The sequence below is a fragment of the Eleginops maclovinus genome, chromosome 2 (assembly GCF_036324505.1).
Source record: "Eleginops maclovinus isolate JMC-PN-2008 ecotype Puerto Natales chromosome 2, JC_Emac_rtc_rv5, whole genome shotgun sequence".
Classification (NCBI taxonomy): Eukaryota; Metazoa; Chordata; class Actinopteri; order Perciformes; family Eleginopidae; genus Eleginops; species Eleginops maclovinus.
The window spans coordinates 9,321,138-9,465,316 of NC_086350.1; the positions used below are offsets into that span (position 1 = coordinate 9,321,138).

General features: G+C 41.9%; 4 protein-coding genes across 17 annotated transcripts in view; 1 reads left to right on the plus strand and 3 right to left on the minus strand.

Annotated features, from left to right (window-relative positions):
• Positions 1–5,349: 5,349 nt before the first annotated feature.
• Positions 5,350–24,643, minus strand: LOC134859574 (zinc finger protein aebp2-like). Of its 3 annotated transcripts, XM_063876116.1 has the most exons (9): positions 23,979–24,643; positions 22,994–23,204; positions 22,517–22,624; positions 21,857–22,043; positions 20,186–20,310; positions 14,656–14,723; positions 8,648–8,761; positions 7,281–7,310; positions 5,350–6,203 (listed from the first exon to the last, which is right to left on the minus strand). In XM_063876116.1, the coding sequence occupies exons 1-9, from the start codon at positions 24,578–24,580 to the stop codon at positions 6,197–6,199; spliced, it is 1,452 nt and encodes a 483-aa protein (XP_063732186.1). In that variant the 5' UTR covers positions 24,581–24,643; the 3' UTR covers positions 5,350–6,196. The 3 variants fall into 3 exon arrangements, 2 of the variants coding, with proteins under 2 accessions (XP_063732186.1, XP_063732194.1); XM_063876124.1 differs by lacking the exon at positions 7,281–7,310; XR_010165125.1 differs by lacking the exon at positions 5,350–6,203 and having other exon boundaries at positions 7,293–7,310; positions 21,868–22,043.
• A 1,096-nt stretch (positions 24,644–25,739) lies between these two features.
• LOC134879231 (pleckstrin homology domain-containing family A member 5-like) lies at positions 25,740–104,535 on the minus strand. 12 transcript variants are annotated; one of them, XM_063905632.1, is made up of 26 exons: positions 104,444–104,535; positions 104,269–104,345; positions 102,999–103,056; positions 60,136–60,219; positions 53,838–53,958; positions 53,643–53,747; positions 52,011–52,083; positions 50,030–50,130; positions 48,764–48,879; positions 46,770–47,279; positions 44,990–45,470; positions 43,614–43,697; positions 37,579–37,641; positions 37,418–37,498; positions 35,125–35,274; positions 34,900–35,001; positions 34,109–34,264; positions 32,892–33,038; positions 32,247–32,364; positions 31,365–31,480; positions 29,866–30,078; positions 29,612–29,773; positions 28,757–28,890; positions 28,218–28,360; positions 27,876–27,954; positions 25,740–26,949 (listed from the first exon to the last, which is right to left on the minus strand). In XM_063905632.1, the coding sequence occupies exons 1-26, from the start codon at positions 104,533–104,535 to the stop codon at positions 26,892–26,894; spliced, it is 3,624 nt and encodes a 1,207-aa protein (XP_063761702.1). In that variant the 3' UTR covers positions 25,740–26,891. The 12 variants fall into 12 exon arrangements, with proteins under 12 accessions (XP_063761702.1, XP_063761710.1, XP_063761727.1 ...); XM_063905640.1 differs by having other exon boundaries at positions 29,866–30,075; positions 46,770–47,282; XM_063905657.1 differs by having other exon boundaries at positions 27,858–27,954; positions 29,866–30,075; positions 46,770–47,282.
• A 17,241-nt stretch (positions 104,536–121,776) lies between these two features.
• Positions 121,777–138,718, plus strand: LOC134883914 (1-phosphatidylinositol 4,5-bisphosphate phosphodiesterase zeta-1-like). The gene is made up of 11 exons (XM_063912415.1): positions 121,777–121,966; positions 123,302–123,503; positions 126,562–126,706; positions 126,994–127,146; positions 128,695–128,890; positions 129,064–129,198; positions 130,518–130,634; positions 132,285–132,457; positions 134,046–134,172; positions 138,238–138,387; positions 138,636–138,718. The coding sequence occupies exons 1-11, from the start codon at positions 121,777–121,779 to the stop codon at positions 138,716–138,718; spliced, it is 1,671 nt and encodes a 556-aa protein (XP_063768485.1).
• A 111-nt stretch (positions 138,719–138,829) lies between these two features.
• Positions 138,830–144,179, minus strand: part of pik3c2g (phosphatidylinositol-4-phosphate 3-kinase catalytic subunit type 2 gamma) — a 15,645-nt gene continuing 10,295 nt past the window's right edge. The window contains exons 22-33 of the mRNA XM_063910906.1: positions 143,858–143,987; positions 143,631–143,767; positions 143,346–143,515; positions 143,083–143,239; positions 142,882–142,991; positions 142,607–142,775; positions 141,518–141,636; positions 141,342–141,438; positions 141,190–141,253; positions 141,003–141,085; positions 140,737–140,862; positions 138,830–140,295 (exon numbers count right to left, since the gene is read on the minus strand). Of these exons, the coding sequence (XP_063766976.1) occupies positions 140,143–140,295; positions 140,737–140,862; positions 141,003–141,085; positions 141,190–141,253; positions 141,342–141,438; positions 141,518–141,636; positions 142,607–142,775; positions 142,882–142,991; positions 143,083–143,239; positions 143,346–143,515; positions 143,631–143,767; positions 143,858–143,987 (1,515 nt within the window). The 3' untranslated portion in view covers positions 138,830–140,142. The remainder of the gene's footprint in view (positions 140,296–140,736; positions 140,863–141,002; positions 141,086–141,189; positions 141,254–141,341; positions 141,439–141,517; positions 141,637–142,606; positions 142,776–142,881; positions 142,992–143,082; positions 143,240–143,345; positions 143,516–143,630; positions 143,768–143,857; positions 143,988–144,179) is intronic.

Consider the following 144,179-nt stretch of genomic DNA (forward strand, 5'->3'; position numbering starts at 1 on the left):
ATGAGGATAAATAAATATCAGGGACATTAATCATAAGCAGAGGTCAGGAACATAAAATGATTGCTAGGCTGGAAGCCGAGCATAATTGGTTTATGTTTATATTGGTGATTATTTGTCGTATGAGGATCTCCAGCTGGAGGTTGTACAGTTTTATCTCTTTGCAGAATGTAATCCCACCAGAACCAGAAAACAAACATTAAAAAAAGATACAGCATGATATATGAAGACGACAAATCAAAACACAGCACAGTATTTCCCTCTGAAATAGGAAACACATAATGCTGCAATCACAGATACTGTTTCTTTCACTCCCTAGTGTTGCTGTTTTTCCTCCAGTCCTGTCTGATGAAATACTATCGTCTATTAATAAAAGCTGGTACTATTGTTCCGCCTGATGGGAGAGTGGAGAGGTAGCGTGATGCTGGATTTGTGTGCCATACTGTCAAATGCCCTTTGGCCAAAATCCAGGCCCTTTCGGCATTCATGCGAGTGAGTCTGGGGCGAGCACAAAGAAAGAGCTTGACATTAACTCATGAATCCAGGCCTTCCCCTTGCTTGCAGTTCAACCGTAATGACCACTTACATGACCTCTAAACACTGTCTTCAAAGGGTGGTGATGCAATATTTGCACGTTAACAACTGTGTCTATTGGACTGAACGCACTGAGGGAGCAACCATGCGCTTCTATGGGACTGGACAGTCTATATAACTGAGGGTTTATTAAAGGCGTCCTGTATAATTCTGTGAAAAATACTTATTCATGTGCTTTTGAAACTCTGTCACTGTGTAAAGTATGAATCTTGAAACAGGAAGCGATTAGCCTAAATGATCATAAGGACTGGACGCTAAGGGGAACAGCTGGCCCGCCTACTCACAAGTTCAAAAACAACTACATAAACCTATGAAGCTTACAAACTAAAAAAGATGGATTATATCGAATGCAATTTTTCTCAAAATCAGTAGATATTTCCTCTTATTTCTATCCATTCGATGTGTACACTGAAAAGATATATTGCTCATAACACTCCCAGGGTATTACACCCGCTGGAAATAAGTTACCATGCTGATGACCTCTGCCCTTAAGCCATGGCACAAACAGAGAAGAAAGAGGTCATCATAAGACTTCAAAATGACTTTTGATCCGACAGCAGAGCAACAGTTCCTCCCACCTTTACTTTTGGTCAAATTGTTCCATGCTGAGGACACAAAAAACCCTGAGCTCCACAAAATCTAAGATAAACTGAAAGGAAGGAATACCCCGCACTGTAACCTAGAGACCACCAGGAAGAGCTTCCCCAGCTGGAAGATGTTTAAGACAGGATTAGGTCCGTGTGTTGACAGGAGAGGTCAGCAGTCAGGGCCACTTAAGGATAGATTATTGACCGCTTCTCCATGGAGTCTGCACTAATGGAAGAGTCAAACGCTGTCAAAATATATTTGTTTACAATGCTTAAACAAATGAATAACCCATCAGAGGGAATACTACAAGGAGCTATGGCGTAGCAGCATCTCAAAGGGACTTGAAGGAAAACACAGAGATGGAGGCCCCTCAATAAAAACACCATTAGGGCTTTCTTGCTTTAGAAGCAGAGTCAGAAACATGAAAGAAACCCAATTAAAAGGACATCTACAAAGGATGAGTAGGGCAGTTTACACATACTCTTGCAGCTGATATGCCCATCTTCTCTTTTCTAGACACGCACCATGTGTATACTTGCTCCGGGTCCCTGCATTAATTCCTTTTATGGGTCGTCCTGCCAGTGATGCATGTGAAACTGCCTTGTTTATGTAATAGGATTTCTCTGGTTCTACCATTTTAAAATGTTTCCAAAGCCAGGTGTTGTTCATTATTAGGATACTTTCTGAGGTAGTAGTAAGAACATTTGTGGGGAAATTAAGTGTTAGGGTTAGGATAAGTTAGTGTTTAGTGCGCAGCCAGTGAGTAAGAGTCTGATGATCAACTTTTTGGTGCCGCTACTGCAAAGAAAATTTGATCGATTTCCTTTTTCGTCAGAGCCACCAACAACCTCAAGTAGGACAAACTGCACTTGTTTCCAAACAAAGAACATGATAACTTATTACAACATGGCCCTAGCAGCCTGTCCAAAGCAAGAAACAACCATAGGGATTCAAAATTGAGTGCTATGCTCAGTGCTATGATAAAAGCAGAGTTAAATGTCCAGTATTATAACCAAGAAGCCAGGCTTGTGTAATTATTGAGCAAGCAGAGTAAAAATATATATATTTTTTTTATCATCTCCATCTTCATGTTCTTTACCTACTCCGTCTTCACAAGCTTTGGTTGTTCCAACTTCCGCTACCTGGGGATCCATTTGGTTGAACTGCCTCTTAGAGAAATGCTCTCTGGCTAGCAGTGAGGCAGTGTATAAGCCTAGGGCTTTTATAGTGAAAGTTAAGAAGGGAAGGAGTGCTCTGTAATGTGCTGCTGTTGACAATTTGGGAGCAATAAACAGTTTGATTTCTTAGTTTGGACTACGGAGCCTGCGTGTTATTATTTTATTACCTTTATAAGTATATGTACAACTTAAGCGTCGCCTAAATGGAGGGTTTATCCTTGAAGGCAGACAGAATTGCGTAGTGGAAGCAAAGGAACCAACCTTAATGCAGAAACTGCCATGGTTTCATAGCTTTAACATTGTGCAATCGCCATTCCCTCCATAACGATAAGTCAAAAGAGAAATGCGTCTATTCCACTTTAAATCACACTTTACAATAATCAATCAGAAAGCTCATAACAAGACTCCCAACTGAAGTTTTCACGTTAACCCATGAAGTCACTTTCTGGGATTTTCTTCTTCGAAATATCCAAAGCAGTGAGGAACAACAATTCCAGTCCAACATTTAGCGCAGCAGCTCTTCGCTTTTGTTCTTGATGTAATACCTTCCTCCTTCACTGAGACAGCGGTGCATGCAGCCAAAGCAAAAAGGAAGATGTTGAGCACAATGAGAAACTCAGATGGGTGATTCAGAAACAACAGTAAGAAGATCTACAGCAGATGGAAGAGTTCCAGGTTTGAGCCGTCGCATCACAAAACCAACAAACACTTTCACACACACTGTTTGTCACACACACTTGACAAATGGACCAGCTTAATGAGTTTCACATGTCACAGTACACATTGCGCTTCAATGACTGAAGCAGAGCAATATTAAAGAATGTCGTTTAACTCACATGCTGCGATTAACCCAAAACAAAAACTGTTTTTCATCTGGGATTTCCTACAGCGGAGAGACTAAAGGGATTTGCATCTCACTTGGAGGAAGAGGAGCTGAAGGAGGTAAATTCATCTCATGGTTCGAGTGAACAGACGTCACTTCAGGGTAGCATCCTGACGTCTCCCCCACAGACAGGCTGAGGCTGGATTAAGTTCTGCAGGCAGAGCTGCTGTCCGCTTCCTAAATCTGCCCGCCCGATTTTCCATCAATCATTATTTCTGTGCAGAATGATGTCACAGCTGAAGTCAGGGTTCAAACAAACCTCAAAAAAAACAGAAAGTGTAATATGAGGAAAAGTTTGGAAATATGATGCTCCATAGAGATATTAAGATAAAGGTAACAGTAAGACTCACAAAGACAGATATTACTAAATCTGACAATGCTTCCAAAGTTAGATCTTATAACATGATTTACATAATTTTTCCAAGGTTGTGGTTTTTTTTTTTATACAAGAGTAAATATTAACTATATTAAATTATAAAATCAATGTAGGGTGGTTTGATTCGGCACTAGTGGATCGGTTGGGGATGATTCATGGTAAAAAAAAGGTAACTAGAAACAGCTATTTTCAAAGTAATAAGGAGCAAAAAGTCAAGCACTAGATATTCAGTAAGGCCACATCAACACACAGAAGCTGAATGACAATAAAATCATAACCAAGGTTTTAAAAAACACTGATTAAAAGGAACACAAACATAGGAGATCTCAAGGCAAGAGCACATCAAACAGAGTACATCACAAACATGTAAACAAACAAAAAAACAGAGCTTCCTGCCGAGTAATATTGATCACCATGGGACAAAATCACTCCTGATTTGGCTCACTTCCTGTTTGTAACCTTGACTCAAACTTTGTCAGAGCCACGAGTCTGCAGGGTTATTTACTCAGAAACAGATGGTCTATTCAACGGTCTTACAATACAACTCACAATCAACTGATACATTAATAGACCTCTCCAAATGTTTCTTAAATCTTTCATCTCTACATGTATGGCAGCCATTCCAGTGTCTGTTGAATTCCAACACAGAAAAAAAAGTCAGTAGTTTATAGAATACAATAAAAAAAAAAGAGAAATGTCATTTAACTCAAAGACATATCTGTAAATAATAAACCAAGAGAAAAGGATAACGCTGAAGCGGCTTCTAAATTTTTCCCGCGGTTGTATATTGTAAAAACTGTGCACACTCTAACCTCTCAGCACAAACTGATCATGAGAGCTTCCTGCTCACGGCAGCTTTCAATCTGTGATCATGTGATAAGTTTTAGATTCTACTTAAGCAGCAGAAATAAGTGAGTGTTGATTACAGTTTAGAGGCTTAAGGATAAACAGGACGTACTAAAACGTTTACAGTTTCTGAACAATTGTTAGCCACAAGTCAGCTTTAATGGGTTTGCATCGTGAATCTAATAAACCGGTCTGACATTATGTTGTGTGCTGTCTGAGTATTAAAGTTTTGCAAGGAGCAGATAACGGCATCAAAAACACACTTTCACATATGAAAAGGTCGGACCGCATACACTTGAACATATTGGCAATTCACTGAAAAGCAAGTCAGGCGTTATTTTAATGAACCCAAAATGTGTGTGGTTGCATATCTTGGACTCATCTCTTTTCAATTTACCCAGAAACCGTTGTGCGAGCTGCCCCAGCACATTGCAGATATGAGAAGGACATAAAACAAAGCACACAAAACAACAGGGTGCCAACAATTTTTAGTGCTTACCGTCACAATATAATAGAATAGCACTTGAAGGCCTCCTTTTTTTTACAGGCTGGAGTCCCAACTCCCCATGAATTTTGCATGTGTGAGTGCACGAGATATTAAAGAACAGGACAGCCATGTTGTAAAGGACCTCTCTCTGAACTCAGTTTTCTCTGCAGGCATGTTCAGTAACAGCTGAGGCCAGCAGGGGTTCTGCCCCGCCGCCCCGTCATTAGCTCCTCCACAGCATGCTCCCAAAGCTGCTCCGCTAATGGACGCCAAAAAACTCAGCCAATCCGCCTAATGCGCACATGTGGAACTCATATTCATAACACAATGGATGCATTACCCCTCTCTGCCTCAAACACCTTGCACCCTCATGTGTAGAAACAATGTGCGTTCTTCAACATCGTTTACCCTCATTTTATTACAAACAGAGAATATCCATTCCAAACAGGCACAACATACAATATAAAAAAAACACATTTTTTTAACCATAACTTTTAGTGCTTAAATATAATATACACAGTTTTTTATCCTGGGAAGCAGAGGTGATTTACACATTGAGTGTGTGCTGAGTCTTTCTATGCTCTGTCTGCAGACTGGGTAAGATTAGTCATGTTTGACATGACTACCAGAACCTCACTTCTTATTGTCAAACACACAGGTAAAAGTACTGCATTTAGTAAGAATAAATAGGATAATCAGTTAAGACTTCTGTAATATACAATGTTATTTAAAGTAGAAAGTTATATAATACCCCTACAAATGACGGTTAGCATATACTATCACAGTAAATATGGTTTCATCAAAACCTTCACAAATATCCACAGAACACCAGCACTTTCATCATATAAAAATAAGTTATATAAATCTGCATAAATATTTTACACAAAAACACTTATAAAATATGCTGTCTTTTCTGACACGGTTACACACAACAGTTCTTACACTATTGGTTATTAAGAACATTTTCAGTTTGGTGCTTGTTAAAAAAAACATTCTTGAGTTTTTGATGAAAAAGAGTACAAAATAAAAAAAACTGTCAAAGTCCCGTTTTCCACCACGTCTGAACAACAGCTCAGATATACCAAAGTGAAGAAAGAAAAACTGCAGCACGGCCAAGTTTCACTTCCTTTTATCGCCACTTCAATCCCCCCGTTGAGCAGACACAGATGAAGAGCGTCCCATCCCATAAAGACAAACCTCCTATGAACACGCATTTCCCCTTTAGTGTGGAGTCCACAGACGACCCTCTACAGGCTGAGCACAGAGACAGGAGAGAGGGACACGGAGAGAGAGAGAGAGAATGAGTTGTGTGTCACGAGAGAGATTACAGCATGAAAAACAAGCGTTATCCTGGATGTTCAGACTATCACACTTCCTTCACAGACACATTACAGTGTGTATGGAGCTGTTGCTGGACTGAACTACTGAGGTCAATTATTGGAACAATGAACAAAGGCCAAATATGACCTGATGTTTGAGTGAGACGAGGGAATGCCAAGGGTCGTGGCTCCCAAATGGCCTGTCTCCTAATTAACTGGCTTCACGGTTCAAAGGAACTGTGAAACTGTGGGCGATAAGTAATCATCTCCGATGATGTTTCACCACAGGAGGGCCGGAGCCCCGAGTAAAACCGCGAACGCACGAACATTACCATGCCATCGAGGCAAAAGCCTTGTTTGAGCTCCATTATTGCACAAAGATTATGGACATTTTAAGTGTTTTTCATACTACAGACAAAAAGCAGTTGAGATAAAAAGCAGGAGTAAGGCAGCAGCTCTGTGTTGTCTGCATACACAGAACTACATTACAGGCACGGCTGATGTGACATTAATGCACCGCTTCATCTTTTATTCATCACCCTATCCGTTCTGTATCTGAGAGTAAACACAGTACTTGCAAAGCCACATCTATCATTGGAAATAAAGTCCTTATTTAAGACACATTCAAATAAAATAATATTTAACTCAAAATTAAATTAACTTTAATATGCTTATAATACCTGTTTTTGCATTAAAAAAATGCAATGCAAAAACAATTACAATATGTGCATTAGACTTATCATATTCAGCAATACAAGAAAGAATGACTCGTCTACACAAAGCATTATGTTTGGTTCTGTTTCTGTTCTCCCATATCCACTTTAAATTCTGTATTTTTGGTCACATAGAATAACTTTTTGCAGTTACTGTAATTGATTAGAAGATATAATAATGGTGTGTTTGAGTCAAACACACTCCATTGTGTATTTTGGGTGCAGATATATTATATCTCAATTAGTCCCTAGGTGTATTTTGATATATTCTTATCACATGTTCAACTGTTAAAGCTTACCTGCGTTTCAGTCTCTTTTGAGGAAGTGCTCTGAAAAGACAGGAAAGAGTGTGTGAGGCCACTTTGCAAAACATCTCACTTTGTCTGATGTGCTCATGTGTTTGAGCAGATTTCAGTCCGGCAGGACTTGTGATAAAGTGCAGTAACCTCCACATTGTTGAAATCATGTAATCCTGGACTGCCACTACGTCGGTCTCTTCATGCCACCCCATTCACGTGCAGAGAGGTTCGAATCCCCTGCTACAGGCACCAACCACCTCATTTGTTTGGGGATTTCATGCATTAGGACAACCTTGACATAAACTGGCTGAGTGCTGACGGTTATATTCAACTGTGAAACCAGAGTCCAGCAGCAGCCCCTGCAGTTACTGAGCCTTCAGGTCTAATTAAAATCAGCCAGCCTGTGTACTGATCAGTGCACTCAAGAGCCATATATCTCCGGTAAGATGACCACTCTGTTATTTTAGGCACATTGTTCCTCTTTCCGGATTCATTTTTAGCTTTTTATGGTGTGTCATAAAGCTAACTTGTTTTTTTCACCTCAGTGATGCTTAACTAAGTCCGCACAGGATTCAAATAACATCATAGTTAATGTTTAGTGGAAAGAGGCGCATTGAAGACAGAGACACATATAGGCTATGAAGTTACAGTTGCATGCAAGCAAGAAGTGAAATGTCCTGCTTTAAAAATCGGTAAATGTGATGATATCCCCATATAAATGGATTGTTTTCATATTATTCCACTTGGATGATTTTACGCCTAAATGCAGAAAGTGAAGTAAACATTTATATTACAAACAACAGGCATTTATTTATTTATTATAATTGTGGGAGCAATTCACCTAGACCAGGTGCAATGTTTCCTTCCACACACACCAAAAGAGTTTTTTCTGCATTTGTCTTTTCTCTCTAATTTTTGAAATCAGGAGTTGGTGCCATCTGGTGGAACAAAGTCTTAGGATGCCTAACACACACACATACACACACACTGTTCATGCACAGGTGTGGAGGGCAGAGGATGAGCATTCAAAAACACTTTGTTGTGGTCCTTAAATGCTTCACATATTTACACCTGGGCAACATGCGTTTAGATCTACAGCAGTATGTGTACGTGCACAAAGAGGCATCACACACACACACACACACACACACACACACACACACACACACACACACACACACACACACACACACACACACACACACACACACACACACACACACACACACACACACACACACACACACACACACACACACACACACACACACACACACACACACACACACACACACACACACACACACACACACACACACACACACACACACACACACACACACACACACACACACACACACACCCACCTATAGATGTTTGGGTCTAGCAGCATGGCAGCATCCTGCGGTAACTGGGATAAGTGCACCACTTTAGTCTTCAGCTGCGACCGCTCCGTTTCATTCACCCACACATCAGGTAATCTGTAACACACACACACACACATGCACAGAAAGGACATGTGGTCAGGGTTTGAGCTCTAACAAGAAAGAGGGAGAGAAAAGGGGGAGTTCGGATGGGAGTAAAGTTGAATTCAGCGGGTTGAGAGGGATGGACAAAGAGCCTCATTGAGTCCAGCGCACATGTTAACACCTTCCTCGGAACACTGAGTACATTTCCATAAGTCACACACACACACACACACACACTACTGTACCCGCATCAGTGTGATCCCCCCACCGGTGAAAAAGGGGAGTGTGAGCACTGGCGTGGCAAGTCGAGGTGCAGCAGAAACAAAGAGCTTAGCGAGTCTACTGCACCTCCCCTCCTTCATCCAGCCCGCCCCCCCCCCGTCTCCGCCCCCAGCATTCCCCCCGTCACCATGTGCGTCATCACAGGAGCCCCCAGAGAGGCGCGAGCACACGCACACACACACACACACACACACGGCAGGCAGCCACCCAGCCAAATCACTCACTCACATGCCGAGTCAGCCCATTCAGAGTGGATGTGTGCAGGTATCACATGCATCACATTCAGCACAACCAGGGAGCAGGTAAGAGAGGGAGGACTATTGAAAACGGACAAATGAAGGACAGGAAGAGACAGAGTGAAAGGGAAAGCGGAAAAAGGAGTGGCTCATTTTACTGTACAACCACTTGCAAACAGCGTTAGCAAACCCTTTTAAGGCATGTTTAAGAAGCGGGAGGGCGGGGTTAGCCATAAAGGACAATTAAATCAATATGATAAAGTTCAGAAAGCGACAGCAGTTTATTCGTAATCTACCAATATGCCTCCTGAAATGCTGTTTTGAACAAAATCCTTGAAGTTTTCGTTTTAGAAGCTTCACTAGATGTTCATCGTTATCACATGTGGGCATTGCTGTCCGTCCCCCTGTGCCCTTTTAAAGAACACATGCACGGATATAAATCAGGCATTGTTGGGTTTTTTAAACAAGAATGTGCACAACTACAATTATGTGTGCATGTTAGTGTCCAGAGCAGTCAAAAGCCCAACTTACTGCTTCGCTAAAAAAAACAAACAGCTGAAGACTAACATTTGAAAATCAATCACAATGAGTCCAAGTAAATGCTACACCCATTAGTCTTTGATTAAACTTAAAGAAGTACATGAATAAAAGTGTTTTCTAAGAAGGTCGTCAGTCTTAAGATTACAAAAAGAAAGTGACAAAAATGTGAAGGTAATTGTGCCAAAGTGTGAGGAATACAGTCGATGCACATTGTGAGTGGGAGCACTGGTGGGTATTTAAATAGATGTTGTGGTGCATGGCAAAAGTGTCTCTATCCCCTTTAATGGAGAGGAGAGAGTAAAGAGGAAGTTAATAAGAGGCAGGTCCAAGACGAAAAACAGTGCCCTTCAGAGCAGCTCAGAGTTTGGGTTAGTCTTGAGTTAGTGTCCATGTGTTCCACACACTTTAAAATGACAAACGAGGACCGAACGAGGGTTATATATGCAGTAAACACACGTGTGTTTGAGTGTTCACGCTCACATGCTCCTTCCACTCAAGAGTCCACGTAAACATGTCCGAGGGAGTGTGCCACGCTACTGATGAGTTATTATATTCTGATGGATGTGAGGCACACAGTGGGGTGGGGGGGGAGGAGTCACCATATCAGGCACATACCCAAGTGTTCATATCCCTCCCCCACTCACACACACACAAACAAATAGATTTTCAAACACCCAAAGGCTCCATTCAGTCACAGCAGACCAAATAAAGACAAATGGATTTATTTTATTTTCCAGAGGAGACCGTTTTTTGGCTTGCCTCTTTATGAGCCAGAAATGTATATTGTGAATGAGGCCTGTGTGGGGGGAGCGGCTGGGGGTGCCTGCCAGAGTGAAGCCCTGCCTACCTGCTTGGATTGATGACTGGCTCCGGGCCTTGAAGCTCACAGTGGTGACAGGAGCACTAAGTTCATCACAAAGCAGCAAAGTGTATATTAAATCACCAACGCAAAAGCAGCAGGAGGGACCGGAGGAGTTCAATGACCATAGAAACTCTGTCATCCTGAGAGCGCTCAGAAAGATAGTTCAGGGACTTCAAAGGTCATTGAAGCTGAAGGAAAAATATAGGGCTTATGGAAATATGCATGTTGTGAATTGCCATTGTTAACCGGGTAACAACCGAAGATCCTTACACACAGAATATCACACCTCCGACTTATCCATCAATGGGAATTATTAATGGATCAAAAGGAAGCCACTGCATACTCCGATAGTTTAGTGCATGCAGAAAAGTAAAAAACAAAGTAAAAAGGGTTTCATTAGTTACTGCTTCTCAGACTCTAAGATGATTTTCTCAGGCCTAATTGAGGTTTTATTGATGCATCATGAGCAGAAGTTTATTAGTTTTTACAACCAAATGTTTAAAGTGTTATATCTCTTTATACGTGTTGGATGGTTCCTGTTTATTTAAATATCTATCTATCTATTATTTTCCACAAAATAATAATTCAATTTGTTTGGAAAACACACATTCATCTTTTGATATTATCTTGTAAATTGGTACATATATCCAATGTGTTACTTTTCCCAAGCTCTACCAGAGTGATATTCTTAATGCACTGTTTGTAACAGTCTAAATATGAAAGGAAAATAAATCACAACAAGCTCACCACGGTTGAAGAGATAAACCCATGCACGATAAGCACCGTGTAGTTTGTATCAGAATGATGTCCCAGCATGCACCCAGAGGCTCGAGGCGTTCACTGTCACCGACCGTGTAGTCTACCGTTTGTTATTCTGAAGCCTTCAACAATATGCACGGGAATCCATTCATTCATCCATCAAAGATTAGACGGCAATCATGGCTCTAAGATTCTCTCCCAGCCCACCCACCCCCCTCTCCCTCCTCAGCGAGCCGCCGGTGGTTCATGTTCACAAGGGTTCATGTTAATCAGTTACTCATTAATCCAAATGGAGTTAATGAGTGTCAGTCAGAATGTGAATGGTTTGCTCCAGCATTAATAAACATGACTTCCCACATTCACACAGCTAATCATTGACCCCGGAGTCTGAAAACACTCACGTTCACCAACATACACACAAACACACACAGAGCGCTGCACTCGATGTTGACCTTGGTGTTGAGGGTCACAACACTTGATGACTGAATAAATGACCACCAGGTTAGACACTAGGACATTACATTTAGCCCAAACTAAACATTAACTTGGCTCAATTGAAGCTCACCACCAACCAAAACAGTTTACGCTAAATCAGTCCTGTGAACAGGGATCCCAAGCCTGTCAATTGTCAATTCATATGCTGAAGCCATGTGCATCAGCCTTTACAAACAGCAAGGCCTAGCATTTAAAAAGTATGCAGGGTGGTATCCTTTTTCAGCTTTTACACAAGCAAAAACAGTGTGTTTATCTCTGTATTTAAGCTGAAATTGTTAGCATGTCCGGCTTTCTCGCTGGGGACTATCATATTCAGGTTAGAAGCAGCAACTTTATCCAGTTTGAGTCAATTTGAGGCAGGTTACATCCCTGTAACCCCATCAACGTCATTCAAAATATAGCTGCAGACCACAAAGCAATAAAAATGCTGTGTCTTTATTTCCATGACTTCCAAGTAGGTCATCAAATGATCAGGATGCCACTGATTTGCCGGTGACGAGTAGCTTTAGCCATAAGAGTGATATCCAGCCAACACATTCTTATAGGGTAAAATCGCTTTTACAAGACTACAGTTTTAAATCAAGTCTTAAAACTTTCCCAAAGGGTTCAGCTGACACATTCATACCTTCATATAATGGTCAACTTTTTTTCTGTAGGGAGACGCTGCCTCTCAGAATAAAATATCGTTGTGTAGTTCCTCTGCAAACTCGCTGTGAATTGGTTATGCCTTTTTATGACCAGAGCACTTGCCTGCCGCTGGGAAGTGTATGACGTAGCATCACAGATTAATCCTGCATGTACCAAGCCAAAAAGTATCCCTCTCTTGTTTTCCATTTTTGTTTAATTATCCCCCCATAATTCACTCTCTGTTTTCATTCTGCCTCTTCTGCTCAATTCTCTCCCCCACAACCATTTTCTTCCCACTCCCATTTCTCACCTTCCTGCATTCTCCATCTCCCTCATCCATTCAGCCTAAATCTGTCTTTTAAACTCAGTATCAATCTCCATCAACGTCTCTCTGTTTGGAATTAATCTGCCAAGTCTTTCCTGATCACCAAAGTTCATCTTTCTCTACTTCCCCCTTCCCTTTCATTATTTCTCCATGCACAAGATTAAACTCCCACACACAGGGCGAGGAGGAGATAGCAGAGGTGGATCAGAGAGGGGAGAAGGAAAGAAGAGGAGTAAGGATGGGATGATAAAGCACCAGAAGGCTGAGAGAACAAGGATTTAGCTACAGTATGTTCATGGATGGCCGTCAGCTGCAATCTTCTACACGATTCATCATCTGGGTTTCCTTGCAGTGCCACTAGGCCAAATGTATTTTTCTCTTTGTTTTTAAACCTCTTCTTTGTCTATTCTGACCCTTCTCCTCTCTCTGCTGACTTTTTCCTCATCCCCTAACCTCCTTTTCCTCTTCTCTTTCATTCTTCCTCTCTGATCATACTCGGGCTGTGCAGTCAAACTCTTCAATGGGAGTGTTGGAAGTTTGGTGGGAGCTTCCTCTGAGCTCTGCTGAGAAGCAGATGGCGTTCTGTGGAGCTGTAATTCCTACGGGACAGACCGATTTCCTCAGCACAGTGCCGAACCTGCATGCCCTTCCACAACATTGTCTCAATGATTTGGAGCTGAAAGAGCAGCCAATGTCCACCTCAAGTTGGAGGAGGCGCCTGGTGCGATGGGCATTAATTACCAAGACTGGGATTTTAAGAAAGAAACGGATTAGAGACTATAAAAAGGAACAGATTCATCCTCCAAGTAATTTTGGATGCTGCACCAGCGTTTAAAAAGAAAGAAAATTTCAGTGGATCATCCGAGTAAGGCGAAGCCAAGCAGATGGTAAAGAACCTGTGCCACACCAGAGAAAGACAGAGCCCGACTTTAATGGCCAAGTACAGTCTTCTGAAACTATGAACATGGATATCATAACACAGAGAGAAGATGCTGGCGGATCATAGTGAGTTTTGCCCTCAGCTCCCTCTGAGGTAAGCCCTAGGGCCTGAAGCTGGGGTGTGCTGTGGACTATAACAGGACCCAGAATCCTCTCACAGCACAACAAATATTGAATCAGCAAACAGAGGAAGGGTGAGAGGATTTATAGCGAGCCCTGGTGTGGAGGAAGGCCACCATGTTGTTTGCACAACTGGATGGAAAGGAGAGTTGCAAATCAGACAGAGATACATGTACATTGTTGATGTTCCCTTGCACATGCAGGGACTCTGCTGCTCAAAAAGGAAATGTTTGTGTGACAGGCCCAGGCTTTACATGGTAAGCATGTGCAGGAGATTTCTAAATGTGATGGCGAGTTGCCTGCTTGTAGTTCTGTGACATTTTAAAGGTCATCTACAAATCTCAAAAACTGTTTATAGCCGTCGTGCATACAAACCCATGACCTCTATATACAAAGCAGTACTTCAAATTTACTTTGAGCAGTTCCCCTACATGGATAAAGCTACAATGAATAACGTTGGCACTTCAGTAGTTAGGTAATCTTGCAAGTTGACCCAGAATTAATCTCAAGGCAACTCATCAGCAACAGGGGTTTCAATACACTCTCGAAATTCTTCTCTTTGGCACCTCAAAGTAATAAAGACAGACTAATTAAACAAATCAGAATTTGATCGTGAACACTCGCTTGAAACCGTCAGTTTATTTTTGTATTTTATTTTAAATACTAGCTGGGGTAAAGGTCTGTGGATATCTATGGTTAATGCAGGTCACAGTTTACTTACATGTCCTCAGGTGTCCAATGCAGGAGGACCTTCACCTTGCCAGATCCCTCTTTCCTTCTGGCTAGCACCTGCACAGAGAACACAACAAAAAAAAAACAATAAGTGCTAAGATACTCATTTAGTGACTCAGTTAGTTTGCCAAGTAATCAGTAAAGATCTTCCCCAGTGGCGCACCACCAATAATAGACAGGGGTTTATAATTAACCTACATATTACGGTTAATTTTCAGACAGCTTGTGATTTTACAAGCGTCAGATGTGCATAAATGTGTTGTCTCCTATTGCAACACTCTCTCTGAACAGGCTTCAAAGACGTGTCCCTGTCCTGGCCCCGTCTCTCCGATGTATAATGAGGCTACATGCTTCAAACATTTCACCAAGTGATACACTGGCTGATCATTACCCGAATAAGAAAAGTGAGCGCTGTTAATTATGTATGCAAGAGCTCAGTGAGATTTCTATTTTCAACGGGATCCATCCCAAATTCCTCTGCAACACGCTGTAAGAGAGGAATTCAGAACCAGACAAAACTTAGATATCTCCCCAGTATCTGGACTTAACTGAGAACGGCTTATCAGAGCTGACATTCTTGAGTGCCAAAGAGATAGACATGGGCTGCACACTAAGCAGTTATCACCATAAACAGGTCACTGTTGTTGTGGATTGTGTCAGCACCAGCCCTTCAACACTTCAGACAGCAGTGTGCGTCAGACAGACACTACTTTCTAACGTTTTCTGCAGGAACACGGCAAGATGTGCTTCTTTTATCCGTGTTTTCGTCACCTGGTTGAACTCGAAAATATTTAATCTGGAATAAAATGCACACTTTAAAGCCTTTCTTGCTATGCAAATACTCTTGAGAAGATACAATGTTTCCAGAATAGTCGGCCCTTCTCGTAACACGCATAACATTTCATCTATTATGCTGTGTTGGTTTATAGTAAAACTGGTCTGGTATTCACACAAATATTGTCAGTAGGGGGAAAGTAGAGCCAGAAAAATAACCAGGAGAGTCAAAAATAGCCAGAGATATAACCTCTTGCGTCAATTGGATTTTTTTATGTCTTAGGAATGTCTATTTTAAGAAAAGGGAATGAGCTCACACGTGAAGAACTTCGCTTACGCACATGAATATCTGAAATGATTTCTGTGACTCGAGGGACCGGCTGCGGCTTTGATGGAAAATGGTTTGAGGACAGGAGGGACGAGGCTCCACTGAGACCAGAGACACAAACAGAGACCTAGAATCACTCTCCTACTTATCTTAAAGTTTCTCTTGCCCTCCCATTTATAAGAAAAAATGTTTTAAATTGAGGTTTTTTGAATCTTTTTATTTAAATTTGTTTTAACTCTCTGATCAGAAAATATTAGCCTTTGCTATTTGAATTATTGTGTTTGCTTTCTGCCGAGCACAAAGAATAAACATATTATTTATCTCTTTCAGGAACTCTTTGAAAACTGGCATGCTAGAAACTACCCTTCTGCCATGTTGCTGTGTGTACTGGAGGCGCAATAATAAATGTGCAAATCTATTCTTATAATCTGATAAGTTTCCAGATATAGAGGCGTCTGGTATAAACAAGTTTAGCTACATTTTGATTGACTTTTTGGAAGAAATATAAAGGCTGTAAGCAGATATGTATTGTGTTGTTGGATTGGAGCATCAAAATATTTGTCTGAGAAGTTTTTGCAAAAAGCAGTCGAGTTGGAAAATCAACCCTGTTGTTGCCTCTTGTCTGTTATTCCGTATTCAAGCGTAAAGATCTTCAGAGTGGAAGAGGGAACAAGTAGGGATCCCAGCAGTGCCAACAGAATCAGTGATTAAACAGAAAAATGACTTGAGCATCTCACACTTTACCAAAAGAACCGTTGATGTGTAATCTAAACCCTCCAAGCTCAAAGTCTTAAAAGCCACTTCAACTTCAAAATGTATAGTTAACACGCATAATTATGTTCAGTGCATTCATATTTTGATTCATTTAGCCTTAAGTTTATATTAACTTAGATAAATTGAGCAAATCTCTTGGTTTGAATCATTTCTTCCACAGACGATTGGGCTCATTAAGTAATTCGAAGGAGCACAACACATCATAATTACTCTGTCAATATACGAATCTTAATGACATCACATTTATATTTTTTAATAAACAATATAAAATAACTAAATGTATGTCGTGTTGTTCAACTCTATATACAAGAACTATTTTATAATGAAAGTGTATTCTACTTGATGTAATCCTGGGTATTGTGCAATTTTAAATTAATCTTATCTTCTACACACCCGTTACGTGCTGTCCTGTTTCTCTCTCTCTCTCCCTCTCACCGTCTCCCTACCGGTGCCGCCCCTCATCAGGATTCAGAGAGCTGCAGTGTGTCCCAGAGCGCCTACAGCCGTGATTCATAAGATCTGCAGCTATGTGATCATCCTGCAGCAGAGCTTGATAGCCGTGGCTTTGATTTGAGTTAGACATTTTCCCTTTAAGATGTGGCTTTAGTTAAGAGGTCTGTTTTTCGTGGTGAATTATATTTCAGTTGTTAATAAATGTCCTTACCTTTGCTTATACTTCAGACTTCCTTGATCCTTCTTATTTTGTTGTCCCTCCCCACATCCACTGGACTTTCAGGGAACGTGACAGTGTTCTTTTATTTGTTTTCATTGACTGAAAATAACTAAACTATCAGATACAGCAAGACAAGTAATATACATCTTGACTGAAGTTTGTTAATCCAATTAAAACCTTTTGTATCCTTTGTTTATAGAGATAAACTATGCATCACCATAAATATTAAACCTCTCTCTAAAACGTTTCCAAATAAATCATTAAGAAGTTTTAAAAACTCCTTCCCAGCATTAGCACGACCCATAAATTAACACTGTCATTGCATTTTGTTCTCGTTTATCTGCGTCCATCTTTTAGCTTCCCACCAAGGCTTGGCTTTCTTTTGCCAATCCACTATAGAAAGACACAAGGGAGGAGAGACAACTCGAGACTCAACTGGGCCCTCTTCAGCTTACACTCACCAGCAGCTGTTTCATTGCCCTTTTAATTAAAAAAGCATAGCTGTTAACCTGCGCCCTCAGGCTCCTCACAGCACCGGGTTAATAATCACAAACACAGGCTACACTTGAATACGCCATGACCATGTATGCAAAGGCTGAAGATGAAGAAGTGCTTGTGTTTAAGCAGCATGAAGTGATTTGTGAGCCGAGTGTTTTGATGATGGCAGTTGGTGCTTTAAGGGACCGAACTTAATCCTCTATAGACCCATGAGAGGGAGGAAGGAGGACATAGGGAGTGAACTGTGGATATTAGCGTGGCTGTAAAACAAGGCAGTGCAGACAAAAGCCGGGGGAGGGCCGGCCTGCTAAAACTGGGTGCCTGTCTAGTGTCAGGGGGTCAAGCTGTGGATGACGCAGATTGGCGCAATAACAAAAATATAACCATCATAAACAAGAGTGAGCTGCTCTGGAGTGTCAGCAGGACCACTGGCAAAACTCCACAGAGCCCCAACAGCTACACTCCATCTCCGCAGGCCTGGGAGGGTCCGCTGGGGCCCGTGGACTGACGCAGCGCCGCAGTCCTTCTGCACCACAATCCTCGGGGGACGAGAGGAGAGGAGAATGTATGCCCAACTGGCCAGATCTCCTTCCGATTCCATGACCCTGAACTACACTTAACCCCGTTTTCCTCGTCCTTTCCCTCCAAGTTTCTAGCCATTTGTTTCTCTCCCTCCCCCTGGCTGGCTCTTCTTTCTTCTCAGACTGTGTCCAAATATGCGGTTACCTCTCTTAACCTCTTCCCAAGCTTTATCCCCTTTTTTTTTTTTTTTACTTTTCTTTTAAAATTCTTGGCTCTGGTGAGCAGTTGAGGTTTAAAGGGAGCAGAGCAGAGCAGAATCGAGTTGAAAGGGAACAGAAACAGAAGCTCAACACTGCACATTTCAGGAATGCTTGAATTATTAACAGTGGAAATCTTTTAAAAAAGGGAAAGAGATGCATAAAATGGCCATCTATCTGAATGATGAAAATGTGCACGCATGCATTAGAGACACTATAACCCGCAGGTCCATCACACACGTACATCATCAGTGACCTTGTGGACTCCATGCACGTACACACACACACACACACACACACACACACACACACATCTTCATTTCTAATTAATAAACCGATTATGTTTTAATCTCTATTTTCTGTTTGAGAGATTTTTAACACTATAATGCAGTTGTAGCCAGTTCAATTGAATACATGTGACCATATAATCCTGTACTTGTGTGGAGGTTTCTTAGATTCTTGTTCTACACATTTGATTTGAACTACACGTTATTGAATTTGTCAGCTTGTTAACTTTAAAAAAAGACATGTATTCATATGATGATAATTAATTACCTGTAAAAAACCTTCGTCATGTTTATGCCTTCAAATGTATGTAGAGAGTATGTGGTGTAGTGTTTAAAAGAAAAACATATAGATTCATTCTCTGCAGTATTATTGCACAAGTATTATTGTATTTTGGTTTTCCACATCTGGAAACCAAAATGCTAAATTCCTCATTTTCTCTGCAGACTGTGAGAAATCAGATAATAAAGGCCACATGTATGTACTACGATAGCCGGTGTAAATAGAATCACTGCCATGGAATAAAGAGTAAGTTTCTATAGGAATATAATATACAGCAAATAATACAAATTTGCCGAGCAACATTTGATGATGACCCTTTCATTTTTAAACACTTGTGCAATGTGGGGAGTTGTACAGGAGACACAGTGCTCTCTAGTGGAACGGCACAAGATTAGCAGACTTAAAAAAAAAAGGATTTTCCATACACATCCAAACTGCTGTTACGTGAACCTTACTTTACATATATACTATAACTCAAAAAATAGTTATCATTATCGATTTGTCAGTGATGATGCGGCAATTTTCCTCATCATATGGAACCTTAATGGTAAGCTACAAACAAATCGTATAGCTGATTAATAATGTACCGCACACCGGGATCAGAATGTAGCGAGAACTTAGACAAAAACAAAGCAATTGTCTTTCCTGTGAAGCGTGATTCACAGAAAAACAGCATTGAGCCTTTGGGCGATTCACAAGGTTCATTTCAAGTGCAAGGGGAAGAAAAAAAATGCAGTGATTCTTCAGATTGTGATTCTCTCATGACCCCTGCTGTCTAAAAAGAAAAGTACATGATATAAAAGCCGTTTAAAAGAAACAAACATGATGGGTGTACTTAAAGGAAAACAACCATGCAAGGTTTTTAACTGGGCAGATTGTCTTCAAATGTAAAGTTTTAGTACAATTAAAAGTCAACTGTTAAGACCTTTCATTACGTTTGTATTACTTTTCTTTTAAAGTTTGCCTTTTAAAATAAACAGCCTCTGGTAATTTCCCCCCAAAATGAGACAATGGATCTTTTAACACACATTTCTGAAGTGTTTGTGCTGTTTAAACCCATTATGAATACAGACAGAGACGAGCAATACCAGACAATACGACGTGATGAAGCTGCAGACAGACTCACCGTGCTGTGGAAGACCACACTGTGGCCCTTACCCACACTCTCGATGTGGGTGGCGAGGTTCAGACAGATGGCCCTGTGGCGGATAGCGTCCATGGTTTGGGCATCGAAGAAGTCGTGGGGCGTCGCTGGAGGAAGAGGAGAAGGAGAGAGTCAGATGAGAGCTGAGTCAGGCAAAAAAAACACAAAGGGCTCCAACTGTGGTTCAATATATAAAAATTCCACGGCTTTTCCAAGTCTTTCTGTAACAACCCATAACTACGTCAAAGTCATCTAATTACTGTAAAATGCTGTTCCTTTGTGGTTTTTCATTGTTGCTTTGCACCAACTAAAGTCAAAATGAGGTCGATGCAAAGCACTTTGTAGAATTGTATTCCAAAAGTATAAAACTCAGACCGACGACTCTTATAAGTTGCATACATTTGCTTTATTTGGGATAAACAACCAAATTAGCAGAATGAAGGTCAGAGTAGGTGCCTTGATGTGGCCTTTGTGGCCTTGATAATGTTAAAATCTCAAAGTGGCTTTAAAAGCGTCAGAGCAGCGGTCTGGGCTCTGAACTGCATTAGTCGTTGTAGCTTGGATAGGTTACGTGCACCTCACACGCATCATTCAATCATCATTGTAGCGTCTCGCTATAAGAATACAAGGAGGCCTCGTGTCTCTTTTTGTCCGTGAATTTATGCACTTCTGAAACAGGCTACTGTCGTCCGTAACCACGCCAAAACAACAAAGAAATATGTTAATTCTCTCTCTCTCCCTTTCTCTCTCTCCCTCCCTCTCTCTCCTCAGTTAGTCACCCTTCTAAGCAAAACACACTGATGACAGCAGGCCAGGTCTCGGCACCTCCAGCTAATTCACTACAGTGTGAAACAACTTCACAAGGTTCATGTGAATGAAATGCTTTTTGGCATTCAACCATCAACTGAGATGTGAAGAGTGTCCTTAAATGCTACACAAAGGAGTCTTTAAAAAGGGCCCCTGTTCCAGCTGGTTTACAAAATATCAGTAATGGCCTGGGAAAAAAGGACATTTACTTGGATGGATGAAAACTTTAAGCAGGTTTTGAGTTTCTGTTTATGTTCTGGGAGGTATTAAATATAAAAGTTATGCTTAGGGAGACAGTTGGCAGAAACTATAAACAACTTTGTTAATGTTCTAAAACATCCTAAACAAATGGCTGGTCTATTCATCTTCAATTTAAGGTTTAGGATTCAGAGTAATGGATATTTGCGACTTTTCTTGAACACAGCAGGTAATAGAGAAATTGTATCCGGTTGTGATGTTTATTGTGGATACTTTTATATCACACACATTTTTAAATCATCCAGCACTAAGATTACCAGTAAAGTGTTCAAGTAGAAAAAAGAGCTTGGTTTGCATACTGCAGAGAGATGCCATCTCAGGCAAAACATGTCACCAGTAAGCTAAGTACAACTATATCTGCAATTAGATTTTGTGAAATGCGGAAAGTTGCCATGTGGAGAATCTGTATCGCTACAAGCGTATGTGCAAGTTTGTTTGCTTGCTGTAGCTCTAGCTTATCCAACAAAGAGATGTGGGAGGTTAGGAGCCGCCTAAGTACAACAAACAGCCGTTCGAATGAACAAAAGAAGGAAATCACAATAAGAAGCATTTTTAAAGGGTTAGTGTGTGTGCGTGTTCGGTACGTACGTAGGGAGCACCTGCGTTTGTTCTTGAGCTTCTTTCTTTTGTTGAGCCCTGCCTTGGAGGGGGACTCCTCCTTGAGTTTGGCCTGGCTGGACATCTTGGAGGAGCTCTGCTGGCTGAAGTGGCTGGGGACGTGACGAGCTAACCCCCCCTGGGAGGCAAAGCTGGTGTTGCAGCCACCGACTACACACTGCAGCAGAGCACAGAAGCAGAGGTGGTTCGGTACACTTTCCACTTCACAGGGCAACATGACAACTTTATAAACAAAAGAATAACACAATTTACTTTAGTCAGGAGCGTTGCAAAACAAGTACTTGGTACATTGATGTATTATTGAAAGACGCTATCAATCTGGCTCAAATTGCCTTTTTTTTGTGACATCATGTTGTGAACTATAACCCCAAGTAGTCCTCGAATTTTCAAATTGTGTAATTGGAAATTTAACAACATTTAAAGGCATCTTGACTTATTAGCACCTAAATCCGGTGTGAGTAAGGGCTGTTACTCTCTCATGGCCCTACATGAACTGACAGGTTTAATCGCTGTTATATAGATTAGATAGCCATGTAACAAAATGTTATCATAGCAAGATACACTCATTTTGGAGAAACAACTGCAGACATACATTGTTTTAGAGGTGTACTGTCTGTTTGTTTTTTTTACCTTGAAGGGTTTGTCTCCACTGTGAGTCAACATGTGTCTCTGGAGCCAACTCTGACTGGTGGATGGTGTGTTGTAGACCTTACATCCCTTCCATAGACACACAAACACCTGAGGGACAAAGAGAGGAGACAAACATGAAAAGGTAAGATGACAAGACAGCTTAAGGATGTTGGTTGGATAGAAAGATATTTAAATATTTCTTAAAATCATATACATATGCACAATTTATATGCATATAATTCACAGAACACACAGGTCTTATAGGGGACATTTCTTCCACAGAAAGTAGTTCCCATGCCGCAGACATATGAATTCAAAGGTTGCATGCAGTCCAATTTCATCAAATCTTTCAACCGTCTTAAGCATTTTGACAGTTAATGTTAGGATAAAAAGGGACATAATCTTGTTTTGGCTACCTGTCAGACCAAATAAAGGACATCAATACGAAGCCTGCCCAAAAGTTTAAAGTATACTGACCCCTCCTCGCTGCCCGTCGACATGAATGCCCCTGATGTGCTCTGCCAGGTCGGGACTGGAGTTGAAGCACTGTGGACAGAGGTCCCAGCAGCAGGGGTAAGCCACTGTCTTCACCCCGGAGGAGCTGGCATTGCTCTGTCCGTTCATCATAGCAGGTGTGGAGCGCCCACTGGACACTGTGCTCTCCATCTCCATCAGGGTACTGCTGATACTGAAGCAGAGGAGAGGGTAGAGAGCGAAGAAGGAGGAAGAGTCCAACTTTTATTAAACATGGTGCTAAGGACATCTTCATAGCTTAGGTCAGGCTTTGCACAGCTGTGATGAACAGGTGCAGGCCAACATTTAATTGTCACTATGCATGTATGAAAGCCATCAGGCTGAATCAGATTTTCCATGCATTCCACTGCTTCAGCACTTATGCCAAATCAATTACATCGGTGGATTTAATGCTCTTACCATGAAATTACGTATTTACTGGAGTTTCAACACCACAAAAAGGCTCATAATTTACTCATCACAAATCCAACAAGTGGGCCTAACTGATCCCAGTTTTGGCAGCAGTCTTACTCATGGGATCAGTGGAGTTACTTTTCAATACATCAGTCACTTTTCCATGGATGTTTGACATTCACTTTTTTTCAACTTTGTATGTGACTAGTTTTGAAGCCAATCCGATATGCAGTTCACACAAGTCCAACAGAATAAACTGAAAATGGAACTTTGAAAATGTAAAAGATTATCTTATGCAGATTGTCGATACCGGGCTCAAATAATTCTAAAATGAATGGTTGATGAGTGTGATTCAATTACTGTTCTCGTGCGTATCATAGCTGATTAACCTACATTATGTTCATAGTTTGACCTATTAACTACACATTCTCTAATTAGCCATTTTTTTCTCATTTAAAAACGTGGATGAAAAGAAACTATCCATGTTACTGTAACCCAATTACACCCAACACAAAACCTGATGTCTCACACCAACCTGTCCTCCGAGTCTATGCGGCTCAGCGGTTCACCATCCGAGGATGAGATCTCCACACTCGGCCGCCTCTTGTCGGCCAGCTCCCCGCCCCCGCCGCCGGGCTTCTCACCATCTTCACACGCTGTTTTGCTCTTTTCCATGTTTACCCCCGAACACCGGTTCTCCTCTACCGGTTCCTCCTTTGCGTCTTTTAATGCGTTATCGTTGGCAGCAGGGATGTTGTTACCATCCTCCGGGCTTGGCTTTTCCTCTGGCTTTCCCTCTGGCTTTTCCTCCGGCTTTAGCTCCGGTTGTTCTCCGGCTGTCTCCCCCTGGTTCCCCACAGCACTGCCGGCTGTCACCGCCTCGGTCGCGGCCTCCTCTCTCTCTGCAGCGGGCTTCTCTTCGCTGGCCTCCGCCTCCACCCCTTCCATTTTCGGTTCTACGCTACTGCGCGGTCCCCCTTTTTCTGGCTCGGTTAGGCCATTTTTTCCCTCCTCGCCGATGCATTGTGTCTCTCCGGGCGGTGCATCGCTCTTAACACTCAGCTCGGGTGTTTCTTCTGGAGCCGCAGCAGACATTTCAGCGGCGTACGTGCCGTAGGACACTTTCGGTATTAACATTCAGCCGTGGCGCCCAGAAACGCTTTTCTGCAGAAGAAGGGCGGGGTCAAACACGCTGTCTGCTCTCTGATTGGTCAGAGGCGGCACGAGGAGGCGAAACGACGATGGCATTTAAACTTTCAATGTGTTTCCAAAACCACACAGCGGGTTTTTAAATATGGTGGTCCGTTTTCAATGCACATGTTTACCAATTAAAGCGAGAGATTTATTCAGAGATAATGCACATTAAAAATGTAATCTGAAACTAACCATCACCCTAGGACAAACAAATATTTAATATGACGTCTGCTCTGCAAACTTACTTTTATTGCAATACTTCTGATTACTTCATTTGATGTAGTTTAGACTACAAATGCTCTCATTTAAAAGTACTTTAGGTTTAACAACTTCGGGAAAATCGCTTTTTCCTGGTGTTCATCCTACTCCAGCAGCACCACTGATTTTCTGTAAAAGCCTAAATCAATTTATGAAAACCTTATCAACTTATCAACTCCTTAGATCCACAACATGTATTACTAGTTACTAACTAGGTAAAGTGGGCAAGCAGCCTGGGGCCCAATAGCATTTTTTTGTTAAGGAGGCCCACAAATGTTTAAACTGGCAACAGCTACTTAAAGGGATTCACTAACTCAAGTTAATTAACCTCTGTTTATTGTGTAGCATAATCAATCATTTCAGGAGCGAAGGTTGTTTTTTTTTCAGACAAACTTCAGTCATCCAACTTGGGCTCTTGGAAAAAAATTAATTCTCCACCACCCTAAAGGCTGTGGACCGAGTTAGTGCAAAATACTGTATAACCATACTCTATAGATAAGTAAATGTGATTTTGCAGCAGCATTGACCACAAGAGGGAGCCACAGTTCTATATTTAGGATGGCTGTCATTCACACTGACGACCGACAGGCAGATTTACAACACCTTATCTTGGTACTTTCGCCTCCAAATGCACCCCACAAATGACCAATTTAATTATTTTCAAGTAAGCTGATAACTATAATTCTTAGTCCATGAAACTCTGATTGTTTACAAAAGGCATTGTATCTTGAATCTAGGATGTACTAACTCATTTAATTTAGTCTCCTTGTGTAAGCATATTTAGTTTTTTACAAGTCAAGAGTTGTACTGTTGAAAGACAAAGCCGAAGAAGAGACATTGCACATGAGTTTGTACTCTTTTATTACATTTATATAAACTGATTCTCGTAGTAGCTTTATTACCAGCTCGTCCACTACAGGTGTGGTAAATAACAAAATGCAACCGCTTGTTAAGAACAGCAACATTTATTCAATATGATATAAAACAGATGGAATATGAACATTTTCAAATCAGATCTAGTATGTAACCATATGTTGGATACATCTTTCCATCCTGCTATACCATGTACATTATATACATAGTGAACCTCTGATAATTACACTTTTTACACACACACACACGCACACACACACACACACACGTGTGATCCACAAACGTTTTCTGTTTATTGCTTTTCACATGTGCTAATCTTTTCTTTTAGTTCCAAGACTTCAAAACAACATTTCTTAAAATAGAACCAAACTCTTATTGCCTTCTCTCAGTTTAAATATATCTCTCAGCAATAAAAAAAGACAGTATAGAGTGACTTAAACATTCACATACTCGTCGGCAACAACGCGACAGGGACTGCACAAGATCCCTTTTTAAATAATTACAACCCAGAAACAGGAAACCTACAAATAATCTTTGTCTGCAGCAATAAAGTGGCTCCTCCTTTGATTATAACGGAGGGATCTACATCTCTTATAAAGTCATCTTTAGTATCAACACATGTTCTTTACAATAAACGGATAAATATGAATGTTGGGTAGTGACCAATGTCTGAAAAACAAACTGAGTGACTTATAAAAGATCTAAATGAGCTAAAATGGTGTGAAAATGTTTTTGAAACCTTGTAGGACAGGTGGTGAAACGTGACTGAAAATGTGGCGTAACACTTTTTCCACAGGCTTTCAGTCTGCTGGCCTCATATATACACAGACAGACGTTGGCCCTTTCAAACAAGAACCTAATAAAACCATATAAATAATAAAAACAACCGTAAAAGCCTTGTAAAAACTGAAAAACTAACTGCAACAAGAACAGAATCACAGCTGTCATGGGTGGCGCCCCCCAAAAAAAAGGCAAAAAAACAGAGAAAATGTCACAGAGAAAATGTTGTTGGTGGCGTAAGAGCTTAAGACGTCACAGTGAGCATACAGAAGTCCGGAGTGTGCCGTTTCACTCTCTGTAGGCCGTGGCCTTGTGCTGATGGGGAAGTCTTCGGGGGAACCTGTTACACCTCCACTGCTGTTTCCTTCATGTGTATGTTTTCACTGAGGCCAGGGCCTGTGCTGCAGACGCAGAAGGGGAGATTTTAAAATAATGGAAAAGGTCATATAATCCTAAAAAAGTAACACTAGATACTTCTTCTCATATGCACTCAGTGGCTACTCTATTACACATGTGCAGGCATCAAGTCTGCTTCAATGTACAACCTGTACAACTGTGCAAAACGTACAACACTTAGTACTTTTACTAAATTTCACTCTGCATTTTGAGAACTAACCTAATTATCATGACTAACATCCATAGTATAAAAACTACACCACTGTATATATTGTTAAATACACATTTTGGTTATACATTGAAGTAAAATGTGACTTTTTCTACTTATGTTAATACACATATTTGTTTTCTCTTCGTCTTCACTTCTTTTGGCACATTTTTACTTTAACTTCTTATGTTTGTTTACATATTTGTATTGTATTTAAAAAAAAACTTAAATGGAGCGTCACAAAACCTAACTGTATATGTTCTACCATCAGTCATAGTTATTAGTACTAGAATGCATTATAATGTCATGTTTGCCAGTAATGAACATAATTGAATCCAGTCATTCCCAACAGCAACATAAATTGCGCATTCTGAAGTTTTAAAGGTAGACTTTATAGCCGAGCTGTGCCTTAAATTGGATTGGATTGTAAAGTGATTGTATATGCAGTCATTTGAGTCTCATTATATAACAAGGAATGGTGCAAAATGAATGAAATAATGTCCCTACGGATACATCGAGTTGAGTGATGTACACAGAAACAATTTAGAACAAATTGATTCTCTACAACAACTGTTTCCTCTCTATTACATTTTCCTACAACTTATCATCAATCCCTTCATTCTGACATGCTTTCCTCCCCAAACACAACAATGAAAACACTTTGGCATTGTGAGTAAGGACAGAACAGGTTGATGAAGGCCTTACTGGTGCCACTACACACACATGAAGTGAGAGCCATCAGTGAGTTGGGGTGTGTTAGGAGACTGTGGTAGGGATGGGGAGGAGGGCGACAGGCTTTTCACTGCAATGAAACAGAGCAACATATGGAACAGGCAGGCACACACGATGACACAAAAACATCAGTAGCTTAATGGGCAAACACAAAATAATCTCTGAATGCAGGAACTAATGAAGAGCTATTTATAAAACAATGACAAATGACTGAACACATGCACAATGAAAGCAGTCCCCAATGAGAAGCAGGCTCACACATTGTTTCATCACATGCATTATTCTTATCACCCCACCCTGACAACATCCTCCCCTTCCTCTCTAGAGATGTACCTGCTACCAGCTTGCTGCGTTTGGAGGCCTCTGCTGCCAGCTCGTAGGAGATATTAATCATCTTCTCTTTCTCCTGCACTGTAACCTCCACTTCAGTCTCCTCCTCGGGGCTTAGAGCCAAACTCGGCAGCACATTCTGCATACTGGAAACACACAAACACACAGAACGCTCTCTGAAATATACAGTATTCAGCTCTGACTAACATAGTTTCAGGAAGTAACACCGTTACCCAAGGACAGAAGGGCACTCTCTTTTAAATCAATTCAAGAGGGCTGACATTTGGACTAAAATGTCGCTGTGGCTCAGACGGGTAGAGTCGCTGATCTGCATGGGAAAGGCAGACGAGCCATCATGGCCTCTTTTGAGACGATTTCTTGCTATCAGATAAAACTTACCCCTCACTTCTAAAAAGAGTTTCATGCCTGACTTCTGCTGGGAAATATCAGTGCATCTGCAAAGTTAGTCCTTTGTCCAAAGCCTTAACAGCTCAGAGAGGCCCGTAAAAAGCTATCAGTACAGATATGGATGATGTGTTTACCTGTTTTTGGCTATGAGGGCTTTGATGCGATCAACTTTCCTCTGCTTATCAGCCTCCTGCTCAGGGCTCAGAGGCTCCTCGGGGTCTGACTCCACATAACGCTCAGGAATCAGCACTTTGTCAGGCACTGAAAGCTGGAGAAACACAAAGAACAATTAATACAACACACCTCAAACATATGAATGGTGTACTATGTTTCAAATAAAAGAAAAAGTGGAAAAAATATCTGAAAATGATAAGAATATATAAATATCAGATGCTCAGTAGCAGGACAGGGGAGGCTGCTCCACATTCTGGGTGTCAAATAAAGAATGGTGCATCACCGAAGGCTTTGTCCTAGAGCAAGTGATGCTTAATGCATGATCAGATAGGAACATAGAAAGTAAATTAAAAACCTATCTTTGTATTGAGGTTTTTAATTTGGGTTAACTTTCAATTCTCACTGGCATCACTGTCCATGGTTTACTGTGTTTTTCTGTTTTGCTTTTACTTTACATTTTTATTTTATTTCTTAAATTGTTTTATTTTAACCTATTTTCATTTCTTGTCAGCTTCACTTGAAGGGAATGTTATTAGGATCGCTGTTATGTTGTCTTCTGGTTCTGTAAATCACTTTGGGCTGCTTTGGGAATGAAAGGTGCTACACAAATAAAGTGTATTATATCATTATAAGCTGTAAGGAGTTTATTGATGTTATCCTGAGAACGGGCATGCCCTCTTGTAAAACATCAAAAACACCTGAAAGTCAAGTGTATGACATATAGGCAGCCTATGAAAAGAATATAGAATAACAGAGGGTGTAGTGTGATGCAGATCCCTTTAGAACACATCCTGCCTCCCTCTGCTGCGCCTCACCTCCCGGTCCATATTTAAGTGGTCAGCCTGCGAGGCTTCTTTGAGCCGGGCGATCTCCTCGGCCGGTGTCTCCTGCTCCTGCACCAGCTCCTGCTGCCTCATAGAGGCCTCCAGCTCCTCGATGTCAAAGCTCATCACATCCTCTCTACGCCTCTGTTGGGACTGGAAGAGACGGGACAAAAAGGCAGGATTTCAGCATTTGATATACTCTGAGATTAGGTGCAGAATGTGTGTGTGCAGAAGTCTCCCGATACCTGCGTGCTGCGAAAATGGTTGTCTTTAGTAAACGAGTGACTGCGAGCGGGCTCCTGGCTGCCCCCCCTGATGTGGTGGCCTTTCTTTTTCCCCCGGAGGGTGCCCTGCTGGTGGCGGCGGATCCTCTCCAGCTGCTCCTCCACGCTCATCCTGGGCCGGCCGCTCTCCCCTGCACACAGCTGCTGCTCCACCGCGCTGTGAGGGCGCTCCTGCTGGCCAGAGGGGACAAACACACACACACACACACACACACACACACACACACACACACACACACACACACACACACACACACACACACACACACACACACACACACACACACACACACACACACACACACACACACACACACACACACACACACACACACACACACACACACACACACACACACACACACACACAGAGTAAAGAGAAGTTAATAACACTGGAGCCCGCTTAGAGACAAATTGGGGAATTCTTTACTCAGCAAAGCCACAGTTTGGGTGTGTAGCTAAGTAGCGTCATACTGTGGTCAGGTCAGATCCCATAATGCATCTGCAGTGTGTACAAAGTAATGTTGAAAACTGTTTGAGTACGAACAATATCAGTGATTGCAATGTCTCCGTCAATGCAAGAGGAAAACACTTTGCGTCTTTAAACAAAGAAGTGAGTATTGACACAATGACTGTGAAATGGGTCCTTAATGTTCACTCTGTCAGAACCTGGCTGGCTGCTGTGAACACACAAACACACTCCTGCTGGCACACATGGGTGCACTGAGAGAGGCTGGGGGCCGTTAATGCCCGAGCGGGAGAGGCTGATGATGGTTAGTGAAGTGAAGAGAAGCTGCTCACTTTCAGGTTTGTGCCATGCTGGAGGCGCCGGCTGATCTGGATTCAGTCCAGAGCCCGGGGACGCAGCCTCCACTGCCCAGATTGTTCAAGAGGCTGCTATCCAAGTGCCTCAGCTGAACTGTGAAGGCCTGCGACACACTCTCTTTCAACTGCAAGCTATATGGCCTGCAGGAATGACTACAGTATTGTATGTGTGCTCAGCTGCCATCTTAAAGGTTCATTTATACTATACGTCCATCCACAATATTACAAAACACATGCAGACGCTCTAAAACAGGACACGCCCTGCAGTGCGGTGCAGTAATGACATGGTAAGTATATTTGTATAAACCAAGCTTGGCATCTATTTTATCAAAGGCTGGTTTTAGGAGCATGATTCAAACGACGGTCCCGTCAGAGCGGCCTGTCCTACCACATGCTGACTTTCAACCAGAGTTTAATAACCAAGACAACCAATTAGGAGGGGAGGGACTGCAATTTAAGTGGAGGCCAGCTTGCTGCTTATAATGATACAACAAGACAAGAAAACAAGGGCAGAAAGCAATAACTATTTCTACTTATAAAGACAAAGATGGCTTTTCATTTAGGAAATAAGTTCTAGACAGTTTAGCTCTTTTTACATTTGAAATTGAATGTGTTAGAGTTCCTATTCGACTCACCGTCCTGGGGTCAGGCCTCTTGCTCTTCCTTAAGGTGACATATGAAGGTATTGAAGAAGATTCAGTCACCGGGGATCTGGTCCTGGGGGGGACAATACCCACTGGATAGGACATGCCTAGCAGGTACAAAAAAAGACAGGAAGTCAGTGATCAGACTGGTTCAATGACAGAGCATCTGCCTTTAAAAACACAGTGCTTCTCTGAAGGGTGGGTATAGTTCAAAAAGCAGTATCAGACTTTTCAAGGATCCAAAGATTAAAGGAGCTTCCGAGCCTAACTCTGTGAGGTAAAATCTGGCATCAAGACCACTCTCCCCACAATTACAGTATTTCCCGCAGCATCGGCAAGTTGCTACTATTGATTGTGTGTCGGTGTGGAACAAGAGAGGAGCTACAGAGTAATCATTCAACTCCAGAACCCCTGCATCACGCTGTATAAGCTGTTTGACCAAATACAGGCCAATGTCCTCTTTGCTCAGCCCCCGCCTTTCACTGAGAATATAATATACAATGCCATGAGTCGACTTATTCTAATGACTAAATTATCCCAGCACTGAGCAGTATTTCGATTTACACTGTGTGCATAAATCCAGACAAATGGCTGGCTCTGGATAAAAGCCCCTGCATCTACGGTAAATGAGGGTTGCCATGAGATTTGCTTTGTGATGTCCTGACCCAGCTTAATGCTTCGGAGAAGGCTGACATTGTATTTATGCTCTGTGTCAAAGAGATGCCTGTGTGATACCATGGTAACCATCAGCGCTAAAAGCAAGTTTGAGGTCACAGAGTAATAATTTAATCAGCTAAAAAATATTGTTAGTGTAAATAAAACGGATAATTTAATAGAAAACTGCAAATCTCAGTTACTTCCGTCAGAATGTACCTTTGTTTCCAGAATGTTCTCTATCAGCGTGCTCGGATCGGTCCTCTCCGTTGCTCTCATCCACCTCCGCCACTGTGGTGAGCTCAGGTTCACTCTTATACAGCCTGTAGTCCGGGCCCTGCCATCGGGAAAGAAAGACCGAGTTAAAAACACACACGGTGACTTTGAATTTCATTCCAAAGGGATATATAAAACATCTCCTATCGCAGAATGACTTCAAAGGCAGAGGAAAAACACACACATCCTTTCCTATAAAAAGGATGATTTTCACAGAGTGGGCAATCGAGATGAATAAAATGCATACAGCTTCAACTGGAAGAAAACACACATCATTTTAAAGCCAAATGAAAAGGCAGGCAGCAGTCAAGCATGGCTCCACAAAGGACAGAACACACAAAAATCACTGCTTTTCAAATCAGAAACACAGAAAAGGAAGACAAGAAGGCAACTCAACTCAAAAAGGGAAAATAAAATTCACATGAGTAAGGCTTCCTCCTGAAAAAAGAAGATGATGGAGGAATGGCATCCAGAAAATAAAAGGGTATGATCAAACCAAAACAAATCCATGGGATGTCCAAATGAAAGAGGAACCATCACAGCGTCGCGTGATGAGGGCGGGGTCACACATAAGGTCACCAAGCTTACGCTGTGCGTGCCGTTCCTGTGGTTGGCCTTCCTGTCCTCCGGCCGGTGCAGAGTTGAAGGACGCACACCAGTATGACAGGGCATGTTGGGGGGGTTGGGCTCATAGGACTGGGGTAGGGGTGGCCGTGGGGGTACCGAGTCCTCCTCCTGGGGGATTATACATGGCATGACAGGAGAGGAAGCAATATGACACATGGCGCCCACCATGCAAGCTCAGGGCAACCGGCATCTGGTGCGGAGCGGTTCTGGCCCACGGGACGGAGAGATGCTGCTGCAGCGCGACCGACACATCCAATCAGAGAGCAACACTCACCGCCAGGAGCCGGGCTGGCAGTTTGAGGACGCATCCTGAGTTGGTCATCAGCGACACAACTACAGCAGATCAGGGTGAAGCGAGCTGATGGGCTGCAGCTTCAGATCAGTTTCATGATTGACTCTATTTTCCTCATTTGATAGATTTGATGTCTGGTCTATACCTTATGTTGACGTCTTGTGAAACAAACCCCGAGATATTCAGATCACAATGATACAAAAAGAGGACACATTTGAGACTGGAACGAGGAAATATTTGCACTTTTGCCTTTAAAATGACATACACCCCCCATGATTAAAAAATGTGGTAGTTCTCGTCAGACGGACGTTTATAATGTCCTCTTCACCTGCTGCCATTTCGACGTAAAATAAGAACTATGTTAACTCACTACGTGAATTGCTACGTAGCACTTAGCTCTGTCTCCTGGGAGAATACCCTGGAACCGGGGGAAACTCTGAAATAGTACGGCCATTGGCTACAAATCAGTATATGATTGGTTGATCAAACTGTCAATCCAAAAGGACGCTCTCATTCGGTTTAAGGGCCAGGGGCATTCTATCAAGGATAGAGAATACCCTGGTTGAGATATTCTTCCCAGAGACCCAGAAAAATATCTGATTGGTTGCATAACACAAAACCACTCAAATGCGTAGTGCATGGACCGAGAAAGACAAACAAATCAACGTAACACTGAAATATCACAGATCAACAACAAAGATAGGATTCTTATTTTATTACATTTTGTTTGTATAATTAATTTGATTTTGTTATTTTTTTATCCGATGGTTCCAGGGTATTCTCTGAACACCTTGAGGCCCTAAAGGTTCACCACTGATTACCTCCCTTATTGCTTCAGTTGTAATGACTGTAGGAACATGAATAGTGTCTGCTAATATTGGCTCACCTCATTTTTGTGCTTGCTGAAGTTGTTCTGCGAGCCGTACAAGTTCACCCCCTCAGCATTTCTCTGAGCTCTATGATTGCTGAGGGCCTCCATCACATCTTGAATCCTCCACAACTCTTTCTGGATGCTCACATGCTGCTGGCTGGGAGGCTCCGTCTGAGGACACACGGACACATGGACACACACACAGACACACGGACACACGGACACACACACACACACACACACACACACACACACAGTCACAAACGGCCTGACATTACCTGATGATTAACTTCTGGACCGTCGCAGGCAAACGCAGTAGAAATAGATGTGTGGTTATGTTCAGCCTGCTAATGACAGGTTTGTCTGAGAGTGAAGAAGAGGAATAGGATATCCAGGCTCCCTGCAGGCTCTCTGACTTTGTGAATTACTGTAGCATCGGCTCTGACTCAACCAGGAATAACTGTTTTTCTCTGCGCTTCTCCCACGATGAAGGACAAGATAACAGACAGAATTAATTAAGAGCCTCTCTATCATCGCTATTGTCATCAATCAGTCAGTATGGAGCTTTGATCTCTCCGATACCTCCCTCCACACAGCAGCTTAGGGCTACGGAGCATCGACATCAGTTTTTCCCCGAAGTCAAAGAAAGTGTCGACAAAAAGAATGACTGGGTGTTCAAGGGAATCTGCAACATTTTCAGATTTCTTTGAAGCTTTTGCTGAGTGTACTCCAACCAAAGTCTGACTATTAAATCATGACAGTGTAAGATGAGCAGAGGAAGATTAAAACTCAGAGCTTAGACCTACCTGAGGGCTTCCCAGTGCTTCGAGCTGCTCCAGGAGGTTGTTCTTAGCTAGAGTCACATCTGCTTCCAGCTTATCATTATCCCTCCACGACCGCTCCAACTCCTGGACAAATACACTTTGTGAATGACAACAACTCCAGTCTTTCACGCACCCCTAAAGAAAGAGCTTCAGTGTCCAGCCTGAGTGTGTGTATGTGTGTGTGTGTGAACGTCCTGCATGACTCACTGCTGTGATTCTGGAGAGCTCTCTGCAGGTGCTGAGCAGGCCGTTCTGCAGCAGGTCTCTCTGCTGGATGACACTCTGCAGGCCGGCCGGATTATCGGAGCCCATCTCTATCTCCTGGCTGGCTGAAAGCAGTGCGGTCTCCAGGGTGTGCTGAACAAACACACAACAAATACACACACAGAATGAGCATGGAATGCATCACTGCAACCTTTAAGATCAGTTTTAGTCATGATGGATGATTTCAGATCTCCAACTTATTGGCCCATGAGCCATGTTTTTGGTTCCTATACATCTTGCAAAAGTATAACGTGAAGAAAAGGTCTGCAAGTGATTTATTTTCTTTATTGTGATGTTTAGTCATACCCAACTGTTAAAGGTCTCCTATCATGCTATAACAGCAATATATTGTAGGGCTATATTAATACAAAACCTGTCTGGGAAGTGTGGTGCTCAAACTACCAAACAGATCACCCACTGTAGCATGCCTCATCCCCCTCTATTTCAGCCCTGTTCCTGAAGTGCTGATTTTTTCACCGTCGCTTTAAATTTGAGTGGACCTGAAGCTGGCCACGCCCTTTTGGAGCGTCATGCAGCTCTCTCTCCTCTGTGAACGTTTTCTACCGGGAGATACTCAGCTAAACACTGCCGTGATTAAACAACATATGATGTTCCAAACCACATCCAGCATTATTTCTGAAACACTTCTCAGTGTTTACCACTAGAACTGAGACACTATATTATATATACAACAACTCTTAGTCCCTCCTGCTGAAATCCTGCACAGAGACACAGAGGTGCTGCAGAGAGGATTCAGCTAGCGACTGTATATTGCGGATGATAGGTTGGGACGTTGCCAGGAGTTCAATGTAAGCCAGCCCATATTTCCGATATAACATCATAACCGAAGCAAATCTGGATCAGCTTGTTTGTACCCCCGTTTTTAGAGATGTGGGTAAGGAGGAAAAGAGAGAGGGTTGTATTTTCTGACACAGTGAGTCTCCTTACACACCGAGGACACATATTTATGTCGAAAAGACAGCAAAAAGTGCATTTTGCATAATAGGAGACCTTTAAGACTTTAAACACTACAGACCAGCAGTGGGATCTAATAAGCTATGATTCCCAATTTCATTCCCTCTCCAGCGCTCCTGCTAAAACCGCTTTTTTGAACCTGACCTTTGGGATCTTAATTAAATAATGAATGTTCCCTGACTGCTTGTTGCACGGTTGTGATGCTGTGGTGGTAACACAATTGGTCCATGCATAACTCCAAATGGACTTTATGTTTTATGCTACATATGTACTGTGTATAACATCCAGGATGTAGCGGCCAGGGTCCTGATCAAAACAAGAAGAGGAGAACACATCCCCCCCAGTTCTTAGATCACTGCACTGGCTACCAGTAGCTCACAGAATTGATTTTACAATTGTATTTCTAACCTTTGAAGCATTGAATGGTTTGGGACCCCAATATATGTCCGACATGCTGCTCTGTTACGAGCCACCCAGAGCTCTGGGATCACCAGGGCGGGCTTACTAGCTGTACCCCGGCCCAGAACCAAACATGCCGAAGCTGGTTTTAGTTTTTATGCACCGCACAAATGGAACAAACTTCCAGAAAACCTGAGGTCTTCACCAAGCCTGATTTCTTTTAAGTCGAGATTAAAAACCTTTCTTTTTACAGCTGCTTACCCAGAAATCATTGAACTTGTTTTACCCATACTCCTCTTGCAACATTAACTGTATTCACAATGTTGATTTCAAACTATCCTGTATCTCTTTTGTGTTTTTTATGAATCTGTTATTCCACTGTGTTTGATTATTGTGTTTCTGTCTTCTTGTTGTGTGTTAATGTTGATGTAAAGTACTTTGAACTGCCTCTCTGAAAATGTGCTAAATAAATAAACTTACCTTACATTTCACATTGTATTCATACATTTGATCAGCAGTAGGATTATTATATATCTGTCTGTGCATTTTCCTGTCTGCTGAATATACATGGGCAGATTTCCTGGTTATGAAACGTCTATGAAAGACTTTGCAGGCCAGACAACTCCTTGAAGTGGATGACAGTAGCTAGGCTATAGTTACGCACTATAACAGATTTACAAGACTATTGTTGTGTCTCAGTGTTGTGCATATACACTTAGCATAAACTAGTCCTATAATTTAAAACGGAGCATAAACTGTGTATTCTTCTCAGTTTATTTGCTCTACTTGGCACCAGGCTAAGTAAGCCTTTCAAACTGTTGTGTGCATATGTAATGAAGACAGATGTACAGTGCTGAGTCACCTTCTCTCTGTACAGCTGCTGGAGTTTGTCCTCCTGTGTCCTCACCAGTTTGTCCTGCTCACACAACCTGCTGAGTTTGGTCTGAAGAGAAGAACAGTAAAGACTTGTGAGCCATCTTGTGTGGAACATTACGTCATGAGAGAGCAAAAAACAGAACTTACATCAATGTCCACCTCTTCTGGCATGTGTGTGTAGGCCCGCTCCCTGTAGTCGTCTGGACCTAACTGTGAAGACAGACATGGTATTAGACAGAGACACCAAACATGCACATACACATTAGAATCTGGAGATCTGATGCAGTGTCATGATAGGCTCTCTCACTGAGCCGCGGGGATCTGTCTTCGAGTGGAAACTCAGATTTCACAGAATCAGACCGTCTAGGTTAGCGAAGCGTCAGTGGGAGAGCCGCCAGTCTAAACACTGGCTCCTCTCTGATGAGTCTGGGGCCTCGAGTTACATCACCCACCATTGTTTGTCCCACTCAAGCACAAAGCGGGGGGTTCAGCGGAAATGCAAGGGGAAGGCATGTAAAACAATCTCGCTAACTAAACTCTAGAGTCAGCACAGAAGCTGCATCCATCAACTGGGTTTCCTCCAGCACCAGCTCTGCAGCTGATTGGTCTAAGACTCCGTCGGTCTCTGGTCAACTGAGTGTGAGATAAGATAACGCCCAAAAAGACTGATGTAATCACAGATATTCTTTGAGTTTGTTTTTAGTAGTAATGCTACTGACAATTTTAAACATCCATGTAGTTACTTTCATTCAGGCTAATCCAGGCAAGCAGTTTAATGTCTGCATTCAGATGCTACTACCCTTTACTTTACAACACCCATACTCAATAAGACTATAAATGATGTCAACATACAGCTCTGGAAAAAATTAAGAGACCACTGCAGCTTTATCAGTTTCTCTCGTTTTATTATTTAAAGATATGTCTTTGAGTTGAATAAATATATATTTTATTTATTGTATTCTATAAACTACTGACAACGTGTCTCTGTGTTGGAATTCAACAGACACTGGGATGGCTGCCATACATGTAGAGATAAAGAATAACAATTTTCCGCAGCTGTATATCTAGCTAAAAACAAATCAAGTAATGAAAGTAAAACTCATCCTTCTGTCCTCTTGTTAAAATTGTAAACGTCACAGTGCTCTAACAGGAAATATATTAAACTGCATTGGATCCCGTGTTTCAGAAAATCACATAATGCTTCATTGTTCATTCACTCTTGATTTCAAACACATATATACGAAGCACATTAATATAAGGACAGTGACAGCTGTTTGAATCCTCTGTAGTAAATGTCTGGCTGGGCTACAACCTATGAGCCTCAGAACCCATGTTATATCTCCCTGAGACCCTCTGCTAGGCCTGGACTCTAACCATCTTCTCTTCTTGCTCATTTGTTGTTGTTTTTGGGCTGTAATGATCATACAGTATTGTATTGTAGTGTTCAGGTTCTTTGCCCTGGACTAAAACCCCTAAACGCTAAGAGTCAGCACTTTAACTTCACTGACAATATTTCATTTCCAATCCAATGTGCTGGTCTGCCGAGTCAAAACAGCAAACTATGACTCACTGTCCAAATATTTTTAGCCTCCACTGTAAACCAATGTTCCACAATCACACCTGCACTCACACACACACACACACACACACACCATTTCCCTCAGCTGAACCACACAGTACAGGGGGGGGGGGGCACATGGCATTCCACACAGAGCATGCAGACTCTGCCACAGTGCAGGGGGGGGGCTTCACTGTGGGGTTGTGTGGTGTGGATTACGAGTGACACTAGGAGGAGGAGGGAGACAGACTTCTGACAGCTGAACAGGTGGGAATGCAGCTGTTGTCGGGCCGATATGCTAATGAATGGGGAGGGGGGTGGGTGGGAACAGTTTGCAGCAACACTTTTACACCTCGGGAGGCAGTCTCAAAAGTGGCATAGTGATTTCTTAGTCGTCGTCACACACAAGCTGGCCCTCTTTATCCTCTCCACCAGCAGAGTGACGAGGGAGAGGGACAGGGAATGCAGACAGGTAAAAAGAGAGAGAGAGTTTACCCAGGAAACCCCTGTCTTCATCTTCATCACTCACTGACCATATTAGGTATGAGGCTTTATCCATTTGCTGTGTACTCTCTTTGACCACTACATCCTAACATCAGATATATGTACAGTACCTAACCTGTGCAATGCTCATATCACTCAGGACTATTACCCTTTACATCTCAAGCAGTAATCTGATTTGTATCATAAATTAAAGACCACTGTAAAAACGGCAATACAGCTCCGGAAAAAATGAAGAGAGCACTCCAAATGTTTCTTAAATCTTTATCTCTACATGTCTGGCAACCATTCCAGTGTCTGCTGAATTCCAACACAGAAAAATGTTGTCAGTAGTTTATAGAATACAATACAAATCAATTCATTTAACTCAAAGACATACCTATAAGTAATAAAACCAGATAAACTGATAATGCTGCAGGGGTCTCTTCATATTTTCCGGAGCTGTATATATTGTTTTGCATCCCAATATTGTTGTTATTTTCTACTAAAATGAGCACATTTTTGTTTTTACTTCGTTTAAATATTTGTATTCATTTCATCATTTTTAGTTATTGTTTTTTCACTTTAAGTAACATTTTATTTTATCTTTAAATGTTTTTCTAAAAAAGGAGCAATTGTCACATAATCGTCTCAAAACTGAAGTATTCTGACAGTGAAATGTATAAAATAGCATTGGTTGACTCCAAATAAAATTGTTAAGCGTTAAATACTTTTACTGTCAAATACTATTATGGGGAACATGTATTTAATTATGACATAAAAACAAAACCCTGTCATTTTCCCAGAGAGATGCAGTATATGGTCGTCCACTGGACTGAGTTATGAAGTGTCTGACAGCACTGCATTAAGTCACTAACTAGAGTCCCCGTGTTAAACTCAGGTGTCAGTTCTAATGAGAGGGACGCATTCTGCAGATGGTTATGAGAAATCACACACTAACCTTCTCTGATTAGAGCGTGAGACAAGACAACAAGAGTAAAGACTAGAGGACGCAACCACAGCTTCAGCTTTAGGACCGCCCCAAAGCTAGCTGTAGCAACTGTTAGAGTAAACTTTATCCGGCCCTTACACGCAAACTTCACAAAGAGAGTGAGGAGGGGACAGTGAAGCAACACATCGTACTACTCTTTCACAAGTCATGTCAGAACTGGCATGACTTCTCACAGGAGAACAGTTAAAAGCAATGGATGAAGAGGTGTTTGCAGTACAAACGATACAGGGATACCAGTCTCAAGATGCCATGATGAGGACTTGGACACCGGGGGAGGAGCATGGCAAAACACCAAAATAACAACAGCGACTGGTGAGGAGGAGGAGGAGGAGGAGGAGGCGGAGCAAAGCCTTCGGCTGGCCTTACTTGCTGGTAAAGTTGAGGCCTCGGGGCAGAGTTCTCAATCAAAGTGTGAGTCATGGCGATTAAAGGGTCATTTTCCTTCATCTAGTCCAGTGTGGAGGGGAGCGATACAGCGAGAGTCAGTTTAGAGAAGAGCTTCACTTCAACGAAAACACCCGACAACATGAAATAAAAACCTGGATCTTTCAGGGAGAAGACTCAAACAGGGATGAATAAGGAGAAGCAGTCAGAGACACTTTCAGGAAGACATTTCAGTGCAAAGAAGATGACTTGTTAGCCATGGAAAGCTCCTGTTGAAAATATATGTACTATAATGATACAGAAAAAGAGCCACTACTGTTGCAATGCATGTGGCTGTAGATGCTAAATGTGTATTTTCTTTTCACACATTAATCTTCTCCATATTTCTTATCAATAATGCGTATTCTGGCTGTTGTGTTTTACTATATGTTGCATTTTTGTAATTACTCTAACGTTTGAAGAACTTCAGAGCGATAAAAACAAACATTCATTTGCATTTACGTAAACTGTCAATGATATGATACACATCTGCAAGCGATACAGAATAGGGTTGTATCAGATATTCAGTAAGTATAGCGGACAGTGAGGTTGGGATACGTATTCAGATAACTAATGAATGATTTGGCTTTTGTAAGGGTTGGCATCGCAAACAAGCTTAAGCTCTAACCGATGTGGTTTGTGACATTGGTCCATGCTTGTAAATGAACACTAAGTCATTGAGATCAAATGCAAAATATAATCAAACTAATGATACGTTCGCTAGACATCAGAGCGTTTTCAGCAGACAGCACAGATTAATATAATAGGAGCAGAGCATTCCATGGGTTCAGTTCATGACAGAGGGAGACAGGGCCGTGCGCTCATGCATTACCCCACCTGATTGTCCAAATACATGAGGTTCCTTTGGAGGTGATGCGAGAGAATGTCGTTCTAACGTCAGCAGCAAAAAAGAGAGGAAATACAAGGCAACAGGAGAGTGAGAAAAAAGAAGAGGACCTCACAGTCTTTCTCTGATGATCACACACACACACACACACACACACACACACACACACACACACACACACACACACACACACACACACACACACACACACACACACACACACACACACACACACACACACACACACACACACACACACACACACACACACACACACACACACACACACACACACACACACACACACACACACACACACACACACACACACACACACACACACACACACACACACACACACACACACACACACAATGGTGATAACCGGACAGAGAGGAAGGAAGTCAAGGTGAAGAAATAAGGTCAGGTAGCAGCGGTGCTTTATGAAGTACACTATAGGAAATGAAAGCCGAGAGCTTCATAAGAACCATGTGCAGACAGAATGCAGAGAAAGCTGTGAGCTGAAGGTGAAATTTGCATAACTTATCTAGACATTATGCCACTAAACTACTTAAAGTAAGGCAACGTGAGGCTGTACTGGTGAAAGGAGACAGACGTATTCTAACCTCAGGCCTGGGTGACCTACATCAGATCTGTACTCTGACGTCTAGAGACTTAAAATGCAAAAATCCTGATCTACGTATTCCAGAGGCCTTAAACTCCTGAGCCATTCCCCCTGTAAGCTCACCAATGGCTTCATTTTCTGTAAACATCTGTCTGGACTATTCGGGAAGTTAAATGATTCAATCCACTGCTCTCCCAATTTGAAATGGATCAAATGTAATGATCAGGTATCGGGACAGAGCCTGGATGCAAATAGCTGATCCCTTATTATGAAGAAAAGAGAACTTCAAGCCAGAGTTTGGTTCTTACGGAGAAAATGCTGACTGTAGCAACTTTTCTCATTAGGTCAACCATGTGTGAAGCCCAAGATGGATAATGGAGGTGGTTAAAGATGGCACTCACACCACACGCTAGCACACAAGCCTGCAGCAGCATCTCTTGGGCCTGACCTTTGGGTTGTCGCCATCCATGTTTAGTTGCATAAGCTGTGCTACAGTGTGCTCCCGGATACTGTTTAGCTCTGCCTGCTGCCGCCGCAGCTTTATCAGCAGCAGAGTCAGCTCCTCAGGCTGCAAGGGAGGGAGGGAGGGAGGTACAGCCACAATGAAACAGGAACACACCCCAAGGGGAGTGGGAGAGGGAAGGAGAGAACACACCAGGACAGGAGATTTAGAGGTGTCAGGATCCCAATAGGTGAACAGACCATAAATCTAGCTGTTGAGTTAGTCATGCACTTTAGTACCAGGAGATTATCCAAAGTGCGATCGCAGTCAGCAGCATGCAAATTCAAAACGTCCGTTTGAGACAGAGGAGCAGTTTAGCATGTTTTACAGAATCACGCTCAGCAGCTCCATGAGGACAGAGCACTGTGACACAGAGTCCTGATCGGGCTTAGAGAGCTGTGAGTGACGGGGTTTTTAAATCTCCGCTGATGTGAAGCGGATGAACTCCTGAAGAGAGCACACCCCAAATCCCACAGCTTGGAACACACATGTGATGTTTGCCTAAAATCGGTCTGTAAAGACTCTGTCACAATGTGTTCTTGGTAGGGAAGGGAGGACAGAAAGCGAGAAAGGTGAAGTTTTAAAAATAGCCGTGTCTCTCAGAGAAGTGCAATTAAACCGGAATGAGTAAGTGTGTGGGGTACACACCTTTTCAAGCGTGAAATTACTAGGTGGTGTAATACAGACATCCACTTTGAATATAAGGATGGACACAGAGCATGGGAGAGGACTTACTGCTTTGCCTTGCAGAGACTGGGCCGTGATAGTCTGGACTGGGATCCCTGCAGGCATGGACCTCCTGTCAGGGGGGTAGGCATACTGCGGGACGTAAAAACAACAGTTATACACCAGAATCGGAGGATGAAACCCTCTTTATTGTCACATACATGCACACAGCAGAGCACACACAGTGAAATTGGTCCTCTGCATTTAACCCATCCTAGTACTAGGAGCAGTGGGCAGCTATTGTGCAGCGCCCGGGGAGCAATGGGGAGGGGGGATTGGAGGTGTCTGGTGCCTTGCTCAAGGGTACCACAGCAGGGCCTAGGAGGTGAACTGTAGCAGTCCACTTTCCATATTTCAAGTCTGTTCGGGGACTTGAACCGGCGACCCTACGATTCCCAATCCAAGCCCCTACTGACTGAGCCACTGCTGGACAATGAGACGCTTTGACAGTCACATCCTAAGATACTAACGGTATGGCGATATTGTATCGATACACGGACGCCAAGTATCGATATTTTCTTATATAAACTATTAATATTGCAAATCCAAATGAAAGTTTTTGGTAACAATTGCTTTTTCAATCCACTGTGCTGAGCTTTTTCTTCTGCGGTCATGGCCATGGGAATGGTAGGAAGTTGGAGTCAACGGAGAAATAAATCTGAAATGCGCCATACCGCAAAATATCGTATTGCAATACTTAGCATATCGTAGAATCACTATACTATTGTATCGTGGCTTGAGTATCGCGATAGTATCGTGTCGTAGGGACCCTGGTGGTTGCCACCCCTACAGTGTACCATAACTGGTATTTTTGGCCATTTAGATAATGGTCTTAGATTTATGTCATCATAAAATAAAAGGAGAAGAATAGGAGAGTTCTGTACGTAAAGTAAAAATGATGCTCAATCACTGGAAAAGCTGTGTGTCTGTTCTGTGTGATATAAAGTACATGCTGTCAAGTGTTTCTAAGAAAAGATTATATATAATGTAAAAGTCACTTCTAAGGAAAACTTCTAAAAGATTTCTTTCTTATGATTTCTTATTGTTGCGAGCTCCTCATTCCACATTTTCACTGTGATTTTATCTCAGGGATCTTAAATTCTGAGACGATAAATAAAAATGGATAAGTTAAACTGATGGATCTTCATTATGTAGGTGAACCCCCCCCGGAAAAAAATTAAGAGACCACTGCAGCATTATCAGTTTCTCCGTTTTACTACTTATGTCTCCGAGTTATTGTATTCTATAAACTACTGACGACATGTCTCTGTGTTGGAATTCTACAGACACTGGAATGGCTGCCAGACATGTAGAGATAAAGATTTAAGGAACATTTGGAGTGGTCTCTTCCTTTTTTCCGTAGCTGTGTGTGTGCTGTGACGGACCTTGTTGGGCTGGGGCCTCTGGCGTCTGTCGATGCTCATGTCTCCTCTGTAGATGGGAGAGGAAACCTCTGAGCGAGCGCTGTTCATGTTGTAGGATCTCATGGGCGAGTAGCCGCCGTACATCGACAGCGACCCGTGGGAGGGCGAGGGGGGGATGGAGTGGCTCGGTGCAGTGTGCTCCGACAGGTTGATCATGGTTTTGGGACTGGCCATGTTGCTGTAGAGCGCCGGCGGCCTGGTGTAGGCCTGCCTCTGCTGCCACTCGAATAGCTGCCACATGGTGTCGTCCCGCATGGAGCCGCGCCTGTCCCCGGGTGAGGGCCCCAGGGCCTGCTCGTACAGAGAGGGCGACATGCTGCAGATGCTGTCCCGCTGCGCCATGCTATTCCTGGGCATACTGCAGTAGCCGTCGCCATAATGAGGCATGTAAGGAACCCGATGGCTTGGCATGTTTCTGGGCAGCGTCTGGTATGACGTAACGCTGGGGAGGAAAACACAAAGCAGAAGCTGTTGAGGCGGTACAGAGAAAGCAGTACCTTTTACTGATTATTTACATCACAAATACTTGTTTTACATGTAGTAACTGCTTACATATTTATCTATTTTTATTAGAACCGATTAGCGCTCAAAGGAGTTACAACTATTTAATCAGAATTAAACTATTTTAGATTGTGTTATAATCATAAAATGTGAATTTTAGACTTATAGCATGTTGATGATAGAGGTAGAGTTCTTTATTGTTATTTAGACTTTTTTTATTTACATTTAATTTTTTTAATTTAATAACCAAAAACTAAATATGACTTGCTAGATAACTCACTTATCCAAGTCATGTTATGAAATAGCAAATTGTTTTTTATTCGCCTCTTTAAGAATGTTTATCTGCAAAACACCTCTGGTCTTCAATACGGACACTTCACTCTAAAAGAACCCCTCCACCAGGACCAATAAGACCTTTCCAGTGACAACAAAGCTCCTCTTCCAGAATCAGTGCAGCTTGCATCAAGAGAGCTTCCTGTTGAAGCTGAGACAATAAAGGAGCTGGTCTGTTACACCTGAAGCATTAAAACATGACTTCATGGAACCTAAGGGTCACTCAGGGGGACGTGCAGGTCACAGACTGTTTAAACGTCGACAGGATGGAGAGAGAGTCAACATGCTTTTCAGAGGAACACTATCAGGACCAAGGACCTCGTTGTTGATCTATCCATGACAACTTTTGAATTCATGAACTGCTCAGAACGGGGTGTTTGTTTATTTCTAAAAAGGAGTGAGTGGAGGCAAAGAGGATATATGAACACGAGCCAAGCGATGATAAGCAGATGGAGAGACAGACACGCTGACAGACGGGCAGGCCGGCAGACGGACAGAGAGCAGGTTTAATCTCAACCAATTAAAAACGGGGCTCTCACAGCAGGGTCAGAGGCAGGGAGTAACTCCGGCTCACAGCTCTGTTCAGCTTTTGTTTATCCCCAGCTCCTCTGACTTTTACATTTAACAGTGTGATATTAAATTGTCTGAATCATTGTGAGGAGCGTGTGAGTCCTCCGGGACTAAGAAGCTTTGGAAAATTGGACTTTATAGTCATTTCTAGAATACACCACGTTTAGCCGAGTTCCGATCCTAGTTGTCAAAGTAGGACAATACTGGACTCTGGAGCAGTAACCTAAATCAACTTGTGCTGCAGAAGTTCCCCTCTTACAGCACACACATCCTGAGATGAAATAATGTGTATATTACGGTTTCATTTGAAACAGCAAAAGGTATTTAGCAAACCAACCTCCGGGTGTCGTCATCCTGGCTGCGTCCCCGCTGTGTGCGGACCCACTGCTCGAGCTGCTGCATGGAGCTGGTTCTGTTCAGGCTGCGGTCTGGGTCCTGGGGGGTATACTGCTGAGGGGGGGGTCCGGTCCTATCAGCTGGAGAGTGCTCAGCGGATCCGTTGACCTGCGGGCTGCGGTGCGACCCGTCTACTTCTGTGGGAGTCTGCGGCGCGGCGATGTTAGCTTTGACAGCCGCCGCCTGGGCCGGCTGCAGCTTGAGGCTGTTGATCTTGGTGAGAGGACGCTCCCGCTCCGCCCCGTCCTTCTGGAAGCCGTAGCGCTCTGCGTCGCACTGCTTCTTCTCTTCGTCTGCTGCGGCGGAGGGGGTGGGCGTTGCAGGGTGCTCACGGTCAGCCTCGCGGTTGAGTTCATTGTTGTGGATCTCAGGCTGTGTGAGGGGCGGCCTGTGGTTGGCTATATTGTTGATCTCTTGGGGTCCGCACTGCTCCACTATTAGCTTGTCCAACCTGCTGAGAACAGAAAGGAGGCATTAGGATTAAAAGTAACATCTCAGTCCCTGCGCTAGCTAATCAACACATAAGATCAGCCGCTCAGAGATGCTAACTATATAAGATTACATAAGGAGATTCAAAACTCATCTGTGTCATCGATCACCAGGTCAAGGAGTTTAAGAAGTATTGTTAAAATGTGCAGTAACTTCATGAAATTTGTGAACTCTGCGAACAAGTCTGACTCGAAAAGAAAGTGAAATGAAAATAGCTGGAGGGGAACAATGCTTCCTCCAGCTGCCAGAGGAGGTCAGGCATGTAAAATCAGATATCTCCAATAAAGCACTGGCTCTCCGGCGGCACGGCACAAAGGTGCTGCTCAGACTCCGGTAATTCATTTGCTGCTCCGTTTGCCTCCTCACCAGAAGACCCATACACAGCTCTGCGGTCCTTAGGGAGGCCTCCACAAGTAATTGACACCAGTACTCCTTGGCCTTAGACAGACTCAAGGTCACGGCTTCAAAGTTTGGCACATTCCCCTCCAGCAGCACGCCTCACCGGGTCAGCAATAGGAGGGTAGGAGGAGAGGCATTCCTTGAGAGTTTCCACTTGGATCCTTTTAAATAGCTGCAGCAGGCACGTAATGTCTTCTCCAGCCATCTGTGGCCCCAGCAGCCCAGCACACACTCAGCTCTACGACGGTCTGTGTGCATCTACTCATCATTCTTCTGAAGAGATTGTGAAGCATTAAAGGGAAAGCTCCTTAAGGAATAAGGAATTGGGAAACCATATAACGTTCTTTTTTACAGTTCCCACCAGCTTAAAATATGAAGAGATGTAATAAAGTGAAATACTGTACATAGAATACAATATAAACCAGATACCAGGTTATCCTTCAGTCTATATATCTGAATTCTGTTCAAATACATAGCTTTATAGCTACTTCCCTTTATAGCTTTTTCGTGAATTTCAGGCACTACTGCTCTGTGTAATTACAAAGCACTTTACCATTACGCCTCTGCTCCCCCATGTAAAAGCAGGGCATTAGAAAGGGGGGCTGCCAAATGACATTTAACAAAGGGTAAAAAAAAAAGGAAGGAAAAACCCCTATCCTGATGAGTCAGTGATCTTCATCAGCTTTGCACAACATCCTCCTCCGAACAACAACACACATTCATAAGGAATGTGTGTGCTAATGCAAATGGCATTCGTGTGTATGCTCCTCTGTAATAAACCTCAACAGAGAAACATTTTAAGAATAGTCATCCAACCAACCCTGACTCTGGAAATGTCACAAGTAGTGAACTTTGCTTAAGAACAGGCTTAGAAAAAGAGAATGAAAGCACTTCCTTACAGTATGAATTGAAACGAAAATCACCAAGAATATGACCGGGAAAATCGTGCCTGTTTAAAAGGCCCACATCAGATGCCTTTTGAAAGCGAAACAGCAGAGTGTTATCTCCCAACATCACATCAAATACAGGCTTTATCCTTTTACAAACCTTTTGACCGGCTCTGAATGCACAAGAGCTGCATCTGTCATGACTTTCATCCAAGACTCCATCTCTTTGGCGGTGTCGGAGCAAAAATAGTATGTCCGCATGTTGGGATGCGTCGCCTGAGTTGACAGTGGACAGGGAGAGTGACACACAAAGTTACCTGAAAGAGAGAAGAAGAAATCATACAGTTAACAGGGATTTTAACCACGACCGATAAATTAAGATTGGTTGCTTTTCATAGGTTTCTCACTAGATTTACAGCAGTTTAGAAATCTCTTTTTGTATGCATTATGTTAAGGCAAATCTGAAGTGATGGTGTGTGAAATACCACACCTGTGGGCATCCGTACTTTCCACATAAATCGAAAGAACGAGTCACCTGGGTTTCATGCATACCGTCAGATTAGAGCAGAGAATCTGCAGGACTTACCATGCAGTTCAGAGTATGGCAGACGAACGGTTCCTTAGTTGCTTTGTTCCCTTGCAGCGAACAAACCAATTTATTGTTTGGGCCAGCCGCAGAAAGAGAAAAACAGAATGTTAAGTGAACAACCTCAATATCCTGTTTACCAGTGTCGGAAAAGCAAGCACTGTCACAGCCCAAATTACTTCTGAATAACCCTGAGGAGGAAGGTTTAATAACATTGCTATTTGGGACAGGAACAGTTTAAAAAGATAAATATGCGTCCAAAAGTCCTCCATTCCTGAGCAAATCTAGACTGAGTAGGTCGTGGCCTGCTCCTCCTCTCTCTCTCTCTGAATCTCAGCTAGAGCTGCAGTGGGCTGTGTGGTTGCAGAAACCTTGAGCAGACTCCTGGGCGTCTGTGTTTGTCTGCGCTTGGCAGGATAACTTTGTTAGGGTTTATGAAGGACGCACAGTCATACTGTACACACCCCCGCTGCCCTGCTGTGACCCGGGGTTTCCAGGTCAGTAAGAGTACTGCAGTGCTCGAGTACTACTCTACTGCAGCAGCAGACATCTCGATGCTGGCAGGACGTCTGCTTTCTAAGCATGAGCAACGTGTCCTTTAAATGACTTCACTGTCAGTGGATTGAAAATACTTCTAAAGCCAAGAGAACAACTCTTCACATCATATTCCTGCTTAAGAAAACACTTAGGAGATAGCTACTAAACCTAAACAAGAAAAGATCAGAAGGACTTTTTGGGAGGTTTGTACATTAAGCTTTAAACAATACTAAGGTTTGATTATACCCAGCCTCAGACTGTGCAGTGTAACGAAGTTGAACAGGAGTGAAAACAGGCACTGACCTTGAAGGCATATTTTCTGTTGATGTGATCATCCACCGACAACATGGAAACACGAAAGCTCGGCAGGAGGATGCTGCCTAATATCCCCTCCTCTTTTTCATCTGAGGAGAGAAAAACAAGGCATTAGGTGACATTTTTATCAGCCAACTTCATATTTTCAGTAACATTCCACTGAACTCTTATGTGGAACACATATTTGTAAACACAAAACCAGGCAGACGAGTACACTGCAAGATAAAAACTAAAGAGTGTGCTGGTCAGAGTGAAATCAGTGGAAAAGATTAACATTGATTCATGTCCTCTACAGCCAGGCCACTCTAATCCTCATTAAGTTAGCAGACATGGCTCCACACTGACAATGCCGCTCTCTCCATGAGGGGGATTAGATTGGGTCCCGAGTTTAAGCTGGGAATTGCTTAAACTCCTAATTTGTTATAAGCAATATGGTCAGCCTAACAGTAAACACAATATATCAGGAGAGTGACTCGGCTGTCCCAGAAGCCTTAGCTTGACCTGCTATAGGTGCACAAGTGTTGACGAGGAGTGCTATGTAAAGCCAGTCTCCTGATACAAACATATATGTAGGACAAGGCTCGGGGTGAAAGGTAGTGAAGATTTGGGGAAATAAAAGGTATCTGTTTGCCCTGCAGCTAGACTGATCTCTCTCTATCTGTACCTGCAGCCGACTGGCCCCCCATGTATTTATTCATCATGTCTCCGTGTCTGTGCACAGAGGACTCTGCAGAACATAAGCTCACATTGCGGGGAGGGGGCTGAGCGTACAATAGTCTGATATCTACAGCTGAGGGGCCGCACAGTGCATGACCCCGCTGCCCACTCTCTGCTGATGGCTGGATTTCTCCACATGTCCGTCCGGATAAAGCCTTTGGGTCCGCTGCTGTCTGTGGCTTTTATCAGTCAGTGGGCGGAAAGAAGGCGACAGGACTGGCAGACCACAGAAATAACACAGGCGAGATGTCATCCGATCAGCAGAAGCGATGACTGTATCGCATACAGTGGGATGTGCGTGTGCCAGGCAGGACTCTCCTCTTTATCCGCATCCTCACAGTTAGCCTACTCACATTTAACTCACTGATTTACAGAACTCTTTTCACTTTCCGACAGTCATGCAGGGTGAACTCCGGACACAGCTGTGTCAATATTAGACATAAACATCAGGACTGCATGATAAACAGTCAACAGCAGCTCAGTCAACAACCTCTAATAAAAGAGAACAGCACACACATGATTTCCTCCAGCAGCAAAAAGGAAGGACAGGCTGGTCTTAATCACTTTGTAAAGGACTGCTGTTCCCACAACAGGCTCATGATAAAAAAACATGACTAATATTATGACTCCAATTAAGTTGCTTCGGGATATTTAAATAACATAGCAGATCAAATCAAAGTTTGCTCCTGTCTCGATTTTTTTTGCCTTGGTTGTGAAAGTCTGGGCTGTCTTTCCTAAATGACAGGACCAGAGCAGTACCGCCGATATTTAAGAGGAGGATCAGAGTCATTACATAACAGCAGTCACTCTAATGTGAAATTAAAAGGGAATAGTAAAAAGACCAATGTTGTGTTTAAGCATCTTAATCTGAGCAAGACCCCCTGAATAAAAACAGCAGCATCTCTGGAAACTTGTGTTGTGACTTTATATTAGAGCAAAATCCAATTTCCTGCTTTTGCTTTCACTATCAACATTACGGTTGTATCAAAGCCTATTTAAAGCCCTGGCTTTGCTTGGGGAAAAATTATCCCTCAAATGGCAAATCAGATGACAGGAGAGCCATTTCAATTAATGTGTCTCCTTAGTCGGTCCTGACAGGCTGCTTACCGCAGGGACTTGGATCCAGATATATAAACAACCGCCAAGAGCGCGGCTCTGAAGGTCAGACCAGCCCTTTGGACTGCTGATGGAGAAGCAGGGTTGTTGGAACTCGTGCAATACTAATGAAGCATGTCAGCAGAGCAGGACTCACCTCTGTAGTAGAACAGGCAGAGGTCCGACAGCACAAACCACCTCTTCTTCCACAGCTTCATCCCCGTGCTGTCCTGGAAGACACCAAAACAAAAAGGAAACAGTTAGTCCAAAAACTCAGAAAGGTCTGAGTGACAGAACTGTTCTTGTCTCAGCTCTTCAGATTGTATCAGTTGAATTTCTTCCAGTAATTGTTTGCTAGTTGTTTTCCAACAGACTTGGTTAGTACTCATTGCCAATTTAGTCCTTTTTAATTTGTATTTTGAAGTTGTTATTCACTTCCTGTATTATCTTTCCGGACAAGTGTTTCTGCACATTTTGGTCTGAAATGCCTCCTCCACCCCAACAGTTTGGAACTCGTCCCCTTTATGCAATATTACTGCCACTCAAATGTTACATATTATTGGTCTGAGATGAAGTATGGTATTTCTATTCCAGAAATCAAATGTTTTCCTTCAACCACATAAAGATCTTATTTGGTTGAAGGAAAACATTTGATAGCATATTAAAGAGAGTGCTCCACTGCGTATGAACTCTGAAGGTTATTCATTGGGCAACAAAAACAAATCTTTGCTTTAGTTGTTCTTTGGTATCACAATGCTGTGATCAAAGGGGTTTCAGGCTGCTTCTTGAAAGGATAAAGGGTCCGGATCCGCTGAGCACTTTATTGGAAAACTTGAGCAGAGTCCTTAAGCGAGGATTTCACCCGGAGACAAAAAGATGGGGAGGGACTTCCACAACTCTTTCATTATGGTCAAACGGCATGTGGGCTGCAGTTTACTTTAACTGGAAATGCACTTCCATAAAGCAGCATGTTTAAGGCATTAGTTTCAAAGTCTCCAGAGCAGATGCTGCTCAGCGTGTGGATAATGGAAGCACAGAATCAGAAATGTAACAGAAAGATTCTTGCATCTATTCATTTATCACCTTCCCTCTGTTCAATTAAAGTCTTCACGCCTCATTTCACAATGTGTTCATGATAAAAACTTTATCAGAAGTTCTGAATAACCATTCTTCCACGATCACTTCAACCACTGTGGCATTTTGTTTCCCCGAAGGATCAACTGAAGGGCTCCAGCTTTCCCTCAAAGACTTCAATAGCTCCCAGGTTTCAATGAGGCAGGGAAATAAAAGTGCAAATCCAGATTTGTGAGACATTTGCTTGATCTACGTCACCCTGATTGAGGTCCCTAAAGAAATGGCAGCTGGCAGCTGAACCAAAGGAAGCCGTCGTGTGCTCACAGCGCCGGGAGGCTGCAATCACAACTAAATGAGTCTCCCACTTAGGAAGCGAGAGAGTCCTGCCTGGCAAAGAGCTGCCTCAAGCACCCCCCCCTTTCACCCTCCACTTAAAGTAACCAGGGAGCTGTGATGAGGGATTGGTACTTAAACACTGGAGGAATGGCTGAGCAGTGACACCGGACAAAGACGTGTTAGGAGGCTGGAAGACATCAAAAACGTTCTTTGTTTCCCAAGACTGCAAATCTTAAGGCGAGAGACACACCTAAATATTGCTCTATTCCTGAAAGAGGAAAGTTGTAGAACATAAAGTTGGTTAATTCAGACACTTCTCCCCAAAAATAGTTCAGTGTAACTTTATGTCAGGGTACTTATGAATGGCTGATTGGCTCACCTGTTTGTAAAGCCAGTTCCTCTTGATCACCGGGGCGCTGGGATTCCTCCTGATGGAGTTGGATCTCTTCCCAAAGTTGTGGATTTTTTTGGAAGGCCTTGAAGGCTAGAAATACAGAGTAATTGTGAGATCAATCCATAACAACAAATCTAGACAGACATCCATAATTATCCTGTATTCATGCGTGTCGCTCACTCTTCCTGCTGGACTGTTGGGGTTTGCGGCGTAGTCCGAGCCGCCCGTGTAGTTGGAGGCCTCGCTCATGGTGCTCAGTGGCTGGTCCTTCTTCTCATTCGACGGCACTTTGGAAGCAGATCTAAAGAAAGGAGACACAAACAGAGCACATTATCAGTCAGAAATACAGATTTATATTTACTGACCTTGAATATAAAAAAGGAGAATAGGAGGAGGCAGACTTTGTGGTGCACCTCTCTGAAGTTCAAACTTTTTGTTATAATGAGATCTCAACATGGGCCTACTGCACGGATCTAGCCAATTACTCCCACTGCAGATACACTCCCAGTTGTCTAACAGCTTTTAATGCTCTGCAAAATCATCCTGACATACTGAAAAGCAGCAGTGAATCAGGTCAGGATGCCTTTAGAAGACAAAGAAAATGTTGAAGGGAAAGTTGACAGCATCCTGGGTTCAGTACATTTTGCCATAGGATAGAACACTGTGTGAAATAAGTCGTCCCGGGCCCATAGAGATGTCCTACATTCTTTAGGAAGGGAACAACGCTGTGGTCCAGAGGGAGCAAGACTGAAAAAACAGAGGAGCAGAAATACTGCAGCAAAGAAAAAAAAAACCACCTCTCAGATATACTGCTCTGGTTTCAGGTCACTGAGGAAGAGAATAAGGAGAGAAGCCGCCAACCCTGCACTGCAAACCCCCCCCCCCCCTAACCTGCCAATGTGATGAATGACCTCACGGTTGTAGACTTCAGATTACTGTATATGGTAGCGTTCGGCATAATTAGAAAATCTATTATCGATCGACTTTGGCATCATGCACTTTTCATCCATCCGTACCAACGAGGAGAAACTCAGAAACCATTTAGAAGTTTCTTTTAACAATTCGGGCTCCATGAGGTGGAAATAACCCGACAAGCTCTCAGTCCACCGCACGCGTGACTGGAATTAAGGAGTCCAATATTAAATATAATATGGAGAGACTAAAGCATTAGCACTTTGAAAATTGTATTTAATATAAAAATAATGTTTATGTTAAGATGTTAACATAATACCTTCATACCAGTTTTGTGCATTCTTCTTCTAGCCTCCTAACACGTCTTTGTCCGGTGTCACTGCTCAGCCATTCCTCCAGTGTTTATTAAATGTAATATTGGGGTATGGGTGTCGACAGCTGAGAAATTGAAGCAGCGGAACTAGCCAACTCAACTGATAGCAGTCCTGAGAGGTCCTGGGATGGGGGTAGGGTTTATTTTCATTTATTTGTGCTTGGTTTTTCTCCTCTTGTCTGATCGTCTTATTCTTTATATTATTTCGATATTTTTTGTTGCATTTCCATGATTTCCTGTTTGGGTTTTTATCCTGTTCTGTTGCCTCAGCATATTTAACAAAGTGTAGGGTGTCCTTGGCTGTCCTGAAAGGCGCCTAAAATAAAATGTATTATTATATTTTGTTGTTGTGATTGTATTTTGTCATCTGTATGAATAAAAAAATGTTGATTCAAAAAAACAAACATTTGGGACTCCATGCTGTTATCCTGGCGGTGCACAAACACTCAGAGCGATCACAAGGGATAACATCAGCTCGACCGGCAACACACACAGGATGCTCATTTCCGTGCAGCACAGTGACAGGTCGGGGACTAGCGAAGACAGAACCAGGACACTGACCCCGTCTCACCTGGGTTAAACAGAAAAGTCACATGAGTCCTGAGTCCTAACTCCAAGAACAGGTCTCACTATTATGCACTTGAGATCCTGTGATTGCTAGTTCAATAAAAGCGTTTCAAACACCAGAGAGACTTTTCCTCATTAGTATTATTATAGTTCCCCGGCTGTCTTGAGTGGAATAAGTGAACAGGTTCTGTACAGAGGTGGAAAATCAAAGAAGTAAATGGATGGACAAGGGGGTGACTAATGCACTCTCTAGTTGGAGTGCACACTATTTTCTCACATCTTAAAAATAACAGCTTGTGTGGAGAGATGGGTTGCCGCTGAGATTAGCCTTCTTCTCCATCTAATGATCTATCCCGAGAAAAATGAACCGTGAGGATTTGCAGCACTTCAAGCGACAGGCGATACCCTGAGTGAACCTAAATCAATGGCCATCAGAAGCACAGGGGGTGGGAGGGGTGGGATGACAGATGTTACTCTGTGGACCACCAAGCCATGTTCAGTCTTTGAGTTAAGATTAAGTCATTTGTGTGATAATCCCTCTGTATGCGGGGAAATTAAAAAGCACTGAGTAGCCCCTTCAGTGTTAGCGAGTGATGCTGCGTTATCAGCCTCAAGCACACATTTGAATACCCTTAGAACTACAATATACAATTTGTTTATCTGCTAAATGATATGCCTCAAATGATGTGTTTTTGTATATAGCAGTTTACTACCGGTATCTATTCTGGTTTTATGTTTAGTCTGTTTTTCCCTGGTTTTGCTGTTATGAAACAGTTATGATTTGAATGTGTGTCTTTGTTTTCTTACATATTTCTGTAGTCGTGATACAATGTAAAAAATGTCTATTTTTGATAATAAAAGATTTTTAAAAAGCACGCCCGATCTCGCAAGCTAAGCAGGGTCGGGCCGGGTCAGTACTTGGATGGGAAGCTGCCTGGGCCTCTGCAGAATTTATTTCTGATCCAGTTACAGTAAATACAATGCACACAGGCAGAGGACACCACCAAATGCTCCACATCTAGATTTTGGAATGGTACTTGGCTCTAAAATGTAACATGAACTTCCACAGAATGCTGTTCAGAGTTTCTGTCGGCTTTAAATGACTGTTTTCTTGTTTAGCTTGGTGCTCGTCTCCAGACAGCCCACAGTGGAAAGGACTGTGGTGGATGAACACAGTAATGGTTGTAGCAAAATTCCAGAGCCATCTTTGTGTTCACCACAGGTCCATGGCAACAGCATCTCAAAAACAAATGACTACTGTATATACCTGAAGCTGGAAATGGGAGTTTGGTTAAAAATGTGGCCTTTTTTAAGTTCAAATGATACAGCGGAGCTTTGCCGAGCATCTATCACGGTGGACAGACTGCGTGACCATCACAGAGCGGACTAACCATCCTATATGTCAAGACTATCCCGTATCTATTCAGGGTGTCACATCCCAGCCTGATTTGGTGAGCCTGTGTGTGCAGAAAGAGTGAGGAGGGATTACACTGCCACTGCAGCCTGGCGCTCTAAGCACACTGGGGGAAACAGTGAACTGAGCGGCTGAGGGTGCACTTTAAAATGACCACACAGCATTTCTAAAGAAATAAGAGCGCTTTCAAACTCTTTTGTTCACCAGTGAACCTCGCCTTTTATATTTTTTTTAACCAACAAAAGACTGAAAGACAAGGCAAGCAGATCAAGATATCAGTGTCTGCATTGGTCCCGGGCTCAGAGATGCAGTGAGTTGATCATTGAGGTTTGGAAAGACACAACAAACAAGGTGAAGTGCACCGTACAGGATTAGGAATGCAAATGTGCAAGAGGTCATCAGGCAAAACCATACAATAGTGTGTTGTTAGTGTGCGACAACAAGGATTTAACACAGACACGTTCAAGGTTGTTACGTAAAAAACAAATGTGGACGACACACAGTTATACATTTGCACCTTATAGTTTTACCTGCTAAACGCTGGGTGACACAGTTTTCCACAATTCACACTACGAAACAGAGGAAAAACAAGTTTGTCAAATGTGTTTAACCAATGAGGGATTAAGAATGTTACATGAGGGGAATAAGATGTTTTAACCAATGAGGGGAATTAAAGAATGTCGAGTCTTGTTTTTACCATGCAAGAAAACACAAGTCATATTTGCATGTTGTCTCTTTATCTACTGCCACACCGGACTGAAAGCACCTTGAAGTGAGGGATGTGGATAAATTGGTTTTACTTTTGAATATTGGTACATTTTCTGTAATATAATTGAGCAAGTGAGTGACAACCTCAGATACTTGTCATAATAATATAATAAATCCAACATTTCCATAATGCAGTCCAGCTTTTTGATACTCAACATTGCCTTAAATTGACAAATAAATCTGCACTTTATATTGTCATGTCATCCAACCGGAGTTTAAACGACACCACGCTGTTGAAATAAGTTGTACTATTGCAGAGAAGTCCTGTCTAGGAAAACGTGAGTAATATAAATCTCTCCTGTGGATTTGCACATGGCGGACACGCTAAGCCGAGACATGTACAGCACAGTAAAGACAGGAGAACGATGAGGCAGGGTGATGCCACTTCACAGAGACGGGACTCAGCCATGACTCACCCATTACAGCATACCTGAACATAAGTCTGAGTGACGGACGTTTATGTAATGTAGGCATCACTGACTCACCTGTGCTGTTTGATTCTATGTTCTTCATGTGTTATACCAAGTCTGCACTGAAAATGATCATGCTTAACTTAAAACAAATTCCGTGTTTGGGATTTACTTGGAGTGCAGAGCAGATTAGGCAGTGATTTCAGCCTCTTCAACCTCTTTATCCCCGTGGCGGCTTAAATCCGTCTTTGCCTTTTATAACTTGTCCAGGGTGAAGATTTTCCTCTTATTACTTTTTCTAAAAACAGAGTCAACTGTTTGATGAACTGCATTTCCAAAACTTGGAAATAAAAACTAGTCAAGTAATAGGATTATAACTTTGACGTGTGTTCCCAAAAGTTGACCTGTGGTGCATCTGACACTCATTTTGCAGATTATCTTACAGTGAAGTGTTAGGTTAATTGCTCAGTTAGATATCATCTTGCAGCAGCACGGCGAGCCCCTCAGCGTGAAAAACTGCAGAGATGTGAGAGCAGCACAGTGAGCGGAGGAATGTGTCAAGAGAGTGCAGTGTGACAGTTCTTGCACAACAAGTGTCTTCACAAGCCTTTTCCAATCCTCCCGTCTCTGCTGAAGGAAATGCAGCTCCAACGAATTTGAAGAGACAGAGAAGCTCAGTACATCATATCCTAGTAAAACCAAGGCTTTCATTCCTAAGCCACACATTGAAAAAAGATGGAAAATGGTGCCTATGTTGAGACATCAGGGAATTCCTACTCCACAAGTTATTGGAATCTGTCCATCATTTCCCACATGAGAGTGAAATACCGTGACTTGAAGCAGAGACTGTTTCAATCAAGCATTCATTGCTGAAGAAGATAAGTGACACCAGTTGAGATGACATCACTTCGGCACAGCGAGATAATGTTATAGAGAATCTGCCATGACAGGGGCTTTCTGAGGGAAGTGAGAAGCTGAGTGGATCTGAAACATGTTGCACAACATTAAGCTAAGAGGGCGGTGGAGGAGAGGTAAAGCTGATGTCATTGCGTGGTTTGAGACAGTCAAGATGATGTATATTTAGGACACTTTTGGGTTGGGCATCCGTCTTCCTTTTTCATGGTTGGACACGCTGCAAATCTCTGGACAGACACTCTGTGTGGTCTTGGGGCAGACCCACAGCACCACTTCTTTCTGGTATCCCTTCAGATATGCCTATGATGTTCTGCTTATAGGATGGATTTAGGAAACAAACACAGTCTGGAAAGGTATTTATACACACAGAAGTGCGATGAAAGAATAAGGTTATGTGGAATTATGGATAATATTTAAGACTCAGTTCAGACTGACTGCTTGACTTATCCACACCTGACAATGACCCATGGATAAAGCTCAAGAGTGGATAAAACTAAAAAAGGGACTACTGACGTTACCTGAGATGAAATAACTTAAGTGTAGTTTGAAAGATGCGTAAAGTTTTAAATCTTGAAGTGAAAGGTTGAAGCGGACTCGCTTTTGACCCAGTCATGTGGTCAGCCTTGTGAGTGTTGTACTAAAAGTAGTGCACCAAAATCACATGGACATCGCATTGTGGGGGGGTATTTCTTTTTACTTATGACAAATGGAAAGGACATGAACTCTGATAAGGGTCAGAATGAGCGACGGACAGTAAATCACTGCATTCCCAACAGCTGATGCCTGCATGACACAAAGCCTTCTTATTGTCAGCCCTTTGCATCGATGACAAAGGCACTTAGTTTCAGTAAGCAATACATAAAACCTCTTTCATAACATCCAAAAACTGCCACTGCCATTCGAAAGGTTAGTTCTTATTTCTAAGGAATTTGTTTGTTACCATAAATAAAGAAAAAGGCGCTGAATAGAAGAGGCTTTAATCTGAAAGGGCAGAACTGCAACTAGAGGACAGCCAGATGGGACTCGTGTAACCTACACATCAGAAGTTGCAACCGCAGACTGTAGTGCTCAGAAATGCTGCCCGGTTGCATTCTAAAAGCGAAAAAACAAGAGACTTACTGTTCGTTGACGACAAAGATGCAATTGTCTTGGGAGGGTTGGCTTGAGACAGGATGCTTGCAGGTCACCTTCCGCTCATTGTGACTGATCAGGAGAGGGAGAGAGAAGAAACAGTGATCAATGTTAAGAACACGCATCATAAAAACAAGCCCCTCAACAGTACTTGATATAGGTCTGAACAGGTGAATGTATATGCTGCTTATTGCCCTGAAATCAAAGAACTCCAGCTGTAAAGTCTTACGAGAGCTCCTAACTTGCTGAGCTACAGTTTGTATAGGCTGTGTGGAACAATATGGAAACAATATTAACCTGCTGTGCCAAAAGACGAGATAATCAATCAAAAACGGGTCCAAAACTGTAAATAGTATAAAAAGTGGTCCATCCAGAGATACTGTAGGTAAAATCGAGACATTTTGCAATGTTCAGGAACATTATGGCTTCAAACAAAAGCCAAACAAAAGGGTCAACAGCCTAAAATAGCTCTTTGGTTTTATACAAAAGCACCAATGAGAGCTTTGGAAACAAGCGTATGACCAACATCCAAAGGTTCCAGCAGGCTGGTGGGCTATCCTACACCAGCATCTAATGACAGAGGAACAGTAGATGCTGCCCACAGGTCTTTTTGGCCAATTACAGCGGCCCACAGTCACTTCCTTCCCAACGTGATGAGAGCAGGATTCAGACCACACACTCATTGGTAAGAAGGAGTCTGAGGAAAAGGGGCTCTCACAACAGCAGCTTCCAGTAAAGTCCAGTCTGGTCAGTTGTGTGTGATCTGGATGGCCTGGGGGGGAGGGCCAGTAAACTTCCCAGTAAGAATGCCAAGCTTTGGTGTTCATCACTCTTGATAGTGAATGCTGGTTCAACAGCTTCCTTGGGAGGAGCGACTACACTGCCAAATTAACTCAAGCTCGAGAGCCAGTTCATCTGCTTCCTGTCCCATTATTTACAATTTGGAGATGGAAAATCGATGGTCATTTGATTACCCTGTCAGCGAGTTACAGAGATGGGCGGGTGCAGTAGCAGGAGAGAGTCTGTTATCAATACATTAATCCAACATAATGACAGCAGTTATTATTTAACAAGACACTGTGTCAACAGCAGATTTAAAAGCTACTCCTCCTGCATTTACCGGACCGAATTCTACTTTTCAACTCAGTCAGGCTGAACAATAAACAGAAGAGAGTCGAGCTACGGCCCAAAAATAACAGTTTTTAAACATGGGGTACTCATGTACTGAAAAGAGCAAATACCAAGAATGAAATAGGGGGTTTAGTTTCAGTTTAGCCTGGAGAGCAGCAGTCTCCACAGCGCTGCTCTATAATTAGTGGAGGCACTGCTGGCAGCGGAGCACTCTGTGCGGTCTCGGGGCAGACCCACGGCACCATTCCTCTCTGGTATCCCTTCACATGTGCCTATGCTGTTCTGCTTATAGGTTGGATTTAGGAAATGAACAAAGTCTGGAAAGGTATTTATACATGCAGAAGTGGGATGAAAGAATAATGTTATGTGGAATTATGGATAATATTTAATAATCAGTTCCAAACTACACAATCATTTAGCTTTGATCCTCTTGATGCACGAACCACAAGCTGGCCTTCATGTGGTTCTCTAGCCATGACTAAAAGGAAAAGAGCTTTAAATATAAGTTCATTCTGCCAACCTATTAATTGGCAGTGCAGGCCATTTCATTACAGCAGTGCAAAGCGTTTGAAACCTTCTGGGATATTTTAAATAATAATGATCTAATTGTTGGAAACATCTCCACAGTATCATCTCTAAATGAGAGACCCTATGGTGCACAGTGCCTGTACTAAAATCATGTACAGTAGAGGGCTGTTACTATGGAACAGAATGCAAACTTAGCATTAACATTGTGATATTTTCAACTTTGTGTTATATCGTGTGATTGCTAGTGTTGCCATGGGAATCAAAAGACTGCAGCTCAATGCCGTTTTCGGATCCATGTTCTGGTAATGGCTGTCCATGTGGTTAGAACTCTATGACTCTAAATGTGTATGGGCTTTTAGTACACAACACAAGATCACACGGTCAAAATACAAACAACAACAGCCAAAGCAAAAACATCTACTGTAGCTAGTCAAAGGAGACCAAAACTTAGAGGCAACTTGACAGTTCATTAACAATACAAAGAGTGATGGCACCAACCCAGTCTATAAAATGGAGGAGGGGTCCAGTAAGATGCCCATGGTGCTCTGATTCTGTTTCTTGCCATAGGAACTTGAAACCATACCTTGGCATTGATCCAAAGCACCAAATTAAGAGACACCCCCCATTAGTGACACCTGTTCATCAATACTTTGACGGGACACTGACTGAGGGAAAACGTTCCAGGATAACGAACCCTACTTATTTGCAAAAAGCATTGTTTTGAATGTCTATTTGAACATGTTTAATGATTCTGCCACATTGATCATAAAACCAGAGCAACTCTAACGCTCACTCTGCCCACTGACCTACATGTGGAGGTGGCAGACATTCTGCAAGCATCCTTTTCTCCTGTAACCATCAATACATTGTCACATCAAATGAATGTAGAGTTGAGTCAACAGAAACACTGCTAGATGTATGCAAGCTTCAGGAAGTTCAACCTGGAATAAAGATGGTAGTTACTAATATATCACCTTCAAAATTAAGTTTACAAAGGTTCTTCAGGTTGAATCTATAAAATCAAAAAAGGCCCTCCTGATGCGCAGATCTTTTTAGCAGATGTTGACTGAAACGTGTGCGAGGTCAGATTTTTTAAGAGGGGGTCGTGTGACATCAAAGAGTCTATATGAACACCTATATGGGCGGAAGCTATTCGAGAAGGTCCTTAACATTCCCGACATGATCCATGTGGCATGGGAGCACAGCGAGTTCTCAAACCTCAGTGATAAACATGGAGGCCGTGCAGCAACATGATGGCTGTGGTAGTGTGTAGGCCAAAATAGGCAGGGTGTGTAACAGCAATACACCGTTTCTGGTTTAGTAGAAAAATCTCTTAGAATAGAAGTCAACGAAAATCCGTTGTGTCTTTTTGCACTGGTCTTTGAGGTATTCGTTTATTCTATCCACAGCTTTCAATCCTGAGAATAAGGATAAAGCTTCCCACATTGCAGATGCAAAATGGATACGATTCAAAATCTGTTTTATGGCTTCAACAGCTGATTATATTGCAAAACCATTATTGAAATGTGTAGGTTGGTTGCCTTGACTCACACACCATAAAGCCTTCTGAAAGCGTCACAGGAGGATAATGGAATCAGCAGCCAACAAAATCAGCCGATGCTACACAGCTACTAGCTCAAAATCTCTGTTGGGAATAAATGTGTTTTTCAGAATACCTCTGCCAGCTTATCTTAGTTTAGAAACGCAGTTTGTGATGGTCACACTCGCCCTGCAGGATGTGGTCTGTGGTCAATCCAGTCAAGACTAAGTCAGCATGAAATCAGGGGACTACACAGTAAGGGGAGCATATGGTAGCATTTTTGCTTCAATAGAGGGCAAAACATTATACTCTTTAGATTTCTCCTTGTTTTCCAGAGGGAAGTGTTGTTTTGTGGATGGGTGGGGGTGAAGGGCAACAGGAGGGTTCAGATGTGTATTTGTGAGGCGTGTCAGTGAGAGCTGACCACCCTGCAGTGAGGAGGGCTGGGCAGAGTCCAGTACTGTCCTGTCCACAGTCATTAGCAGTGAGCTGCAGTAATGAAGGGCTTAAGGTCTGAGGGTCAACACTCCTCAGGCTCAGCTTTTATTGTTCCTGGGGTCTTTGATACTTCACTGCCCTTCTACAGTTTAACAACAAACCACTGAGAGGCTCCGGAGAGGATCTTTACATGAGAGAGGAGGGAAAAGGTCTTCATGAGGTTCGACAACAAATCGCTGGGTTTTAACAGTTCGGGGGCCCAACTGCAAGGGTTCCTCGTGTTATTATTTAGTTTGAAAGCCAAACCAACCCTGGAGTTCAGATCAGTGCTGAATGTGCTTTAAAAATGGTGAGTTGGGGCTGTTCCACCTTCTTGGTGTCGTCTTTGAAGCCAAGAACAGCTTTTTAATGCTAAGTTCTGAGAGATAAAACCTTCTCAACTTCATTAAAAAACTAAAAGTGGTCAAAAAGGGAAAACTAAAACCATCTCTCCCTCAACCTGCATCTGTTGAATTTAAAGTACAATGGAGAAGATCAAAAATAAGGTCAAATAGAGTGTCATGTGTGGACCCCTATAGATTCATTATGGAATTCACCGGCAGCGTCACAGCGTCACTGTGTCAGTGTGTAGCGGCCAAATAGAAAATGATAAAAAAAGAACATCACTTGTTGGTTGTTTTTGGAAAAACTCGAGGGGTTTTCCTCATTGGGTTGTGTTTGAAAAACCCCCCAAAAAACCCAAGTCACTGACACAGAGTCTCAACTGCTGTTGCTAATGACTAGGGGAAATTTAGGGAAAACATTTTTTAACCAGCTTTGAAACTGTGATACTAACGGCAAACTGGAAGAACATACACTCAATGAATCAAAAGCAGATGGAAGATTTGTTTTAATTGATGTGACACTAAAATAAGTGCATTTATAACTATTCGAGCACTCCGTATTTCGTGTCATTTAAGGCGTGCTCTACAAACTGTCCATGAATCAGTTTATATTGAACTACATCGTGTGCAACAATGAGGAATCCTCTTTTAATTTGGGTTAATGTGTTTACTCTAACGGGATTTGTTGCTGTGTAGAAGAAACAATTAATTCAAAATCAAATCCTGCAGCATCCCTTTAACTGCAAACACAGTTTCAAGTACTTCTGTGTCTTTAACAAGCACAGAAAGCCAATGCCTCTCTGTGTCTGTTGACTCTTATGATAAATACCGCCTAACCACAGCAAATATTTCCTAATGATCTTTAATTGAATGCCCTTCAAGCCGCCGGCAGGCCTGGGCATCCTGATGAGTGAACGGTGCAGGTCAGAAATAAACCATTCTAAAGTGTAGACATCTCAAAGAAGAAATACAAATAAACCGGCATTAGAGAAAAGATACAGTTGACTATGAAGATCAATAATCTATAAACTGTCAGACAATTAAACACTATTGAAATGAACTAAATATAAAGCAGGATATTATATACATAATTGTGCAATGATGGAATATTAAATCAAATAGAAATGTGCAGTGTAAAGTGTGAATGATCAATTACAGACAGGCTACAGCTACGGTTCCCTTAGTCCATGATGGTATCACATTTGACTCTTTATTGACCCATGGGACTAATTGTTGACATTTAAAACTATACCTATCATTGCTAAGATCATACAAACAATTAGGAATCTCCTTCAAAAAAGGCAGTATATAACAGGAAAGTCTGCTATAATTCAAATCTAACCACAAATCTCCAGCGTCTTTCAGCGATAATGAATTATCTTGTTAATGCTCACAAATCTAATCCTATTACACAGGAAGGAACGTGGACCCAACGTCAGGCAAGAGTAGTGAATAAAGCTTCCACAGTATCAGGAGAGTCTTCCTAACTAGCATAAAAAACAGTTGGTTGCAGTGGAACTCCTCATGGACATTGACTAGAGGTATGAATAGCCCGCCTCACAATAGCTGAGCTGAATAAGCAGAATAGGCAGCTTGTGAGTGGGGGCAGCTAGAGAATAGACAAAACAGGGGCTTTGCAGTCCCCCGGGGGGCACATGAAATGCAATGCGACAACATGAAGCAATGTGCTGTCACCAAACGGCAATACTGGATTACTGTCATGTCCTTAATTAATCCAGGTGCATAACTTCAAGGCAGCGTTGCAGAAAACTTGCATCAAATCACACTCATTACAGCCAGTAGCTTCAGCTGGATGCCTGTTCAGCTTTGACTTTCACCTTAGACCTTTTTACTCAACCAGCTGCTCGTTCGTGCTACAAATCAGATTTTGTTCACAAACAATTCAATTAGCAGCCGCCTCAAAGCAGCTGCGGTGGCGTGCTAAGTGTGTCAAGGTGACACAGCTGCACAGCCCACTCAAGAACATTTCAGGAAGCTGTGGAAACAAGCTGCTCCAAAAAAGAAACGAGGACTGAAAGACTGTTGTATTTAGGGAAAGTATTCTGAAAGTTAGACTGCAGTGCACTGAAGTCAGCTTCACTGTGACCTTCTGACCACCACACATGACATCAAGGTTCCTCATTAGACAGAAGCATTGGTTCCTTAAAGGCCTATTTATGAAACAGAACATTCAAACATTACAGTAACAGCGTAGATAAAGTTTCCATCCTCCCTCACAGTGTTTGTCAAACTCCCCTCCATAATCACTCAATGTTTAATTTCCTGATGTATTAAAAATAACAGCAGGCTAGCATCTCATCTGCTTTCAAGGCAAACAGATACCATGAGGGAAACCCAAAGACATTATGTCCACTTACACTATGATAATGTGTGTTTTAATTTCCTGAAAGTTAGACAGACCTCAGAGCCATACTGTAAAGCTATTAAGGTCCATGGCAGGACAAAGAGCAGAAGCTCCCAAAATAGACTCTTCCTATCAAGGTCATCTCCTTAAAGAAATAGATTGATGAAAGCTGGGAAGATGCAGGCTTAAGGACTATTGACTGGTATGTTTTAAAGATGGATTAAAATGTCTTAAACATAACTTTCAGTGTTATTTTAACCCATTAAGACCAGACTAGTAGTTACAAATGAGAACTAACAACTGCTTTCAGGTTTTTATTCCTCTTTTTTTTACCACATACTACAGTAAAGAAGCATTTGTCATGTGTCATGCCCTTACTGTTACCTTCTTCCAGAACATTTCTGCTGCCATCATGCAAATTAAACTCGTAGCATCAATTGAAGCACTGAGCACATACTGTATTGGAGGGCAACTTCTTACATTCATTTTCTCCATATATTTCCGTCAAAATATGCACATTTTACCAATGGTGGTGGGTCTGTATATGGACATCGGCTCAATACAGGAGTGAACACCTCTCTGCAGTTTTTACCATTTTGCTGATGTGTGTCTCATTACTCAAAGAAATCAAACGCGGCTCCACCCTCCCCTCCCCTTGATGTCTTTAGCTCAGTGAGTGCTCCCAGGAACAGGGCATCTGTACATCTGCTTTACTGCTGACCTGCTCTTTGGATACATCACTTTCTTCCATAGATAACATGTATTTGGATTGGCAGTATGAATACATAGAATATTTATAACATTTACCAACTGAAACTGGACTGCATAAGATATCTGTAAGAGAAAGTAAACCCTGAAAGTAAAATCATATAAATAACTTTCTTTAAAAAGTTAGTTGGATGAAGGCGTGCCCCGCCCCTCAGCTGAACTCCACAAATAATTTATGTCAGTTGGAAACATTGCTGAAACATCAGTGACTCCGAGTCTGTAGGAAACAGTGACCGTAGAGGACAACAGTCGCTGACTCGGCTCATGGGGAAAGAGAATAAGTAATAAGGACAACATCGCGGTTCCTTCTCTCCCTGTGGGTTTGACATGTGTCATCTCATCTCTTGGCTTCGGATAGCAACACTACACACATGCTCACCACAATATGCTCTATAAATAGTAAGTGTAAGTAGATGAGATTTAATTCATACAAGGGAAACTGTTTTAGACATTGTGCTGTTTGCCAACATCCACTATAAGTCAATCCATTAGACCGTACAGGGTCATGACCAAAAGACCCCACAGAAATATACCCAACCATAATGTGCCATATGTTTACATGCAGTCACAGACATTGTGGCTAGCTTTGTAGGCTTTATATAAACACTACAGCAAAATGAGTTTGTTTACATTATGCATAAAAACATATCCTGCTGGATCACCATAAGGACATTTCCAGGAATTCGGGCAGAAACCAGAAACTCTACAAAGGAAATAAGACATAATACACAAAGCAGATGTAGTGAATTTGTTCTGCTCTACCTTGGTGATTAAAGAGAGGACATAGTCTAGGTTGATGTGGGAGAGACAGTGGGCAATGCCATAATTATGGCTTAACTGACTGTGAATGACAGATAAAAGCCTTTAAAGATCATCCAGAACCACTGAGCAGCTCAGTACCGTCAGGAACAGAAATTACCATCTGATGCTTGGTAATGGAATAAGTCATGGGGGAAACAGGGGCTCCTCAGTAATGCTTAAAGTAAAGGGATGGCGAACACATCAGAGAAATGGAAATGGAAATGTTGTTTCTAATAACAGTGTATTACAATTGGCAGGAAAAGCTTTCTTTTCTCATTGAGAATAGAATTTCATCAAATCAGACTACACTGTCATCCAGAAGAAATAAAACAGACAAAAACTCAAAGCAAAAGTCCAGCGTATTTTCCCTGAAGGGTTTTGCTTTCCCCGTTATGTACAGTGGCTGGAAACCTGGGGCTCAACTTTAACTGACCGACACAAAACTATGAAAGGAAAACATGTAATATTTGATTTGCAATTTCCTTTTTGGCATTAGAGGTCCAAAGTAGAGCTGGGAAAAGCAAGCCTAGAGCAAACATGCACAATGTCCACTAGAATGGAAAATAACATTTATTTAAAAAAAGACCCGAAACAAACTAGAGGATATCACAAAAAAGGTCCATATACAGTAGGTTATGTAGCATTTTATCCTACATTAACTCCAAGTAGCCTGTAGCAAATCCTCTAGGCTGACCACACAGAGGTGCATTGACAAAAGGCTGACAAAATACTAATCAGTGTATGGTGGTGTCCAGATCCAAGCTGTTTGCTCATACAGCCATGTGAGAAACAAACGCTGACTGGGAGCCTTGCAGGAGCTGGTTAAGCCATAGACTGAATATATAGGCTATTACAACTGCAAGGCAATCACAGGCGCTGCGTTCATCTAAATGGCTTTTTGATGGTATAAACCCCCACCGTCAGCAGAAAAACAACCCAAACACCATCGAGTTACGAGCAAATCCCGCTCAATGTGTATGTAGTGTAATGTATGTCGCAGACGTCGACAGCACTGCAGGTTTTTTACTTACAATGAAAAGCTTCCTTAAATGTCCAGTTAAACAAGCACGGTGAAGTCGAGCGTGCCGGAAAAAAACAAGGAAAACGTTTTATCCAAGTGTGAACGTCACATACGTTAAGAGTTGCTTGTTACTTCAAAGAAGAGTGTGTTATTGAAGTCCTCTGTTGCTGTGCTCATCAGGCAAGAGCCCTCGCGCTGACTGCTCCGCCGCGTGCGCCCGTAGTAGAGATACACTGAAACCCGAGGCGATGACGTCACGCCCGGATGTAAAGAGAGCAAGGTGGCCACTGGCGTTTTATCACACTCCCCACACAATTACAAACCGAGCACACACACACACACATATAGAGAACGGGAGACTGCTACAGTGTGGTTGTGGTTTCTGGTGACATGGGGAAAAAAAGCGATTAAAAAACGTAGTTTCCGCTACAGTAACCGCGAAGGATTTATTCTTTTCAGGCAATATACTCATTTCCAAACTCCTTCCACACGTGGAAGAAATGCTTGGAAAAATATGGGACACACCAGCTCCACCCGGGACATTTTTACAAAGCCGCATGGAAGAACTGAAGTGACACCAAATCCCAGTTTTAAAATTATTCCATTGTTTATTTCTGTCTGTATGGAAGTCAACAATAAATATATTTTCCTCAGTGAGGTATGTTATCTCTGAATGTTTAAAGCTGCCCCTCCCTCAGCCCATTCTTTAGCAAGTTCTGACAGGGTGGGCATGTTGTAAAATGAGCAAACACTGCCTTTGGCTCAAAAGGCTCATCATGGAAGTGTTTTGAAACATCTTGATAAAGTTCTGTTGAATCTGTTGCAAAAAACTTTGCAGTTACAGGCATTTTGAAACTGCATTTCAAGCCTGGTTTCCATTCGTGTCCATTCAAGTTACTGGATCTAAGCTATCTGGTTGAAGCTTGTTAGTTTCAATAGGATGAAGTCAGTGAAAGAACTGAATATCAAGTAGGTTCAGCAGGGAGCCTGCAGCTATTGAATACATGAAAGCCTGGACAATGACCTCGCCACCAACGTAGCAGCCAAACAGCTCCTCCACTCATCAACCTGCTGGGTGCAGTCAATGGTGCAGGAAGACACCCAGAGACAGTCAATACGCTCTTTTCTCTCCCTGTTCCCTGCCTTTACTGATACTTGAACATTGCTTAAGAGTGGGCTGTCCCTCTCCAACTCACAGAGTTTTAACAGACAATGAAAACAAATACTAAATGCATTTTTAGTGGGTTGAAATCAGTCACGATGCATTACAGATAATAACAGCATTAGCACCATCTGAACTACCTTGACCAACTCTTCTTCATTAATAATGCAACTTCCATTAAAAAGGAGGGGGGGGGGGGGCACTAAAACATTCAGTCCTTCAGCTATCCTTGGTCCTCCAGGGAGGGCCTCCCATGCTGGAGCTTGGAAACAGGGGATATGACCACCACCTGGGGCACAGAATAGACACCATACCCCAGAGAAAGCACAGAGAGGGGGGGCACCTGGAGGATATGTGATATGATAAAGTGACCCAATCCATAGCGAAAAAGGAACTTGTGCTTGAACGCCCACAAAAAGGTGTCAGAGGGGAAAGTCAAACAAGCTGTTAAGCCATCTGTGTATGTGCTGTGTGTTGGTACAGGAGTCTGCTTTCTGCATTCATACAAACAGTCATTTTCTTTTTATAAATTAGGAAACATTTCCAGCTGAATATTGAAAAATATTCCTTACACCAGCTCATTAAGCTTTTTGTGGGAGTGGGAGACCTGACTTCTGTTCCAGGAATTTGTTTAAGTGGGGGTGTATGGCGATACCAAGGTCATACAAACTATTTTATCTTAACCCAAAAAACCTAACTGCACTCCATTGTAAGGCTACACACCATTAGGCTTTATGACGGAGTCAGGATAACATGGTGGGCAGGCTCAGATGTGTTGATGTTATCAGAGCGCTGTGGTTTGGCTCCTCCACCACTCCTGTCTGGCCTTCAAAGCTCAAGGCCTTGTTTAGTAATGATGCACTGTGTGTGTGTGTGTGTGTGTGTGTGTGTGTGTGTGTGTGTGTGTGTGTGTGTGTGTGTGTGTGTGTGTGTGTGTGTGTGTGTGTGTGTGTGTGTGTATGGCAAGGTACACAGAAAACAGACAATAGCAACAGCTGTACAACTCAATGCTATCCATTACATTGGCTCTGCAGCAACACATGTCTACCTTTGAAAAGTATATGATGTTTAATCTGTGTTTATAAAGGTGATGAGTCGTCTCTTTTTTATTTCATTAGGCCACAGATTTTCAAGAAGTTCATTTTATTTCCTGCTATTTTACATTTGAAAGGTTAAACAAACAATGTAATGTTAATCCAATCCAATTCAAAGCGTGAAAAAAGGCTTTATAAAATATATTACAGTTGTTTTTTTTGCTTGTTTCTTTAGTTTATTAGTTTAGAATGTCGTGGACAGTTCCCATTAATTAACTGTTACGAAAAACTGTGAATAGATCAGCTTTAGCTGTTGTCCCCGGCCAGATGGTAATAGACTCCCTAAAATCCCAATAAAAATCACAATCATCAACAGGGTTAGATAAGAAGAACGGACGAAAGAAAAGTTGATAGGGAGGAAAGGATAAAAGAGAACAATTCATTAATTCATTTTAAATGTCAAAATGCTCGAAAAACACATGCCAAAAGACAATACAAGTAATATTTCCCTCAGCATGTTTTTGACTTACAGGAGGGTCAGCAATAAATCGCACTTTAAAATGTAATTTTCATATATGTGTACTCGTGCTTGTAGAAAGGCATAAATAAGGACATTTTAACATGTTTATTTATGGAATGTAATCTCGTTGTCGAAATAACAACAACATTTAGCAAATATGGCCTATTTTCCTTATATAGTGCAGCTCAATTGAATCATTTTGCTTTTGTTTCTGAAAGCAGTCATACCTTGAGTTGCATAATAATATATGTTTGCGTCAAAAAAAAGTACAACGCAGGGCAACTGAGCCCATAGGGTGTTCTATAGAGGAAGCTGACAAGTTTCAAATAAAAACCTTCTCCTCTGCTGTACATTGTACCAATTATCAATGAGCAACAGAGCATTTCTTTTCAGCTTGAGTTTGCACTAGAGGCTTCATCCGGTTCTCAGCTGACAGATGCCGAGGAGAAGCTTTCAGACTCATTAACTGCCCACACAGAGTCGCAGAGGGACGGGAAGGGAGAGGGAATCGCTAAGTGTTCACATGTTTATCTACTCTCAAAGGAGCCTCTCCTACCTGCCCACTCGCTCTCGTCTCCGACTCTTTCCTCTCCTACCTACACTCCCACGCTCTCCTTTGTCCGCCGCTCAGAGCGCCAACAGCAGGTTATTTACCTGCCGCTGTTCGGAGCAACTGCAGGAGCAGTGGCTGCAGGCTACAGCCCCCAGAGGTTGATGGTAAAGAAAGCAATCGAAATCAGAGCCTTAGCCATCAGAGCGTTAGCCATCAGTGTGCAGCGGCCTCTGCTCTATCTGAGTGACAGCGAAGGATCACTGCCTGCATCAACACCAGCTCGTCTTCAGGGAGCCAGCGAGGAGATGGGCAGCAGTGGCCACCCTCTTGGTGCTTGGTGTGTGGGGAAAGGGGGTGTCTTCGGCTCCAGTAATAAGCTGTGTGTGACAAACTGAGCTGAAAAACAACAACAGACTCCTGGGTGCCTGAGCGGTCATCATCCACACACAAAAGACCAAAACCTGGTCCCTCCGGTAACATCAGGGAATCGGAAATTACTTCGTAGAGGTCAAATATACAACTCATTTTCACTTCAGCTTGGAGTCACATGGATGCAAATGTAATTGAATTGTAAAGTGAAATCTGGAACACTTGATGACTTGAAATACATTTGAAAGACTTCAGCTAAAGACATGTTAGACGATATGAGAGGGAAGATACCAGCCACCATTGATGACATGACTCTCAACAAACTGAGCAGCAGTAAGAAAACTTTTGAGCTGTTTCCATCCCTGCAATGGAGACAAGGAAATGAGAAATCTCAGCATGAGAGAGGTTTAAGTGTCAGCCTTGACTACAGAGACAAAACATTTGCATCTGATAATGAACTAAAAACATTTCTCTCAGAACACCTGGAATGACTGTGACCACTTTGTATTTAATAAGGGGTCAGACGGCATCATTTACTCCTTGAATGTCTCTCACACAGAGAGTAAAGATACTAAAAACAGATCCACCCCCCCCCTCACAGAGTAGTTCATGACAGTTTTCGAAATGCCTTTATGTGAGGATCTAATGAGAGGTAAAGGTTTTACACTAGCACACTGGGGGAAAAGGAAAAGACTAATGAACAACATCAAAAAGGAACGTGGCACATTTTGCAGAGGCTAATACAATGGACCAATCAATGAGAAAGTCAAACTCACAGCCCCCCCAGGCAGCCAGGAAGTTGAGAGGAGCTGAATCCTCTCGTGAATAACAACACTCCACTGAACATAATTATGTGAGCAGGCCGAAAAATCGCTGTGCTAATGACACATTGAGGATCGATAGGCGTTCTGTAGGATCCGTCTCATGCCAGAGCAAGAGAGATGCTGCTGGGAAGCACAGGCGACATCCTGGGAGTACACCGAGAGTCTCAAACGTGTGGGAGGAAAATGAGTCCTGCAGATCAGTGAACCCACATCGTTTTTCAAGCACGATGACCCCTTGGGGGTGACAGGAGAAGGTCAGCAGGGGGGTCGGACAGTCGCTTCACTGCTCAGGCTGCTTTGTGAGCATTGGCAGTCTCAAATTCCAAAGTTTGCAAGTGAAAACACCAACAGCGATGCGCTGTAGCATGCGTCCTCTCCCAGCACAGCCCCCCCCTTCAACACAACGCAGCCAACTCATGACTGCCTGTGAGCTGAGAGGCTTACTTTCCCTTTTTACATTCAGTATCAGAAAAGGGTGAAGACGCTCCGGTCTCCAGATGTCATACATACTTTACATCTCCTGGAAGGAAACGGAAAGCATCGGCTAGTTAGCTCGGTGCTTGACACACTGAGGCAACCAAACACAGAGGCAACAATTTGGTAATGAATAATTTAGAGTAGATACACACTAACACTTCTGCACAGCATCAATAAATGAGGCCAGCTACTTATATACTGTATAGGTTGAATCTGATCAAGTCATGCTAGTGGTGAGCTCTGAAGCTAGCAGAGAAGACAAACAAAAGGAAGGTCCATGCATCAGAATAAAAATAGAGGGTTTTAATGCTGCACTGACACTGCAATTGAACTGGAAATTGGGTCTCTGCTCCCTACGGTTTCCCCTTGAACTGGCATTTATTTACTGTGTCGACAAATCCCCTTCCATTATTTTTCTTCTAATATGAGTGGCATTTTACATTTATATTAGGGTGACCAGATTTGAGGTGGCGAAAAAGAGGACACTTGCGATTGTTGGGGGGGAAGTCTAAGTACAGTAGACTTCTGTGCAAAGCGCCATTCAATTTAAGTACACGCTTAATGGTCCCATGAAAAACTGTGAAAACCGGACGTTTTCATGAATTTATAAAACCCCCCCGGACGCTCCGGACAGGACATAAAAAGAGGACATGTCCGGGCAAAAGAGGACGTCTGGTCACCCTAATTTATATTCTATTTAATATTCCATTCCTTACACACTTAATGTATATATAATATAGCTTTATATTTGTACATTTTTATTCCAACATGTACATTTTTTACTTTTTTAATGCTATTTTATTTCCATTGAGATGTTTACATTTTGAATTGTTTATTTCCAGTCTTTTAATTTCACTGTGTACAATGCCTTGTCTTTTTATGCTGCTGCAATGCAAACATTTCTTATCTTTAAATGTGATTTTCATTTGAATGCAACATGGGTTTAATGCAGGTTGGAGGATACTCTTTAAGACTTTACTTTGTATGATTTCGCTCAGAGAGGGGAATTTATTATTGACATTTAACCAAGAACCAAGAGTGCAGGCAGAGAGATAACTGAAACCTTGTTTTGCAGTGAACACGTGATTCTGTATCTTGAACTACAACTGCAGACTTAAGACTGAAGAGTAATGACAATGGATTATCCAGAGTAACTGGGTCACACGTGTGTTGACAGTTCATTCAGAAGACCAGTTCCGTCTCTCATCTGAAACGGTATGCATTATGTTGGCTTACTTTCTATCCACATTAGACAGATTGTTTAATAATGCATTTCCATATTTACTGAGAGGATGGATGTTAAACTTCAGCTAAGAAGTACTTTAGATCAACTATAGTCTACTTGAGCAATACAAGCCTATACTGAAAGAATGGAGGATTAACCACGGTTTGTTATTCACACAATCTCTGAAACTGCAAAGACTCTCGAGTCCACTCACACTTCCTCCAGATTCGCGCTCGCTGCGGCGTTATAAGTCAGGCCTCAATCACCACCAGCTTCCTCAGAGGACACATAAAAAGATGCACACAGTTCATTGTAAGACCGATGAATGTGTTAGCTCTTGTCTCTGGGTGTAATGAGTCTGTTGGGAGAGGATAATGTAGGCCAGGTTGCTGGTTTGATTGAGCCAAAAACACCAACACACACACAGAGCCTCCATAACCGACGACTAGCTGATGATTATACGGCGATAGGGAAGTATCATCGCCTCTTCCATCAGCTCATTTCCCTCCTGAGATTACATTGTAGTCTCAAATTGATTATGGAGAGCAGCCTTCAGATGCAGAATCAGTCACACAAATGTCCACAATATACAGAACGGCAACAGAGACAAACATAATGCTATAAATGTCATCAAATCGGAAATGTATCTCTAAATGCAATAAAAAATAATCCATTCTGAAATATAAATTGATCTCCTTTCTAAACAATCATAACATCATCTTATAAGTGAGTTACTCCAGATCTGCAGCAGACGTCTATTTATCACAACCAGGAGGACAATCTACTCCAAATGCCCCTTTCCTCTTCCTCATGAATAGCTGAAGAGAGAGCAGAAACTTTTCTGGGACTACAGCAACATCACCCCGCTATAAAAAGCGTGAAGTTTTATGACAGTCACTTATTTAAAGACCAGGCCAATTGCCTAAGCGCATATGAATGGGGACAAAGAAGTGGAATGGAGAAGAATTTCTTTTGAGTTCGACACAAATTCCCTGCAACAGGTGCAACTACCTGCTGGGACAAGAGGGGGGTATTATTGGTTTAGAAATGGAGAATAGTGTACGTTAGGACAGCACTGTAGAGGCCTGAGGGGGGTACATTATATTTCTAACAGTGCTTTCGTAGCGGTTGGCTTCTAATATCTCCTTTTGAGGGCATAATAAAGGGAAAAAATGAATGTGCTTTAGTAAAAAGACTGTAACTGAGATACTCACTGTATCCCAGTTCCATGGTGCCTACCACTATGAACAGGTTTTGAGTATTGGGAGTGTATACTTAAATGATGCTTCATTTTTTAATTTTATTTTATGCAGAGAGGAAATGGAGTTCCAGGTTACCGGTCCATATCATTCTGGAAAATTCATTATGTACAATTGAAGAGGTTGCTAAAAAATCCTCTCAGTATTATAAAGTATTTGAACTGTGCCTGCGGCTGTGTATTAATATACAATTATTTATTTATTTAGTTTGGCCTTATGTTGCTTAAAATTGGATGACCATTACATGTTGCATTGTAAATTGCATGAAATGATGAGCTGTGTTGCTTTAGTTTTGTTTTATGTATGTTCGACTTTGTGTGCGAGACAGGACAAATACCCAATGCTCATGCTAGTGCTAACAGGGATCCTAATAAAGAATAAGAATAAGGATGAGCTACTAAGAGTTGCAAAAATCTGTAATATTGGGAATTAAGTGTGACAGCTTTTTATCTGTGTGTGAAATTGTGATTTTTCCCCTTTTAAAGACCAAAAGATGAATTGATTCGACTGCAAAACAAACCTCAGAGATCTATAATGAATGGACAGTAACAGTGGAAGGCAGTTGTATCCAGTGGGGTTTCCCTCTGTGTGTAGGTCATGAGCCGGTTAGTGGCGGTGGCAGCAGAGCGAGGTTTTGATCCACTACCTAGCCTTCAGCGGTTCTGAGCATGCTCAGTACGCCTGCCACAGGGCCAGCTCCTGCTTCGGCCTACTTCTGATAAAACCAATAATGTCAGAGGAAGTCTCTTTGCAATGAGTGAGCATATTTGTGCGTGTGTGTGTGCCCTCGATATAGGAGTAAAAATCCAATCTCATCACAGCCGCAAACAAATAATACCACCATTATTGATCCGTCAATCATCCGGGACTTTAACAGGCAAAGACATATAGACATGATGTAGTTGGGAGGAAAAGCCACAACAACGATTGCGGCTAAAAGGACTTTAATTCCAGATGGAGCGAGAGATTGAGAGAATGGCAGCCCTTAACCGACACTGTAATGAAATGCAATAAAGGATCTGTTAAGCTCTAGTTCCTCTGGTCCCCGGGCTGAGATATCTGCTAGCGCGAGCAGGGAGAAGGGCCAGCTCTGCCTCACTGAAACATCGGTCCAACTGATTATAGAAAAGATGACCAACAGAAGTGGGTCAGCAACGAGATTGACCGAGCAAGATACTTTGAGAGACAGGAAGAGAAAGCGAAAGACGTTTAAGTAAATGTGAGAGAATAACTCCAGAAAGTGAACCGTGTTGGAAATGGGAAGAAGGGAGATTTAAGATATTCTTACACACTGAGGAAACAGAGTGTTAGTAGACACATAGCAGGGCAATATTTACTATAGGCTTACAATTAAATGTATATTGTGAGATTACAATCATCATATCCTCTGGCTTTTTTTAACCAGACGAGCTGAAGAAACACTCATCTTGTGCTGTGGATGTTAAATATTAACTTGTCCAGGCTGCAGGAAAGCAAACAGCAGATGATAACCAAACACTGCTGGGAGCACATATTCCAGTTTGTCCATACACTTTCAGTCATGTGGAGGAGAAGCGCCTCAGGAACATATGAAGTTACAGTTCTAAAGCCAGCCTTTAGCAGAGACTGTTACTGTTGCATGCGTTGACTCTCTTTCCTCTCTCTAAGATGCTTTATCTCTATTGTTTATCCAAGTAATGATTCAAAGGATCGTTAGCAGAGTGGTTATATCTCATGCCAAATAACTGCAGTGGTGATTATGGCCTCTGTTGATGCTTGTCTCTTTCTCTTCCCTATCTTTACACTCTAAGAGATAAATAATCAAACTTCTGTGCAGTCGAACAACAACAAACCAGGCGTCATGCTTAATGCTGGAACCTTGAAAGAATGGATTGGCTTCAAACCTGACTGCTGCCTCATCAGAAAGCCTAATCCACGCTTACAGATGTGCACAGAGGCAGGGGTGAACTTGACATAGGGAAAGAATGTGCCTCACTCACAGGGAGTCATATGCATTCAGTTTCATAATGACAAGTGACAGATGATATTCTTAATCTGACTCAGAAGTATTCAAGGGTGGACTTCACAGGGGGGCATAAAGTAGAAAGAAGTGTACGTTGGGACAATGTAAGACAGTCTGTCCACAGTGAGTAACCATGCTGCCTTCTTGAACTTTCCCAAAAACCCAGATATATTTTGGGTGGAATTCATCTCAACCCTTATGAAATCTATTTTATAATATTTAATAGCATGTGGATGTTGTGTATTTTTGTTCTCAAGGATGGTTTATTATGAGATATTTGTATGCTTGGTGAAGGTTTGTCTGGCACCTCAGGGATGCAATCGTAGAGTTTCTAAGTTTGGTTGATGTGTTTGCTTCCTAAGAAGGGGATCAGCCCATCTCAACAGCTAATGTCAGCATTTAAAGAAAAATAATTAGATCATATAAAGAGCCACAAAGAGGTTTAGTGATTCATCTCTAAGAAGTCATAATTTACTGCTCTTGCGAATTTGGCAAGTTTTGTACCTATCAGCGATTTTAGTGCGAGATGCAGATAAATAAAGTCCCGCTCATTAATGAAATAAAAGGACAGGGTCTTCCCGAACTGAGTCCCAACTGAACTTTCCCATACTCCCATTTGACACTCTGCTACAACACCCTGTTAATCCACATCTGAAATGGGGGCAATCAATGCAAGTTCAGACAAGGGTTTGGCGTGTGCAGGGGGAGGCACAGCTGACAAATTGAGGACAGTGCTGGGCGGTCGACTGATTCACTGACTTAATCCAATGTGAGTTTGGCACGTTCATGCATCTCTGCTCCTGGCATCCTCCCTCATATCCCTCATTCAGACCAACAAATTCTGACTTTATAGAATGAATGAAATGTGTGCATTCTCTTTGAGGCTGAAGTTCTTTCCTAAAGTAGTATTTGCTCCATAAAAACAGACTCAGAGGTCAAAGTGTGTTTAGGGAGTGTCTCCACTGCTGGTTTTGTAGGTGCAGCCACATTACTGAAACCCTCAGAGAAAAAGAACAACAAACTACTTGTGTTGGGGTTGAAACCTCGTTATAGCTCATCACGCCCACAGCCAGGCAGTCTGCTCTAGGTTATCCATGGTAACTGCATGGGGATGATATTCACAAAAACACGCTCTTTGAAAATCTGTTGAGCAGCCCCCTCCCTGTTCCAGCCCTCTGACCAGCAGCTGCATGTGTCAGGGTTGAGTTATAAGGGGTCAAAAAGGCCGTACATCAACTTCCTGACACGCTCAGAGATAATAAGAGGGGAGGGGATTGCTTGGAAAGCAGCAGGAAGAACAAAGTCAATTGAAGGAAAGCTTTAACCTGCTACAACAAAATAAACACCACAAGGATAAATGTTGCCCTCTTTTCCTTAAGAAAGGAGAAACTATACGCAAAAAAAGATTCAACAAAAGCAGTTTCTGTGGAAGCATGGGTCATAAAGACAGCAGCTGGGTGAAAGCAGCGCAAGGCAGTGGGAAGAGATGTGCTGTTGGACAGCGCACTGTAAACACCTCAAGGTGAAACGCACCAAGTCATCCTCCTACACTTGGAAAGGCTTTTTATTTTTCTAAGAGAAACATGTTCTTAAGTGCCACTTACCTGGATTGATGATGCAACAAGCACACAGAGGGGGGGGCGAGGGAGAGAGAAGAAGAAGCTGTTAGTCAGAGTGCACAACATCTTCTAACCAGTATACAAAACCCCTCCTCTCACAAACAAACTACTTCTTAAATTAGAATGCATTATGTACAAATGTATATATTTTATGCGGTAAAGTGTCCATGATTATAATGTTTACAGAGCTTACAACACTGCCCTCCAATGGCTACAGTCATTAGTTACACAAAATACAAAACTAAATGGGACAAACATTAAATATAACCATGTGATCATATGACTCAGATCAGGAAAAGCACTGGAGTAAGTGACTCTAGTACAGGTGTGTCCAAACTACGGCTTGGGGGCCAAATGCGGCCCGTTGTCTATTTTGAATCGGCTATTTCTAAAAGTATAAAGGAATACCACACCTGAAACGTGTGCTTTCTTATATGGTTTCTTAAATTCATATGTAAACAGTCTTATTTATGTGTTAATAAACCCACTTTTTCAATAAATTCAGTCGATTTAAAGTTGAGAACAGTTTCAAACAAATCTTAGTAAAAAATGTAAATGTATTTACATAACAAGCCTCAAATATACCATTCACACGTCCCCTTATTTTAAGCAACACTTAAATGTATAATTTATTAAATACATCATTTATCTACATTTGATTGATTTTGCGAACTTATAACTTAACCTATAAGGCAAAAGACCTCAGCTCTAGTAGAATGGTTTGAGTTTTTAAGGGTGTGTAACCACAAAATAAATGGATAAAATTAGCTGATATGAAAACTGTTAACTCATGCCAGCTTCTAAAACCCAAATAATCCTTGTGCAATCAGTGAGATAATCTATCCTGCAGCACAGACCTCCTTTCTTCAGCTCTCCTGAGACTTGTTTCTAACTGGGTTTATTGACGATGCTGCACTGAGGCCCTCTGCTGGGCGAAGGCAGTAACTACACTTGGTTAGCAGAGTCATAATAGCACCCCGGCTGACATCTGCTCTTAATCTGGCTGCTTATTCCTCACTTTTGGCAGCACAGTCAGCTTCCCCTGCAGCTGGAGCGGGATCCAAAGAGATAGCCCGATCTGGAGAGGAGCATGGGAATGCATGCAGGCATAAACAATTAACCCCAGAGAACAGGAGGCCTCGGATGATCTAACTAAATCTATGCATATTCATCAAAGAAATGGCAAACAGGGAGATTTGTGAGCACAGCTGCTTGACTGTAAATGCTCATCTATGTTTAGACGAGAGGGCTTACAGACTGAAAGACACAAATCCAGAGCAGAAATGAGCTATTTTCTTTCTGTTAACTTTCCTCTCACATGCAAATATGCAGTCAGGCGTGCTGCTTATATTCAGCCATTAAAGTGCAGCACACTAATCTGAGCATTAAAGGCAAAAATCCCATTTCCCCATGTTCAATTGTCATTTTGTTTCTCTTATCAAATATACAAATAACAATACAACAGGATGTTTAGATAGTCATAATCTTTATCAATTATGATATTGACTAATATTCTAGACTTACTTTGGCCGCAGTGATCCAAGGTTAAGATTAAGATCACTTTTATTAACCCTGGATGGGAAATTAATTCCTTTGCCCAAAGAAACATTTAGTCCATTATCTTACTATTATTGCTGTTTAGGCACATGGTCCTGTTTTTATTTGTTCTTATTTTTCTCCTGTAAATGTCATGATATTAGAGGAAATAACAGAAGTAATTTGGCCCAAAGACTAAATACAGTATCAGAAATTAGCTGTATCTCAGAAAAAAAACAACAGCACAATCAAGTATTAACAGGCATTACTTTTGATTCAAACTTTTGAAGTGTGAATTCTATCCAAAGTCTGTCTGCATCAGATTTCAATACACAGTCCGAGTCTAAGGAATGTTGTGGAATTGTTCAGTGTTTCATACTACATAGTCTTTAGGCACATACTGTATGGGTTTATTAAACGAGTAAATATACATGCAGGCATAGTTTATCTTGGGATTTGTCAAACCCAAAAAGTCAGACATGTATTTGGGATGTTTCCTCTACAGCACACTCTCTACTGACTTGTCTTCTGACATAAACCTGTGAGAAGGTTTTCACTAATATCACTTTCATGTTTATTTACCTTCAAAGAGGCACAGAGATTATTTAGATCAAAGACTAGAGTTTAAATCTCAATCAGACATTGTCAGAAACTAAACCTTGATCCGAGAAAAGCCTACATTAACTTTTGAAAAATATCTTCATGAGGAAACCTCAAAATAAATCAGATCAAAGTTCCTTTCATCTCCGTGATGCACGCATAGATGTGCAACTCACTCTGCTAATGGCTGCGTTGGAGCAAAAATAAAGCAGCATATGTACCGAACACACAGCACAATAGGCACGGAATAGCTTTCACGTTAATTCATTCTTCAATCTTCAGCAGGTTCAGCTGACTCCTCCAGCTCTTCTGAGGGATCCCTCTGGTGCTCCGGGACCACTTTCAACATGTGGCCCCTAAGTCACAGGCCTCCTGTCTATGTAGTCATTTGTTCCAGTGAAAAATGGAAGCTTCACATGCCTGGGTCACCTCAAATTGTTCAAAGACAGAGTGAATCAGCCCTCAACTCTAAACATACTCAGAAAAGGCAACTGAGTTATGCTTCTCTTATTAACCCTATAATAAAATCCGACAGAAGAAGCACATCATCGCATTCTCAAAACAAAATATGCAAGTCGTCAATCCTAGATTTTTACTAGGAAAAACTTGCAGAACATAAGAAACCTCAGGAGGAGCAACATTAGAGGGATCCTGGACAGACAGGTGTGCAATATATGTTGAGAGTACAGAAGAGACCAACATGTCACAATCCCTCCTGTCATCACATAAAGCCCCTATAGACATCTGCTTGCTTTATAAAAAAAACAAACTGGGACACACCACCTTGTTCAGAGAGAGAACCTGATCCTGGTTTTGTTAGATCTTATTCTTCCCGCGTCCCACTCAGCTGGAAAGCAACAACATTACCGTGGGAGGTGACGGTTAAATAAAGCCCGGGGAGCATGTCTGTAAACAAAGAGGAGCCACCCTGAAACACCTCGGCTGTGTGTTGATATATTATACATCAGTATCACAATCACACAGAGAGAGAGGACGTGCTGCCGAGCTGACGGGGTGTAGAGAGCGCATGTTCTGCAGCCTGCGGGGTTTCCCTGCTGCTCTCATTCTGACACAGTCTACCTACTCTAGCTCCCACACTGCATAACAGGATGCTTTGCAATACCAACCTAACTTGTTTCTTTTACTTTGGTTTTATCATAACAATTGTTGTTGAATTGTTGTGCAGTTTTACTGCCATAAAACTGTACAACAATTCACCTCTCTTTACATTTACTTTCACCACTTTACACTATACATTTATATTGGATTAAATATTCCATTCATTGCACTATTATTTATATAATATCCTGCTTTATATTTTGTTAATTTCAATAGTGTTTACCTGTCTGACAGTTTATAGATTATTTATCTTCATAGTCAACTGTATATCTTTTCTCTAATGCCAGTTTATTTTTATTTCTATCTTTGAGATGTCGATACTTAAGAATTGTTTATTTATTTTTTATTTATAATTATTTTTCTATGCTTGTATTGAGTTACGCTGCTGCAACACAAAATATTCAGAGTTTGAGATTCATAAAGTAATTCTGATGTTATCATAACAACATTGCAGAGAAAAGAAAGATGCATGTGTTCTGAATTTGTTTTGTCACATCAGTAGCTTAATGAATCTTAATAAGGGTTTCAATTGAAGTTGCTAAAAATCTATTGTTGGACATTTCCTATTACATTCTAACCATTCACGTGATTCAATGTACACAAAGAACTGGTTAGAGTAAGAAACACTGCAGTTCAAAGTGTAAAAAAGCACGGTCAGGGTATGCACTGCTATTTTTCTGTACCGAGGATTAGGTTCAGGTTATTTATTCGTACCCGTAGGTACATTTGGTTCGCAGACAAAAAGAAAAGGAATCCCTTCTGACACACTCTAAAAACAAACATAGACACATCTTTAATAAAAGTACACCCTGCTCTGTCAAATCTCGGAACATTTATCAGAATCAGAATCAGAATAAGAAATACTTTATTTATCCCAAGTTGGGAAATGATTTTGTTTGTTAATACAATATGAAACATAACAAAAAATTAGAAACAAAATTTAAAACGTTTAAAAAGAAAGACACGAGTACAAACATGGACATTGAATATTAATAAATAAGTAAATAGGCATCTGTGTGACGCTCCTGTCATTTGTTAGTAAGTGAAATGCCTGCTGGGATAAAGCTGTTTTTATTCCGCTTAGTTCTACTATTTGGGACAACTAAGCTCCGGCCCGAAGGAAGAAGCTTAAAGGTCTCCTATCACGCTATATTTCAACAATATATTGTAGGGCCACATCTATACAAAACCTGTCTGTGAGGCCCCGGCAGTGGCGCAACTGGCTGGGGCACCTGCACCGTACGCCGGCGACCCGGGTTCGATTCCCGACCCGTGGTCCTTTCCGGATCCCACCCCGACTCTCTCTCCCACTTTGCTGTCACTCTCCACCGTCTTATCCGATTAAAGGCAAAAAGCCCCCAAAAAATATCTTTAAAAAAAAAACTGTGAAGTGTGTTGCTCAAAATACCAAACAGATCATGCCTCATCCCCCTCTATTTCAGCCCTGTTCCTGAAGTGCTGATTCTGTGACTGTAGCTTTAAATTTCAGCTGAGCTGAAGCTGGCCACGCCCCTTTGGATACTCAGCTAAAGCCTGCCGTGATTAAACGCCATATTATGTTCCAAACCACATCAAGCATTATTTCTGAAACACTCCTCAGTGTTTACCACTAGAACTGAGAAATTATATTATATATACAACAACTCTCAGTCCCTCCTGCAGACATCCTGCTGAACACACAGAGGTGCTGCAGAGAGGATTCAGCTCGCGATTGTATATTGCAGATGATAGGTTGGGACGTTGCCAGGAGTTCAATGTAAAGCCAGCCCACATTTTGGTTATTACGTCATAACCGAAGCAAATCTGGATCAGCTCGTTTGTACCCCCGTTTTAAGAGATGTGGGTAAGGAGGAAAAGAGAGAGGGTTGTATTTTCTGACACTTTGTTAGTCTTCTTACACACCGGGGAAACATATTTATGTATAAAAAGGGAGCTGTGGCTCCCCGAAAACTCTTTAGAGTAGAATGGATTAAACAGACAGTGAAGCAAACAGCCAGCTTCCTCTCATAGTGAAACATGTCTTTCAGGGAAAATAAGGGAATAAACTTCCATGTTGTTGCAGTAAAGCTTAATAGCTTCTCTGTTCATTACAACAGGTGATGAGAGCACTGCAGTAGACCTGACACCCCATAGCCTGCTGCCAGACACCCGAGGGACCTGTGACAGAGGCCTTTCCTGTATACAAAACACATGTAAACAGGATAAGCAGACTTCCATGACTCACGGATAATCACATTCACCATCAGCGTAGTTTTATATAGAGTAAACGCAGCTTAAAGAAAAAGCAGCCAGCATTAAACATAGCATCAGGCTGTCCTTAAAGAAAGTTAGAAGAAAGGGAGACTAATCCTGCAGAAAGAAAATGAACTTGTTCCCAACAGACTGGCATTGATTTCCTCTTCTGTACCAACTAATTGTAACGCAAGGTGGTAATTCAGATACACTTAAGACGGCAGAGCCATTCTGTTTGCAGAAAAGCTCTGAGACAAAAGAAGCAAGTGGTAAACCTACAAGGCAGCTCTTTGTGTTCTTTATCAAACAAAACAGATGCTTTTCTTTATAAAAATCCTCCCTACTAACTCAGGAAAAGTAAAAAGAAATGTCATACCTTGTTCGGTCACATTAGAAGAAACAGAAGAGAATCTCTCGGGGGAAAAAAAAAGTATTTTGCAACGCCTACGTACGACTAAAGCTTTAAATGATTCACTCTGTTGGAGCCTGACAATACGCTGCACCTAAGTGCAAACTAGGAAAAGAACAAATGAGCCACAGAAAAACAGAGGTGAAAAAACCCTCTCTGAACAAAGCGTTGTGATACTACATTATCATGATGAGGTTTGAATTGGTACATTCACCTGAAGCGATACTGCATGACTCAATATCCTCAGGCATATTGCACCACTGACATGGGCGGTGACTGAAATACAGGTGAAGCAACAGGGCAGGACAAAGTTTGGGATTGGAGGGAAATGAATCATAAAGCTTAAAGGATGTCACTGATTTGAAACTCCTGGACTCTGAAGTAAGTTCTTTTAGAACACTGCAGAATTCATTTAGATTATTTAGAGAGATGGTCCATTTTGATTTATTATGCCTCATGCCGGTCCGACTGTTGCCCAGCATGCATTTTCCCTAGCAGAGACCAAGCTACGGCCGTACAGCCTTCACTAAAACACTGGTGATCAGGTCAAACTGGGTCAGGTTTTTCATGAGGAAGGAGATGAGGCGGTTAAATTAGAGCGTTCAGGTTGAATCCAGAAGTAAGCAATATGTGTGTGATTGAGGGCTATCATTTGCAGCTTTGAAAAACAACAGAGGCTGAGCCACACGCACCCATAACCGAAACCATACTGCCTATTTTCTCCTTTTGTTTGACTTCAAGGTACCGTAAGACCTTTTCGTGTTTTTTTTTAAATGTCTCCACCTGAATGTGAAACAACATTGACAGCACCAGAGCGCCTTCATCCCGGTTTGATTAAATATATGTAATGTGTGCGGTCAGCTACAGGACAGCGACAAACATGAACACCAAGCTGCACACATATCAGTGTCTGTCTCTCTCAGGTCCAGCATAGCTCCAGAGTTGTCTATAATTTAAACAAAACGTGAATTTCTGTCAAACATTTTAAACAGGTCTGGTGTTATTTTGTTGAATGGTTGGTTCCAAACTCATACTGATGACATTCCCAAGTTCAATCAGCAGCTGAATAGTCGAGTTTTGCTGAGTTGCTGAACTCAGCCCAAGTCGGCCCATATTCCAAGGGTAAACATCTTTAAATGTTTGTCAACTGCTGCGGACACATGCAAGAGAATGTCAGCTTTTATGTATCGTATCGAAATGCTGCTGAGGAGTCTACTGAAAACTATCTTCATGTTTTTATGTTAACTTTGACTTTCAAACTTAGAACCAGATAGTTTCTGAAAATCACCAGTAATTTACTGAACACCTATACAAACCTTTCTACAAACTGTAGGACAGAACTCATTTGATTCAGCTTCCTGTTCTCACAGTTTCAAGTTAAATAGCATCACTATTCTATCTCAATTCTAACTTCTATATGAAAATGTTGCTGGGGACTTACAGATGTACAAACTGCCAAAAATGACAGCAATTTCTGTCAGGCCCAGTCCTGGCTATGTTTCTAAAACATGTTTTCAGAACATTTGGACAGTAGGTAGACTAAAGCTGGTCTTCGGATTGGCAGAGAGCCAGCTTCAGTCGTGCTTTAGTGCTTTGCAAAGAACACATTTCTTGTGTACACATATACACTGCCACACTGACTGACTAATGAGCCTCCCTCCTCCATGAATAAACAATGAAAACAAATCCAACAGCTCAGAATATCTTACGTCCACTTAATGCTCTTCCAGAGGAATACACAGAAACTTTTTATTGTTGTGAAGAAAGTTTTGTAAAAAAACAGAGACAGCATCAAGGAGCAGGGCTTCTATCAAACTCTAAAATCAGCTCTGACTAGGACTCAAAATATTCAATAAAACTTGAAGTTGAAGTTTTTACACAAACTCTCAGTTAAGAGTCGAACTTGAGCATGACAAAAACTGAGCCAACATTAATCTATTAAAGACACTGAAAAGTCTGGCATTCAAAGCACCACTTTTCATGTGTTATGACACCAAAGCATGCAGAGCGAGCTAGAAAATACACCAATACATATATAATTGTTCCAAAACTGATCCAAAAAGGGCACCATACTGAAGATGTCCCAACCAAAACAATCCAAAAAAGTGTTAAAAGTGTTCCAATCGAAACACATAGATAGAAACAAATTCACAGTATCTCAGGGCGACCTTAAAGGTCTTTTATTATGTCAAAACAAAACCTAAATACATTCTATCCTGTCCAGCAGTGGCTCAGTCAGTAGGGGCTTGGACTGGGAATCGTAGGGTTGCCGGTTCAAGTCCCGTAGCAGACATGAAATATGGAAAGTGGACTGTTACTTGGAGAGGTCCCAGTTCACCTCCTATGCCCTGCTGTGGTGCCCTTGAGCAAGGCACCGGACACCTCCAATCCCCCCCCCTCCCCCATTGCTCCCCGGGCGCTGCACGATAGCTGCCCACTGCTCCTAGTACTAGGATGGGTTAAATGCAGAGGACCAATTTCACTGTGTGTGCTCTGCTGTGTGCATGTATGTGACAAATAAACAGGGTTTCATCCACCGATTCTATCTTCTTCTAATTACTGTGATGTAAGACCAACAAAGTAGAAATGTCTTACATTTGAGAACCTTGAACCATCGTCTTTTAGCATTTTATTCTTGGAGGGATGAAACAATTGGAGTTTATCGCAAAGCTCTAATCACAACAGAGACTTTTCTCCCACATTTCACACTTTATGTATCATATCCCAGATAAAACATTACATCTATTACATCGGCACCAACAGCAATTCACTGTGATGTGAAAAAAAGTTTTTTGCAGACATCATTGTCACATTTATATCATGGCTCTACCAGTATGACATTTATACCGGTCATACACACACACCCACACACTCAATAGGGGGCATCATGAGTCCGCTGGCAGGTCGTAATAAAGCTGTCACAGTGGGGAGACGTTTCGAAACCCTCAATCTTACCTCTCCTTGATTGAGAGCGCTCAGAGCATCCCTCTCAGAATAGACGGTTGTGTTAATATGAGCCACCAGCAGAGGTCTTACAGCGGGCTCCCCCTCACAACCAGAGGAGGAGGAATGTCGGCACATGGGTTTGTGAATCGCATCACAGAGGTGGGAAGGCTGCATTTATCCCTGCGCAACCGTCGCTGATATTCAAACCAGGCTGTGGACTTGCAGAGACATCCATCCTGACTGCTGCAGAGATATTCTGCAGATCACACAGATGGATCACTCCGTGGTGCGGCCATCACTACCGTTATAAAGCTCTGTCAGCTCACTCCGCTGTGGCATCATTTCATACACTCACACACACCATCCAGCTGAAACTGCAAGCAGGCTGCAGCGAGCCGAGCTGCAGAGTCCAGAGGACACATTGACTCCATTGCACCTAGTGAAGGTACCAATCAGGTTTAATCACTGTTGGAAAGGTAGAGGTTTGTTTTAATGAGTCCCTGTCTCGTTTGTTTCTGCAGCTATGTGCACAAGTACACACGCATGCACAAACACGAGCGAGGGGAAACGTTTTACAAATGTCTACTGACTGGAGAGCAGGTTGTAGGGTTCAATTGTTGTAAAAGTATACATTTTGAAACAGCAAAACTATTTCAAAAAAGCTTACGATGAAGGATTCAACATATTTAAAGCAAAGGCGTTCCAAAAGTTTTAGTAAAAAAATGAAGGTGTTAAGTAAACATATACAGCTCCGGAAAAAAATCAGAGACCACTGCAAATGTTTCTTAAATCTTTATCTGTACATGTCTGGCAGCCATTCCAGTGTCTGTCCTGATCCAACACAGAGAAATGTTGTCAGTAGTTTAAAGAATACAATCAAATAAAACCAGAGAAACTGATAATGCTGCAGTGGTATAATTGTTTCCGGGGCTGTATGTTCATTAAATTCATGTTCTGTTAAAAGTTACTTCCCTGTATATAATTGTAATTGTATCTTTAATTGTATCATCCTGTGTGAATCCGTACTGTGCTGTTTTTCATTCTCTCTGTTGCTGCTTAAACTCCAGAATTTCCCCACGGGGATTGATAAAGGTACATCTTATCCTAAACCTGATTTAACAAATCTATCCAAGCGAGTGGAAACGCAGGGACAGACGGACAAATTGTTTTATAAAGATGTGATTATTCTATAGAAGAAAAGCAGTGAGAGCTCAGGGTAAATGTCGCATCCTAGCCGCGCTTTTCCTCTGAGCTCTCTGTACAGTAAATCACCTGACCTCAAACAGCAGGAAGCATGCAGCGCCTCACTTAGATCAAGGGATGCACGTTTAGTTTGTTTTCTCCAGGGTTTCAGTTTGCTGGACAAACAGCTTGTGTCATTTGTAATACTTTCAGTACTTTTTTTCCACAGTGCAGCACATTCTTCCTATGGTAGCTCCAGCGATGACATTAAGCGTGCGAGAAAACACCAGGGGTCCAATATCAATCCCAGCAGGAATACATCATTCAGAGAGAGACCTGGCGTGGAGTCCAATATTTGTTTAAGAGAGGACAGAGCGTGGGAGAGGCCTCTGACAGCAGGAGACCCACTGCCCAACAGTTGAGCAATAAGTGTGGTGTATTATCCAACCACTGCCGCCGTCTGCATCCCTCCCTGTCCCCAGAAAGAGAGCCAAATCCCCGGCAAGTAATACGCTGTAGAAAACATAGGTATTGTCGTTATGGAGATATTTTTCGGGGTATCTCTGTCTAATCAGACTGACGAAGACAGCTCAGAGAACTTGGTATTTTTTCAAGTTTTTGTGATAACCTGGATCCTATTTATATCTGTCAGCGCCCCATTTAGAAGCTAGATTTACAGTGCACTCAGGTCCTGATGGGCCTCACACCACCTGAAACCCCACAGACATATGAGAGGCATTGATAAGTAGCTGTAAAAGGCTGTTTCACTCTGGGTTATGATATTACATAAGGACTTTTAAGATAAATGGCTTCTAAAAGTGCCTGCACTGAAGATGGACAAGAGGAAAAGCCTAACAGTGCCTCTATTCTCTTCTAGATTCGATGAGACCATCAGAGATATAGTAAGGGTTATCAAATCAACAGCCAGCCACTTATTCTGAACAATATTGACACTCAGTATGAAATGGTGAGCGATATCAAAGGTAAAAGCATTCTAACATGTCGCTGAGCTCAAGAGATTGGATTTGTGAGAGGATTAAAAACTTAAGAGGGGAAGGCGCAGAATGAAACAATGTCCTGCTGATGCAAACATTATGTCTCGCCTGGAAGACATGTGCTGGGGGAGAGACAATTGTGGGACGTGAGATCTGCAGGGGGGAGCGAACAGGGCACGCTGTTGCCAGGAGAGAGGAGGGAGGGAGTAAGCCAAAGCAACAGGACCAGGAGGGTACCATATTAATCCCTCCATCACTGCTAAATGGAAACCTTGGCAGCTAGCAGCACTAACATTAACCCTTTACTCCATCTCTGGCACAAAGCGATATATTAGCGGATAATTGTTATGAAGGTGTGATCCCTGTGAGAGTAGAGGTCTGGAAGTGAGTAAGACACATTTAGTTGCTGAGTTTGTAGCAAATGGTTTCAGGAAATAGTGGGCTGTTCCAGAGCCCTCTGCGGACATTTTAACATGATGCTCCAGAAGCTCACAGCTGTAGAACATTTGAGCAGAGTGACGGCTTCCAAAAAGCTTCCTAATCATCACGGACCATCTGGAAAACAACTGGGCCATGTACTGTCCACTGGGCTGAGGGAGACGGAAGGGAGGAATAGAGGGAGAGATACAGTGAGGAGGTGAAAGCTTTGCCAGGGCAGGATGGTGTGTACGGGAGCGCTGTAAGAGATATCCATCGCCCAGCTCACAGAGCTCATCATGATCTGAGCATTTCAGGAGGAAATACAAGATGCTTTCCCCCTGCACGGATCAGCTCTCTGCAGCATCTCACTGTGTGTATTGTAAAGATGGCGGCTTTTCACTCAATATTGAGTTCCTTAACTAACCAGGCCTTTTAGAAGCAGTCATGGGTGGGATGGGTTTTTAAGAACCTTAAACATCAGAGGAGAGCAGGGATACTAGACACTTAGAGAGTGGACCACTTCAGTCCAGTTCTGAGGTCTTTACACCGGCTTCTTGTCTGTCAAAGGATTGATTTCAAAGTTCTGCTGCTGGTTTATAAAGCATTGGCTGGTTTAGGCCCAAAATACATTTCAGATCTCCTGCCACATTATAAACCATCCAGAACTCTCAGGTCCTCTGGGATGGGTCAGCTTTCTGTGTTACAATTAAAAAAAGGAGAAGCAGCTTTCAGTTCACAAACTCCCAGACCCCTGCAGGTCTGCTGCTACTCCTACTACTTTTAAATCCAGGCTGAAAACATTTTTTTTTGCCGCCGCTTTTAATTGAACTGTTGTTATCTAACATTGCACTGTAACTTGTATTCATGTATTTTATACCCGTGTTATGTTTATTTTATTATCTTGCTTTTTAATGACTGTTTTTATCATTTGTTTCTTCTGCACTATTTCTAAATGCTCTTAATGTCTGTTATTTTTGTGAAGCACTTTGAATTGCCTTGTGTTCTTGCCGTGCTCACTTTTCCAGCTATATATCCTTCTCCTTCCCAACTATAAGAATGGACTACAGAGGTAAGTGGACTGGATGAAAGACGGTGCAGAAAGACAAAGAAGTTCTTGAAAAATACACATTGTGAGGAGTCCATCCAAAGAGTTATTCTTGAATAAGTGTTGGCATATTCTCAGATGTAGACCCAATGGTGTGTGGAATAGCAGACCAACAGAATGACCGCACCCCCCCCATGAAGGCCTGGCACAACATAGGCAGAGGAGGGCTCATTGCAGATTATTGCAGGGATTACTCAGGTTCAACAGCTTTATCAGCCTTAAATCAAAGACCCCACAGGAGTGAGAGGATTTAAGAGCAGAGAATTAAAGAAAGATGCACCCAGCCCAATAAAGCCAAGACATACTGACATTCAATCAACATGCAACGGGGCCTTTAACCTGTTCTGTAGGGCTGGGCGTTAACCATGCGCACAGTTGGAGGTTTGAGAATAGGCTTGTGCCCTCAGTGACTAAAATTGGAACAAAAAAGATGCATCTCTCAGATTAAACATAGTGAGCCATCACCTGATAGCAACTGGGACTACAACAGACAAAGAGTCTCTTGATGAATTTAAAAGCAGCCATGCCTTAAGTTCTGAATCCTGGAAAAGAATCCTTCCCACAAGAGGAACAAGCTAATATTAGGGTGTGCAAACAACAAGGCATCCCAAACCCCTCAGACACAGACGACAGCACGAGGAGGGCTGGGCCTGATGTGGATTTTCACAGAGAAACTGTCTTAATCAGCACCTGGGGGGCCACTGACATCAGAGGATCTCTCACACACATGTTCACACTCACAGCATCCAAACACCAAAACACACACTTTTTCTACCAGTGCTAGCCAGATGGCGGAGACCCCACAGGGACTGGGACTCGTGAGAGCGGTTTGAGCGGCGGTCTGTCTCCCGACAGAGAGCTGTGGAGCTACAGACGGGGATGATGAGCAGCAGATCCAGGTCTTCTGGTCCTTCTCTTAAATCACATCACACACACGGGGAGCTGAATGAGAGCGAGCTCTGACAGAGTGAGTGAGTCAGCAGCTACAGCCATCAGAGCCTCCCCCTGCCGAGGGGGGGAGAATAAACACTCTCAGAGCTTTGCCGTTTGAACAACACGTTGTCCCTGGTGTGCCATTTGTTAATGTGAGCCATGTGTTTGGGAACTTATACGTCTTTTCAAACATATTATTGCATACAGGCTTCAAGAAGAGGATCACTAGTTCAACACTGAAGACACATCATTCAGACACTTTTAATATTAAATCAAAAAGTGATGTAGGTAGAGGCAAACATCCCTATGACACAAAGCAGACTGTATTACTATGATAGACCTGTATACTCACATAACACACAGTGAGCAATGTTTGTATTACTCTATGGAGATTCCACAAGGAAGATAAAAGGTGAATTTAGACTTTTTTTAATTAAAGGTCTCATATTACGCTATATTTCAACAATATATTGTAGGGCAATATCTATATTCTATACAAAACTTGTCTGTGAAGTGTTTTGCTCAAAATACCAAACGGATCACCTATTGTAGCATGCCTCATCCCGCTCTAATTCAGTCCTGTTCCTGAAGTGCTGATTCTGTGACTGTAGCTTTAAATTTGAGCTGACCTGAAACTGACCACGCCCCTTTGCAGCGCATGCAGCTCTCTGTCTGAAGAGAGATGTTTCTGACGGAGAAACTCAGCTAAACGCTGCCGTGATTAAACGCCATATTATGTTACAAACCACATCAAGCATTATTTCTGAAACACTTCTCAGTGTTTACCACCAGAACAGATACATTATAATATATACAACAACTCTCAGTCCCTCCTGCTGAATACACAGACACACAGAGGTGCTGCGGAGGGGATTTAGCTCACAGACTGTATATTGCAGATTATAGGTTGGGACGTGTCACGTGGTTGGGATGTTGCCATGAGGTCAATATAAAGCCAGCCCATATTTCCGTTATGACGTCATAACCGAAGCAAATCTGGATCAGCTTGTTTGTACCCCCATTTTTAGAGATGTGGAAGGGAGGAAGGGAGGAAAAGAGAGAGGGTTGTATTTTCTGACACTTTGTGAGTCTCCTTACACACCGAGGACACATATTTATGTAGAAATGACAGCAAAAAGTGCATTTTGCATAATAGGGGATATTTAAGTTGTCTTTGTGTTTGGATTCTCTCTTGTAGCTTAAGTTTCTTCCAGCTCGCAGGAAACTCTTCTGCCCGTGGGTGTGAAGGAGGTGGTATGTCTTTGAGTGGTGAGCTTTCCAGTGTTCCCTGCCCCTCACCTTGTGTGCTGGGCGCCTTGCTGCGGCTCCGGCAGAACAAATGAAAGAAAGCGGCTCTGCTCGTTGTTTTTATAATACTTCTCTCCGAATGCTTCAAGGTGCTGCCAGCCAGGAAAGATTCACCGGGGGAAGCAGAGCCCGCTGTGAATGTGGACTGTGAATTTAATTGAAAGAAAATGCAAAAAAGAAGAACATATGTGTGCGTTGCCCCAGCAACCCCTGCACAGGAGAGGGTTAATTAGGTTTGAATGGGTACGTTTCAGCAGTGGGAGTTAACTGGTAACATAGTGTGACACTCGGTGCCTTAGGGTTACTACAGAGCAACCTCTTCATAGAAGTTGCTCATTTCTACACTTTGTTTCTGTTTGGCCCGACACTGTAACGACGCCATGCTGCCTGAACACTTTTATGAATCATTCCATAAATAAAGTTCATTATGGCTATAGTTTTGTGCATTTTTGTATCTTGCATGTCATTTTTAAATGAAATACCACACACACAATGCACTATGGAACCACGGCAGAGCTGGTAGAGAGGAAGTAGTTTGCATGCTGATTATCAATGCTGGTTTAACAGATGCACGGTTGATGAAATCCATTCTTAAGGTGTCCCAATTTACAATGTTAAACCTGCCAGCTCATCAGTCACAACTATTTCCTGTGCACATGGTATTAAAGGTCCCCTATTAAGCGACAGTCACAGAATCAGCACTTCAGGGCTGAAATAGAGGGAGATGAGGCATGCTACAATAGGTGATCTATTTGGTATTTTGAGCAAAACACTTCACAGACAGGTTTTGTGTAGATATGGCCCTACAATATATTGTTCAAATATAGCATGATAGGAGACCTTAAACAGATGACTCCATACACAGAAAATGTATTCACACTACACTGAAGGTTGACCATGTAGTCACAATGCTCTTACCTGCTGCAACCATGCTTTGGGATCAGAGAATAAAGCCCTGTGATTGGTCACAGCTTTGTTTACACTGGAGCAGTTGATTTGATGCACCTGAGCAGGAATTTGAACCATAAAGTCAATATTTCACCTGATTGAGTTTAATAAGCGAGAATGCAGGGATTACATACGGTATATAGCCTTATCTTGCATTTCATTTGAAACATTTCCAACCACATGCTCACCTCTCTAACACTTATAGAGTTGCATAATGGTCTGATAAGGCTCTGCTAACAGACAAAAGCTTGGATTCTTCCTAAGAGAGAAGCACAAGCCTTTAAAGTCTGCTATAGCTGTATGGAAGGTTGACAGGTGCTCACATCATGTTTTCCATCAAAAGATCGAGACCTCCACTACAGATAAAGCCACTGCAAACCCCCACCAACAGAAACGTTAACAATCCCAGCTCTTTCCTCAAATTGTCCCTGAGCATCTGGGATTTTTTTTACTCACTTTAGCTGATGTCACTCATGAAAACAAATCCCCTATGCCTGACGTCTAATCCATTCTTCAGATGTCTGATAAGATGCCTCATTTCACTGATGCCCTGAAGTGTCAGTCTCTGAAGTGTCGGCTGCAGAAATAAAACTTGGAAAGAGGCGAGAAAGCAAGGCGAGAAGAGAAAAGCTGATGTGGACAAGCTGATGGGAAGTGACACTTTGAAATTGAATTATTTGCTTGTAAAAAAGCTAAAGCTAGAAAACTATTCATTTGGTTTCTTAGATTGTCATGTTTTATAATTGGAAGGGTAACTTAATTGATGATCGGTATGGAGGTGTTGTACACTGAACGATAGCAGATAAGTGTTTAAAGGAGTGGAGCATTTAGCAGCAGAAGAGCCAGATATTTCCCTCACGGAGCGCTGAAGAAGCTAAAAGAGATTGAATATTGGACTAAAGATTGACTGGTGTCGAGAAACACATCATCCAATGAATGCTTATGTTGCTATGTGTCCGCTGGATGTTCAAATGAGAAGTTATGTGCTCACACATTTGCTGATTTAAGGGGAAACTCTCTGACAGCAGCTTCATGAAATCTTTTTCGGAGTTCAAACAACAACTCATCATTCTGAATATGAGTCACAGAAAAGTCGTTTTTACCACATTAGGACAAACAGAGGCTCTCATTGGTTTGAAGAAAACACAGTCATCCAAAAAGAGGATTTGTTTATTGATGTTTTAGTGACAATTAACCCGACTGAATATTGATCCCCGTGAGAGCATCCGGAATGCACTACTTTTTAAATGTGCAGTCAGCAAGTGTGTGGACTTTCAAAGCCCAAAATGAGCCAACAGCTGAACAGAGATCGAGCTGATGAAATGTTTTTATCATAGCTGGGCAAATCTGTTCTGAGTGATGAATGCAGCAGCTATAGAAGTTAACATCTCAGTTCAAGTGGAGGTCACAGAGCAGATTAGTACAATATTTATGTTTCTAGTTTCTTTATAATGATGATAATCCCTGGGAAGCAGTTAATTTCCCACACTAACATAATGCTACCAAATGAACCATTAATAACTGGGCAGCGATAAAGCACGACTCTTGCTCTGTAGTACTTTGAGGGTTGTGAGTCTGCTCCTGTAATTATGACGCACTCATTATTCTCTGAAAAAGCTCCAGCTATCTCATTGTGTCACCTGCATCAATTAGCCCTGACTCCAGCAGTTTCACCTCCTATTACAGACTGCATGAGACAAGAATAGCAAACAAGGAGAGGGAGCTGTCAGAAGATCTGCAGCGGTCTGTTCATAAACATAATTGCTGTTCATGCATCCACGAGGCAACGATTGATTTTGTAATCATGGTCATCACTCTCCTACCAAAATATTAGTAAACCTTGTGGGAACTTCCTCCTCCTGATAAACACTTCTGAAAGGTCGTCACAGGTCAGCAGTGCTCATTAGCACACAGCGACAGACCAACATTTGAACAAAATGCTGCTTCAATTGCCTAAATCATGATCAAACTGAAGCTTAAGTTAAAATATGGGATTACGTGTTACAGAGATAAACTAGAAGACACAAATCTGCCAGATGGCACGCTCATGAAAACGCTGTTCTCATCACAAACAAAAACAAACTGACCCGATGCTGCACTCTGGGTGGCTGCAGAGTGTCGTTGACCCGGGAGAGGCATACAGAGAAATGTCATGGAAATGAAATGTCCGTATTGCATGCTTCACAGAGCGTATGCAGCTTACAGTCTGAACAGATGCATGATGTCTTCAGTATTGGAGAGCCCAGCTGCGGGTCTCTGCACATAAGTGTAGTTCAATAAGAGATAAGCCTCCCAGCTCTGGACAAAAGGTACCGAATAACACACAGGTTCATCTGAAGGGGAAAGAGTTACTCGGATGTGTGGATTATTTTCAGCAGCGGCAGAATGGCTTGATGGAAATGAGTGTTCCCTGATTTCTGAACGCAGTTTTAAGAGCAGGACCGAAAGTTGAATGCAATATGACTAATGGACGGTTGCTATTGACCCGTCCTCAATGAGCCAGAGCAAATGTATTTTATGGGTATGGACAAAAACAAACAGGCCCCATTAAAAAGAAAAATAATAGCTGAGCACAGCCTCAACACAATGACTTTAATGAAATGTCCGTCTGTGAATGAAATGAAGAGGCTAATGGTTTGCAGATTTACACCTCCTCATTATCTCACTCTGTTGGTTGTAAAGGAAGTACTGTCCGGTTGACACATAGCTCCCCAAACTAAAGAGAGCTGTGTTGGCATTGGGCCACCTGAAAAAAAAAAAAACCCCAGCAACTCAAAAGAGAGTGCTCAGTCTGAGGAGAGCAATAAGCCATGACTGATTCAATTACCATGTGACCTTCACTCATTCAAAACGCACAGTGCCGTAAAAGAATCAAATCTTTCTGATGCCTCTGGTTAACACTTTCGCACCAACAAGAAGCACCTTCCATGCGTCCAAACACCACCCTGTCAGAGGACAGGCTACGTCAGCACAATCTGTTTCTTGATGCTCACCACGATGGTAACAGCCAAGCCACGCAGGCAGCATGGGACAGGGCCAGATCCTTTGGCTCAAAACAGACCCGAGTCATAGCAATGACTCAATGATCCAGACAACAAGAGGAGAGTTTATTTACATTCAAAATGCAAAAACTGAGGCAATATCAACGATACTAAATCTATGACAACATAATGATATCCTACTGTATAACATCAAGCATCTCCAGCTCCCATCGGCCTAATGTTCTTGGAAAGTTTTCACAGGCTTTTATTGGCAACCTCACACAAAGCCTCAAAATGTCCCGAGTCTTGTCCAAGACTGTTATCACATAAACTTGTCAACAAATCTCTAAGTCAAAACAATGAGTGAATGACATGGTTTAACATCGACCACTTACTCAAGCACATCTTCATTACTGGATACTGACAAATTGAGCCTTGAATTGACAAAAAGTGTTCATCAGCCAGCTCGATGACACAGTACACATGCAGTGACCGTGCAACTGGAATTCTGAACGCTTTTGTAAAGTAAACAACACAGAGGAAGCTCATGGGCCAGTCCCAGTATGCAGCCTGGGAAAATGTGTCCCACTAAAGCGGTCCAAACAAGCCTCTGTCACATGTGGGCTAACTATCTGTCCTGCACCCACAGAATCTGCATCCGTTTATACGCTTCCCACTAAGCAGGCTGTACAGTATGTCGTATGCCTTCTAGTATTTTCTGCGGGCCCACAAACATTTGTTATACAGGCAATGTAAAATCAGATCATTTGTTGAGCTCACAGTTTAGCTTTTAGTTAATTCCTTTTGAGCAGTGTTCCAAAATACATGACAGCTATTATAGGTATGTGACATGCTCCACTAAAGAGTGACAGGGGAATAACAGACAATTGGGGTTACTGTTTCGTTAAAGGTCAAAACAAGGATATATCATAGGGTTGTTTCTCGGTGTTTTGGTATCTTACTAGCAAACAGACTTTGTGACAATTAGTCGAAAAAATAAAGGATTCAATTTTGTTCACCTGCTTCAAATGATGGAAGAAAAACAAATAGAACATCAGAGCATGGTGGCTGTAAATTGTCCTATCTAGTTGGTCGAGGAATCACTAAGCTTCCTAATAGAGTGGCACAGGGATGACGTATTTTTGTAGGCCGAACCGGAAGTAAGCTGCGCATGGGTTCCCTCGACCAAAAAGCAATGTGATTTCTCCATAGGATTTTTGGAATATTGTTTAAAAAAAAATAAGATCTGTGGAAAATGAACCTGTTTGATAAATGCATGTTTTGTTCAGCCGGATAATGTCCACGTGTCTACTCTACTCTTATCATTTTCGATTTATACATCTAATCGCCAGAAGCAAAATGGTGACGTTATGCTATAAACGAACTACAGACGAGTAGGCTACAGCAGGGTCGCACGACTTCAACGTCACGGCAAAGTAAGATCGTTTCAACTGACTTTTGCGCGCTTGCATAATTTAACAAAGCTTTTCCTTTTAGCCACACTTAATTAACTAGAAGTCATGGCTGTTTTAAACAAACTTAGTGGGAGTGTTTACATGTCCTCGACAACTTCTGCAGTCCTATTCAACCATCGTTTTTCAGACACATAAACTCTTCAAAAATCACTAGTGGGGGGGTGGGGGTCACTGCTGATGTATTTAATGTGGTAGAACAAAACGTGATCCGTCTCTTAAATCTGTGTCAACCACAGACCCTATTTCGAACTATTTTCCAAAATCCTTCGGAGAAATCCCACTGACTCTGGCCCTGTCTTGATTCGCACACTTCTGCCCTTCGGACACTGACTTTGGGGGCTTAGGGCGTTCACACTGGCAAAATCGGCAGAGTTCAGCGCACTAAAAGTACCCGGATGGTGCCCCTCAGATGGAAAAAAATTGAGTGTGAAACGATGGACACTTCGCGCACCTCACGGGCGCCATCTTGGCTACGTAGCGGAAGAGGAGGAGCGCTGGGCTGCTTTCATGCGTGTATGCTAAATGTTTACGCACATTCCCCCTCCCTCCCCTCAAAATGTCAAATTTGCATACCAGCTCGCGTTCAGCAAGTAAACGCAGTATCCTCCCACGATTGCGGAGACGGTGAAGTTTCCACATGGGGTGGAGAAAGGGGTAGACCAAGGAGAGAAAAATCACCAAAACCACACTCATTTTTAATTTTTGCTCATGTAGGTTTGTTTACAAATGTAGTTTATTTTTGCTAATGTTTCGCGGGTTTAGAGTCGCAAGCAGATTTGCGTTCGTCACTTCCGCCAGGTGCTTAACGTTAAGTGCTGTCCCGAATCGAACACTTATCAGCGAAGGTGCGCACCACAGATGTCAGTGCTCTGCAATGCAGGACCCTGAACCTCAGTGCACTGTTAGTGTCCGGTTCGAGACATAGCCAGACGAGGCAACCGGAAGTGGTAAAACGCGAACTCACTTCCGGGTTTTACCACTCGTTCCTTAACTGCTCTATACTATCGAGATGACAGAGGAGTTTTAAATGATTGTAATCGCACAGTATAACAATAGGATCACTGTCATCAATGTCATGATACAGAGAGCAAATACATACAATAGGCTATATCAGATAATATGCATATATATTTAGTAGTGAAATATAACGGTTTTGACTATTTAAATCATCTGATCTGTCCATGTATCTCCTCAAACCTCACAGTGTTCTCTGAATCCTATGTTAAACCTGTGTGTACACTAAGTTTATCTTGTATTTTGCACACAGCATGGTGAGCTCTATTGACAGCTAAATAACCTGTAGACGAGTAAAGGAAATCCGACAAAAAAACGCAGCAAATTTAAGGACAAAACAGCTGAATTCAAATAAATACACTGTAAAATGTATCTTGTGCATGCAATCAAACCGTTTTTTCATAGCGATAAGTCTGCAACCTGTTTTTAAACCTGCGTCATCACTGTTCCAGAATCCCATTGGTCAATTAATGAACGTTGTACCCTGAGTCTGTTTTGAAGCACTATGATAGAATACTGGAATATATAAAGGTACTGCTTTTCAGAGGGACTGCCTGGCAACCTGCCACATGAAACTACTCAAATTCAGGAGGAATTGGAAGACTGAGCGAGAACCCACCGAGGATAATAAGCCGTAATATCCTGTCTTCAATCATACCAATCTTGTGTTCTGACAGAGATATTCATTTGCAACATTTCTCTGACTGCTGAATATGAGGGGTATATGGGACGATCATAATAACACACCATATAAAACTACTTCCTCGGACATAAAACATTCACATGATGAATCAGGGACGACTGAATGACAGCGCTTGTGATCTCAGACTGAGCATCCGGCAGCCATGGAGGGGAAAATATTAAATGTACAGTAGTTCAGGGACTTAAAGCCAACTACGAATGTAAATATTGTGGATCCTGGTTTTCAAAAAGAGAGGGACATAATCTGAACAAATCAAAGAGCTTTCATGGACATGGAAGAGATATAAATTTCCTCCTGCTCCTATAGAACCAACAGATGGGCGTGTACTCTGGATAGGAGGTTCAGACAAATCAACAGGGAGACTTTAAAGAGGAAGTCTTTTTAAGGTCCTATAATACTGTAGGTTGGCATGCACCTGCGGAATATTTTCCAGCATCTATTTAAAACAAGTTGTCATTTTAAACTGTGAGCAAATTATATAAACCCAAACAATGAGGATCATATTTTGCGGATTAATAACTGTCAGAAAACGACAACACGTTGTAATTTGGCTCAACTCTCCCAAGTAGGCTTAGCTCTGAGCAAAGTAAGTCTGAATAAATAAAAACAGCTCACAAGAAGAGAGCCACCCCACTCTGCCCGTGTCTATCTAGTATTTGCACAACAGCCCTGTGCAATCATTAACTTAAGAGATAGGCTTTCTACAGTACAGCAATTTGGAGTAAAGGTTCCAAATGTACAACCATGACAAGTTATTTATAACACAAACAATGTTTTCAGGAGAAGTCGCGCAGTAGGAGGGGGTTTTCCTTTATCTGAGTTTTATCCCCATGTTGCAATTATGGTGACACGAAAAAGGGGAAGGGCCTTGAATTTATATTGCCTGGTCAGGGTGTTTGTCATGTAGAGGGAGGGTTTACACTCACTTGATAAAACATCGCGCACCCTCGAAAGTAAATCCTTCTTCCCATCCAGTCGGTAGGTCTGTAGAAGAGAGAGATGCGGACAAAAGCATTGTAACATAAACTGTTGGAACAAACAGATGTTGTGTGTATTAAAGCAACTAGGGCCATGCACTACCAGCTGTTTGTTCACATGCTTAGATGCAGAGCTGCGAAGATTCGTTGATTAAAATATAGGTTCCTTTTGAAAAACAATTTCAAAATCACAGAGAAACTCAAAATATGATAATTGCTTAAAAAAAAAAGGGTAGAAAAAACGACCCCTCGGCACTGCCCAAATCTGAATGTTGCATCATTGAATTGCTTGCTTTGTATGACCAGTCATTCAAATCCAAAAATGTTCTATTAACCATCACAAAGGCAAATAAAAGCAAAGAATTGTCACAACTGGATTTGCAAAATATCTGTCATTTGTTTGTGAAATGTTACTTTACAAATGAATTTTGTGGGCATAGACAAATCAACAAGTCAAGCAATTGTTTAATCTCAAAATACTTCGACTGTGGGAAATTCTGAATGTCATTTTTCGCTATTTTTGACATTTTTATAGACTTGGGTGATTAATCGGGGAACAAATGGTTAGTTGCAGAGCTACTTGGATGCAGCAGACACTTAATAACAGGAGTGGGAAAGCTCTGCAGAGACTGATGGTTATGAGGAGGCTGCATGGTGATTCCACCAGTGAGACAAATTGCAAGGAGCTAGTTATGTCCATATAGCACACTGCGTATAATATCGGTCAAGAGCTTACTGAAATTGGGTTGAAGCTGTTTGATGTAAATGTGCAACTATTACAACTGAAGCTCCTGTTGCTGTTATACCTGTCAAACTGGCTGTCTCTGAATATGTTTAGGGCTAACGTTAGTAAACAGGAAACGACCAAAATTAAATAAAATGCTTCCGATATTAATGACATGCTGTTCGTACAAGTCGTGGTTTTACGACTTCACGCTTAACGTCCACCACTCGTCAACTTCACTTAAAACAAATAGACTGAAGGCTGACGACGAGTAAGTGGCACGAGCAGGGCAGAGGTGGGAACGAGAGGGCTCACTTCTCACAGCACAAAAAAAAAAACACTCGTGTATTCAAACACGCAGCGTGCATGTCACCTGTATATCCCTATCTCCCAGTGTGGGAAGTGTTGGGTGTGGGGTTACGCTCAACAACAACACATGACAGCGGACATGTTACGCACAACACAGAAACTTGACAGCCGTTCAGTGCACCTCACCTGGAGTTTTCCTGTGCCCGGTTATTACCGCCTCGCCACTCACTGGATGCAGCCAGGTTGTACTCTTGGCTTCTTCGCTGTTGAGAGAGAGGGGCAAAGCAAGGCGTTCATTAACACACGGTGACTTTGTTCGAAAACGGGTGGACATTAGTTGAGACTATGAAGGGATAGTTACTTAATGAAGAAGACCCGTCCATCACGAGTAACCCCATAACTCCAGGAAGACGGGAGGCACGAAATCCACTCGGGTTGTAGGTCCGCCGCCATGTCTGGCAATACTGTATGACAACCGCGCGGCTCCGCTCTCAGCAGCGCGTACACGGAAACCTTGGCAACGGCGGTTAGATGAGAGGAGGGCAGACAGGTATACGTTTGCCTCCGACATTATTTCATTGCAGTGGTGTAAAGTTACTAGTACAATTACTCAAGTACTGTACTTAAGTACAATTTTGTGGTATTTGTATTGCACTTGAGTATTACAATTGTTTTGCTACTTTGTTCTTCTACCACACTACAATGCAGAGGTTAATATTGTACTCTTTCTCCACTACATTTATTTAATACCTTTAGTTATTTCTTAAAGATTTTGATTAATAGTGTGAAATATAATCAAAACTTAAATACGACTTAAGTTACACATGGAGTAACATCCACAAGCACAAGTTACCCAGCAGCATACAAAGGAATTAAAACTAGCCGCATCTTTACCAGCTTTGTTAAACACATAAATGCATCAATAATTAGGATCAAAACATATGATATTCTGAAATGGACCAATTTGCATAATGAGTCTTTTAACTTTTGGGAATAACATTTTGAATGCAGGACTTGTACTTGTAACAGAGTATTCCTACACACTGGTACTTCTGTGTTTACTTAAGTACAAGATCTTAGTACTCTATTTAATTGACAATATGTTTGAATACACACATTGACGGACATCAAAATACACTTTCGTATAATGTTGCTTTAAATTATGTTTTTTTCTGTTGTTTCAATGTTGAATTGTTTTTGTTTCTTTTGTGAGGATGTGAATGACCATTGTTTTTTTCCTGACAGTGTTATTGTTGTCTTTTCCTCTGCTGTGGATTTGCATTGTTCTTAACAAAGACACCGCTCTGTAGTGGGGGCAGGGCCAGATAAACCTGCCCTGGTGCCCCAGGGCAAAATTGATCTGCTGGACCTTGTTTATTTTATGCTGCATATTGTCTACATACTCTCCCTACTGCTTGCTGTCTAATAAAGTTTAATAAAATACAAATAAAAACATTGGAAACAAATATACAGGCACAAAACTCAAAAAGTGAAAGTCTGAAACCTTTTGGCATAGTTGCCCTCCTTAAGATGGTGCTTTTAGGTATGGTGATAGCACGAGCCCCCTTGAGACATCATGTCAGATGGTACCGCTTTAATGATGCATAATCCAAACCAAATGATCAAACGGCAAAAACCAGCTGACAAATAGTTAGCCTGCAGCTTATTTCGTGCCTGGTGTTCTGACTTGGGGCAGTTGCCGGCTTTGCCTGGTTGGTAATTCAGCATTGCATGATAGTATAGACTGACACACAGAAGCACACCCACTTATTACTCTACCTTTAGATTCTTGGTCTCTGCTTTCTGTCGGTCATTGTGCTATGAAACTGCAGCGTCAGCCTGTCACACCATACAAAGAAAAGTCATACAACACCACTGCATCTGGCCTGTTTGTTGCCCGTTGTGTCTCATTGTGTTCTGGACACATGGTTAGCTACAGCTTCTGAGGCAGTTGGTGTTGACGGTGGAAAGTGGACCTATCCGCCAACTGCGAGGCCATCCACCTTGGAGCATAATTCTGAAGGGAGGGGAAACAGTTAGGCCCTGATGTCCCTCCTAGTCAAATATCAACAACACTGAGCCCTTTGTTTTCTACTTACCTGGGGCAGAGCAATGCAGCTTTCTGGTTTGATGAAGTACAGAAGAACTGCTTGTTTTTCCCCTAGGTAAAGCAAAGGCAGCAGTTTGTGAGACGAAAGGAACATAATATTCTACAAAGTTGAGCTGCATGTGATCTTTTATTGAACATGCATCAATTTGAGGTGGAGAGCAGAGGCTTTGAAGCATAACCCACAGCTAAATGCTGATATTTCCCTAACCTTTTGATCAGAACTGTAAATAGATTTTGATTCCAATTGCACTCTTTTTTGAACAGTTGGAGTATCTTTAAAAAAAAAAAAGATACAATACCTTACCTGCCTAAGCCCCAGCAGTTCCATTACTTTTGAAATCCTTTTAGAATATTAATGAATAAGGTTCATTAGGGTGGAAATAATTGGATTAGAGCTCAGACTGATACCTGTATGTGCTTGGATAGCCGTGGGACCAAAAATCCAAGGTCCCTGCAACTCAAGATCTTCCCTGCAATTTATAGCATTCATGGAAGAAAAGTGAAACATACAAGCACCATTTCTTACTAACTTTTAAAATCATAACTCACAGGCACAATCTTTGGATTTATAATCATATAAGTCAAAAGATTATCCATAAAAGTATTTCTACAGAAAAAAAACAAGTTTCATTACATTCAACATTTTGCAGGAACCGGGTCACAGCGATGATTGAGAACTTAACAGCTGACCGAGTCAATGTGCAAGTTTGCATTGACCCTATTTCCAGGTCGACCAGTACTGACATAACAGAAAGTCCAGCACTGTGGGTCAGTACATGTTAATCTTCTTTTGGCAGGAGCAGACATTTCTCAATTGCAGCCCACAGTTGCCAGGGTGAATGACAAATGCTTCACTGTACTGCAGCTTATCATCAGCAGTCATGCAACCCAATACCATGCAGTTAAAGTGGGAACCTAAATGAGAGTGATGAAGTATGTTTGTCTTTCTGCAAAATATAGCACTACACACATGTGTTGCTGTGTTTAGACCTTTCTCAACAGCATCTCGTTGAGTAATAGAGAATGGAAACACGCCAAACATCTTGACCCCTGCATATCTGTTTATTCATTTTTCTCATGGGATCCACTAAATGTCACACTGTACTTAGGCTAACTGAGGCTCTGCTTATAACGTGACACCAATACAAAATTGACTCAGCAGAGACTCTTAAAGATCAGAACATTTCCTCTGTTGATTGCAAATACAAGGCTACTTTACATCCTTGTTTTCGATATTATAAATAATAGAAAGAAGATAATCCCAATTACACAATACAATGGCCAATCAAAGACTCAATTCAACTCACAAAATATTAAGGTAGTCCTTAAGGAGAGCAAGGGCCGGATTATGTAAAAGTGTGAGAGAGTAGGCCTATCATTATTTAGTACGTTAAGTGTTGTGTCTGGTTAACATTGTGCAACGCATTCTCACATAATTGCTCCATGCTCAGCAAAGCGAGGGTTCTCTGCTCAGCGACACAGGGCAGACCTGAGGCATCAGAATGTAATTAATGGTTGCACATTATCAAGCAGCTGTTGGAAGGCTTTGTTCTGGTGCCAGTTAAGCAGTAGCCTCGTGCCTGTCTGTGCTAGGTAAGAGGGAAGCCACTCGGCATCAAAAGTCTGTACAGATAGAGATATCTTTCAGCCTGAACGCAGCTCTTTGAAGTAAGCGGATTTTAAATGAGGGGAAATGTATTACATCACCACTTTACTACTACTGAGGAAAAGTTAGTTATTCTTTTATTGAGTAAAAATAACTATGCCTAACATCGCCTCAGGAGGTAATTCAGCCTACTAGTAAAATGTAACATTCATTTTGTACTGTACTTTGTACCTACAGTTTCAATTGACTGGCATGCATAACCCACAAACCAGTGTAACTGCTAGGGTCAGACACATCAGCAGGAATTGGTAATAGACAACATTGGACAAATGGTAAAACACTTAATGTAGATGCTGATGTAGGCAGTAGCACTGTAGCAGTGTACATGGTAGGAATATGGGTCGCTATGCTTTAAAAGTGTGTGGGAAAAAAAAACCTGAATGTTGTCGATTTCACAACTCACCTCTGAATCATTACGCACACTCCTCTGAATCGCAGTTAGTCACAGTCTGACAAAAACCCAGCCCACAAATGGCTCTATGTTCACCACAGTGATGACCTCATTGGATCCATAACCGTTTTGGATTCAGTCCAAATGTTTTTCTTTCCATGTTTTATGAGATTTCCACTGGTGATATGTGTCATTAAAACCGAATGAGGGGGTACTCTATGTTGTAATTAGAGGATGCTGTTAGTGGTCAGTTAAACTGAAGTGATTGTGAGAGGAAATGCTTTGATGCTCGGGTTTGGCCTAAAAAAACTTGTTCAAAATTAATTTACCCAGGCATATTGAGTTTAATTTTTTCTATGCAAAGTGAAAATAGAGCGTAAATTGTGTTCAATGTGAGTTTATTCATGCTGAAGTAATGAAAAGGTCAATTATGTTGCCTTCTGCTTAACCGACTCTTGACAATATGGCAATATGACCAACAGCACAACCAGGCAGGAATACGGTCTCGTACAGCTTTACGAAAGGGCCAAAGCTCAATCATGCACAATTAATGTGTATTAAATATCACAACTAACATAATTATCATAATCTTACCTACATGATGTCATTATTGATTTAGACAAAAAAAACTCTGTGTAAACATAATTAAATTAACCTGCTCCCTCTTATTCTCTCTGCATCATAAACTGCTTTATTAATTGCTATCACTACTTAGTACGCACAAAGCTATACTGTAAATGCACTGGCCTTTAAATCATCCGCACATATCAGGAGTGGCTTCCCTATTGATTGCGGCTGGCGTCACTACTGCTGTGTGATTTAAGTAATGAAGTATATTTTTAATTAAAATAAAGGACTACTTAACATTGATCAGGGTTGCAAGCCCCACTTTGGTATAATGCATAAATAACCTAACATGGGTGTGATCGTATGGTGCTCATTTAAGCCCATCGCATGTGCTGACACCACAACTGCTGACACACAGCACCTCCTGGTTTCATCTTCATGAGTGTGAGCCTGTGCCTTCACCCTGCAGTGCATTTATGCTTAAGTAGCAGTAATAGATCAGTTTGTAGAAGAGGACTTCAGACTTAGTGCTGGTTTAATGCAGAAGTGCTGTTTTAAAGGCTCGGCTATCTGTGGGAGTAGGCAAAAGCACATTCCACTGCAGACTTCTTTAATGTCTGAGATGATGTACAATATTAAATAGGTGTGGATGTTAAACCAACCAACCAAGAAACTTAAACTTTCTTTTCCTTTTTTTTTTCTTACAGAAGCTGATGAGATGTACTGTATAACAAAGCAACCACAACATCTGTTTGGTTATGCAATATTCAGGATGTCTCAGCACGCAGCCACCCCCTGTTTACACACACTTCCTGTGTCTGATGGGAAAGAAGAGCAGTGTGACAAACAGGTCATGAGCATCATCTCGGGGCATCGAGGGTCATGTGAGCCACATAAGAAAGGCTCCAGACCACGAATAAATATTAGAGGCAGAGGGCAAGAATTCCTCAAGGACAACACTGATGTTACCATATGATCCTGGAGTTTCGGACAATAAACTGAACTTTTTTTGTTATCTAATTAGCCAATCTGCGCAGCAATCACTATGAAATTCAAAAAGAGATGTCTCATACATTAATCATATTTCCTGATGAATGAAAGGAAATGATTTCATTTTAATGGGTTGCGCACACTGCAATACAGATCCAACACAAAAGAGAAAAAGCATTGTTCACTTGTGAGGGAAAAAATATAAGAAAGGAGCGTTGCATGCTGAAACAGCAAAATGGACAAAGAGATGAATGCTCAACAGAACCCTTCTGAACTGGTGGCCAAAATACAGTATACTTTATATACCACTATAAAGTTGAGAAAGAGTAACCTCCAACGTTATTCATTATGTTAAAAAGAAATTAGCTATTCTAGAAAAGGAAGGAAACAAATGACCTAGTCTCTGACATCACAGTACACATATTTATGTATGAACATCTGCTCTGCCTGGGGCTATTTTAGGCCTGGAGGGATTTTTTATATAATTCAAGGTCATGCAAAAGTGCATGATCAGAGGAACATTACTGCTTTAGTTTGTTATTGTTATCACATGAAGAGCTCTTGCCCCTTTGCCTTTCTGGGGATTTCTTCATTGGCATTGTTGCATAAGCGCTACAGCCAAGACACTTGGGGATGTTGAGAAATCCTGGATTTCCACAGAAAATAAGTCGCTCTGTGGGTTTGCATAAATGATTCCTGAGTGTTTATACATGTGCCTCATCATAGTTGTCAGTGGAGTGTGTGCAGTCAATTCCAAAAGAAATGACACGCAGAAACATATCTGTCGCAAAAGTTTCTGTTTTCAAATATTATTTTTCACTACCCAACCCCCATCCTTCGGCACTGAGTAAATGAGCTCTCTACTGAAGCAGAGAGAGAAGATGCTCTGCCGTATTTGTTTGTTTATATAATGACAGTTTGTAGTAACTTCCCAAAAGGAAAGATCTGCTTGTGATTGATGAAGTATGTATTTAGACACCACACAGCTTTGTACAACCCAACATGTTACGTTGACATGTTGCACAAGCACTGAATGTTCTATCACAAGTGATCTGTCCTTAGAGACTTCATAAGGCAGGCAGTGTAAAGCCAAAGCAAAACGGGGGCTTTCAGTCATTCTGCACCAGAAGTAAGAAGGGAAACTCCCACACACTGTGTTTACCAACTGAAATACAAACATAATCACAGAAAAAAAGTTCAGATTGTGAATAAATAATGTGATGTCTCTCACAAGTGAATGTCTTCCTGTCACCCGTACTATTCAAAGAGTTCAATGTTTGTGATAAATTGGTTTTAATAAAACAAGAAAATGTTTTTGCAGGATATTTCTGATTCTGCAATACTGAACTGAACTGTGCAATATTTACCTGGCTGCTACGCCTCAGAACGGTTTCGGAGGTCTATTTTTAGGTCTCTGTAAAATTGTGCAATTTTTTGTATATATGTTTTGTATCTTTTTGTAACATTAAGCTGTGGCTCTTTTTTTGCTGCAGCAAATGAAAATTTCCCCTCTGTGGGATGAATAAAGTGATTCTGATTCTGATTGAGTCACTCTGAATATGCAAAAAAAATGTCACTATCAACTATATTAACACACAATCATTTACATTTCCTTTTACATAAAATGACGAGTGGGTTGTTTATTGTGCTAATGTGACACATTGCACAATGTTCTCAGTCAAATACGCAGATTTGACCATTTACTTCCCACTCCGAACCTGGTGAGGTGTAGTTAGTTCAAGGTTTCCTTTGGAATATTTAATAAACAGCTACCAAATAAACCACAAACTGAAAAAGAAACACAAATGCCAATAGTTGAGCAACTTGGCAAGATGACCAGTGTCAGCAACAGTCAAAGGACCAAGGCAGTAAATTGGATCTGAATCGACGAGTGGGAGTGATGGGTTGTGGGAAACCTGAGCTTGTTTCCTCCCTTGTCAAGGTCCAGTAAGTGTAATTGCAGTGCATCAACATTCAGCCATTTACTGAATTTCTCACAGAAATGTAAAGAAAGCCACTCCCTGTGATAACTAAATGTTTTTCAAAACAGTCACATTTCACAATATTCCAGAAAATCAAATGATTCCCTGTAAGCGACAGATAGCAGCAGCATGCGTGTGTCTGCATAATAATCTAAATTGTCAGCCTGTTAGAGAGGCAGTAAGACACAGCTGAGTCCTGTGGTGAGGTTGTGTGTGGGCCACTAAACACGTCCCGTGTGCTGAGCACCATTCGGTAGGCAGGACCATCTGCTTTCTACTCCGGCCGCTGAGACAAAGCAGGCAGGGTCGGGCAAGAGTTTCTTGTGGCAGCTCTCCAAATCAATAAGTATTGATTCCTCACTTATCTCAAATACAGGCTGGCTGATGAGATGCCACACATGTGACCTCCTGCAGGGAGAGGAGAGCGGAGGAGGATGCGGTGTAACAGAGACAGCATTACACAAGCACAGAGCTTACATACCTGTGGTTTGGAGGAGGCAAGCAGTAAGCACACAGTGACTGACAGAAAGGCATATATACACAAGGCAGGTATGCACAGATTTGGATTCATCCACTGTAATGTATATGACAGAAGGCAACCAATGATTCATCCTTTTTCACGTTGGACTTGTCAAAGCCTGCATGGACAGTTATCCCCCCTCTATCCTCTTTACTGTCCATCCTCTAACCCCTCCCTCTGCTGCTCTCTCCTCTTGTTGCTGGCAGACAATTAATCAGTGCTTTGTCGGCTGGATGGCTCACATTCACTGCAGTTGCTGTGCTCAGCACAAAGGCAAAATAAATAAAGAGCAAGCAAACCCTCTAAACTGAGTGTCATGTTGAAGGGTGAATTGATGGATGGACTTCTGCATGCCGATAGTTGAATATAGCACACAAGCTGGAGGAAAGGGTTAATGTCACACAGGTGATTAGTAACAAAGATGGAGGCACTATAAATTATGTGACAAGTGACAATTAAGTGCACTATAGTCGGGCACAAGCAGCAGAAACATGGAAATGTGGTCACTTTGTAACCAACAAACCAAAGAGCTCACTAAGAGCAACTCTACAGGGCATAGCAAGGTTTCTGAATGTGCATTTGTGCTGTAAATGTAAAACAGTTACCAGTATTTCCTATTTTGCATTTACATATGCATCAAATTGCAATTCCTTAGACTGAGAACATCTTTTGATTCTCGGTTTAATCCTTACTATATGGAGGATTTGATAGCGTCTGCACATAAAGGCATGAAGCTGTAGATTTAAGAAGAAAGACTTTGCTGGAGAAATGTTTTGAACCATGGTCCACTATAGACAGTAGTGTTGTAGAAAACCTAAGCTTCTTATGTGGTTCTGAATTTTTTATCAAACCATGAAGAAGGCTTTTTTTTTACTAAGCCTTTCACCTATAGGATTTTCTCAGAGTAAACAATCGACTCACTACAATGGTCAGCCTGCATAATCCTGATGAAGAAGCTTAATGACTCGAATGAAGATTCATGAACAGTGTGTGTTTCTAAAGCTTAGAAACACACACCTTTCACATGGGTGTTACTGCTTTGTCTTCTGGAATATTGCAAAATCCACATCTTTTTAGAAATCCTCAACATCTCTGTACATGCCAGTGCAGTTGCATCACCCTCTCACAACATGACCTTTCACTCACTCACTGTTTTCCAGTGCCCTGTCGATCAGGAGAAACAATCTCTGGCAACACTCACACCAGACCCGCTCCCCACCATGACTTAAAAAATGTGTCCTGAAATCCAGAGCATAATATCTACAGCAGGCAGCCGAGGGTGGTAGGGAGAAATAGGAACTGAACTGTTTTAAACAGCTGCTTAATGAGCACTGCTCCAATAAAATATTCATTTTAAATGACACACTGTTATTCTCCACTTTCTCAGGTGTCCTTGTGAGCTTGAAACATTGCCTTATTGAATAAAACACTTTCATACATGATGGAACATTGGAAACATGAGAGAGAACAGAAAAAACTGGCAAAGAATCAAAGCAGGAAGGATTGAAGTAATTGAATTTGTGGCTACAACGCAATTAAAGTACCAGACGCAAAAGGAGCTCCTTGATTCCTAATTTGCAGATCATGACTGCTGTGAAATGCAATTAATGAATTTCTGATTTATTTAGTGAGCTGTGATGAACAAGCTCCTCTGAGCACACCGAGACAGACTGCAGCGTGCAACACTTCATCCCAGCAAAGCATAAGGCTCTCCCTTAGGTGAAGTAATTCTGTCTGTAGGGAAAAAAGAGACAGAAAAAGAAATGCACATTAAAGAAATACACGTAATTAAAATGATGAAATCCACTGTGAACTATCACCAAGCTTAATATAATAACAGGAAACAGAGCTGGGGATCACCTGTCGCTCTGAGGTCTCAAAAAGGTGACATGGGCATCAAAGCACAGGTGAAGAGCCTGTTGTTGAGAATGAGTGCCTTGTAGAGGGCACAGACTTCTTTTTCTTTGTTAACAGGCAGATGCCAGAGGGAGCATTCTGCAAAATGTTAGACAAAATGTTTCCCTGGAAGACTGCCATGTTCCTGCAGGTACAAACAAGCTAGATGATTTTCGGTGGAAAACAGGACACGACTTGGCAATAATTGGAGTCGCCCTCTGGAAATCTCTGCTTTGTTTTGAATATTCACTGCAGGATTAATGAAGATGTGAGGGAAACGCCACAAAGCCTCTTATTTATCTTAGCTGTACTAGCATAAATGTTTTGCATTCTTTTCATTGAACAAACTCGGGTGTGCAGTGTGTGATCCGATGAAGTGATGCTGGTTTTAAAATGTAAAAAAAATGAATATCCTAAGGCTATTGTTTTTATTCACAATGCATTCCCAATCAGCTGTTCAAATCCGGAGCAGGCAGGCCTAAATATGCAAATGTCCCAGTCAAACTCCGTTCTGCTGCCAGATATGTACACAGTGTGAGAGAGCCTGATGGGCTGCACAATAACTCAACCTCCTCCACCCATTCCTGTCTCAGCATAACAGGTGTTTAGACTGCGTGCTATAAATCATGCCCCTGCCAGATGTTGCCAAGCAACTGATTAATTAGTACAGCCTCCTGAGTGAGCAACAGTGGCGCCAGCATGGAGAGCTCAAATCAGTCCCATGGTCCGAGGAGTCCACTGGCCCACACATATAGCATGTTTTTATAGGGAGACTTTAGACACTATGGGACTTTCACTGCACCTTAAAGAGACATTAGTAATGGTTGAATACAAATGTTAAGAGCAAAAGCTACCAGGGGTTTGGGGTTATCCAGATAACAGGTTCAAATAGTTGTTTTAATCTGTAAACCTTACATTTCAACCTCCTAAATATCCTACTTCCCCCAGACTTAGCAGCAACCTGCTACCACAACTATAAACATTGAAGCAGATGATGCAGTTCTATGCTCTTTCAGTGATAAATTACTCTATCTGTGGGTGGGACAGAAATATTCAACAGGGACACAGTCTTGGGAAATATATTAACCCCTAATGAGGAGTTGAGGGCTGAAATGGTCAGTGGTTACCGTCAAGTTATCAGTGCGAGTAGAAAAGTAACTCGAAAGAAAAAAGCCGTGTAGAAGACAATAGTATGCTTGACAGGATTCCAAACACAATTCACACCAGTTCTTCTCTGTGTATTCAGATATGTAGCAGATGTACACCTTAGACAGGGGATATTAATGCACAAGGTCACCTTTACCTTTCCTGTCACTGTGCTGTGTAATACATACAGATGATCTTCCCTTTGTGCTGGTGGTGTCTTGCCCTGTTCCACTCACGCATTCCTCAGGGGTACCCTAATATGAATACTTCCTAAATCGGTATGAATTTCACCCGACTGATATCTAACAGTATGCTGGCAGAGAGGCAAATCTTGTTTCCTCCTGTTGTGGACTTTCTGACAGGCTGTCAGAAAGCATAAATACAAAGTGTCTGCATGTGACACCTTTTCACTCTGGTGTCAACACTTTTTTTTTAAAGAGCAGTCTGAGGTTGCATGCCAAGCTTAACAATCCTAAGGGAACAGAGACAAGAAACAACTAATTTTGTCATATATCATAATAAATAATAGAAATGTCTTATAAATATACATATTATAGTGAGAGGCGGATTTAGTTATTAAGTTACTTAAGATTCTAATCTCACTTCAGTAATGATTGGATTATATTACTGAGATAACTGAGCCAAATTCGTCACAGTATGATATTTCTTTGTAGATTTATGGGGGACAAAAGCTTGAAATAAATATTTTCTCTTCTTGGATGCTAAATCAGCTTGCGTAGAATTGCACAGATTTTCGGCAACAGTATTCTAACTCAGCAACCTTTTCAAATTGAATTATATGTTCTTAAAGGGCCTTTGCAAGCTTAAACGGCAAAAACTGCAGAAAACACAAGCAATGCTGCACGGTGTTAAATTGCTCAAAACAGGTGGGTTGTGGATTGTACAAATTGTGGTACTGAGCACAGAAAACTGCAGTGTGCTACAGGCCCACCAGAACAACACATCCTGCAGCATAGAGGACACTAATCACTCATGAAACTATTACTTCATAAAGCCATGCCTGGTGTAGAATAGCACCCACGGGCCTTAAAGCCCTATTAATGGCCTCTTAAGGCTGAGCAGAACTTATACTCATCCATGCCAAAGCTGCATCTTGATAGGGTCATACTCTAACTAATGGGGCTTACGAGCTGAATCAGGCTTATTTTTTCCACACATGGGGATCTGATATGAAGAGAGCACTCAATCTTTCTATAACATGATGATGGCTGGCTGTTCCATCCTTGCACAGTGTACTGGATCCTTCTGCCTGTTCTACAAAAGGCCTGCATCCAAACAAATACACACACAGACACACACACACACACACACACACACACACACACACACACGCACAAGAACAGATGCTTAATTGACCCACCCCAAACATGACTTCTTCTGTCTTGTACTGATTCCAAGTTTTCAAAAGAGGGTGGGAGGTACGCTTTAATGCCTAACTGCATTTAGGTTTAGGTTAATATGAGAGCATGAGTCATTCGGGGACATAGCTCCTCCATGATAGAAAACTAAATGGTCCAATTTTCCCTGTCAGGTGGACACACTTCCCTCACATCGTTCTTGGCAGTCAGCGAGGCTAAAAGACACCAATTAATCTCCCCTGGCTTTTTCAGGGCAGGATGGCACAGGAAATGGATGGGCAAAGCACACTGAGCAGAAAGAGGATATATAATTTGCCGGGGATCACTGCACATTGGCTGGAACCAGCTATAATTAAAACGTTTATAATTATAGTATAATTTGTAATAGCAGTCATTTAATTAGTTCTCTCCATAGTAGTGCTTTCTTATTATAGCTAAAGCCGTACAAAGTGGTGGCCAATTTATTATATTCAGCTTAAATTAAGTGGAGTCTTTTGACAAATTGTTTAACATAACATAGAGCAACAAAAAACCATGGCTGCTCATTATTAAGTTTGCTAGCCTTTGTCAGCTTTCAAACACTGTTTAAAAGAAAGAGAGAGAAAGAGAAGGACTATTGTGGAGATCTGCAGTGAAAACGCCCTGCAATCCGTTTCTATTGTATCTACACAACTCAGGATTGTTTTCCTGTCAACCTCTGTGAGTGGAAAGTGAGTGTGATGTGGAGGACCTGTGACATCATGAAGGCTCCTGAATACATAATGCATGTATCATCAATGTTACACTTTTCTTATGGATGTATAAAGATCTGTATCATTGTCTCCATCCTGAGCTGAATAACAATCTCTGCCTGCTGCTTTGACTCGATGATTTCCCCAGGCTAGGATGTCTCCTAATAACTGCCTGCCTCTCCTTACACAGCCGCGCAGTCAGAGAATGATGACTCTGATGCCTCAACAACATGCATGCTGCTGGATGGTGACTTTCACCAACAGATGGCCATTTGCTCAGGGCTATAGGAATATCAATGAAACCAAATAGCAAGACGACTAAGCAGCCATGAATTTTGATTCATGTTCTGTAGACAGCATATTCCACACTCTTCCAATTTATTGCCCAGTTTTTTAATGTATTATTTATTATTTCATGGTTACAAATATTTCCCCTGTTTTTGCTGGCAGTGCTTTTAGCAGTTTTTTAAAAAACTTAATCGAGTTTTGAGTTTCCTGATGACAAAGTTTTGCTAAAACTCTAAGAAAGATGGAAGTGGAGAGAACCCAATAAATCAATTTTTCATAATAATGAGCCCGTCACTATTATCTTCTGCACCCAGCTGGCAATAGACTCTGCCAGCGTCTTGGTTGTGTGTGTCTGTGTGTGGGATATCTGTGGTGATAACTGAGTATGTTTGTGTGTATGGATTCTATTGCAATCCATTATACTTCAAAGCTGTCACACTACTTTAAAAGGTATCAATATTACAGGTAAACACGCTGGTCACCACCCTGTCTACAAACATTCGAGTTCATATGATACATCATTTCAGTAGCAAAGATGGCCAGCAGGAATGCCACTGGAAAATACTGAATATAATCTGCATAACAATGATTTGGAGATGGTGCATATTTATTATTAAACCAAAAATACAATCTTTTCCTTCCCTTAAGTGGGTTGAATAACACATTGGAAACAGGTTATCAACAGTCTGGACCAGATTGCGAAAAACTAGAAAATGACATCTCCCACCAAAACACATTCAAAGCCTAGTTATTAGTAAATTACATTTGAATATAGAATATAGATAGAAACAGGTGCTTCTTGTTTGACAACTCTACACACAACCCACACAACATAATAGTAATTGCAAAAACTTTTGATATGTGTTTGTATCAATGCAGGACACTCAAACCATCCCTTTAAAAAGCACACAAAGCACCAACTACGCACTGGCATTATACATGGAAAACACTTGTTTGTTGCTTTGATTTTTCTGTGTGCAGGGTGTAACAGATTGCAGTAGACTTTGGCAACACTAATGTGAACACACATCACAAATCAATGTTTAAGCATTCAACAAGCACAAGTGGCTGGATGATGTACAAGTGTATAAATCATACATGCACGTACTGTATGTCAGAGCTCACAGCTCCTCAACTCTGTAGTTATCGCCTGAAATCGAGCATTTACCTCCGGCATTCTGCTGTCTGACTCAACGCTCCAATGGGCCAATGAATACCAAATGAGCCGGTGGAAATCCAGCTGGGAATAAATTGTGAAAAGGAAACATGGTCTGCCCCCACACCTCCCCCCACCTTTATTCAACTACAAGTCACATTTCAAAAAGGTGCACAAATCTCAGCTTCTCTCATCTTAAGCATCTGAACAGTTGCGGTTTAGACTCTGCCTCGCCACAGATTTAAACCTGAGCCTTGGGTTAAAGTTAAAACCTTGATCTCTGCATATTGCGATGTGAAACGAAGCAAAGTGATGTGATTTTTCCACAATGAGCAGCACGGACGGTGACGCAGTATGGTGCTGCATCTGAGCTCCACTTGTGTACAACACACACAAATACACAAATACATATGGACTGCCACTCTTTTATCCACCATCGACCTTTCAATATCCACAGATGCAGACGAGCACAGGAGCAAAGACTGAATGCTACAAACACAAGCACGCTCTGCTTGTGCTCCCAGATGAGTCCGACTAACGAACCGTGGAGAGGGAGGTGCAGTGATGCAGAGACAGGGGCCAGATACAGGGCTTCATGTTCGCTGCCTGGGAATTATCACATCAAACTTGTTTGCCCAATGGTTCTGACAGGCCCAAGGGCGAGCCATTACAGCCTGGTGTGGACAGGAATGACTCTGCTCAACTATGACTAGGCAATGGCTATTGTTGTGCACCAGTGATCCACACACCACCAATAACATTCAGATTTACACAGACAACCAGGGAGGAAGTTCCTGTCAAACATGCTAAAACAACCAACAGAGAATTTGTGGAAATGTTCTCTCAGCTTCCCTGACTGTTGAACAGATGAGTTTTCGTGATGTATTCACACTTGATCCACTGTGGCTGTGACACTTTTGAGAATGTGGTCTTTATTCCATGAAGTTATTTCCATTGTAATCGATCTCTGGTGCTCCGTAAACTACGAGCATGTATTTGCATGATGTATTCAGACAGCAGCTCAGTGCAGAAATTGGAGATTTCGATTTACCATGCTGTGGGCAGAAATCACAGGCAAGGAGTCATTTCGACCAGATCATTTGGCGATGATCAAACATCTAAAATGATCCACCAATCGATTGTTAAATTTCACACTAAAATCAAGGTACAGCTGGAGGCTAAGTGTAATTTCACTCGTTTGGACCAAAGGGTACATTTAAATGTTTAGCAAAATATTCAAAAAAGTCAACATTTTACTTTGAAACTTTGCAGTTCAGGAGTAATGAGTCACAATGTAAAGTTTTCAAAGATTAACTAAATAATTTATCTGAGATCCAAAAGTCCTTTTGAGAAAAATCTAACGGAGCTAAAAAAACAACAACTTCCATATTGACTGAGCCTCAACTGGACTCCTGTGTTTATTTGATCTCTGTGTTAGGCCGTAGTTTTATACTTCTTATAAAACAGAGATATGAAGTCTTTACAGTCAGTCACTGTAGAAAAGACAATGATCTTCCTTCACTGCAGACAGAGTCCTCAGCAGCCAGGCACTTGAAAGCAAAGGTTCTTTCTTCACATTACATTTTCTTCATATTCTGTCCACTGCTCAGATCAAAAATAACTAAACGAGACAGACAGAGTGAGTTTTAGTCTTCCTCCGCCCTGATGGATCTTCACTGTTGTTTTAATTCATGTCCATAGAATCGGAATGTTTTTTCACTATGGCAACAACTTTGTGTACTTCCCCAGAAACCTGCTGAAAAATCAGATTGTTTTAAATGTTTTTATACCTAGTTGACATCCTGTTACCAAATAACTATTCTACAGGGACCTAGAGATCATCAGAATCTAAGGTAGGCTGTTTACACAATATCTTATTGAGTTTTCAGAAAACAATCTCTCTGGCGATTATCTCCTCAGTGACAGTGGTTTATGGGCAAAAGCTAGCTAGTGTAGCAAGTGTGAGAATGGTTTATCCACATCTCAGAGTGTGATCAGTGGCTTTTGTTGGGTTAATAGCCAATATTAGACACAATACACCACTTAAAGGGATGTTCTGGTTGAAGCAACTGTATAAAAGGTTAATGGAGATGATAGCAGTTGTTTGGCATTGCTCACATTGAGGGGACAGGTGCATCATGCGGCCGGCACGCTGCAGAATACCCAGTGACAACACCGACTTAGGCATATGTCTGAACTGTCAAGGGCTGCAGAAAAGAGAGATGAAAGGTATGGAGGGAGGGAGGGAGGGAGGGAGAGAGGGAGAGACACACACAAAGCCAGGGAAAGTCACAGACACTTTGGTCTCACTGACTGAGAGCAATGACAAGGAGGGGAGAGGGACTGAATGAGAAAGTCACACAGATGTTGCCTTAGCATTTGATGGGGAAATATAGAGAGGACAGGGAGGGTGCAGTGAAGGATGGGAGAACTTTGTGCTGAGTAAAGACCCTGGCTTCTCTTTTATTCTCTCTCATGCTGAGCTTGAAACAAAGTCTTTTTTCAACATTGAGCTCAGGTAAAAGCAGGGGTACATATCTGAGTTGACATCATTCACAATTTCCTGTATATTTTTAGAGTGCAGGTGATGTGCTATTTCTTTGAAATACGTACAAGTTGACAACGTTAAGAATAATCTAAAGTATAGTGCTGTAAAAAAAGGACATATATTCAATGCTTTCTTCCTTCATAGACTATTATGGGATATTCAGCCTGCCTGCAGACGCTTTAATACATTATCAGTAGCCTTCTTCTCTTTTCAGAATTTGTATATTTAATAAAAATGTGAAGTTTCAAGGATACATTTAAAAATATCTACCCAGGATCGACGACAATGGGATTAAGATGTTATGATAATTGTGTGCAGGGCGAGATGAAGAGAGGCAAGGCCCCTGCTTCCAGGAGAGCTGAAATTCAGCATCTGTATCAAACCTACGCCTCAGGACAGACCATTTTACCTGCCTGTGCCCTCCTCCGTTTCCTCCACAAAGAGCAGAACGAGCTCACAGCAAATGAAGAGACTGCAGAGAGTTTGATTGATAGATATGAGATCGAAGAGATAGGTAAGCACAGGGACAAATGTGTACCATGTCCGGCTGCTTGTTGCTCATTAAATAGAGTATAAAACCCCCCACTCTTAATGGTGCTCATTTAGTTAAAATAGAAATCAAAACTTAAGCTTCAACGATGCCCTGCGGACAAAGTGATTTGCTGTAAGCCGCGAGTCAGGGGGTTGGAATGACAGAAGGAAAATGGAAGATACGGGCATGTCAGTGGACTAGTAGACCAGATGTTTTCTAGGGCTCAGTGTACTGCTGGTTAATTCACAGCAACACAAATAACAGAAAGGAGAAAAACAACAAGACAAGTTCACGGCTCGTCTGGGCTACAGCTAAACCATATTTTTTCACTTAGGAGAGAGCTTTGAGAAGCAGTTTTGAGCTTTTGAGCATGGGGAATTCATCTAAAATGTAACTCATCTGAATGAACGATGATCTAAATGTCAGAATGTACGTCATTTCACATAATATCTCTTAGATCAGCCAACTTTAAGGAACATTTTAAAGCCTACATTTTCTACAGCAGACATTTTGACTTGTCATAGCAGAAAAGTTAGTTAAACCAACTTAAGGTCTCAGTCCAGTATCCCAGCGTCCCAGTATAGTATAACAGTGAGCCAGCCTGCTCAATACCAGGATCCCAAAACTGGTTTACCTAACATTTTTGCAGCTGTTTTTAATATTATTTAGTTATGTAAAAATGTTGATTTTCAGGACAGGGATGCATTTTTCCTACACTAGTGATCGGTGGGAGTTGATTTGATTGATGATTCATTTTAAATGTAATGTTTATCTTGTCAAGTCTCATGTTTGAATGAAGTTGTTGCTCTATTTTGAAGGAGCTATATGCTACGCTAGTGGCTATAATCATATGTAAACTGAACTGTTGGATGGATTGCTCTGACATTTTGCACAGACATTCATGGTGCCAGAGCAAGCATCTCACTTTGGTGGTTTATGACCAAATACCAGGAAAAAGGAATGACGCTCCCTTCAGACTCGGCTGTGCAATCTGTTAAATTAAAATCATCTGACTTTGTCATCCTAAAATGCTAAACAAAGAAGTGAACATGGTAAGCATTATTCCTGCTAAACATTGCCATGGCTGCCAAACACAGAACATTAGCATAGCATTGAGTCATCTGCCTCACAAAGTTACTGGCATGTCTAGACTCTTATCCTAGATATTAATTTGATTAGTTTTAATATTTTAAGACTAGGGATAGAGCTTTTACTTTAGATGGCTGGTGGAGTCTTTTTTTTTGTTGCATTTGCTAGAATAACTAATGCTGATTTTAAATTGTGGCTGTGGTACTCTGCTCCTCTCTCCTCTTCCAGCCAGAGAAAGCAGGTCCATGACATTTGAAGGATTCCTGAGATACATGGAGTCTAAAGACTGCTGTGTGTTCGACCAGGCACACACTTCAGTGTACCAATACATGGACCAGCCTCTCACCCATTACTTCATCTCCTCGTCACACAACACCTATCTGACTGGTGATCAGATAGTGGGAAAGAGCCACCTGGATGCCTATGTGAGGTAGGAATACAGGATTCATCTGTATATAAAGCCAACATTTACATATCCGTTGAAATCTTTATAAAGTGTTTAATTGATCTGCTATTTAATGCAAGTCAACACTAATGATATGGCCCAATTAAACACCATTTGGCTCTGATACTGATCTAGAACAACTTTCAATGGACTATCACTTTCTTCCCAAAGTGTCTCCAGACCTACATGTGTGTTATCAGGATTCTCTCATTTCATTGACCCATTCGCGCTGAGGCACAGTGAAATTGCTGTGGTCCCTTTATGGACAATGGAGGTGATTACAAAAGGGGCTGATGGAAGCAGAAGTACCGTATTTATGGTCTCTGTGAAAGTGCTGAGCGCTGAAGCCAGCTGGTGGAGTGAAACCCTCCAAACCAGCGGCCTGGCAGCCTGGGTTTACTACGATAATGAAAGAATCATAGAGAGGAGAACAACATGGCAGGAGGAAAAAAGTGTCCGTCTTATTTATTTCACAGGTGGGAGGGGGAACAAAATCATTCAATTTATATGTTGGATTAAAAAATAAAGAATCCACAAGAGCCTACAGTATCTCACAAAAGTGAGTACACCCCTCACATTTTTGTAAATATTTTATTATAACTTTTCACACTGAAGATATGACACTTTGATACAATGTAAAGTAGTCAGTGTACAGCTTGTATAACAGTGTAAATTGCTGTGCCCTCAAAATAACTCAACACACAGCCATTAATGTCTAAACCGTTGGCAACAAAAGTGAAAATGGCCAAATTGTCCCCAAAGTGTCAATATTTTGTGTGGCGACCATGATTTTCCAGAACTGCCTTGACTCTCTTGGGCATAGAGTTCACTAGAGCTTCACAGGTTGCCACTGGAATCCTCTTCCACTCCTCCTAGACGACAACATCACAGAGCTGGTGGATGTTAGAGACCTTGCGCTCCTCCACCTTCCGTTTGAGGATGCACAGATGCTCAATAGGGTTTAGGTCTAGAGACATGCTTGGCCAGTCCATCACCTTTACCCTCAGTTTCTTTAGCAAGGCAGTGGTCATCTTGGAGGTGTGTTTGGGGTCGTTATCATGTTGGAATACTGCCCTGCGGCCGTTTCCAAAGGGAGGGGATCATACTCTGCTTCAGTATGTCACAGTACATGTTGGCATTCATGGTTCCCTCAATGAACTGTAGCTCCCCACAGCCGGCAGCACTCATGCAGCCAAAAACCATGACACTCCCACCACCATGCTTGACTGTAGACAAGACACACTTGTCTTTGTACTCCTCACCTGGTTGCTGCCACACACGCTTGACACCATCGGAACCAAATAAGTTTATCTTGGTCTTAGCAGACCACAGGACATGGTTCCAGTAATCCATGTCCTTAGTCTGCTTGTCTTCAGCAAACTGTTTGTGGGCTTTCTTGTGCATCATCTTTAGAAGAGGCTTCTTTCTGGGACGACACCCATGCAGACGAATTTGATACAGTGTGCGGTGTATAGTCTGAGCACTGACAGACTGACCCCCCACCCCTTTAACCTCTGCAGCAATGCTGGCAGCCGTCATACGTCTATTTTCAAGAGACAACCTCTGGATATGACGCTGAGCACGTGCACTCAACTTCTTTGGCTTGTTCTGAGTGGAACCTGTCCTGTTAAACCACTGTATGGTTTTGGCCACCGTGCTGCAGCTCAGTTTCAGGGTGTTGGCAATCTTCTTATAGCCTAGGCCATCTTTATGTAGAGCAACAATTCTTTTTTTCAGATCCTCAGAGAGTTCTTTGCCATGAAGTGCCTTGTTGAACTTCCAGTGACCAGTATGAGTGTGAGAGCGATAACACCAGATTTAACACACCTGCTCCCCATTCACACCTGAGACCTTGTAACACTAAGAGTCACATCACACCAGGGAGGGAAAATGGCTAATTGGGCACAATTTGGCCAGTTTCACTGTTGTTGCCAGCGGTTTAGACATTAATAGCTGTGTGTTTCAGTTATTTTGAGGGCACAGCAAATGTGCACTGTTATACAAGCTGTACACTGACTACTTTACATTGTATCAAAGTGTCATATCTTCAGTGCTGTCCCATCAAAAGTTATAATAAAATATTTACAAAAATGTGAGGGGTGTACTCACTTTTGTGAGTTACTGTATATGTTGACAACGAAACAAAAGTACAATTGCTGTAATTTAACCGTAGAGAAGGTGTAGAAGTATTCCAACATTTTGGGATATAGATTACAACTATAATGTCAGTGCTTGGAGGATGAAGATAGCTGTTTTTTTCTCTCCACATGCTGTTCCTTTCCACATTAAGTTGTACAACTGCAGAAAATGAAAGCACTGCATTTTCATAAATGAAAATGCAGGCAGCAGTCATAACGTGACAATATGATGCTTCTTTGCAACTCGGCCATGCATTAACTAAGAGCAATACGATCATAGTGACATTTCTGTGACCAAAGACAAAAACAAAGCTGAGAAACGAAAAGAAAGAACAACATGGACTCTCGAATGTTGAATACACTCACAGCAGACACACATACAAGTGTGCCATCATAAAATGGCAAAAAACCTTGGAAAAATATTTGATTTACCAACCAGCAGAAATATTCCAGAATAAAAAGGGTGATATAACTTTGCATCAGGGTTGCAAGAAAATGTAGCATTGCCCCACGACCGGCTGTGAAAGTGGTATAATTTGTGTCCAATACCAAGAGGAAGCTACATGAATAAACAATAAAAGCACCAAAACAAATTCTGTACTGCATAAAACTCGACCATATTTTGAATGCACAGAAAGCACATAAATAGAAATGTAGAAGCACCATTTAAGGAGCAGAAGCAGAAAAAACTGTTAGGATGAATAATGACAGTGCAGTGTTTGCGATACGTTATTCATATTTATTATATGCATGCAATTTGTCATGCATGAGATGCAAGGAATCAGCTTGTTTGTAATTTCTCATGCTGTATAAGGGCTTTTCCTAGTGTTGCTACAGCTCAGTGTGTCTGCAAGTGTCTTAAAATGCATCAGGCGTTTATGTGTGCGTGTGTTTTTGTGGCGCAGTGCTCTGAGGAAAGGCTGCCGCTGTCTGGAGATTGACTGCTGGGATGGGCCGGATATGGAGCCTGTAGTCTATCATGGCTACACCCTGACCACTAAGATACTCTTTAAGGACGTCATCACCACTGTGGAGCAACATGCCTTCGAGGTAATATGTTGTAGTGTGTTACATGATGTATTTCCTGTAGTAGTGCCCCGGGCATCTTATTGAGAGGAGCTCCTGCTTCTGTAGCCTCTGAGAGCATACATGGAAAAATGTGCTCTAATTAATAACCTCTCTGATCATAATGCTTTGCCTGCAAGTAGTCTTTGATTCCGTTCATTTATCTGTGATGTGTCGCGAGACTTAAAAGCCTGCAGAGAAAGCAGATGATCCAGGTTGATGCTAACTCTTGGAAATTGTGATGTTTTTTTCATGTGATTATTTCTTGACAGGTGTCTGCCTACCCAGTGATCCTGTCATTAGAAAACCATTGCTCTCGGGAGCAGCAAGAAGTCATGGCCAAGTACCTGGCCTCTATCCTGGGGGAGAAGCTGCTGAGAACTCCCTTGGATCACCTGACCACTGGAGACCTCCCTAGCCCAAACGTAAGAGCTTGACTATGTGAGTGGTAAATCTGAAGCAGAATCTGTGTTTTGTTTTAGAGCTGCTGATACAGGCCGAGGCATGATAGTGTTTGTATGTATAAATCCTCATCGCCTCTCATGGCAAAGCAAAACAAGGAGAAAATGAGACCTTTCGGTCGTCACTAAGGGCCTCATTAGTCTCTCACTGAGCCTGCCTGTGCCTCTCCTCCTCTGGGACGCAGGGCTAAATGGACGCCTGGATTTGCAGGCCCCTTTAATCTCAGGGAAAAAAATCGAATGTGAGGTGGTTGATCATGGAGTGTCCATTATTTTGAACACGAAGAGGTACTTGAGCTGACTGTTCATTTACTGATTACCCTTTTTGGGTTCTGACACTGGGAAGCGTCTGCCCATGCACTTCACTGAGCGCCTGGCCTGAAACATGCAGGGAAGTCACTCCAGTCTATTGAATATGAAGAGGAGGATGAAGGGTTTTTTCTCTGTGAGGGGATGAATGTGTGCTGTCTCTGCGGAGTTTCTGCACTGCCTCTGCCTTCTACTGCTTGGGATTTCACTGCAAGTAATGAGTTGTGTATTATCCCGAGTGTGCATATAAGATTTTCTTCCCCATATCGTTCTTTATGACTCAGGAAGTTGGGGCTCAGATAGGAGCCCCAGCACTAATGGTCTCATCTTCACTGTTAACCCCCCAGCAACTTCAACCGAATCAGAGTTCATGTGTAACACTCATACAGCTTCACACCCAAGTTACCATCCAATTACGAAAGTGCTACTGATATAAAACTCTGAGAAGTGTTCATTACCTCATATTCCACCGCGACCACTTAGATCAAAGGTTTGAAATCAGTTATTACTCTACTTTATTCTATTTCTACAGTAAACATGGGCAAAATGATCTCCTAAATTACGTCAACACAAGCAAAGCCTCCGTTCCAGCTCTCCTGTCATTTAGTGTAACTGCAATGAAGAATGAAAGAGTGCAGTGCCAAAGGAAGCTCTGAATCGTATAATTTCCATGCTATATGGACTCCTAAGGGTTAATGTTGGCAGAACTGTAATTATTTTGCATATTTTGCCTGTCCATACAGTGAAGTTCACAGCGTTACTTCCTGCCATGTGGCTCACCATGGAGCTGCTTCCAAGTCCAGACCATAATGTTTTTAAAAACTTTTAGCATGTTGCTGCTCATCTGCATAAGGAGCCTTATACGGTTAAAGCAGATTTAAATACCGGTGGTGAAATACAGCAGCATATGTGTGATTAAGTGATTCACCTGCTGCTTCCTGCTTCTCTGTCTTGTCAAACCTGGCTGCGCATATGTACTTATGTGGATTTGGCTACAGAGTGACTCTTTAAAAAATACTTCTCAGAGAGTAGGCGTTTGTTTTTCAAATTTTGCAGATGCAGGAACAGGGACAGTTTGAAGTTTGTTTGACTGATGAAACAGTGTGATGGATCGTAGTGAATGAAGGTGCCTATGATTTATGTACCATTGCTTTTATTCATGTTTGAATGAATGCTCCTATGTGTATTTGTGGGGAATAACAGGACCTGAAGTATAAGATCCTCATCAAGAACAAAAAGCTTAAGCCTCACATTGACACAGAGGGCCCATCATGCACAGAGACAGAGGAGAGTGTAGACGAGGGAGAGGAGGATGAGGATGAGGATGAGGAGGACGAGGATCATCAAACCAAAGCAAAGTTCTGGTCTTCCAAAAAGTCAGGGTTAAAGATAAAAGTAAGTCAGTTAGATTTAGGAAAAGCTCTCTAGACGACTTCAACGATAAGATGATAAAAGGTGCAGTTTATCTCTTGTATTTCTACACTTTGTTGTAATTTGGTGAATTTTTCCTTGTTTTTTTTCTTCCTCTTTACCCGAAATGTGATGAGTAGAAGGAGAAGGTGGCAGTAGCAGAAGCTTTATCTGACCTGGTCGTGTACACCAAGTCTGTCAAGTTCATCAGCTTCAGTCTTTCAAAGGACAATCAGAACTACAACGAGAACACATCAATGGCAGAGAAGAAAGCACGCAAGCTAGCCAAAGCCTCAGGTATAATCTTTTTTATGGAGTTGAAATTATGGGAAGAAAAAAAAAGAAGTAAGCCTGGCTGTAAAGTAATAAAGATAGTGAACAATGGATTAAATATTACAAAATCTAATTCTGATGAGTGAAGCAGATTCACATGAGTTATAATGACATTGAGTTCAAAGAAGAAGTCTCTGTAGATCCTCTTTGGACGACAAATGCAATTACATCTCGTCCCATAAACTTCTTTAATTGCGAAGGCATATTGAACATGACATATACGACATAGGGGAATTCTTTATAGGGAATAAAGCAAAACAGCACAAGCCCAGAAATGTGCATTATACGCTCACTGTTGGGGAGGTGTAGGCGCCCGCAGAGGTTCGAATCAACTGATAATCAGTTAAACTGTCATCGTGCTGCGGTGCGGCAGTATGTTAGAGAAACAGCGATGTAGAGAAATGAAATCTGCTGCTGCAGAGGAGGAATGACATTTTACAGACATACAACTGTATTACGAGCTTGTAGGAAGGGAGCATGAACAGCCTCGGCAATCTAAAAATCGTGTAGTCTCTTGTCATCCTAAAGCCCTGCAGGGAAACACACAGCTCTGCTGCGATCACACAAAGACTGAAGCTATGTGCATCGTTTTGTCTAGTCTATCCAGAATGATGTCAATTATACAGGCGTTAAAACCTGATCAGGGTAAACGACTTGCTCTTTTTATGGTTTTCTTAACATTTCCATTTCACATTAGGATCAAAAAACGATGTATAAAAGTTATAGGATCCTTTTTCAGTTCATATTTGAGCGACTAATCAGTAAATCAGAGAGTCAAGAATGAAATACGTGATGTCAAGTTTCTTTTAAACTGACATTTTTATTATTGGTATTATTAAAGAGGCTCTATTGTGCTTTTCTGGGTGTTCCCTTGCCTGTAGTGTGTTATATAGGTGTTCTGTGCATGGAAATGGTCTGCAAAGGCTAAAATCCCAAAGTTCCCTCCAGAGTTTGAGTTTGAAATTCCACTATTGGACTCCTTTGTTTACTTCTATAACATAATGTACTCAGTATGTAACACTCGCAATCTATTGGCTAGCACTCCAACACATTGTACGTGATAGGCTGAGGGGCGGGACATTTCTAAGGGGTTTACCAATCACAACGGAGCCGGCCAGCTTACCAGTCAGAGCCGACTGGGCTCTGGTTTCAGACAGAGGGTGAGCCTGGTGTGGATGGTATCATAGGATTGATATCTGTATAGTCTTAATCTGTGCACTTTGTCCTTATTGTGTGTGTCAGAGGAGACATTTCACCTGTGATTGCTGTGCGTCCTCTCTCAGGTGCAGTCTTTGTTCAGCACAACAAAAGGTTCCTCAGCAGGATCTACCCAGCAGGCTCCAGAACCTCGTCCTCCAACTACAACCCTCAGGAGTTTTGGAACGTCGGCTCGCATCTCGGTGAGTCTGAGGGGGCAAATTTATGCCTGCCTGTGTGCAAACAGAAGGCATGACATAAAACAACACAATATGCCCACATGCATTTACACGCATACATTTATAATAAGTGTATGACAGAACAAACTGGGCTGATTCCACCTTTTTTGTAAAATGACAACACAATTCCAAACTTAGAAGATGAATGCGATATTTTTTAAATATTTTTGTCAAGGATTTTATTTTTCGTGATTGGTCAATAAAGACTGAAATGAATTTGTCTTTTCTTAAAACAAATCAAATAAAACCATCAATGAATTGAATTAATTGTAAGTTACTTCATATTTTCATGCTGCTTTTTGGTGGCTTTTGTAGTTAAGAATGAAACCCTTAAATCAATTCAAAAGTAATGAAAGATAATTAATTGAATTCCTTTGTGTGAGCGGTTTCAACAGGAATCAAAAAGTTCTCCACACACAGTGAGCAACCACCACAATTAATTATAAGCTTTAGAAATGAACAGAAGTGTGGCCCAGAAACCGAAAATCGCCAAATTTAAAAACGGACAACCTGTCCAAGTGTCCTTTCGATAAGCAGTGAAAAGAACATTTCATTCCAGTTCACAACCTGGGCACCTCATCTGTGTTTGCCCTGGAGCAAGTCCTCTCCTGGCCCTTATCACACATTTCCTAAATTGATTTGCACTCCCTGTGTCTTTTTTTCTCACTCACTTTAAACTCCATCCTTGTCTGGGTCACGGCATTACTATTTTTTTCGTTTTCATTTCTTTAGAGTCAAGCATGATAATTGGGCTTGACTCAACATGACTGTGCTCCTGAGAGTATACCTAAATTCATTCATGAACATGACATCCTCATGCCTTCTGGCAATGCATGACTCCCCGTGAACTTAAGGTCACCACCCTGATCGGTCTGGCACTTCCCTAGCCAGTGTGCCTGTCACATCGTCTGTCTTTACATCCCTCTCATCCGTCTGCATCGCTCAGTCAGTCTGACACTGATTCTGAGGCGCAGCGCTGCTGATCGCTGAGCACACCGTCTACGTGCTATGTTGGCAGTTGTGCAGATGGTGAGCGGCCCTTTTCACGGCTGCAAGGAGGCTGCGGTACAAAGCATCAGAGCATCAGAATACATGAACACTGGGACCCTGTCACATACACGTATGTAACAACATTCAGGAGGTAGCATTGCAGGGTTTTGTTAAGAGAAAATTAAGTGTTTTGCATCATTTATCCACGTTATTGCCGACTCACAAGTGCAAAATCCAATCCAGCAGAGATGTATCATTATCTGTCAGTAGGATTACATGTGCTGTTTTTTTTTATCTGACTTTCTAGTTAGTGAAGACATGATATGCACACATGCCAAAACAGAGCTTTGCACTGCAGAAAAAGCACTACACGCGCACTTATTGCACAGTTGGTGATTTTGAATGCGTCCCTGATGCAATGTACGCTTCTGTTGGGGAAACATTTCAAGTTATTGTATAATTTAGCTCCCCTCCTGCAGAACCTTAAAGAGAGAAGGTACGCAGGAGATCATCTCACGCTGTTTGTTGCATTTGAACAATCTTTAAGGTATTCTTAATTTGTTTCTACAAAAGGAAAACATCCTTTTTCTCACTGTTCCGACAATGTCCCATGGTGTTTTTCAGTGGCTCTGAATTTCCAGTCTCTGGGCTTGCCTATGGACCTTAATGATGGTCGTTTCCAGGACAACGGGGGCTGCGGATACATCCTGAAGCCGCCGGTGCTCATGTCCAGTCATGAGAGCTTTGATCCCAGCTGCAGCCAGCACAACCTCAAACCCACACACCTGCTGCTCAAGGTACAGCCATGAAGCACTGAACGCTCAGTAATCCACTCAAGGCGGATTTATGGATTAAGGTGTAATGTTAATGGACTGTGTGTGTGTGCATGTGTGTGTGTTTGTTTATGCCTCACAATATAGCTTGTCCTACTTTCAGCCTGAAGATAAATGCTTTCCTGCCGGATGCTGTGAACCAGCAATAATGTAAATCTCCTGGAGAGTGTCTGCATTTAATTAGATTATCTCCTTCAGAAAGTTAAGGCAATAGAACAATACGGTGATATAATGCAATTAGACCCGGGGCCAAATTAATAAATCATTATTTTAAGCTTGTTAGTGGGCAGTAATAGCAGCACTTGTACTGACTCTAAGCCACATAACAATGGATGAATGAAGCTGTAAAGAACACAGTCACATCTCTTTAGTGTGCCATCAGGAAGACTGTCACACACTAACTCTTCTAAGCCCAATTATGGAGATACAACAGTTCCCTCTTATGTAAAACATTATTGTGGGACTTAGAGACATCCGAGGCTTTGTACTGCAAAGACAATATGTGGAATTGCCTGGGATCACATGGGACTCGTACAGACGTACAGCAGAGGAGGTCGACAAGGGAATATTATAGTTACTCTGCCAGAATCAGTGGCATGAACAGCTATGAATCATTAAGAAAACCCCTCCTTCAGAATTACAGTAACTGACCTTTAAAATGACTGCAAATATATGTTGGTTTTTCAAATGGAACTGTTACTATTTCTGGATTGATTTAGCTCAGTCAGTATTGCAGTATTACAGATATATGATGCTAAAGCCTATCATACAGAATTTCAATTTGGTTTGACTCTTTTCTGATGAAAGAAATAACAGGCCATGAGGATGCATACACTCAGTACATCACACTTCTTCTAAACTCACCCTGTGAGAAACCCTACCTATATTTATTCACACCATCATTCTGTATTATTTGATCACTTCAGGGAAAATCCTGCAATCTTGACTCAGCTCTGAACTCAGCTGAAATCAGAGTCACGAGTAGTGGTGTAACATAGGGGGTTGCATTTTCAATCTTTAAACCGTAAATTATTCATCTGTTCAGGAAAACAATATTTTTCCCTTGAGTTGTCATGAGCCTGTTTAGCATAACACTGTCAACTACAAACAATGGGCAGCTTTTCAATGCAAATTGCAAATCATTTATGAAATTATAACTGCAAACTGTTCTATACCGTTGTAACTGTGGATGAGCAAAATGCATGCTTTTTGGTAGCATGACTTTAGGAGAGGAATGGGACTGTAATTTTGGTCCGGACACTGTAAAGCTCCATCAGTTGCAAGCGGGGCATGTCGTGATAAGTACATGCAGGTTTGTCTTTGATCAGAGCCGGGAAGGGAAGGCTCAGTGTGAGAGGACTGCAGATAAGCCAGCCTCTCTCCAGACTTGTGTAATTACAGCCCTCTCCCCTCCCTTCTTTTTTCCAGTCTAAATGGCACTCCTGTTTTCTTATTTTTGGTAGGATGTACTGTTTTAATTCCTGATAACAATAACATTCTCAAACACCCCCTTTTGGGATAATCAGCACTGCATGTATATGTTTATCGACAGGTGTTCAGTGGGTCCAATTTACCCATCTCCAGGAGTGGCAAAGCTCTGGACTCCTTCGTCAGAGTGGAGGTTTATGGGATCTCATCTGACTCGCACAGAAAACACACACACACTGTCAAAAACAACTGTAAGTACTGAAACACCAACTGTATATGACCTTGTTGGGAGATCAAGATACATTTTGATTGTTCCACCTTTATTTTGCCAGACTTAGCTTTACTGATATCTTTTTACCTTCATTTTTAATACTTAATTATTTTTTCAGAAGCTGATATTGGTTGTGGGCCATATTTGGAATTATTCTGAATTTGGAAATTGCATTCATATCGGAAGATTGGGAGTACAAACAGCAGACAAAAGACAGCCTAATGTCATACTAGCAGAAATGTGAAGCTGTAACTCTAGGCACATCGGTGCTTTAGCCTGAATGGTTAAAAAAATGCTAACAAGTTAACAACGACAAAGCTAACATGCTGATGTGTAGCAAATTTATGTTTACCATGTTAGCTTAGTAAATGATAACTAATGCTTATGAGTAATAAATAAAAAACTGCAGCTGAGGCTATTTGAAATGGCATTTGTTTCGCAGGTATTTGGTCATAAAATAAGTGTTTTGTGAGAACATGCTGAGCATCAGCATACTGTCAGGCAATGTGGCTAATCCTTCAAGTGGAAACATGGAAATCACCATGTCTGGATTCTTGGTAGTTTTCTATGACAGTATTTCTTCTATTTTTTTCAATTCCTTTTAAATGTATTTTCCAGTAAGCTACAGAGGCTTCTGAGGAAAAGTGTGCTGATGAGTTTTTTCAAAAATGTAGAAGTGGATTTCCTTTGAAGAGAAGTCTGTCATGCACTATTTCTATGACTGGAAACATGGAGCTGACAGTCACTGCACACAGGATGAAGTGCTACATTGATTTTATGAGCACCATTTGAATCATCATACTGATCTTACACAGATATTTTGATTTCAGAAGTATGAGTGTGCCATATCACCCATATTCAAAATGACTTCACTCATATTTTATGGTGAAAAATGTGAAACTCACTGTTTGGCTTTTTAATTTAGTGCACAAAACTTTCATCAGACTTATCAATTCTGGAGGTTTATCGTTCAGCTGTCATGCTTTTTGACAGACGTCTCACATTTCAAATGATACCACTATAACTATAAAACATACAGTATGTTGCATTTAGCTCTGCGCTTTTGTTTTTGAAACTGGCATCATGAAAATGAATTTAATGTCAAGAGAAAATTGACGAGATACATCAGTATATTGCTGAGGGAGGGAGGGAGTGGAGAGAGGGAGGGGGAGAGAGGGGGAGATAGTAAAAGTCCTAGAGGGCGCAGAGCACTTATTCATGGGCATAAATCATAAAACCATTTCAAACTATGTAACAGATAAGGTCACTGGTGGAAATAAATGAATGTGGGTTTGGATACAAATTTGAATTTAACAGAGGAACTTGAGAAAATTGTTTTGAATAGAAAAAAGATCGAGGGCTGCAGCAGAGATGACTCATCAGTTATCTACGTGTGCTCTACTCATCTGTCATAGTAAAATTGCAACCAAACGTAATATTATTATAATAGGTTTTCTAGTGTGGGTGTGATAATCCATTATTTACTCTCTAGATACCAATGTCATTTGTCGGTCAGCTCCACACTTGAGTCCGGTCTGATTTGCAGACTTCCAGTCCCCTGCAGGATGAATTTTAATAACTTCATAGATTACTTGGACTTTTTCTCCAGATCCAAAAGCAGGTCTGAATTTAAATTTAAATACCAGGCAAAACTAATGACGTAACCATCAGCATGTACTTTGTGTTTTTTAATAAGCAGATGATAGCATGCTTAAGTGCTGAACTTATATGGTGAACATGGTAAATAATACCTAGTAAACATACAGTGGGGCAAAAAAGTATTTAGTCAGCCACCAATTGTGCAAGTTCTCCCATTTAAAAAGATGAGAGAGGCCTGTAATTTTTATCATAGGTATACCTCAACTATGAGAGACAAAATGAGAAAAAAAATCCAGGAAATCACATTGTAGGATTTTTAAAGAATTAATTGGTAAATTTCTCGGTAAAATAAGTATTTGGTCACCTACAAACAAGCAAGATTTCTGGCTCTCACAGACCTGTAACTTCTTCTTTAAGAGGCTCCTCTGTCCTCCACTCGTTACCTGTATTAAGGGCACCTTTTTGAACTCGTTATCAGTATAAAAGACACCTGTCCACAACCTCAAACAGTCATACTCCAAACTCCACTATGGCCAAGACCAAACAGCTGTCAAAGGAGACCAGAGACAAAATTGTAGACCTGCACCAGGCTTGGAAAACTGAATCTGCAATAGGTAAGCAGCTTGGTGTGAAGAAATCAACTGTGGGAGCAATTATTAGAAAATGGAAGACATACAAGACCACTGCTAATCTCCCTCCATCTGGGGCTCCACGCAAGATCTCACCCCGTGGGGTCAAAATGATCACAAGAACGGTGAGCAAAAATCCCAGAACCACACGGGGGGACCTAGTGAATGACCTGCAGAGAGCTGGGACCAAAGTAACAGAGGCTACCATCAGTAACACACTACGCCGCCAGGGGCTTAAATCCTGCAGTTCCAGACGTGTCCCCCTGCTTAAGCCAGTACATGTCCAGGCCCGTCTGAAGTTTGCTAGAGGGCATTTGGATGATCCAGAAGAGGATTGGGAGAATGTCATATGGTCAGATGAAACCAAAATAGAACTTTTTGGTAAAAACTCAACTCGTCGTGTTTGGAGGAGAAAGAATGCAGAGTTGCATCCAAAGAACACCATACCTACTGTGAAGCATGGGGGTGGAAACATCATGCTTTGGGGCTGTTTTTCTGCAAAGGGACCAGGACGACTGATCCGTGTAAAGGAAAGAATGAATGGGGCCATGTATCGTGAGATTTTGAGTGAAAACCTCCTTCCATCAGCAAGGGCACTGAAGATGAAGCGTGGCTGGGTCTTTCAGCATGACAATGATCCCAAACACACCGCCAGGGCTTCGTAAGAAGCATTTCAAGGTCCTGGAGTGGCCTAGCCAATCTCCAGATCTCAACCCCATAGAAAATCTTTGGAGGGAGTTGAAAGTCCGTGTTGCCCAGCGACAGCCCCAAAACATCACTGCTTTAGAGGAGATCTGCATGGAGGAATGGGCCAAAATACCAGCAACAGTGTGTGAAAACCTTGTGAAGACTTACAGAAAACGTTTGACCTCTGTCATTACCAACAAAGGGTATATAACAAAGTATTGAGATGAACTTTTGTTATTGACCAAATACTTATTTTCCACAATCATTTGAAAATAAATTCATTAAAAATCCTACAATGTGATTTTCTGGATTTTTTTTCTCATTCTGTCTCTCATAGTTGAGGTATACCTATGATAAAAATTACAGGCCTCTCTCATCTTTTTAAATGGGAGAACTTGCACAATTGGTGGCTGACTAAATACTTTTTTGCCCCACTGTATGAGGTTAGATGCACATGATCGCTAGCATAGATGTTTAGTCTTGGTATGATTTAATAAAAAGCTAAGACAATATCTCACAGCAGGACCCCTCTATTTTGGTGAATATATCTTTTTCTGTACTTGTAATTAAATAATGCATTAATTATAAATATCCAAAGTAATTCTGGCAGCCATGCTTTAATGAAACTCTTTTATAATATTGTATGTTTTTTCCCTGCAGTAAAAAGCTACAAACACAACCCTGACATGCTACCACCATAACCAATAAAGTTGAAGTGCTAAACTTGGGTTAGTTTAGATCTTGTTTCTGGACAGGGGAATTGGAGTTGAGTATTTGCTCTAAATTTGGCCATGAGCTCTTGAGTAAAATATCTTGTTTACTTTCTACCTACTGCTCCATGTTCATCAGCTAGTTGATCACTTTGAAGTCTAGTTAAAAGGAGAGTTGACTTTTAAAATGGTTCACGAAAAATAATTACGCTTCTTGCCTCAAAACAACACAATTAGATCATTTGAAAACAATGTGTTCAAAATGCATAAGGGGGGTGTAATCATTCTCTGATGGGTCATGACTATGAATGAGACCTTTGACAATACATAGTAATTTAACCCATTATGGATTTTAGTGGTTTTAACTAAACCCAATGATGCTTATTGATTCTAACAAACAAATTCTCATCACCCTTACAGCTCTGAGTCCTAACTGGGATTCTGACATGAACTTCAGCATCAGCGTCCCGGAGCTCTGCCTCCTCCGCTTCTGTGTCCGAGAGCAGACCGGCCTCCTCAGCAGTGAATTTGTAGGACAGTACACGCTGCCCTTCACCAGCCTGAAGAAAGGTGAGCCACAGAGACAGAAAATGAGTGAGAGAGGGGTGTTGGGGGTTGGGACTCAGACAAAGGGGTAAATTACATCAGGTGACATTGTGTGACCATCATTGTATTTCCTTTCACTCACTGTCAGCATTCCTGAAGGTCGGTTTCTGGGTTTTTATGGAAATGTTTCTGTGTGTTCGTATCATGCTCGTGTATTTAGGTGCTATACATACATTTGTTTTCTCGCCCCCCTCTTCCTCCTCTACCTTCAGGTTACCGATGGGTGCCTCTCCGGTCCCGAGACGGATGCAGCATGGATCCAGCCTCCCTCTTCGTCTTTGTTTGGTATTCCTAAAAGCAGCGCCACATATCAAACACACACACACACCCTCCAACAGATAGAGAAGCGTGGCTGATGCAGCAACAACAACACAAATATATAAATAAATTGAAAGCAACATTTTCTCAGATATAAATACCAGTTTTATTGTCAGAAAATAGACGTGCCTTCTCTGCTGCAGAGAAAAGGAGCAGAAGGTTTCAGCAGTGCATAAAAGAAACTCTAACGAAGGATATATCTCTGCTGGCACCACTCAAGTATTGAAGAAATCCCTGGAGTGGGATATTAGATTCTTATCATCACATGATTAATAATTGATGCAAGTGAAATTATTGTGGTAGAGTTGATCACACATAAAAAGAACCACGAAGCACAGTGTTGTTTGGGGGATTAATCATCTATTCCAAAACAATAGATGTTATCCCTCTATTAGGTCGGAAATTGATAAGTGATGCCAGGATACATCAATAGTGTATGAGCACTACTATCAAAGAGTAGCAGCCAGAATTTTCTTTCAAGCTTACTCCCCCGTGAGAGGCCCAGCAGGAAATAATATAAATAGCATTCACAGAGGTATACATTATTGAACCAAATCCAGTGCCTTTTTCTATCCTCGCTCATCACTAAATCCTTTGAATGAGGCAAAGGAGTGCGGGTCAGTACGCTTGTCAAAAGGAAGATGGCATTATGATAAAATGAAGACCTGCTGAAGCCTGGAAAGAGTGTGTCTGTGCGGAGGTGCTTCTCCAGGAGAATTTGTGTGCATACAAGGTTCTGCATTTGCATAACTGTGTTTGAATGCCACTCATGGAAAAGACAAATAATTGAGTGATGAGGGGAGTGTTAACTCAGCCCCTCAGGAAAGATACGCAGAGTTGTCATCCTGCTCACACACTTCCCTCACACCTCTCCCTGCCCCCTCACCCTCCTGCCTCCAATTCCCCTGGTCAAGGACATCCAGTTGACACAGCCCAAAGGGACACAAACACTCAGGTGTCACACAGGCAGCCGCTGACACCACCTCATCTTTTATCTGTCACATTGACAGTCACGACCGAACAAACTTACAAGGACGGTTTTACAGTTTAAGATAAAAGTGCAAGTAGAATAATAAAAACAGTTTCTTCCCTTCATCTGGGAAAATTGAATAGTTATCAAGTCTCCTTCATTTGGTTGACATTTAAAAATAAACGATCAATGTAAATGATGCATCGTGCAGTAAACCGTCGCCTTCCCTGAGTCACTCAGTTTTGTAACGTCATCAAAACACCCCATCCACTTCATCGGTGAAGTTAAGTTGCATCAGATAAATCTGTACACATGAGACTACAGATTTCCTCTGCTCATTCATAGAGTCTGAGAAATCTTTGGCTTGATCCTCCTCCTCAGTGTGGTTGCACCCCCTATTGGCAGCAGGCGTACAGTGCAGCTCTCTGAGGTCAGATTGCACAGTTCCCGAGGGGAAACCAGGTCTCCTGGTCAAGCATCTTCTCATCCAGTCTAATGTTGGTTGCGCCCACAAAATGCTTCTTGCTCTTCACTGTCACTTCCAGCACCATCCCATCCAGCAGTGGGAGATCCTGGTACTCTATCTGTGAATTAGAGGCAGGTATTTGGCTATTAAATAACTCTACATTCACAAAAAACACTTATTTGAGGATTAATGCATTTCTTAGAGTGTGAAAAGCTCCTGGTCAGAGTCCACAAAGTTGAACACACAACACATTCACTCTAACGTTGTTTGATTGTCAATTAAAAATAAATAAATGAGTAAAAGACATTCATCTCAATAGGGCCAGGATGTTCTTAAACATGTTTTTATTTAAGCCCAACTAAAGGTCTAAAGATAGAGGGTGTTGTGTGCTGCACAGTTTGAAAACTTATTAAATGTGAAAATTAAGTATCAGTTATAGTTATAGTATATCTGAGAATTATATAGGGTTAAGTATTAGCCAAAACAGGCCCATTTAAAAAAGAATATCAAAGGATGCTGGGATACCATGGATAGAGGAGAGAGAGGATGGAAGTTTTACCAGTTCATTGAAGGTGGGATTGTCATTATTGCGGACCACCTTTGTCTTCTTCTTGGTGCTCTGCTGAGGGTCCGGTCTCAGACAAGTAACCACATAGGCGTCAGGGTTGGAGCCGTTTGCCAGCTTCTGTTAAAAATGGAAAATAGAGGGCCTTCAACTTGAGCACACAATGTTAGGTATTTATAAGAGAAAACACATTTAATTTGTAAGTGTCTCTCTGGTTAAACGATATAAACAATGCACTACCAAGAGTAAAGGAAACTCACCACGTTCTTCAGGTGCTTTACCAAGACCGAGAGCTTACAGTTCTTAGAGTAAGAAATCTTGAGCTGGATCTGCGGACGGGCTCCTGCAATGGATCAGTGACTCAGTGCCGGTGAATTGCAGCATACCATGTCATTAACTGTATATCCTCAAGATATTTTTCAACAGAATAACAATCGATCCTCATACCTGTAACTGCACTTTGTTGGTCTGTGTTGGGGCCATCCAGGAACAAGCTGCACACAAATTCATTCTGCAAGTGACAGAGCGAGGCAGGTTTGCAAGTTAGAGCCCGTTATAACAAGAGATGACAGAATCAACCGGCGAGCAGAGGAACGTACCCCCCTGCAGGGTCCCTCAAATAGCTGCTTCAGGTATTTATTCAGCTGTGACATCTTCCTGCCCGGGGTGAATGACATATTAAACCATCTAGGAAACCTATAAGGAAGAAGACATGCATCAAAATACTGCGGGAGAAGAAAAAAAAAGCTGTTTGTGTATTTTATTCTCTACTCACTGAGGCAGCATAGATTCAATGAAGTGTTTCTGCAGCTGCTTATGGATGAGCTCAAACTCGCCGAATGTCATGTTACTGTTCAGATAACCATCATGAATGTTTACTCTCAGTTCATACACCTGCCAATTGAACAAAACAAACTCATTAGGTTGCAGGGTGAATATTCGAGATAACGCACATGTTTAAAATCTTTTGGAATTAGGCAGCTCGAGGGGAAGTTTCCCATCATAGACCCTTAAGAAGCACTCCGTTATTACAGTTTATTTCATTATCAGTCGGTTTATAGCTAGGAATATGAGATAAATACAAGTGAATTGAACAGCGGGATAACTCAGAAATATTTAATGTGCCTTTGGGGTTGAATAAAGTAAGATTAACCTGTGCTTACTATTAAAGGGGCCCTATTGTTATACAGGTTTTTGTGCATGTAAACGGTCTGCAAAGGGTAACACAAAGCACCCTTCCAGAAGGGGTTTCTCTCCCACACACTCCCTGAAAAGTCTCCATTGGACTCCTTTGTTTACTTCCTTAACATAGTGACATCAATATATAACACTCATGCTAGCACACATTTTACGTGATAGGCTAAGGGGCAGGACATCTCTAAACGTCTGACCAATCGCAACAGATCCAGCCAGCTAACCAACCAGGGTGAAAAGAGGTGCTGCAGCACAGAAAAAAAATATATAAGAAAAACAAAGACCTTTTTGAACATTAAAGCATGGAAATATGTCACAGTAGAAACACAAAACACAAGTATGGATTAGTAACCAAACAACCTGATATCAGGAAGCACAATCTGATCAAAGTGCAATGACATGCCAACACCCATCAGTAACACTAATTACCCGGCTCTGGGGAGTATTGGAAATACTTTACAAACACAGCACTGCTGTCCCAACAAAAGCACACACAGCCAGATAAGTGCCAGGGGTTATTCCTCTTTCAACAAATGTGTTTGAACCTGCCGTCAGTTTCACGTGTTTCATCAGCTCTCCTGGTTGTTGGTGCACAGGGCTTAACTTCTCATGAGCAGGCCAGCATTTTGGTCTGAATAACCACAGCACAAAGAGCAACATGCAGCCTCACCACATCTTTTCCCTTGGTTCTGTATCCCTCGATGACAGCTTCTTGGATGTTGGTGCTGGTAGCAGGGATGCTGTGCCGGGCTGTCAGATCTGGTTTCTTTCCTTGAGCCATGGTGTGTGTGAAGAAGTTGAACTTGACTGCAACACAGCCCATGCTTTCCTTGATCTTCCTACATCGGGATAGATACAAACCATTACTCAAAATAATCTGATGAATACAGTGGCAAATATAAGTTAGACAGAGGCTGGATGTTTCCTTGTGCTGCATCAAATTACTTTGTGAAGTAGGATGTGGCCTCCAGGTCCGTGTCATGAGGTCTGAGGTTGTTCTGGACATACTGCAGGTCATTCAAGTCCTTCAGTTCTGGCATGCCTGCAGGTAGCATCTAAAAAACACACCAGGAACGAGAAGGTGTTTTATTTATTTACTCTCAGACATCGCATGGAGGTTGTGACTGTGATGATGAAAGGTCTTACCAGCTCCAACAAGCTGAGTATGAGTGCAGAGCGTTTTCTGATTATGTTGTAGGCTTCACAGCAGAGCTCCACAAAGCGATGCAAGCGCTGAGGCTTCAGCCCCCCGCCTGTGATGAAGTGCTGCATCTCAGATGTGAAGATGAATGGTGATCGGTCCCTATCATTGCAAAAGAGATATGTTCTATGATTCCATACATTTCTGCCTCCCATCGCTGCTCAAACGCTAGTCTCTCTTTCAGAATGCTGCTGCTTTAATGACTTGCCTTTTAAAGTTCACAAACTTCTGTGCGTTGCCCATTATCTTGCCAAAGTCGATGTGAAACATGTGTCCACTGTGTCTCATCATGATGTTGTCATTGTGGCGGTCACAGATCCCCAGGATGAAGGTGGCCACGCACCACCCTGCACACGAGTGGATGAAGTTTAACACAGCCTGCACATGCACAGCGGGAGGGTGTTACACAAGTCAAGAAAACATGTATTAAAGGAAACATGAATGTTTAAATGTTCAGTGGTAATATAATGGTAAATGATGAAGTGTTCTTGACCTTTTCATAGTCGTCTTTAGTCTTGTTCCACACGTGAAACCATTTCTCTAGTGTGTCTTCTCGAAGTGTTCCCCCCAGACCAAACTCCTGCTGAATCTTCCCGAGGGTCACTGCGTCTGGAACCACTTCCACCAGGCCTGAGAACCACATAGTGTAAAAGTGAACATGAACTGACAGACAGAAAGATTGAAGAAAGGGGAAATATTCAAATGCATCTAAAAACTGACCCTGAGCTTGGCCTGTAGAAAGACACCTATAGGTGATCATTCCCAGGTCCAGACCCTCCTCGAGCCAAACTCTGTCCATCACACGGACTATCTGGAGCACCAGCATGTCCTGACGCAGGTTATCTCCTGTCTGAACAACGCATTAACAGAAAGAAGGTAACCGTTTACTAAAAAGGTTGCTTTATCACCCAGCAAGACAGCCTAGGTGTCAAGTCACAAGTATCCTGGTTATGCAAGGTGCTTTATAAGGTGTCCCTTTTTCTGTCACTGCATCGCTCTTCCCTGATAACATGATGTTAGCAGCCGGACATTTCCTACTTTC

Coding starts and splice junctions, on each gene's coding strand:
- LOC134859574 (XM_063876116.1), bottom strand. CDS start 24,580: ATGTTAATACCGAAAGTGTCCTACGGCACGTACGCCGCTGAAATGTCT. Junction 22,044..22,516: donor GTGGAGACAAACCCTTCAAG/GTAAAAAAAACA, acceptor GCTCTGCTGCAG/TGTGTAGTCGGTGGCTGCAA. Junction 8,762..14,655: donor CATTGGACACCTGAGGACAT/GTAAGTAAACTG, acceptor TGTGTGTTACAG/ATTACCTGATGTGTGGGTGA.
- LOC134879231 (XM_063905624.1), bottom strand. CDS start 104,535: ATGGCGGCGGACCTACAACCCGAGTGGATTTCGTGCCTCCCGTCTTCC. Junction 104,346..104,443: donor GGACGGGTCTTCTTCATTAA/GTAACTATCCCT, acceptor CTCTCTCAACAG/CGAAGAAGCCAAGAGTACAA. Junction 35,002..35,124: donor AGCTCTCCAGAATCACAGCA/GTGAGTCATGCA, acceptor GTATTTGTCCAG/GAGTTGGAGCGGTCGTGGAG.
- LOC134883914 (XM_063912415.1), top strand. CDS start 121,777: ATGAAGAGAGGCAAGGCCCCTGCTTCCAGGAGAGCTGAAATTCAGCAT. Junction 130,635..132,284: donor GAACGTCGGCTCGCATCTCG/GTGAGTCTGAGG, acceptor GGTGTTTTTCAG/TGGCTCTGAATTTCCAGTCT. Junction 134,173..138,237: donor ACACACTGTCAAAAACAACT/GTAAGTACTGAA, acceptor TCACCCTTACAG/CTCTGAGTCCTAACTGGGAT.